Raw genomic sequence first — 136616 nt, 5'->3', positions numbered from 1 at the left:
GAAACAGCCACATTTTCAGTTGCATACTTTAAGAAATTAGCCACAAATAACTTCAAACACAGAGCACACCTTGCCTCATACCTCCTTCCTGCACAGACACCAAGATGATTCAGGTCCTTCCAGGCACATGGTCCCTGCAGACACCAGCAGCACCATCCTTCCACCCAGACACAGGGGACCCCAGGGGGGTGGGTAATATAGAGCCCAGGCTGCTTTGCATTCAAGGCTAACGACCCTCAGGAGACCTTAGGGCCAATGCAAAGAGATTACAATTAATCCCACCTGCAGCTGAAGCCAAACGGTGTCCTGGCTGTGCTCAGGAACGAGCAGGCACTGTGCGACTCCAGAGCGCGTGAGCTGGGAGCCAGGCTGGTGGCCTCGCGTGAGCACCGAGGCCGGGAAACTCGTTCAGTGTTGCAAAAGGATTTGATGAAAGCCGGGAGAACTAGCAGCACGCTGCTGGGCAGAGCTGTCCCAGCGCCTGGGGCGGGTGTCCTGCTCTCCGAGCTTGCTGACCGTCTCCGAGCTCGGTTTCTGGATATCTATTTCCAGAATTCTAGTAGATCTTTCATTTCATTAAAGTTACCAAGCCACAGTGCGTCAAACCTCGCCACCTTTACCAAACACGGCTGATCTAAATTCCAGGTTGAAGGAGAAAAAACCCAACGTTGACAGTTAGGTTCCCGCGGGCGGGAGGAGCAGTGGACGCGGCCGGGGCACGTCGGCGCGCGAGGGCGCAGACGGCACCCTTCTCCGCTGAGGCTGCGGAAAGGTTAAAAGCATTCCCGATCTGGCCCCAGCGCAGATCTGTGCTAGAAATAAATGCAAAAGGAGAGAGGAAAAAAACTCTCGTTTGACCTTTTTTTAACGTTTCGGGGGGCACACACAGGCCAGCATGACTCTCGTTTTTATTTGCAGAAGGGCCCTTCAGCGCCGCGTGCTCCCGCCGCCGGGACGCAGCGGGCCGGGGATGGGAGCAGCACCGTGCCCTTTGCGCCTGCTTAACGGGGATCCTGGAGCCTCCACCGAAAAAGTATTGTTTATTTAGCTTGGCAAGGAAATCCACTTTTCCTTCAGTGTGTTTACTGATGTATGAATCAGCGCTGGCCCGGAGAGCAAGGCGCAGCGGTTGTGCACAAGCGAGGGAGCGTACGTCGGGCAACGCACGCGGACGGCAGCGATGAGACGACTGCTCGTGTCGCTTCCGACCAGCGAAACCGCCAGTCCCGGGTGGGCGAGACGCTCGCGCGGCTCCGCGCGAAGCCGCCCGTCCCGCGGCTCCCGCCCCGGCGGCGGCGCTGCCCGTCCCCAGGCAAGAAGCCACCGCCAGGCACAGATGTGCGGACAACGCGGGCGGCGCCGGGGCAAGGCGGCCTCCAGCGCCGCGAGGCCCGAGAGCGACGGGACCGGCCGGGATGCGCCCTGGCACGTCCCAGTCCGGGGGCCGCCGAGGCGCCGGTGCCCTGAGCAGCCGGCGCAGCCGGAGCCGATAGAGGCAGAAGCGGACCCGTTCCTCTCCGTTTCCACGCGCCTTTCCTCACGCATGCATTTCGCCTCTGCCCCTCCCTGCTTAGCTTTTCCAGCTAAAAAATCCCAGCAATTCTTATTCAGGATTAATAGACATTTAGTCACTGTTCTTCAGAACTTGGGAGTTTTTTTTTCATTTGATCCTGGTGCATACAGATTTTTTCCTTCAGGGAAGTTTCCAGCAAAATTATTTACCTAAGAGGTTTGCTTGCAAAATCTCAGAAGAAGCATTCTTTTTTTTCAAATGGTGGGATTTCATGGAGAGTTTGCAATGCGAGTTTCACTCTGAGTGCAAAACTGAGCTTGACCTTAATTATGGAGCTGTCCCTGCTGCTTCATTAAACACAAAAAAGAAAGAAATAGCAGATTTGCTTATTGTCACTTTAGGGTTTGTAGAGCCAACATCAGTGTCTCTGCTAACAACTTAAAGCTTAATAAACAATAACAGTTATTGCATGTAGTGGATATGATGCCATCAGAGCAGGTAAAATTGCAGCAGGGACATTTTGCCCCAGTAACTGCTGCACTTTGGCCCTTCCCTGCTTGGCAAGGTCTCGAGTGGCTTCACCACCCCGTGTCTGATGGAGGGGTGTCTCCAACCGAATGGGGGCAGGAGTCGGTCACTCTGCGGAAGATTGTAGCCAAGAGGCTATTGACTTTGAGGGCACCTGAGCCTGACGATGCCAACGCGAGTTTCATCGCGTTGCTGCAAGGTGACCTGTGAGCAGCCACGGCAGGTAAGGTGCAGTACGCGAAAGCTGAAATCAGGAGAACACTAGACCATGAACACGGCCCTGGGTCACTGATTAGGAACCCCTTGGCCAGCGGAGCGGTCGGCGCCGCGCGTGCTGCTGTTACGAGGGCCGCGCCGGGGCGGCGCGAGGCAGCATCCTGCCCGGCCGACGGCCACCGCAGCCGTGTCTCTGCGGCACCGCGCCGGCCCCGGGGCTGCCGGGGCCCTGGCCGACAGCGGCACCCTGGTGGGGCCGGACGCCGACCGAACCGGGGAGCTCCAGAGCCGGGATGCTCCGAGGTCCGGGAAACATCATCCGTGAGAAAGAAGGGACAGAATCGGCTTTGTCTTGGGACTGAGCCTTCAAACGTGTGTTTAGCGCGGCTGCTTCAGTGAGCCTTTGGCCGTAAACGGCGATAGCTAGTCTAGTACGTTCGCGGGAGACCCTTTTCTGCAGTCCACACACGCAAGTTGTCGCTTCCAGCAGCATTAACACATTTGGGAGTGATCTGTTTTTCTATAATTCCCATTAAATCTCCACCATATGGTCAAAATGCTGAAGGTTCAGTACGATAATTATTCTTTCTTCTTGGGAAATTGTGGCCTTAGGTTACTCTGCAAGCCGAAGCTTCAGTTCACGCAAACGTGTTGCATTTACTTCGCTTGCATAACGTGCGACGATCTGCCGAGTTTAAAGAGGAACCCGTAGGCTGAAACGCACTGCAGCATCCGGCCCTCGCAGACGAAAGGCGAACACCCAGCACCACCTTCCCTGCATCTCAGCAGCAGCCCCGAAGACACAAATGCAGCGGCTTCTGCTCAGCTGCCAGCTCTTGGGATTAAAAGGGTGAGACGGATTGATGCGGGACGGCCCCGCCGGGGGCACCGGCGTGCCGCCAGGGCTGCACGTGCGCGCGCAAGCCTGCGCCTTGCGTGAGTGCAGCGGACGGCCAAGACGCGCGGCGAAGCACAGAGTGAAGAAGCTGGATGAAACACAGAAAAACACTGTTTTCTGACCTCATTCATTTCGAGTCGTTGCAAGGCTCCCTCCAATCTCAGCAGGTAAAGTAACTTAGAAATTAAAAGGGATTTTAAAGCTGATGACCCCCCTTACATAAAACGTCGACGTTGGTATCTCGCTACCAATGGGCTCCAGATGAATCAGCTGCGTCTCACAAATGTGCTGTTACTGTATAGTTTGCCCAGTTTCCTTCATATATTGCAGCATCCCAATTCAAAGAAATCTTTCACACGAACATCGCAGTCTGAAAACAATAGGGCCGAACACCACTTCTTCAACTTAAATTGCTAACAGACCACCAAATTAAATAGATTTTTTCCATCTGAGCGCGCTCCCCAGCAGAGCGGGTCGCGCGGGAACCGATAACGTCTCCCCGCGACCGTGCAGGGAGCGGGTGGCGCTCGCGGCCGCAGCTCCGGGCCGGCGCGAAGCCGGGGCCGTGGCGCGTCCGTCCGCCCGCCGCCTCGGGGCTGCCTGCCTCTCCCCGCTCGGCTCCCGCCCTCTCCGGCCACGTCGGCCTCCGCAGACTTGCAACCAGGAAAAGCCGAGCCGGACGTGGCTGGCTCCTTCCCCTCTGAGTTACCTTTTTGGCAAACAAACCGACAAACCAACCAGGCTGTGTGACAGCTGCTACTCCAGACCTTAAAAACGCTCATCCATCACAGAAAATAAAAAAGTTCGTTGCTTTTTCGACGGAAAACCCATGTAATCACCATATAACTAAATTAGAAATGGGTGACTTGCCTCGTTTCAGTCTCACGTGATCAAAACAAGACCTGTTTGGTTGATTCATCTGGGAACTGTACTTGATTACATCTTCAAAAGTTCAATAATGTTCAAAAAAAAGAGATATCTTTTATGATATTCAGCCACTCCCTGCCATGCTGGAACTGGGATTTTAGCATGATAAGTTTTATATTTTGAATTTCTGAAATCAAAACGAGGCCCTTTGAACTCAGACTTCAATATTTAACTCATTATTGGGATTATTTTTCTGCTTCTTAACTGGAGGTGTTAATACTGATTAAACCAAAATGTCTCCTGGGATGAATGAAAATGGACCTTCCCCAAGGCCCAGGCATGGCCGCTCTGTGGGTGCAACGCCCATGGCCCACAGATGCAATGCCCAGGACCCTCGGGTGCAACGCCCACAGCTCATGGGTGCAGGGCCCAGGACCTGCAGATGCAGCGCCCAGGACCCGTGAGCGCAGTGCCCATGACCCACAGGTGCAACGCCCATGACCGTGGATGCAGTGCCCGGGACCCTCGGGTGCAGCGTCCGGCCGCGCCGGCGCGGGCAGCCCTGCGCGTGGTGCAGCCCAGCACGGCGGGGGCGCGGGGGCCCCGCCGCTGCTGCCTGCAGGGCTGAGCCGATCGACGCCAGCTGAGGATGCTCTGACTCCACGTGTCCATCGTTGCTGCATGCCCGGCGGAGCTTTGCGCAAGGCAATCTGCTGGGAGGATTTGCACATAAGTCACAGGGTTTAACTGAAATCTAATTTGCCAGAGAGGAGTGTTGGTTTAGATTATGGAAGAACAATTCACTTGTGGAATTGTTTTGCGAGCGAGGAGGGAAGCAGCGGGTAGGAGGGGCAGAGGAGAGGGCAAAGGCCTGAGCATAGCGGGGCCTTCCCTACCCACAACAGAGATTTTTTGAGAATTCGCAAAGCCTGAATGAAAACAAATGTAAAAATGATAGGTACATTTGTAATCTATTACCACACGAGCTTTATGAAACCCTAAACTCACTCGCATGGGGAGGGAGATGGTGGCTTCCAAAATATTTTTTCTTAAATGAGAAAGTTACTTCAGATCAAGTCGGTTCTCATGCAGGCGCTCTTGGATGAGGCCTCGCTCCTTCATCTGAGCTGAAATAGTCTAATGAAAACAAACCCTGTGCTGCACATTGATCTAATTATTCTCACAGCAGAGGCCGCGCTTCCCTCCGCTGCGGTCCCGACAAAACAGTCCTGCATTTTTGGAAATGTCAGGCCGCATTGTGCTGCTGGCGAGTTGGGAACGCTCGGCGGAGCGCGTTAGGCCCAGCTTCGGTTTCTGCAAATACGGGACCTTTTCCTGGGAAAGGTGCGTGGCCGGTGCCCGCCACCCCTGCCTGGCTGCCGCCCCCGGGCTGCTAGGATGTCCACTGCCAGGATGCCCAGGATGTCCTTCTCAAAAGGAGAGCAAAAACTGCATCTTTCACATGAAGCCCACCCCGCCAAACTTCAGCACTCTGGTTCAGGGCATGGAAGTACGAGAGCTTCTCAAAGAAAGGATTGCCAGAGTACTTTTTTAGACGTTATAAAATATTCTCCCCTAGTCTCATTCTCAGATGCAACTGAACCATTTCAGGTGAACTTCCCAGCAAATGAAACAAAATGCAATGAAATAAAGTGCATCCTGAGGCAGGCACGCAGTTTAGAAAATGTCAGCCCACTTGGCTTATTTTGCAAACTCAAAAGCGGCTGCTTGTAGGTTGTCATAATATGAGGTGTCTGGCTGCTGTAACACTGGCCTACATGCAGTGGATTTTCTATCATAAGAGCTAGGGAAGAATTTTGAATTTTTTAGTTGTAGAAATAGAATAGATAAAATAGATTACAGAATAGAATAAAAATTGAAAAGAAATAAATCTAGTTCTCAGTCAACACTCAATAGACTACATATTGCCATCCAGTGCACCTGGCCTCGTCCCCAGACTGGAGCTCCTGGCATGAGAAAAAGGAGCTAGCTGGCATTGGCAAACCTCGCGGCCCATCTGGATGAGAGAAGGGCTGCGTGGCTTTTTAAACAAAAACTGCAAAATCTGGCAGCTGGGGTCCTGGCAGGTAATTAGCAGGGCTGGTATTTGGTCGGTTGTTAGACGTTCAGCTCCAGGGAAAGAGGCGCACGGCAGCACCGAAGGAGCTGCTGCACCGGCAGCGGGTTCGCCTGCAGGCACGTGGGCTGCACACCGCCGCACGGGCTGGTTGCGCCGGCTCTGCTCCCACGGTGGCCCCTGCTCTGGCACCGTCCTGGACCGCTGGTCACGTGCATCATCTCCTGAAATCCCCCGCGGTGGAGAGAGAGTAAACCAGCTTCCCTCCTTGGTGACTACAAGGTGCTTTGGGATCTCTGCTTCATGCATTTAACTGTTTGGTGGGACAGGGTTTTCCTCCCCATTTTGCTGGCGCTGTAGCCTGGTGGAGGAGCCCCACTTGGGAAACCTCGTGGCATGCAAACCACACGGAGGAGCAGAGCAGTCCCCTTCCCACAGAGGCTTTCACCGAATCCCTGATCCTTGAGGATGGCTGGATGCTCCGGGAACGCAGCAGCTCTCTGCAGCGCCGGCTCCACCAGGCTGTTGGTCACTAACTCCCAGCTCTGCTGGATTTCCAGGAACGTGCATGCTCCTTGCATGTTCCCAGCCATCCGAAGGGACTTCAAACCATAGCATTAACACAAGCCACCCCATTAACACTGCTGAGATCGGAGCTCTTCCAGCAGAACGAGCCAGAGGAAATGGCTCCTGGCACATGCTTCCCTTTCAGAAGGGGCACCGTCGTTCATGCAAGCATAAGCATCCCGTTACGGGCATCTGCCGATAGCCCAAGCGCACTGCGGTGCTCAACATGCCGGCCGGCTCGCCGAGCGTTTGAAAATGGAGACATCAAAGGTGTCTGGTTTATTTATGAGTCATGTTTTAGTGACTCACTTTGGGTGAAGTATGTGTTGGGGGATGTTTTAGCCATTCCGATAATGAATTTGTTTAAAAGCAGTACCCAGCTGTTATATAGCGCTATATCCCTCAGTCTCCAGGCTCTTACATTTGGGGCAGTACCAGCATCGCCATGCAAGATGGGGAAGCCGAGGCAGGGAGACATGGGCCACCTCACTCACCGCCATCCGCGGGAGCTGTGGTAGCAGCAAGTGCCTCGCATCTAGCTCTGCCAAAGACAGCAGGGTATGACAACACGAATGGCTTATTTTGCAGAAGAAACCAGATTTCCCATACCTCAGGGAATGCAAACTGTGGGCAAGCACCTCTCACAACTACCACGTTGCCACCACTACCAGAGCCATGAAGTCCATTGGTCTCTGTCCTCTTCTATTCACATTATTTTACAGTCCTCATCAGGGCAGAATCTGAAATTCTTCATGCACATTATGTTGTTAATAGGTTGTGTTAGACTGTGCTGTCCTCAGCATGGACGCCAGCAGAAAGCCCTGAGCTGGCTGGAGAGCATGAACAGGAGCGAATTCCTGCCAAAGGAGACCTGCTGCAAGCACTACAACTTGCTTCACCTACTGAGCACAAGCATGTGTTCTCATAGCGGGTTCCTAAGTGTAAATGACGCTACCTGCCAGTGCACGAGCTTTTTATGGATGTACTCACACCTGAAAACTTGACCCTCAAATCCTGTGCAATGCACATGAATTTTGAAGGAAGAAATATTGCGTTTTATTCCTTAAAGGAAAATAAATGTGATTTCAGAATAAATCATTAGAACATGACTTTGCTCCGTGGAATAAGCCAAGTGGAGACATGGAAAAATAAACTCTTTCTGACAACTCCTGCTGAAAGATTCTCATCTATCCAGGTCATGGGATCAACAGCAAGCATGGCAGACACTTGAACTTTGGCAGAAAGCCCTTCATGGCTTTGACAGATGTTTCTGGCACCAGCCCACGAGGATGCTTTGTTGATGGCTTCTGGTATTGACAACATTTGCTCCTGGACAGAAACAGAGCGACAGTGTGCCACAGTGGGACACATGGCCCAGCAGCGTCCCTGGCGGCACCCTCAGCCTGCGGCACGGTCGGCAGCCTGTGGCAGGTGCCACCACCGCTGGTCACCAAAAGCCTGGTGCTGGATGATACCAGGAGGGCAGTGTCCAGGACCCCTGCCCGCGGCCCCGGTCCCCAGCACAGGAGTTGATGGACCTGGTGGCATTTATGGCTCATTGAAGACAGATTGTGTTGGAGTGAGGGCGTGAGCAGCTCGGGCTCCACCAGCGAAGATGGTGCATGCACAGGAACGGTCTCCAAAGGCACTTGGGGAACTGTCCCCTGCTGAGTCCCACCAGCCCCATGTTCTCTTACCTTTCATGTGAATGCATCCTGATTTCCCAGGAAACCCATGCAGTAATTCCCGACCGAGGCTCAGCCAGAGAAGTTGCTGGGCGCACTTTGAGGTTAAATGTTCCCCGGAGGGAAGCTCGTCTTTTCCATCCTCCCTTCGCCTGAAGACAACGATCCTATTACGGAAGAGGAGAGCAATCAGGGGAAGTCTGGCAAGACAAAGTCCCCACTGCAAGCTCAGAAGGTGACACCTGGAGTCCCAGTAAAGTCACTAAATGGGAAGAAATTCTCATTTAATTTGGTTCATTTGTTATAATGATTCTTCACTGTGGGCCACATTAAACACTTCAGTGATTTTTGCCTCTAAAATCCTCTTGCAGGGATTGTGATGAAAGGTATATTTATTGTACTTCAGCTGGGAAAGTTGTTTCAGATGTTTCCAATTCATCAACCAGTTCAGACATCTGTTCCTGGTTGGGGCAGAAAAGCTTAACTTGCATAGGCAAAAAAAGCGTTCATTTTGGGGATTTTTTTATGGTGAGCTTTCTAAACCCAACAAGTTGTCAAATAGTGCTAATGGCCAGGTAACTCATGGCATGAGCCGCTCCAGAGACCCGGCTCCACCGGTTCCCAGGGGTCTGCAGCCGCCCAGCACGGAAATGGATCCCACCCTCGTGCCGAGCACCCAAACCTGGCTGAGGTCCAGGATGGGTTCGTGTCCTGAAGCCATGTGCACTGATGGTCTCAGCTGAGACGAGTTTTGAGGTTTCAAATTTTGGCTTTGTTATAAGTTAGGAGAAATCTGAAATATTTAGAAATTTTCCACTATGGAAAATAAAACATTAAAACAAATTGGGGGTGGGAGGGGGGTTTAACGTTATTAAACTAAACGTTTAATTGAGGCAAGAAGTCAGTCATTTTGTTTTGGTTACAACTTTCCAGTAAATATAGCCCATTTCACTCCACCAAAAAAGGAATTGAAGTCACTTCAAATAAAAAAAATCAAAATGATTCATTCAGAAGATGTCAAAACAGGATGTTTTGATAATGTCAACACTCTATTTCCAAATTTCTTTCAAAAGATGTTTTGGTTAAATTGACCAGGTTGCAGGAGGCACTGTGATTTCGGAAGAACCACGTGCTCCAGCAGGAGGTGGGCAGGCAACATCCCCACCGCCACCTCCGGGCCAGCGTTTTCTTCCAGCAGTTGTTAATGCGAGCCGCTAGGACTGTGACTGTAGCAGAGCGTGTTATTTCATATCCTAGGAGCTGAGCCACGAAGCCAAGGGGAAGACAACAACTGTGGCTTGCAAAAGTAAACGCCCAAAATCCAAATGTGATCCCCCTTGCTCCAACTCCCCCGCCCAAACCCAAACAAAACCAACAAAATAACAAAAAACCCAGCAGGAATCACATAGTTATGGCCCGTGCTCCACCTGTGCTGTCTTTTGGCCTTTCTGCGGTCCAACCTAGCTCTTTCGGCTCGCCTGCCTATGGGGCAGACTGCGCGTGGGGGCTGCGGACCCCCAAGCGCTTCTGTAACTCCAACAGAGCTAAGGACAGTGACCAAGGAGAACCCTGTGGGTGTTGTTAAGGGCTCTTTGCAGCGCTGATGGACGGACAGCAGTGCCGGGGGACACAGGTGACGTGGCCCTTGCCGCACATGTCTTCTACCTTCAGGCACGCTCACCAAGCACACGTGCTGAGAAGATGTGACAGGCGAGCTGAAGGCTTCTTTCCCGCACACAGTGAAAACTGTGTCCACTTGGTACCAGGCCAGTTAGAGCAAGAACAACTGCAGATGATGAAGTGCAGGAATTTTGTCCTGATGGTGCAGAGAAAGCTTTTCATGCTCCAGCCAAAGAGTAGGCGAAGTGCTCTGAAGGTACCTGAGCAACGACTCCATCGTCCTGCAGCCAATCGCAACCACGCGCTGCTCACGTGGGAACACTGAGTTGGAGCGAGGGAGGGGGGCTAGGCTCGCACCGGGCTCTCCCAGGGCTTCAGGCCTTTCCCCTTGCATGTAGTTGAGGATATCCACTTTTCCTGGGGGCTGTCAGGTCCGAGTGGAGAGAAGGCAGAGCCCTGGCAGGTCCGTGGCCCAGCTGCAAGCAGGTGGCAGCTCCGGATGACTTCTGGGTGGATAAGTCATGGGTTTGGGGAGGTCAGGAAACCCCAGTGCTTGGGCCCTCCTGCCAGGTCTCCTCCCCACCTGGAGAGCATCAGCTCCTCCAAGGCCAAGAAGGATGGTCACACCCTGGCTGGAGCTGGTGGGCACCATTGGCCATCAAGCCTGTCTGGTGTCTCCAGCTATGCCAACAGGCTTGAGGTAGGATGCGATTTCTCCAGGCAGCTATTGGGGATGCAGCAGCGTTAGGCCTCCCGCCACCCCATCCCACGAGGCAAAGGAGGATGAACCAGAGATGTCTGGGAACCGTCAGCATCTCAGCGCCAGGCTGCTTTCCCAGGAGAGCCAGGCTCTGGGAATGTCGGCTCCTTAATTAATCCTGAGCCTTGTCACCTGCCTGGGGTGTGAATCACTAGACACACTCTGTGTCTGGCCCAAAGGGAGAGTGAGAAAAGTTAATTGAACTATGTTCTTCAAAGTCACATAGAAACCATCCTGTTTTTCTATGCCAAGCAGCCTGTGGGTTTCCCGGAGCCTAATCCCTAGCGAGAGACAGACTGTCTAGCGACGTGGCGAACGCCGCAGATCCTGGCGGTGGTGAATCTGCCCTCTGGTGCAAGGCAGAGATTCTTTAATTAAAGCAAATGTTGCCATGGTGGGGCATAGAAAGCCCTTGACAGATGCAAGCTGGGGAACAACGGCCAACGCACAATCTCATTAGCACCTGCAGCTCCAGCTGGTTATTGGATTGGGATGCTTTGAATTTTTAGTGCGTGGCCTCCCTGGGTTCTCACCCTCTCGCGGATGCTGAGCGCAGGTTAGTGACAGATTGCAGCATCCCCGCTCCGTTCGGCCGCCAGGAGTTTTCCCAGAGTGACGGAACGGTTTTGGGGGCAGCAGGGAAACAGCAGCTTTCGCTCTGGTCTGGGGGAACGGGGCAGGTCCTAGCTGTGCTCTGGAGAAGACACAGGGTGAGAAGCCCCCTCGCAGCGCAAGCCCAGCTGCCCCGGCTCCTCCGGCTGCGGCGGCCCCTTGGCCACGCGCCGGCCACAGAGAGGGCGTGAGGGCCGCGGAGCCGGCGCCGCCGGCAGCCCTGCCGCAGACGGGCGCAGCGCAGACGCGGACCAGGCGGCCGGGCGCCAACTCGAGCACCTCTCGCCCAGCCTCAAGCAACCCCTTGTCCGCAGCTCTGCAGATGGGCTGTATTCCCGGCCCTCGAGGATACGCTCCCCTTCCCTGGACACAAGCGGGTCTGCAAGTGCCAGACTGCGCAGCCCGATCGGATCTGCAGCTCTATCCGGCTAAAGGCTGGTACCCGGCAGCCGAGCGCACGGATACGGGACCAGCCAGCTGCCTCCCTCCCCGGAGCAGGCAGCTTTGCAGGAATGAGGGAAAGGAGCTTTGATGTCGCTGCCTGATTCTTTCTGCAAATCCTTTTGTGGCCTCCTGTTAGCTGCAATGATTCATTCTGGAGGGAGCTCTCAGGTGGGCATGCCTGCGCCATGTCCTGTGTCCCGCGTCCCATGTCCCACGTCCCGTCTCCCGCCCCGCAGCCAGCCGGCCGCCGGTGGCAGCACTGGGAATGGCTCTGTCCAGCAGCACCAGCCCCTGCGCTGAAACGCCTGCGCCAGGCCCATTTCTTATCCATAACCCTCCAGCAGTTAAAATCTGAACAGTCTGCTTTTTTGCACTAATTATCAGATTCGCCTTTGCTCGGCCAGCTGCATTTGTAAACTGATGAGGAACCAAAACGATACAACTTCAAAGCTGAGCCAGCAACCGGTGCCGTTCGCTCGGCCGACGGCAGCCCTGGGATGAGAGCGCAAACGCTTCCCGAGGTGCAGAGACTCACTGTTCAGCATCCTCCATCCTCTGTCCGGCCCTGGCCCGTTTCCCTCCCCACGGCCCACGTGGCTCAGACGGGGTACGACAGAGCCTCTGGGGCTGGGCTCAGCCCCGGCGCGCCGGGCAGCCCTCGCTGGTGCTGCTGCCGTGCTTCCACTTAGCTCACATCTGCTGCAGCCATCCTGCCCTCCGCCCCCACCTCGAGCGCCTGCAAGTGATTTTACACAGTAATAACAGAAATCACGAAACCTGAAATGAATCTAAACAAAAGGAATCATTCAAATGGCCCTTAACCCTTTGAAGACCAGGCCCTGCCCACGACAAAGAGGCTCAGGTGAGCTGTGCCCCGTGACGCGGAGCCAGCGTCGCGGCCTGCAGGAGAAGCCCGCTGCTCCGGCTGGCTCCTGCTCTAAGCACAGTGGGGTACCGGAGTGGAGTCCGGTACTGCTGGGGCGCAGTGCCCCACAGCGAGGAAGGCATCCAGCCTCTTCGCTCTGCGCACGGCAAACCTGGCCCCCCCACTTTGCTGTGCAAGCTGAGGGTCCCGTAGTGACACCTCGCTTCATCTTCTGCAGAGCTTTTCTGCTGGCGGGAACAGATATTTTTACCTTGGAAAAACTGCTGGAGTACCTGCTTTTTCCCTTCCATCACGCAATGTAATATTATGTAATGTAAGAAGACTTAATTTTTCCAGAAAATGGTGTATGGTAGGGCTGAGCGTGCTCCTGTGCATTTCTCATGGTGCTTCTGCTGCAAAACTGCACTGGCCCCTCTGGACAGACAGAGCATTTCTAATGGTCTCAAGAACAGCATGCAGAAAAACGACACAGCGTGTGGTGAGTTACCAGAGGAGTGGGAGCTGGCAGCGGCCAGAGAGTTGGTGACATCTGCCTTGAGTCTGCTGCTCGTTGCCCCATGGCACACAGCGGTTTCGTGCAGGGCTGCACACCACGCCACCACCACCAAGAATCATTGCAGACTCACAGGGAGCCAAGCATGTCCTTCACTGAGATCTGCCTTGTGGTTTCCCACAGAAGCAGCACGGGCAGAGGAGCAGCTGTCCACTTCTGAAGTCCCCTTTCTGCAGCCTGAAGCTCTGCAGACCCACCAAAAGCTGTTTCCTTGCCTCTCCACTTTCCCTCTGGTGTGGGCTGGGCATCTCTTTCCCGTCCCGTGAGCATGTGGGGACACCCGAATACCACTCCCTGAGCATGCTGGTTCCCTCACACCTCCTGCCTGAGCATGTGCCCTGCAGCACATCCGAGCTTCTGCACGCCAGAAAGGCAGCGGCTGGAGAGGACTTGTCTCACAAGAGCTGTCCCGGCTGCTTCAGGTGGCTGCAAGACCCAGCACCAGACCGAGAGCTCTCCTGCACCTTGTGTCCCCTGGGCAGGGCCACGGCCATGGGGATGGGGATGGGGATGGAGGGAGTCCGCAGCCTGGCTGAGGATGGGGGGTGCCGGGGTGCCAGAGGGGTGGGAAGAGATTGGGGGCGTCGAGGGCTGCCAGACTTGAGGAGAAGGTGCATTTCCCAACTTTTGCATGCCCGACTTTTTGATCATTTCAATTCTTTATTTCAGAATAGAAACATCTGTAAGAACTGTAAGAGAAAACGTAAAGGAGCTCCTTTCCCCATGAGCCAAGCAGTGCTGCGATCGAGAGATAGCATAACGAAGCCTGTAATGACTGGGTTTACCATGGCTTCGGGCCAGACTCATCCTGGGATGGCCAGACGGCTTTGACACCATGCAGCCTGGTTGTCAGGACCCATGTACGTCTGAACCAAGGTGGGAAGAGCCAGCAAACATGATCTCAGCCCATGAATGAGGCTCTCCCACATCACGGCCACTCCTGGATTCCTGGCCTGGAAGGCTCCAGATGTCCACAGCATTTTTATTATTGTACTTCAGAATTCTCAGCGGCCCAAATAAATAAATAATAAAGCATTTTTTTAGGAACCCACCAGCCTCTTTCAACATGGTCCAGTTCTGCGGCGTTTCTGCGGGCTGTTGCAAATGACCCCCAAGCAGGAGGTTAATGCTGGCGGTTGTGGTTAGCAGTCACCCACAAGCTGGAGGCTTCTGACACTGCTAATAAGGCACATGTGTGTGAACGGAGAATACAGCATGTGGCAGCACCAGGATTTCCGGCGTTCGGGGTTGTCGGAAGCGCTCTGGCAGGACGAGCCGCCAGGGCTCAGGTTTCCAGGACACCCCAAGGCCGGCTCCCAGCGCCGGCTCCCGAGCGGCGACAGGCGGCCGCTGCCGTCCCGACCCGACGCTGGCCGGGAAGCAGCCAGGCCAATGCACCAGCCTGGCCCGGAGGAGGCCGGACCTGCTCCCCTTCCCCCTGCCCGGCCGGCGGGTGAGCAAACCTCCTCCCTTTCCCTGCTGATCGCCGAGAACCGACGGTCGGAGAGCTCCGGTTTTAGCTGAAGATTCGTCGACATCTAATGTTTGCTGCGATTTGATACCAGTTATCTGCACTGAAGGGACTTGTGTCCACAAACCTGTTTTTCGTGAAATTACTCCTGGCGCTTTAGTATGCTTTGCTGAGGCCGGCTTGGAAGGCGGCTTTCTGAAACGCAGGGTGGGCTCCCCCACCTCCCTGGAGCCGGGAGGCCCCTGGAAACCCTCCCACCATCACTCCGGAGCAGCCGGCGCAGCTCCCCGCCACGGGTGCAAGCACGGGAGACGCGACCTGGCGCTCCGGTCGCGGGCGCTGTGCGCCTCGAGCCTGGCCTGTATCGCCGTTCGGCTCCTGTGCACGTGGCGGGGAGCTCTCTCTGCTCGAACCGCCTCTTTCGGCGGCTGCCTTCTGCAGACGATCCTCCGCCGCCGCCCGCGTAGGCGCTCTCCGAGGGCGAGCAGCAGAGGCGCGCGTTCAGAGCTTACCCGGATTCTGCTCTCCCACGCTGCAATAGCTTTTCCCCGGGTTGCCGTAATCCCCGCTGCTCCCCTCATTTCCAGGCTCCACGTTCCCACATAAACTCGACCCCACCTGGAGCAGCTGTCTGGGGATGCAGAGCCAGGAGGGAGAACAAAGCACCAGTGTACCACTGCCGGCCTGGCCACCACGGCTGTAGTCACTTACCCTGTTTTGTCCACATAGGAATATAGATCCTATGTGAACACCTGGCCAGCTTCAGAAAAGAGAAGATGCTGTGTTCAAAAAATTAACGCCCCTCCACCTCTCCAGAGAGATGAAAGAAGAAGAAGAGGCAGAAAAGCCTGGGAAAGCGGAGAAGGGAGAGATGCCACGGCACGAAGGCTCTTTCAGAGGATCAGGGCACATCTCCACGTTTGCAAAGCCCATGCTCAGCTCTACCAATCGGACAAATTGCTCTAAACCCAAAATCCTTAGGATGTTGTTTTACAAGCGCCGCAGCCTTTTGAGAAGCTGCACGGCTGAAGAAATGCCATTTTAACAGCAGCGGTATCACATTTTGCATCATGCTATAGCAGTTATTTTGCAGGGGGATCTACGCTCCTCTTACTCTGCAGTCACAGTAAACGTGTTTTTCACTTTCCTACCATGCTTAAAAATAGCATTAAGTTTTCGCTGATCACATGATTAAAAAAAATAGCTAATTGAATGATGCAGAGAATAAAAACATGTGGCACAGTAAAAACAAATTAGGTTCGCATATGTTTTGTGTAACACTCAAGACTTGTCTGTATTAGATATCAGTAATGAAAAGAATATTGAACTCCAACAGCACCAAATACCACATGCTTAGGAATTCAAAGAGGAACAGTGTATTTGCGTTGGATGCTCCTGAATGGAAAATGCCCACAAATAAACATTTTTTTCTTAGCTGTGGAAAAAAAAAACCAACAACCAACACCACCACTTTCCTGTACTTTTCCGTAAGGTTTTGGCTGCAGCTCGCGGGGCTCGCAGACGCCAGGCGCTCCCGGCCGGTGTAGGACCCCCGGCCCCTCCGGAGCGTGCGTTTGCCCTCCCCGCTCGCAGGCTGTGAGCGGGGAGTCGCTGTGTGAGTCACCCTCCGCCCCCAACAGTCGGCCGCAGCTGTAACTTTCCAGATTATGTCGGAAAAAGGGGGGCGGGTAGTGTGAAAAGGGAGGAAGAGCTGGAAAATGTTAGGAAAAGGCAGCAGAGACTCCAAGGGGGGAGCGGCAGCAGCTGAGAAAAACAACAAACAGTCTTAGAAGGATACAAACATTTTAACGAGAATTCCTTTAATTTAATCACAATAAGATTCACCAAGAGAAGCGAGAAACAGAAAGTTTCATCTCAGCCCCTAAGTAAAGCCATCCTTCTTCGGCGGCCTTCCCGCGCGCGCCGGGCGCGAGGCGCCCGTCCGGGACCCCGACCCACCGCACACCCCGTCCCGCACACCCCATCCCGCACACCCCATCCCGCACAGCCCGTCCTGCACAGCCCGTCCTGCACAGCCCCATCCCGCACAGCCCCGTCCCACTGCACAGCCCATCCCGCACAGCCCCATTCTGCACAGCCCCTCCTGCACACCCCGTCCCGCACAGCCCCGTCCCACCTCACAGCCCCATCCCGCACAGCCCCATCCCACCACACACCCCGTCCCGCACAGCCCGTTCTGCACACCCCGTCCCACACACTCCATCCCACACAGCCCCATCCCACGCACCGCATCCCGCGCACCACATCCCGCACACCCCGTCCTGCACACCCCGTCCTGCACACCCCGTCCCGCACACCCCATCCCGCACACCCCGTCCTGCACAGCCCCATCCCGCACAGCCCCGTCCCACTGCACAGCCCATCCCGCACAGCCCCATCCTGCATATCCCATCCTGCACACCCTGTCCTGCACACCCCGTCCTGCACAGCCCCATCCCACTGCACAGCCCATCCCGCACAGCCCCATTCTGCACATCCCATCCTGTACATCCCATCCCGAACAGCCCCGTCCCACCTCACAGCCCCATCCTGCACAGCCCCATCCCACCGCACACCCCGTCCCGCACAGCCCGTTCTGCACACCCCGTCCCACACACTCCATCCCGCACAGCCCCATCCCACGCACCGCATCCCGCACACTCCATCCCGCACACCCCGTCCCGCACACCCCGTCCTGCACACTCTGTCCCGCACACTCCATCCCGCACACCCCGTCCCGCACACCCCGTCCCGCACACCCCGTCCCATACACCCCGTCCCACACATCCTGTCCCGCACATCCCTCGCCCGGCCCCAGCACGGAAAATAAACTCCTTGGGGCTTTAGGCAGAAGCAGCGTTTCACGGCCCCCGAGCTCAGCCGGGGCGCAGGGGAGCCGAAGGCAGACAGCGCATGGGACGCGTCCTAAACGGCATTTTTAAAAGCTCGAGGTGAGCTTGTAAAGATTTTATTTGCATAGGAGGCCGCCGTGAATAAAGGAGTGGCAGCCGGGCACCCGGGGAGCAAAGCACCTCCCGGCACCGCCGGCCAAGGAGACGCCCCGTTTTCAGGGAAACGAGCGGCTTTCAGCTTTGCAACGTAATTTAGCAAAATATTGTTTTGCATGTAGCCGTTTCGCATTCAGAGCAGCTCCGGCGGGCTCCGTGCTGAGCTCGCGCGGCGGCGCAGGGGCTTCCCCGCTGCCGGGCGCCCGGCCGGCCAGAGCGCCTGCCTGGCTGCCCCGCGGCCCCTCCGGCGCACAGCGCGGCGCTGGCGCTTCCCGACGCCCGTCCAGGGGCTCCGCAGGGTGACTGCACCAGGCTAATCCAGGGCAGCGGCTGGACCATTGTCTGCCCAGAGCTGAGCTAGGATGTTATGGCTGGAAAAGCTTCCTTCCGAACTGCAAGCTGTGCGGGCAGAACTTGTTTAAAATAGCTGCTTCAACAAACAAGCAGGGCCGGCTCCCTTTCCATCGGCAGCTCCCCTCCTGAACGTCAACGTCCGGGTGGCGGCGGGGCCTTTTCCGAGCAACCACAGCAGTTGCCACACCATCCGGCCTCTCTGCCTCTGCTGCTGGCAAAAAGCAGGGGAGAGGAAGCCGCTAACTGGCTAACTTGTGCGGCGGCTGAACCCCGAACATCGGGGGTGCGGGCTGCGCCCCGGCACCTCGGCCCGCGGGGGCGGCTGGTGCGCGCCGGGCGCCGCGGTACCTGCCGGCAGGGGCCGGCCTTTGGGGAGCAGGCCCTGGGCTCGAAAGGAGCATCCCTTCCAGGGAGCCCGCGAACCGCAGAGCATCCCTCGGACCAACTTCGCAGCCCACATTGTTCTCATTTGGATGTTATTACTTAAAAAAAAAAAAAAGTCGCTTGCATGTTTTCTGGTAAAACAGTTTGCTGAAATGTTTCCTCTTCTCCAGCTTAAAGCAGAAAACCTACACGCGCGCAGGCTGGGACGGACACCGCCAGCCCTGGGAGCGGGGGCGGCGAGACGCGCAGGAGGTGCGGCGAGCTCCGCCAGACCTCTGCAATACCCGGGGGAGAGGCGGCGAGAGGGCTGCACGCTGCCCAGATTTCCAGGCCACCAAGACAGCGCTGCGGATGGGTGATCCCGGGGTGCCTGACATCTAGTGATTCAGCTGCCGGAGCCGGGGCCGGAGCTGGGCGCAGCCCTCTCTGGGACGTGTGGACCCAGGCCGGGTTTCCCGGCTCATCCCGCGTTGCCCTGCAAGGCTTTCGGCGAGGAGAGCAGCTCCCGGGAGCGCGCCGCAGGCACCAGCACTTCCCGTCTGCTTTTTTCACGCGCCTGACCCATGCGGGGCTGCAGCAGCCCCGTGCGGAGGAGAGCAGCCCCAGCGGCCTTCCCGGCACCACCTCGTGCACGTAGGACCCCTTCTGCCGGTCCGCCTTCAGCGGCTGCTCTCCGCGAGGCTGTACGCTTCGGGGCAGAGCCTGCTTTGGCGCTGGCGTCTGCCCAGCGCTTCGCGGGACGGCGCTGTTGTCTCCCCACGCGAAGTAACCCAACAAAAAGCAGTCTGACTTTGTGCAGCAGCCTCCCGAGCTGCAGCTCCTGCCTGGTCCCGGGGATGTGGGTTCCTGGTGGCGTTTGAAGTGGCTCAGCCCTATGCCAGGACATCCTCAGGCGAAGGGACAACCCTTTCCCACGAAATCAGCCGCTGCAGCCTCCAGAAACGTCGCCTGGCGCGAGCACATCAGCACAAAGAGAAGCCGGTGCTGGGCTGGGCTCGGACCCAGGGCGACCGCTCCTGCACCCCGAGCAGCGGTGAGCACAAAGGGCGGCCTGCGCGCTGGACACCGCTTTCGCCGAGGGGTGAACCCAGGGGATCCCTGCGCCTCGGCGGGAACCCGCCCCGCCGCCAGAGCAAATCAGTCACGTCCCAGGGACAGGGCGAGAGGCGGCGCGGAGGGTCTCACCCCCCTCACCCAGGGCCAAGTTCCACTTCACACCACATCAGTGGGCGCTTTGCCGCCGACGCGACCGGGGTCTGCCCCGGGTGCAGACAGCCTGTTTCGTGGAGAGGAGAAAATCCGGGCGTCCGGACGGTGCCCCCGGCCCAAGCGGTCCCCTCCCTGCTCTGCGTTTGCAGCCCGTCGCCCGAGCGCGGCGGCTCTAGCGGGCTCTGCCTCGCGCCTGCAGGCGGCTTGCTCCCGGGCAGCCCGGCGAGGCCCCGCGGCCCTGCTGCCGGCCGAGCAGCTCCCCGGGCTGCGGGGAGGGGTGGCAGCGCTGCCGGGCCGGGGCGGCTCGGGGCTCTGCCCTTCCCGCGGAGCGAGACGCGGGAAAGCAGGGAAAATCTCACCGAAAGAGGTAACTTCTGCACCGTGAACAGCTCTCACGGGGGGGGCGTCATGCCCGCGCGGAGCCTCTGCTGGGGCACGCGGCTCGCCATGGGACACAGCCGCCCCGAAAAGCACGGCTTGTCCCTTCCTCTGCCGAACCCGGCAGCGCCCATCTGCGCCCACGTTCGTGGGAAGGCGGGCAGGGAGCGGGGGGCCACCGGGGGCCTGGCGCGGGAAGGGCAGGCGGCAGGCGGCGGGGACGGCGGGGACACGGCTGTCGGAGGCGCCCCGGGCCGCTGGCGGCTCCCGCGCACGGGAACGTCGGGCCGCGGCCGGGGCGCTGGGGGCGGCCCCGGGTTACGCATGACATAGCCAAGTGGCAGCAAAAGAGCTGCAATCTGTGCACTTCTTGAACGCAGCGATGGCAAGCAAAACACGTTGCAAAAGCTGTTTGTCTCATACCCGCTGCGCGCGACCCGCTGCTGGCCGCTGCTGCTCTTGGGAGACGGGCGATGGCCCGGCCGGACGCGCTGTGCAGGGACCGGGCGGCTGCCGGCGCGGCGAGCGCGGCGGGGCAGGTCCCCCCACGGGGACTCTCACGTGCCCATCACCGTCGCCACTGGGCTGCACCCCGCCGGGGCCCGGGCACCCCTGGCTGGCCAAGGGGCACGAGAGCGGCTGCGGTCAGCGGGGAGGCCGGGTGGGCGTCCAGCAGGCGGGGGGCTCCTCACCCAGGAGAGGCTCCCGAGTTAATTAATCCTGCAGTTTCCAAGCAAAGACATATTTATGAGCCTTGTAAGAGGCTGGGGCCCTGGGAGACGTTTCTTTATTCTTCCTCCAGCTCAGCTGAAGGAAACCATAAGGGGAAAGAGCAACTGAGCCACGAAAGCATGGAAGATGGATTTCGGGTTGGTGATGGAGAAACGAAACCCAACTTGCCAGGGCGGGAGCGGTGGCCGGGTGAGAGCTCCCTTCCCCGTCCTTCGTCTCCTCGTGCTCTGCCGCGAGCGCTGGGAGGAGGCAGGAGGCAGCGGCGTCTGCAGGGCTGGAGGGTCGCGTGGGACGCCCCCGAAACGCTGCGCCGCGCCGGCTCCGGAGGGCTTGCGGGGCTGGGAGGAGGGCTGCGCTGGCCGGGGCAGGGGGGTGCTCTTGCTCCCGCGATGGCACCCAGCGAAGGCAGTGCCGGGGAGGACTCGGCCCGCCGAGCTCTCCGGCCCCCTCCGCTCATCCTCCGTCCGGACCCCCGTCCCATTGCCCAGGGCAGCGACGGGCTGCCCTAAGCCGGCTGGCCCACCCTGGACAGGGGCAGGTTCATGCCTGGCCTCTTTACCCCCACACGGCTGCAGTTCGCTCTCTCCAACCCATGCTCAACCACGCACATTTTGCAGCTCTCTGAACGGCAGCATAAATGGACTTTTGGAGGTGAAGGTGTTAAACCAGCTTGTGGTTCCTCACACTTTTCATGTGCAGTCTCCCAGCACCAGCAAGCAAGACTCATTGCTCAGGAGCCTGGTTTCCTTTACCAGAAGAATCTGACAAGCTTTTCTTTGAGGAGATGTGGGACATCACTGCAAGCTGGTATAAACTGCTATTGATCTCTTGAAGCCAGGGGAGCAGGGTCAGTGCAACAACGCTGATTGCATTAGCCAAGAAGCTGATGGAAAATCAAGAGCAGCATAAACATCCACCATGCTTTTGCTGGGCTTCTCTGCTACGTCACGAGCAGCCTAGAAAGTGCGTGATGGGGACACATAGATGCCTTCCTGGGCAGAGCACATCTTTTCCAGGCTAAGGGCATGGAACAAGATCTCATCTGCTTTATCCCTTTCCTTGGAGTGAGCTCCTTATGACATTCCCTGTCTCTCTACAATTACCGGTTTATCTATCCTCCTCAAACGATGCTTCCTCAGCTTTGCTGAGCCTCTTGGCCAATAGCAGCAGAGAAATGTGGCCACCACATGTTGGCAGCAATTGAATCCTGGGCACATTTTTTCTCTGCACAGCCTTTAAGCTGTGGGAACCATTTCAAAGGAAACCGTTCCCCCTATAACATGCTTGTGATCTGAAGATGTCTATTTAGATGGCAGCCCGGCATTAATTTAGCAATTCACTACAGAGTTTGGCGTGATGTTTAAAGCACTAAAATAAATTGTGGTGAAGTCGTTTCCCTCAAACCAGATTGTGTGGTTTACATTATTTGTCAACCTTAAGTACAACTGGCGTGTTTGTATCACTCATGCAAAGCCCCATTGTGCCTCTCTCGAAGGGGGACGAACCCACGGAGAAACGGGTCCAAGTTCCTGCCCCGCAGTCCCACGTCCCTGGGAGATCTGCCCCCGGGGCGCGCAGCCCAGCCGGCTGGAGTGCTGCCTGGGCTTTCCTCAGGACCACGGGTGTTAAGTGCAGGCTCGTATAGGCTATATTACAAAGGGCTGTTTTAATCAAATGCAGATTTGTTCCTTCTGCCTGCAGTGCCTGAAATCCGCTGAGCTACAATCGTTTAGACACGCACATTCAAGCGCCCCCAGACGCACACCGCCGCACCAGGGTGGGCTGCGGCGGGCTGGTGCTCCAGCGCCGACGCGGGCTGGGGATGCTCACGCGCGCACCGCGGCCAGAGGGGCGGCTGGGGCGGGCGGTCGCGGTGAGGAGCCAGCTGCAGGCGCGCGGTGCCCGGGCTCCGCTCACCCCGGCGGTGCCGGCTGCAGCACTGGCTCCTCTCCCGCCCCTCGTGTGCTCCCGGCATCCCTCCTCCTGCAGGCTGGAGACACGTAAGGACGTGCTCCCGCGGGCTCCCCTTGCAGGGAGGCTCCCGCCGCCGCCAGCCCGCAGCCAGGGCGCGGATGCCTGGGAGGCGCTGCCCTTCGGCCGGGACGAGACCCTGCCCGAGCCCGGCCGGCCGCCCCGCTCGGAGCACGCTGCTCCGCCGCCCTCCTCGGTGCAGGGCAGCAGACGTGGCCATCCCCGGTTTTTTTCCCGGCAGTTCACCACAGCACAGCGTACAGAGAGCAGCAGCTCATCAGCTGCACTTCCTCGGAGGCATGCCTGAATTGCAAGAGGCACCCAATTTTCTGGAAATTGAATTCAGACAATAAGACACTCTGCTGCTCTCAAGAGCCATTCGTGTGTGCTTGCGCTTTCACTGGATGACAGCAGAAACTCCCTTACTCATGCTAAAACGCAAAGGGACAGAGCAGAAGCCGGGCCCAGCCGCACAGACATCTGGAAGCGCCGGCTGCAGCCCGCAAACGCAGCTGCCGTCCCGTGCCTGCTCCGCAGCGCCGGCAGCGAGCAGGGCGAGCAGCGCCCAGGTCGTCCGCGCAGCATTCGTCCTCGGCACTCCTTCACAGGAGGCATCGCCTAGTGCAAACACATCAGCACAAAAGCTCCCGGCTGCAGCATTAAATAATTGTGGCATTTTTCTCCTGTAAGGATTAGCGTTCCTGCTAACCTTGCAACCCTTCATTGAACTACTGACGCCCCCCGAAACGCCGCGCAGCCGCCAAGGGATTAGCGTGTCTGTGGCGCAGCCTGCGCTCGCTTTGTGCAGTTCCGGCCGAGGGAGGAATCCTGCGGCATCAGCCCGTGCGTCCCCCGCGACGGCGACGCCAGCGTCACCGCCGGCCTCCCGCAGGGCCGGCCCGCGGGACCCGAGGGCGGCCTCCTGCGATGCACCTGGGAGCCGGCCCCCGGGGGCGAGGAGCAGCGTCCGCCGGGCGGGGGGAGCAGGGCTGGAGTCGGGGGGAGCCGGGCGGACCCCGACGCCGTCCCGCTCCCGGCCGGAGGGCTCCCGCTGAGCTCGCCCGGCTCCTCACCCTCGGGGCTTTCCCCCCTGCTGCTACGGGGTCTGACCGTGTGCTCGTAACTCTGAATGCTGCAGAAACCCAATAAAAATTAACGGGGAATAGGGAGCTGTGAAGAAAGCACTTGGCATCTCGAGGGGGCTCTCAGCACCGCCTGCTGCGTGGGCTGCGCTCTCTGGCACCTGGCTGGGCTGGGACGGGTTCAGTTAGCCGCTAGCTCCCACGGCCCCGGCCTTCGGAGCGGGTGGCCAGGCGTGCGGCAGCAGCACGAGGCTGGATGCCTTAGGGACCGGGACTTTGGGTTCTGAGGACCGCAGTGTCACAGATATACAGCACAGGCAGAGGCTGAGATGCAAAGATGCAAGAGAGGAAGAAGACGCTAAAGCAAATCCAAGATTTGTGCACGTAGGTCTCAGGAGGGACTTGCAGTGCCCATAAATGACAATACATATTGTCAGCCAAAGCCCTGTGTTGAGTAGCGAAGGAAAAGAAGCAGAAAGTCTCTCTGACTCTGGTGCCATTGCACAATAACAGAGAGTGGAAAACAACCTCATCTGCCTGTCCTCGGACGTCTGGGCCCTGCATCAGCATCACCACTTCCACAGCATTTCCGCAGGAGAAGAAACAACCTTTCCGGAGAGAAATGGGGAGGATGGAGATGGAGGAGAGTCCAGCTGGTGTCCGGAGAGTGGGTGGCACAGCGGAGCCGAGCCCAGAGCCCTCTGGATGTGCCCAGCTTGGACTGCTCACCCAGCAACCACGAGGCGCCTGCTCCCGTCCTCTGCTCACCACCCGTGTGAACTTTTTTAGCAAGGATTCAGTGCCGTCTCCATCAGGGAAGGGTGTTTGATTTTGAGGCATTCATTTCTGGCAAAGGGCTTGAACAGGCTCTTAGATACCCTCCAATGGGTGCCTGGGTTCAGGCTTTTCTCTTACAGACCTGCATGAAGAGGAGCCGCCATGGCACAAGCGATGTCTGGACCACAAAGCCCGGCAGGATCTGTATGAGCCTGCTCTTTGGCAAGGCACTTGAGCACTTGGAAGCCAGAACTTGCTCATTGTTACTGCTGTGCAACAGGATTTCATGGTACTTTTTCGTCAGCTCTGCACGTTTTTGATCATATGAATAGGGACTGAACTTCCCCACGAGTGGCGGCACTCTGGCTGCCTGAGGCCCGCTGGGATTTTAGAGGAAAGATGTCTGTTCCCATCCAGAAGCTCACTGTATACCCGGTGCGTGGCAGGGGAATTTGGCTGCTCTTTTCTGATGTCATGTGAGAGAAAGTGCTTCTTCTTCTGCCTTGGAGAAGTGCAGGTGGCCACCTGTGGGAAAAAAGCGCTTCTAAAATATGTCCCCCCCAAACCCAGGAATTCAGAAGAACGAATACGATGCTGGCATACAAATAAGAGGAAGGTCACCCACATTCAAGTGTGTCTGGCCAAAGCTGGGCTATGTCTGCTGATGGGTGGCGCTGCCCTCAGCACTGGCGCGCCAAGGTGGTGCACCTTCGCGGCACTTGCTGGGAGGTTGGCTGGGCTTCTGCTGAGGTTTCTAATACTCCGAGCACAGCAGCCACGAGCTCCCCGATGCCTCTGCTGCAGGAGTCGCGTGGGTTTTACGTTCCAATCAGTTTTGCTTCACCTGGAGTAGCTTTCAAAAACGATCCCTGCAGTCAGGTTGGCTTTTCTCAAACTGATGTCATGAAGATGAAATCGGACCTTGTGGGCAGAAGAGGAAGAGCGGGGGCAGTCAGCGCCTCTGCCCAGCTGTGCAGCTGTTCTGCACTGAATTCTTTTCAGATCTTCCCTCATTTTCCCTCAGGAGTTCCCATTTAACTGCGGGTTCGCGGCCCCTCACCCCTGCTCGGCTCCTCCCCGCACCGCGAAGTTACGAGGCTCCGTCACCGAGGCCCACGTCCACTGAGACACCCCGCAGCGCCAACACGGGCAAGGGGGCAACTCCGGTTATTGCCATCCATCCTGAGACCTCTGAAGGGAGACTGATTTTCAGGAGACAGCAGCATTTGGGCTTAATGCTTGTTGCAAATTTGGTCCTTTCCAAATCATCCTAAAATTTCTAATGGGTTTTGGACATATCAGCAGTTGCAAAAATCGCTCTCCTCCAAATGGAGAAGGTGGTGATGACCCCGTTTTGCTATTCTGTTTCCTACAAGGGGAATCGCCCTGCCGGGAAGACCGGAGTCTCAACAAAGCCCTCGGCAGGCCTCATCGCGCAAGTGCTGCAGTGAGTCAGGACAACCTCCCCGGGCGAGTCTTTCAGCAGGGAAGGTCACGCGCTCCGGGGTGGACGTCCCATGCTGGGAGGGAGAAGTCCCTAGCACGGCGGTCCGAGCAGCCGGCGGGCTGGGGCGAGCGGGCGGGCGGGAGTCCCTGCTCTGCCTGGCTCAGCATGAGCAATGGCTATTGGCTATTCTGGAGCTGGTTTCCACGATTTTTTGTGAAAACGTTGAACAATTCTGGATGCGTCCCCATGTGGAACGGGAAAAATTTTGAAATCTTGAACATTTTTGAGGGCTTAAAAACAATTTCCCACCCAGTTATAGCCACCAGTCTCATCAGGATGTGTTTGAAACTGCTCCAGCAAAAGCTGAGCAGAGCTGGTCTCGGCTGGATACCTCTCTCGATGAGAAATGCAGTGGTCAGGGGTCATGTTTCTTCAGAAAAAAAAAATATCTTCAAGAGCTCAGGAAGTTATTAGTGTCTGCTAACAATAAGCACTTTGGATTGATTCAATAGATGCTCATTTTAATTGTAAAATGCCAGTAATGAGAAATGTGCCATCCAGTGACTCATTTTTCCCTTGTAAAAATTACTGGACATTTTTATTAGTTTTACAAATGACAGGACCTCGTATTTCTGAGAACACTTCATAGGAGCCTTGCACAAGCCCGCTCTCATAAAAGCGTGTCTGCGGTGACACCCGGAGCCACAAGAAGGGGAGCGGTAGAAAGGCCCAAAGTGGTGAGGACAGCCCACAAGCGGAGCGGCCGGGCCAGGGCGGGAGGGTGGGAAGGGGAAGGGGTGGGCACGGCGCCGGCGACGCCAGCCTGGGCAGAGCCCTGGGGAGGCGCGCGGGACGGCCGGGCGCGGGGCGATGCGCCCGCCCGGGCACCGCCGAAGCCGGGCGGGCTGCTTGGTCCGTCTCGGCGCGGTCTCTGCGCGCAGGCGGCGGTGCCGGGAGGGTCTGGCAGGGTCCGACCCGGCGGAAAGCTCTTTCGCTTGGCGTTTCATAAACCGGAGGAGAGGTAGAGCGGAGCCGGGAGGAGGAGGAGAGGCGGGGCGGGAGGAAGGCAGGCGGGCGCGGGGCGCGGGGGCCGGCACCCAGCGAGGACGCAGCGGCGAGCCCAGCCGCGCCGCCGGGCTGCGCGACCCGTCTCCGGGGGAGGCCGCTGTGACAAGGCCACGCTCTTTTACAAATTTTAGCAATTTCCCATGGGGAAGTGATTTGCAAAAGGCAAAAAGAAATCCCTCATTTTGGAGAGCTTCTCCTTTCAGCATTTCCTATCGCTTGTCGTGCTGACATTATTTGTGTTTTTGCTTAAGTGTGGTGAGCCAGCTGCGACTCGGCGTAGTGTGCCATGACCTGGCATGATATGACATAATGCGAGAGCTGAGGCAGCCTCTTATTTCTGTTCCAGTTTGGAGGATATTTTAAACTTTATGTTATCCAGGAAATTGCTAAAATATTTGTCTTCGTTCCAAGCCAGAATGAAAACAATTTTTGAAGTGTCAAAAGTTCCCGTGAAACAAGTAGCCAGCTGCTCCAGCTCCGCCACCGAGTGCCAAACGGGCAGCCGGCGGGGAGGCCAGCGGGGAGGCCGGCGGGGAGGCCGGCGGGGAGGCCGGCGGGAAGGCTGGCGCGGCGGGGAGGCCGGCGGGGAGGCCGGCGGGGAGGCCGGTGCGGCGGGAGGCCAGCGGGGAGGCCGGCGGGGAGGCCGGTGCGGCGGGAGGCCAGCGGGGAGGCCGGCGGGGAGGCCGGTGCGGCGGGGAGGCCAGCGGGGAGGCCGGCGGGGAGGCCGGTGCGGCGGGGAGGCCAGCGGGGAGGCCGGCGGGAAGGCTGGCGCGGCGGGGAGGCCAGCGGGGAGGCCGGCGGGGAGGCCGGTGCGGCGGGAGGCCAGCAGCCCCCGGCGGCTGGACGCGCGTGGCTTTGCCGCGGCCGGGCCGCGAGCGTGCCGCCAGCGTGCCGGCTGGCGCGGCGGGGCGCTGCAGGGAAGGGCGCGGGGCAAGAGCGCCGCACGGCTCCCGCGCTGAGCAGGCGGCTGCGGCGGGGGGTGGAAGTTCCCCCAGCATCGTCCTTGCTGGGTGCGCTCCTGGGCCCATCCGAAGGCTTTCGGCAGGCTTTTCCCTCTTACTGCAGCCCGCAGGGACACTGGAGCATCGCTGGCGCCTTTCAGGGCTCTCGGGGTTGCGAGCGGTGATCTGCAGACTGAACCAAAATCTGTGTTGCAGGACGGACCCCCTCTCTGCAAGACATGAGGGTCCTTGCGTCCTGGTGGCAAACAGCGCCGTTTCCCCAAAGCATCTGTCTTTGCCTCCGCGCCGAGCTCTGCTCTGCGACCGGAGAGCGTGTCCGCGCTGCCGGGCGGATCCTCCCGCGCCCGGGGCCCCGGCCAGCCGGCGTCGGGCAGCTCCTGCCCGTCTCCCGCTTCCAGGCTGCTAGCGCAGCGTGCCTGCGGCAGGGAGGGCTCCCCACGCCGCCGCGCTCCCCGCGCCGCCGCGCTCCCCGTGGGGCGACCATCCCGGGGCCACGCTCCCCGCACCGCCGCGCTCCCTGCCGGGCGACGGTCCTGGGGCCGTGCCAGCCTCGGCGGTGAAACCGCTCCTGCTCTCTTCTGCCCTGGGGACGGCTGTTGCACCCGGCAGGCTTCGGCCCGGCAGGGAGCTCTTGTCTCAGCGCCGTTTGCTGTGGCTCCGGGCCACAAGCGCATGCATAGGGAAGCACTAAAATTAGGCTCTGAAAAAAGATGCCTTCCTCTTGGTGCACAGGAAATCTCGTGCTCTGCACAGAGCGCTGGCAGGGGACCGCGGTGCACCGAGTCGAGCCGAGTGAAAACGGCTCGTGCCGTTCCTCCTCCGACGCCTCGCAGGGCGCGCTGGCTAGCAGCAGGCGCCGCGATGCGGGCCGGGCGTGGGGGAAATGGCGAGGAAGGGGAGAGGCGGATGGACGATGCCTCTCTGAGGGGGCGCGGGAGGACAGCCCGGCCCGAGGCGCTGGGGTTTCCCTGGGGCCAGGGTGGGCAGGGGAGGTAGGTGCTGCCGCCGGGTTCGGACCCAGGATCCTGCCCGTTGCGGAGCCGGCAGCACGCGCGGAGCAGGCACCAGCGTGGCGGCCAGCGCAGCCGCCCCCGCCCCGGGTCAGCCGTGCCTCCAGCCGCCGGGGGCTGCGCAGGCCGTTGCATCCGAGAGGCTGGGACGCCCCGAAACCTTCGGCGTCTCCATGCTGAGCTCGCTTCACGCAGAAAAGGTCTGCAGTTTTGGGGAAAACCCGTTTTGAAGCTGACTGGAGTCTGTCGGAGCAAATGAGTTGCAGTTTTGGACAGCCACTTGTTTCTGGTTTAACCCCGGGAAAGCAACTGGGCTACAAATGTTTACCTTATGAGGCAAACCATCAATATCCTTGAAACTTTGATTAAAAAAGAATACTGGACTAGAGCATCTTGTGGGGTTTTTCCCCCCTGATTCGTTTCACAATATGCCAGAAGCATGGCTTGAGTTAGGGCTTTGGCAGGGGCTTTTATCATTATGGATATAGTGGAGGATAGAAAAGAAATTTGGCTATCAGGGGATGCCAGAACTCAACTTCCTAATACACACATTTAATAATGCAAAAGTTCACCTTTAAAGGTCTCCTTAGAACAAGTCCTAGTCATCACAAAATCCATGGAGATAAATTAAATAACATTTTAATAGTGGAGAACTCATTCCTGGGCCGGGCGCAACAGTGAAAGTATGTTCTTTCTTACACAAAAGTAGCCTCATCTCCCATCGAAACGCTGAATGTTACCATATGAAAAACTTAATTGGCAAGGAAGCCCCGAAGCTCCGAGGGCAGAGGCACTGCGCGCGGCTGTCGCGTTTGTGGCAGCTCCCTTGCCGACACTGCAATCACTGCAGGATTAGTCTCCCTCCTTGTAAAAGAAAAGGCATCTCCAAAGAATACCATCTAACACGCGTTTGCTGGAGCAGTCTTTGGAAGCAGCTGACCACAGAAAGTTTTATTCAGCGCTTTTGCTCGGCCCTTCCTCGGGGAGCTGGGGTGCAAAGCCGCCAGCCTCTGCAGGCAGAACCGGTCTCCCTCCCGCGCCGGCCTCACGCGTTTCGGCACCCGGCCGCACCTGCGTCGAAACTGCACGAGCAGTCTCCTAAGGCCCTGCAGGAAATGAGAACAGGCATAGAATAGGAAATAGATATTCATTTCCTACTAGCTTTAAATAGGAGTCCAGCTCCGAGCTGCCCTTGGCACCTCTGGAAATGCCCCGGCCGCAGAGCAGACACCCTCCCGCCCTGGCTCGGCAGCTCGGGCCCCCGCGAGAGGAGCTCCCGGGGCTCCTTCGAAGGCCAAAGCTTGGCACAGCGTTCGCACGGAGCTGCGGGTTATTTCCATCATATTTTTCACAATGCACCTTTTTTGAATCTTGCGGGGTGGTGAAGTTCTCGCAGCAGGAGGAAATGAAGGCGCGCCGGAGCGGAGCTGTGCCGGACGGGTGCCTGCGGGGAGGGCGGCGGGGAGGGTTTGGCTTTGTGATGCATTTCCCTCGGGATAAGAAGAATCGCTGTTGTTCCCTGTGCACCCTGGAGGCTTCGCTGCGCTTTCCCAGAGAATGTCGAATCTGAACTTGCACTGACAGTCTAAAACCACCAAGTCCAAACCAGACTCCTCCAGCATCTGCTTTGCCGCCCCGCCTGGCTGCTGGCGAAGGCTTAGCCACGGCATCCTTTCCCTGGCCTCGGATCACGGTTTACTGCCCTGCCATCTTGCAGAGCCATGCGCAGTTCCAGTCTCTTGTTCGCTCTGTCATCTTGAAGACATTTAAAATATGCACAAATACTTTCCGTACAGACAGAGATGTTTAAAGTGGACAGCGTGTGCACTAAGCATCGCTGTGTGCGGAGCGAGCGGGAGCCCTGGCCGGGCCGGCTCCTCTCCCCCGGGACGGCCTCAGCCCTGCCCCGTGCCCCCGGGACCGGCCGGCCGCCGATGCGGGGCTGCACCGTGCAGCCGGTGTCACCGCAGCGTCACCGAAGCGGCCCCAGCACAGCCTGCCTGGGAGCTCCCACCTCGTCTTCATGAGCACATGCGAAAATGGAGAAAGGAAGAAAAAGCGAGGTGGCAAGAGAGCAAGAGGGAACAGCCCGGCTCCGGCCAGGGTCTCCGCCGAGCTCCGGACCCGGCGCGAGGGGCGCCGCGGCCGAACCCTCCTGCCCGTGCCTTCCTCATCTTCTTCTTGCGTCGCTGCCCCCCCCCTTGCATTTTCCCTGGGCCCCACCGCTGATTCACGCTTTCCGCCCTGCTGCACCTGGGGAAGCGGCGCCCGGCGCCCGGCTCGGCTCCCCGGCCCCTTCCCTGCGGCTCCCGCGGCGAGCGGCGACTGGGCTGGGCGTTGCTTCTCCTCTGCTTTTACAGAATTACCCAAATCCCCAGGCAAAATGAGCTCCTTGCAGAGCATTGCACTCAATTAATTGTGGAGTTCGAAACACAATACATGGCCATATCCCATCCGCACCAGAAAAGCTCATGGCTGCACTGGAAATCTCTCAAAAGCCGCAGGAGGTCAGAAGTGAGGTAGTATGCGCTGCCAAACCGTGCTCCTTCTGCACGCTCACAGCATCTCGTCTTCAAATACGACCTCCGTCCCCGGCGCAGTCCCCGCTGCCCTGGCTGCTTTCTGCAGGGGCGTCCGCAGCGATCGCGAGTGTCCCGCGTGTCCGTCCTCTGCGGTTCTCCTCACATAGGGTGTCTCACATCTGGGATTCGACCCGCCGGTGGGGATGGCAGTGCTGTGTCCATGCCAAGCTGTAGCTTTTTTACCCCCAGCCGTGTCAGGGTTTACAGCTATTGTGTTTTTCATTTCTTTTTATTATGTTGCAAGAATTTATATTGGGAAAAAAGTGCTTTTCTTTTCTCAGTGCCCTGGGAAATGTCATCCAGAAGGAATGTTCCCAAGAGCTGTTCGTGGCGGAGAGGAGCCCGGGCTGGAGCGGAGGCCTGCGCCCCAGCCTGCTGCGGGAACGGCTCTCGGTGGGCCGCGGCTCCCGGGGCGCCCGGCCCCCCGTCCCGCGCGGCGGCAGCGACCGCCGGCCGAGGAGGCACGCGAGGATGCGGCGCCCTCGAGCGCGAGCCTCGCCGCTCCGCGCCCCGGCGGCCGGGCCTGTGGCCTCCCCGACGTGCAGCTCTGCACAGAGCTAGGAGCAGCGCTGGAAGTCCCAGCCCCACGGCCTGTCATCATTTCAACTTGTCTTTAATAGTGCCCCAGAGCAGTTCACTTCCCCAGAACATCACAGCCCCCCAGCGCGCGGGGAGAGGCAGGGTCCCCGCGGGTCCTTCCCGTCCCCCTCGCCCCGGCGCCCTGATGCTCTGCAGGAGCCGGCTCCTCCCGACCGGGAGCAAGGAGCCTCTTCGGCCGCCGGTTGAATTTGGGGCTGGTTTTCTGGCCTGCTGACCAGACCCGGCTTCATCCCGAGTGGAAGGACTTGGAAATGGATGAATACTGCTTGGTAGATGTGGGCTTCTGTTTGGTTTGTTAAACAGCTTGAGTTTAATCTTGGAGGGAGCAGTGCATCCCAGGTAGGGTCGTGGGATCACGGTGAGGAGGAGCTGAGACATCATGCCTGCGAAGAAGAAGGGAAAAATTGCATGTCAGAAGGCAGCAGGGAGAAAAAAACAGAAGAAGAGGCCTCTTCAGTGGGCTAATTAACTGTGTTTTTCCGTCTGGAATGAAGCGTTGCTTAACAGGACAAGCTCTCTTCCCCTCGTGCTGAACTCCCTCCGCGCCGGCAGGGCGGGAGCACCCGAGCTCGCCGCGCGGCCCCCAGAGCCCGGGGTTTGCACCCCGCGCCTCGTCCCGGCCCGGGACGCCTCGCGCCCTTGCAGCCGGCTCGGCCGGGGCACCCACGTGCGGGCAGCACAGGTTTGTAGTCATTGCCCCGCTAGGAAGGCGCTGGATGCTTTTCTCTGCGGAAGGGATTGCAGGCGGAAGCGCCCGGCGCAGCGGTGCCTGGGCACGTCTCGGCCGCAGCGAGCGGCCGGCTAGGACCCAGCCGCTGCCCCATCTCCCGGCCCCGCGGAGCAGCCGGTCCTGCAGCCCAGCGCAGACCGCTTCCAGGACTCGTGGCACGAGGGAAAAGGCTGCAGCCCCAGATGTCCACCTCTGCCAGCGGTTCTGCAGTGCCGCACTCCAGAGGGCTATGTCTGGTGTGCCGAGAGGGAAGGCAGAAAAAACCCGAGGGGGTGACAGAGAGAAGGACTGAGAAGGTGTGACTGCAAACCCGCCAGCCTGGCGGGCTTCTACAGGCAGAGGACAACCGACACAGAGACAGCCAGCAGAGGGCAATGCAGAGGGCGATGCTGAGGGCAAGGCGCGGGGCAAGGTGCGGGGCAAGGTGCTGGGCAATGCACAGAGTGACGCAGAGGGCAAGCGCGGGGATGCAGGGCAGGCACCCGGCTGCGGCTGTTGTCAGCTGTGGTGACATCAATACCCTGTAAAAGTCCAGATCAGGAACGGGTACAGTGTGAGAAAAATAGCACAGAGGAAGCGTCACTGCTGGTCTGTGCCTCCATCGCGTCTGCGGGGACCCGGCGCGTCCCCATCCCCAGGGGATGCTGGCGAGAGGCAGGTGACAGCCCCTGGCTTCGGCCGCTCTCCCTCCCTCCTCCCCAGGGTCGGAAATTTTGTAGAAAAAGGTCTGTAGGAAGAATTGCCGAGGCTCCTGCCTCTCCGAGCACGTTGTGCTGCCGCCCTGCCGGGGCTCGTTGCTGGCTTGCCTCAAGGAGCCTCTGCGATCCGTCCCGCTGTGATCTGTAACAATATTGGGATTAAATTAGCTTCCCTGAGTTGCAGAGGGGTCAGGGTGTGAGGCCCCCTGGTTAATCCAGCCGGCCAAAGAGAACAGAAGCCTCCCTGCACGGGGAAAGGAAAACAACGGGGTCTGTTTGCAATCCGCGGAGCTAATTCAAACAGCATTCCTCAAACAACGGGGAAGAGGGCCGTCGGAGGCAGCGAGCGAGAGAGCAGCATTTCCCAACATGCACAGAGCATCCTGCTCGCAGAGAGGTGCAGCCTGCACGGAGCCCGGCGTCGGGAAGCCCGCGGGCCGGCTGCCGTCACCGCCGGCTCGCCTGCCCGAGCAGACCCCAGGGTTCGGGCAGGTGGATCTAGCTCTTCCTTTACCCCAGCGTGGTTTTACGCAGAAGCAATTTTGGCAGCTGTGCAACTCGCTGCCCAAGCAGCATTACCTCACCGGGAGAGGGAAACTCCCTTGCCAACGCACGAGCGCAACGCTCCCAAAGGGCCGCTCGAGCGCGGCAAAGGCGCTGCAGTTCGCGGCACGTCCCGTGAGTAATGCTGTCCAGCAGAGAGCCCAGCCCTGCTTGCCCCGACCTGGGAAAAGAGACGTGCCTCCGCGCTCCTGTCGGGAGACCAGCTCTGCTTCCCCTCTCCCCAGGTATTCCCGCGGAAGGAACGACCCCGTTCGCCCCCGCGCCTCACCCCCAGCACCGCTCGAGCAAGTCGTGCTAAGAACCTGATAGCTATTTTTGCAACTAGAGCAGCTGTTCACGCAATAAGTTAGGCGCCTGGGATAACTGTACTACAGGGGACCGAGGGCCGCAGGTGGTCAGGCGTTATTAAAAGCAATTGCCCGGGCTATCCATCGGTCTGCGCCAGACCAGCCTCCGAAATCAGACCTGGAGTCGGAGCGGGGTGCAGAGCAGCACCTCGTCCCACGACCCAGCACTGAACGGCTTCCAGGGCGGTTTGAGAAGGCTCCTCTTTCCTCCCGGTCTCTCAGCCGGCCTCCTCTTTGCTTTTTGCTTATGCCGAGATACTATCGCAGGCTGACGAGGCGCTGGGGATGAGTAATGCCACCCCGGTGCCAGCCGGGAGCTTGCAGGCTCAGGTGTGGGCCTCTGCGCACGGGGCGAACGTGGAGCCCGGCTCTGCGAGAAGTCGTGCTGTCGGTGGCGGTGCCGGTGGCGGTGCTGGTGCCGGTGGCGGTGCTGGTGCTGGTGCCAGTGGCGGTGACGGTGGCGGTGGCGGTGGCAGTGCTGGTGCCGGTGGCAGTGGCGGAGCGGCCGGCAGACGGCGGTTGGCGCAGCGGCTGGGCTGGCGTGGGGGCTGGAGGCGACGCGGGCAGCGCCTGCACGACCCGGAGCGGGACGAGATCCCTGCGGAGCCCTTTCCGCGGGCGGAGGCGGGCGGAGGGGGATGCGGGGCTGGGACCGGAGCTGGGTAAATTCCGACCCAGAAAATGGCAGGGAGGCAAAGCGGACACTTGAACGGCTGGCTGGGGGATGCGGCAGGGGCTTTGCGTTTCCCCAGCGCCGCGGTCCGGAAGCGCCGGCAACGCCTCGCGGCCTTTCCCTGGCAGGCGCCCGGGCGCGATGCCGGCTGCGGACGGGCCGGCTGCGGGCAGAGGGCCCCAGGCGTCCCCGCTGCCGGGGGGCGTCCGGCGGTGGGAGCGGAGCCGGCTCCCGCGGCGCGGAGGCGTCCTTGGCCTCTCCCGGTGCCGGCCGGAGACAGGAGCGCCGGCGGGAGAGCGGCTGCGGGTGCGGAGCGGAGGCTTTTTATCTTGCTTCAGCAAAGCGAACAGATTCAGCTATGGTGCAAAAACGATCATTAATCCCAGCGACAGCTACCGCCGGCGCTCGCCTCCGGCTGCGGTCAGCGGGGAGACAGCCTGGTGCTGTGCCGAGGCCGGTGCACTCGCTGTCGGAAGAGCAAATCTTGCACGTGCTTTCACCAGCAGCCCCTGCGACCCGATTTAGCGTGTTAGCGGCTTGAAAGCGAGAGGAAAAGCTGCCAGGGGCGACGCACCCCGGCGGGCCCACGCGTCCCGCGCGCTGGCTCGGCCCCGGCACCTGCCCGGCAGCAGGAAACCCCCAGTCGGCAGCTCTGCTCTCGGCGCGGCGCTGCCGGGCGCTTGCACCCCACGAAACCTGGGGGCGCCACGTCCTCGCCCGCGGGAGAGAAACAGGCTGCTCAGGATCAGTTTGGGATCAGCCTCGAGAGCTGTTAGCTGAAGGAAAACAAAACAGTAAATTAGCTGCCTGCCAGGAGGGGAAGAGTTGTGGGGCTCGATGCCGGATTTATCGCAGGGGGTGTTAAGGCAGGATTTAGCCTGATTTACTGCCCCGTGCGGCGATGCCGTCCAAGAGCAGGGCGCTGGCGAGCCCCGCGCCGCCGCCGCCGGGCCCTGCGCCGCTCGCTCGCTGCCGACGGCTCCGGTAGCCCCGCCGCCCAGCTGCGTTCCTCGGCGTTTCCAGTCTTCAGGGGTTTATTGCTCAGTTATAAACATTTGCTCCAGACTGCAACTTGATCTACAGCTGTCCACTGGCGTTGCCGTGCTCTGAGAAAGACTGGGAAGGAGAAGGTCTGGCCCGTCAGTGTGAGTATAAAAACATAAGATCTTCGTGTCTGTGAGATTTACACGGCTACAATCAATTAAGTGATTTTATCCCGGAGCAACGTTTGATGGTACTCAAGAATTCCCTGTAATAGAAAGGAAAAAATCCCAAATATAAATAGAAAGGATCTTTAGTATGGAGAATAACCACAGTGAGCACTTAGCATCTGTCTGATATTCAAAACATGTTCACTAATGCTCTTGCGAGATAGCAATGATCTCAGAAGGTATCATTTACAAGTAGGAAACTAGGGACATTTAACAAGGTGCCAAAGAAAACGCAGGGCGAATAAAACTTCTGTGCACATGTGCCTTAGCACAAGCGCAGTGCAAAGGAAAAGCTGCATAAAGTGAATTGTCCTTCTGGCCCGGTTTGGGTTATTTTGCATCTCTGTGTCCCCACCCGGCCGCACACGAGCGCAGCGCAAGGCGGCGAAGAGCGCCGAGCGAGGGCAGGACTCCCCAGCAAGCCCCAGCGCGGGGCTGGACGCTCCGGCCAGCCCGGGGCGTCAAACAGCTCTGGCAAAAGCGGGGCAGCTGGGGGGGCTGAGTCTGCGGCGGGGCGGCGTTGGCGGGGTGACGGACGCCGGAGCCCCCGGCTCCTCCACCCTCCGCCCCGGGCTTCCAGCCGGCGGCTGCTGAGGGTTGGGGACGGTGCGGCTGCGCCTTTCCTGAGGACCTCGCTGAGCGCCGCGCGGTGACTCAGCCCGTCTGGCGGCGGCCGTGGGTCGGCACGCTGTCCTGCCGTGTCCCGGGACAGCTCGGAAGCCAGGACGGCGTTTTACTCGTTGCAGGAGAACTGTGGCATCTGCTGGAGCGGCTCTCACACCTGCAATACATACTGAAACGCGTTCGGATGGTTAGAGAAGTTGACCCGCTTCCCCGGGAAGAGCGGAGCCGCCTGGCAGCAGCCGCGATCGCAGCGGATGGAGGAGGCCCCGGTCGCCGCGCGAGCGGCCAACGCTGCCCGGAGCGCGGGCAGGAAAACGCCACCAGGCAGCGGGGAGAGCTGGGCGCCTGGCGAGGGCTGCCCTGGCGCCGTGCCGTGCCGTGCCGTGCCGTGCCGTGCCATGCCGTGCCGTGCTGTGCCGTGCCGTGCCATGCCGCGCCGTGCTGTGCAGTGCTGTGCCGTGCTGAGCTGTGCCGCGCCGTGCCGCATCGTGCCACATCATGCCGTGCCGTGCTGTGCCGTGCCGTGCCATGCTGTGCCACACCGTGCAGCGTTGTGCAGCACCGTGCTGTGCCATGCTGTGCCATGCCAAGCTGTGCTGCGCCGTGCCATGCCATGCCATGCTGTGCAGTGCTGTGCCGTGCTGAGCTGTGCCGCGCCGTGCCGCATTGTGCCACATCGTGCCATGCCGTGCTGTGTTGAGCTGTGCTGTGCCATGCCATGCAGTGCCATGCCGTGCTGTGCCATGCCATGCTGTGCCATGCCATGCAGTGCCATGCTGTGCCGTGCCGTGCTGTGCCATGCTGTGCTGTGCCGTGCTGTGCCGTGCCATGCTGTGCAGTGCTGTGCCGTGCTGAGCTGTGCCGCGCCGTGCCGCATTGTGCCACATCGTGCCATGCCGTGCTGTGTTGAGCTGTGCTGTGCCATGCCATGCAGTGCCATGCCGTGCTGTGCCATGCCGTGCTGTGCCATGCTGTGCAGTGCCGTGCTGTGCCGTGCCGTGCCGTGCTGTGCCATGCTGTGCTGTGCCATGCTGTGCCGTGCCATGCCATGCAGTGCCATGCTGTGCAGTGCCGTGCTGTGCCGTGCCGTGCTGTGCCGTGCCGTGCTGTGCTGTGCCATGCTGTGCAGTGCCGTGCTGTGCAGTGCCGTGCTGTGCCGTGCTGTGCTGTGCTGTGCCATGCTGTGCTGTGCCATGCTGTGCAGTGCCGTGCTGTGCCGTGCCGTGCTGTGCTGTGCCATGCTGTGCTGTGCCATGCTGTGCCGTGCCATGCCATGCAGTGCCATGCTGTGCAGTGCCGTGCTGTGCCGTGCCGTGCTGTGCAGTGCCGTGCTGTGCCGTGCCATGCCATGCAGTGCCATGCCGTGCAGTGCCGTGCTGTGCAGTGCCGTGCTGTGCAGTGCCGTGCTGTGCCGTGCCATGCAATGCTGTGCTGTGCCGTGCCGTGCTGTGCTGTGCCACGTCGTGTTGCATCGTGCCGTGCCGTGCCGCGCCGCACCGCACTGCGCTGTGCCGTGCTGCGCCGTGCCACGGGACGAAGGTGGCCCCCCAGCTCGGGGCGCCCTGCTCTGCTCCCGCTGCCCCACCACGCTGCGGCAGGGGCTTTTCCCCGCTAGGGAGCGGGCAGCTGGAGAAGGCCGAGCTGGGGTCCCTGGGGGCTCTGTCCCCCGTCAGCAGCCACCGGCGAGGATCGCTAGCCCTCTGCGAGGCCGCGGGGACGGTGGCTGGAGGAGGCGGGAGAGGAGCTGGGAGAGGAAGGTGCCGCAGCGGCGCCTCTCCTCCCGCAGCTGCCTGGGCTCCTGCCGGCGCAGGGCGCTGGCTTTGGCGTCGGGGAAGCGCTTTGTCGGGTTGTCACCAAGTTACCTTCGTGTAGAGAACTGGGGAGACCGTGCCGCTGACCCGCAGCCCCCTGCAAAGCCCGCAGCCCCCAAGTGCCTTCAGAGAGAGGGAACCGGAGGCACTAAGGCAGGGGAAGCGTTAGGCGGGGGCCGGCTTGGCGCCGGCGGCGTGCGGACGGCGGCAAGGCGGACGCGGAGGAGGCAGCAGCCTCTGCCCCCGCGCAGAGGCCGACGGAGCAGGCGGCTCTGCAAAGCGGGGAGGAGACGCGGGCGGTGGAGCTTCGCCCCCCGCCCCGGCCACGGCCTCCTTGGGGCACCGCTCGGGCCCTTCTCCTGCGGGCGAGCGGGACGGAGCGGCCGGCCGGCCGCCGCAGAGCAGGTACCAGCCCGCGGCCTCGCCGCCGCGACGTTGTTTTCCCTAGCGTGAGCGTTTCCTCCTGTTGCACAGCTAGACGTTGAAAAACAACCAGGCTTTAAAGCTCATCGCCTTAGTGTCTTCCCCCCTCCAGAGGATAATAAGCTGCTTTTAATATTTGACATGTTTATTAACAGATGCAGTTGTGACAGCTGATGACTTCATATGCCAGTTACCACTGAAATGTTAGTAATAACTTGGAATTAACAGTCGTAAATAAAAGAGACTACAAAGAAAACGAGATGCTGTGTCACTCTGCAGTAATTTACTGAGACCCTGTTGGCTCTGGATGCAACGCTGGAAGGTCCTTTGTGGAGCTCCAGTCCGGGTTTTGCAACAGTCACAATATTTTGGCTGGATATTGTCTTAGGAGGTGGTACTAGTGGGGTGGAATTCCCTCATGCAGGAGTTTGCACTAGATGCCTTTACAAAGCTGGATACTCTGGTAATAATAATAATAATAAACCCTACTCGCTGAATGGGGATGGAGTCTACGGCATTGAAACCAGGATTTATTAACGTGCAAATTGCTCTGATATGATCACATACTTTCTGCTTTGCATGCACAGGGAGCAGCGTGGGCTGATGGAGTATGGACTAGCCTGGGCGATCTTTACGAGCTGAAATCCTGCACATCACAGAAGGGTTTGTTTCTCTGCGCAAAACCTGGGGAGCTGTTAGAAACCTGCCTTAGGAAACAAGTGAACCACATCCCCAGACCCAAACGCACCCGACTTCTCCATGAGCTCGCCATGAATGCATTTTTCATTTTTTTTGACAGAAACGTGCACGTAACTTTTCTCTGGAGGAGCTGAGGATTTTTGTAGTTGGTCTTGTAGTATTTTAAAGCTGAGAAACCAGTAGAGTCTTTTCAGCAGTGATGAGTGAGTGACAAGTCAGAGGTAAGGGTTTCCGAACGCATGTTTGCTTAGAGGAAGCTTTTGCACGGCGGGCTGCGAGCGAGGCGGGCGAGGGCGGTCAGCCGGCGGCGGCGGTGGGCTGGCCTCGCGCCGCGCCGGGCTCGGACGGTGCCGCGCGCCCCGCTGCCGCCGCCTGCCCCAGCCCAGGGCGCGCGGCGCTTGCAGGGAGCCGGCTTCCCGCGCGCCGCTGGCGCACCTTGCCAGCTCCCCGGCCGCTCGGCGATATTTTCCATGCGTGGGAGCTCGTCCCTGGCACCGGACCAGCCGCGGGGGCCGCCGAGCCCCGCGCAGCCGGCGGTGGCACCCTGCCTGCCTTCGCCGCCGCCGACCTCGCCTCTGGGGCGGTTCAGCCTCGTGCCGCCGACGGCCCCCGCCGGGCACGGCCGGTCTGGGGCGAGCGCGTGCCCCGGGGGGTTCGGCGGGGGGACGGTCCACGGCCGTGGCGGCGGTAACCAGGCGCCGTGCTAAGTGCGCGGGCTGGCGCGCCGGGACGCGCCGCCGTGCCGCGCGCGGGGCTGCGGCCAGGGCTGGGGCGAGGGCTGGGGCTCCTCTCTGGGGAGGGAAGGGGCTCCGCTCGCCCTGGTTGCCTCCGTGCAAGTCTGCATCGTGGGGAAGGCTGGGGGCCCCAAACCGTCCTCCCCGTCCTCCGCGCCTACTGAGCTGGGGCTGCAGCGTGACCCAAAACACGGGTGATTGGGGAATTTTTGTCCTTGGATTCCGATGCTTTCTTACGGGCTCAGGCTGCTGCGTGCCTTTGCGCTGGCTCCCGAGAGCAGCGGTGGGTGTTCAAGTGATGCAGTCTGGGTTTAAAGCCGTGTGCTACGATAGGGTCATGCTAGCAGAAGCAAATGCTGCACGGCATGGCAGGGATGGAGCCGTTGCCCTCCTGCGCACGGCCAGCGGACATCAGTGGACATCTAACCTGAAGGTCCATGCACGGGGGACACCGCTTAGCAGCGCTCTTTGTGGTGGCACAGTTCACGCTGGGCTCCCCAGGGCTTGGTGCCAGGTCCCCTCTGCACCGATCCTGCCTCAGCAGCAGCATCCCTCTGTGCTGGCGGCAAGAGCTGCTGCGAGCCCCCTCCAAGAGCCAGAATACAAATTTGCGTGCAGCTCAACTCGCACCAATGCCTGGTCTGGAGAAGACTCGGGCCATCCCTGCCCACTGCCTTCCGCTAACCGACCTCCCTGTCCTGCCCAAAGCTGAGGTTTAGTTTTCTGAGTTGTGTTTTTCCTTCTGCTCCTGAAAGCTGCGCTGCTCTCTGGGGCTCTGCAAGGCTCGGGGTCCCAAGGTGGTGGCACTGCGGTGGGAGAGCCAGCGCACCGGGAACCTTGTAGGAAGCTCGCACCTGGCAGGTGCTTCCTTTGCACATGACCACGACACTGTCTGCAAAGACCTCAGGTGCTGTTTGGGGTCTTAGCCCCTGGTCTTTGTCTCTGCTTTTGGCTGGAGAAGCTTGTTAGCACAGTGGTTTGTGGCTCGCTGAGCTCCTTGAGCCCTGGAAATGTGCTTTTAGAAAGCGTGCATTCACAGTCAATTGTATGACATTGCTGTAAGCCCTTGTTTGGAGGCATTTACGCTGAAATGAGAGGGGAACCGTGTATTGCACAGAACAGGTGCATGCTTGGGTGGAAAGATGAGTACTTCAGCAGTATGCTCTGGTTTTGCTTCTGATTTCGGACTTGATCACTGTGGTCCCCATGCTCTCAGGTCTCAGAGAGTGGGGCTTGCACCCCTACACGGCATGCATCAGCTCTGCATCTATCCCTGAAGATCGTTGCATGGCGATGGGGCTTTTAAGGGTTGTTTAGAAGCTCTTTTGATGGAAGAGCTACGTTCTCGGTCCCACCTGGTCCTGCTTTGGTCTGAAACTTGGTCCAGTTTGAAATTGCTGGTCTGAAATCTGATTTGCTTGCTACTGTCCTAGTGCGTTTCCTCAGTGGTTGGCATTTAGTAAGCATGTTGCTGAACTTTAGAAAGGTTTAAAACTATACAAAGCTGCACCTAATAAAAATAGGCTTGATCCCTTAGTGAGCCCAGCTAACCCCAGGCAGCTGCCTGCTCGGCGGTACCGCAGCCATGACCGCAGGGAGGGCTCGGGGCATTTGTGGATGCTGCTCGATTTTTGTGCGAAGTACCCTGCGGTTCGGAGCGGACAGGAGGACCGCCGGCCTCTCGGCCGCGCACCAGCGCTCGCAGCCGGCTGCACAGCCTCGGTGCTCCCATTTTGATCCGGACCAACGGCACCGCCTACGTAGGAAGAGCGAGGAATGAAAACCTCCCAGTAAAAAGCTCCCTGATGTTTTACAGCGCAGAAGCACGAGCGCTCCCAGGGAGATGGCAGCGACGCTGTTGGTCTCGGCGGCCCGTGGAGGAGCCCCTGCGCCGGGCGCTGCAGCGGGAAGCCCGAAGAGCCGGTGCCCGGCGGAGCTGGCGGCGGAGCCGTGCCGGGCACCGGGGGCACCGCGGCCAGGGCAGCGGGGCGGAGGGAGCTGAGGCGTGCTCCCCGTCAGCGGGGTCACGGCAGATCCCAGGAGCAGCCGCGCAGAAGCCGGTGGAAGGAGTCAGACCTCAACAATGCTGCGGAGAGATCTGCTGCCAGATTGTTTTTTGTTTTTTTTTTTTTCAGTGAAGTTTATGGGTTAGGGATTTTGCAGAACTTGGCACTCGGATGTAATATCAAATGAAGACCTTCTGGTTCGGAAATTTGACTTAATGCAGACTTCTTTTATTGCTTCAAGGATTAAGTAGAACAAAGTGGCTTTGCGTGTGCATGTGGGGAGATGTTTGCTGGCTGGAGGTGCGTGAGACACTCTGTGGCCGCGGCGATGACCAAGCCGTGCATGCGTGGGACGTTCCTCCGCGAGGGTGTTCAAAGTGCTCCTCACGTGGCACGGTAGCACTATCTCTGCTTTACCAGCAGAGAAAACACCCCTTAGAAAGAGCGAAAGAGATGGAGGCTTTCCTAAAGAGCATTAGAAACTCGGCAGCAGCTTCTGCCCAGGCCTGGGACCACCTCGCCCTCTCTGGTCTCTCCCTCCTGGTCCCAACCAGAAGCATGCTAGACCCGTGTGCGGGCTCCTGCCCGGAGAGGGCCGAGGAGGCTCTGCTCCATGCCGGCTCTCGCCCCGGGGCCGGGACCTCGATGTGGTCATAGGTATGAAATGAGATGCAGGAAGCAATCCCTGCCCGCGAATGCAGGGCTCAAGGTGCATCCCATCTAGGTGCTACGCAGGGAACGGCACACCACGGGAGGGGGATCTTGGCTCTGGCAGCCAGAGGTGCGTGAGGCCTCCTGCCTGGAGATTTTCCCCAAGAATAAGGAATTACCAGCCGTTGCCGCTATGCTCTTTTGACGTTGCTGCAGCTCCAGCAGCATCCATATGTGCGCCATGCTCGGGGCTCCTAAACCACTGCTGTGACGGGGAGACACCACCCGCTGTCCACCTGGGACACTTCCTCCTCCTCCTCCTCTTCCTCCTCTTCCTGCCCCCGCCAGCTGCCTCGAATCACCGCTGCCCTTACGCAGTGGGCTGACAGAAAGGGGATACAAAGGCAGGCTGGGGAATCTGCAAAACCTTGTCTTGTCTTCGTTCCTGTCTGCAAACATCTTCGCAGGTATCAGTGGGAGTTTTCACTAGACCAGTAAATTTTAAGCAAGCATTGCAAAAATTATTCGCAAGCAAATTCTGATTGTTTTGTTGCAGGGGCTGATGCTGTGCAGCTACTCTAAGCGTCGTGCTTGTGCTGGCAGTGATGTGGGGCTCTGCGGCAAATCATCTGCACACCAAAACCAGAGCAGCCTAAGCTTGAAATATGCTGCAGCAAGGGGATGTGAGGACTTGAAAACAAAACTGGAAAAATGAATAAATTTATGGAATCTGTTCCCCTTGCATAAAAACAGGCTGCCAAGGTGAAATACATCAGATAGAGGGATGCAATTCAAATTATTTCTCTAGCGCTAAGTCCTGGAGACTCAGATTCCCCAACACTCATAGCTGATGTCTCTGGGCTGGCTATGGGCAGCCAGCCTGGATGGCCAAGGGCTGCTCACGGGGTTCATTATTGCCGCTGCGGTGATCCGACTTTGTCCTGCCTCCGGTCCTCACCCAAGCATCTGGTCCTTCTCTCCTAGCTTCAGTAAACCTTCGGAGAGCCCGTTTACATTACTGATAGCTTGATACATTGGGCAAGAGGCAATATATCAGCAATTTAGTTATTGTGGATTACGTCTCAAATATCCCAGAGATATAATGTTGGTCTTTCTCACCTTGTGTGTAGGAGGACTAATGGTAAATTATCTGGATGGTTTACATTTTCTGGTTTGTATTGGAGCTCCCAAGGACCAATTAATCCTGATTGAATTGCAAACAAGGCTTACTGTCATCTCAGATGTAGGGGCCAGGTCTCTCTATACATGAATTCAGAGCAATTCAGGTTACCCCAAATTCTTCCGGTTGATGGGATAATGGCATGAATCCTGCTAATGTTTAGACTGGAAATTTTTGCAGCAACCTGAGCTTGACTGATGGTCTCAATAGGGTAAAGAACCATAATCTGTGTCCCTAGGGGAGGGTAGGAAGAGCTGGAAACCCGACTCTCGCTGCAGCCTCTCCCGTGGGCACGGCGCGGACACAGGCGCTGGCAGCGGGGCTTTTGAAACGCGGGAAGTTTGCTCGTGACCGATCTTGCCACCGGCTTTGCATCGCCGAGGACGCTGGTAGCTTTGTGGTGCTGGGTGAGCAGCTGTTGCTGGGGGACTGGGCTCTCTTTGGGCTAGGACGCAGGAAATAATGGGGGAAAAGTATTTGTTCACACGGTCTGTGTTTGTGGTCTCTAATTTTCCCAGCGTACTCCCCTGCCCCTTGCGCTGAACAAGCCCTAAGAGCCGGGGATCCGTAGCTGAGGCATAAGCTTCATGCTGGCTCTTGGCACGCTGGGGAAGTATTTGCTCCCTAAGACGATTCCTGCTGCTGTCTCTACAGAAAACAAAGTTTGCCTCAACTGTGAGTGTTGTGTAAATACTGAAGAACCAGAGCAGGTTCAGCATGTACTTCCTGAGAGCGCGTGCTTTGCCGGGACACCTACTGCAATTAAAGCACGAAGCTCCCTCCAGCTCAGCTAGCTCTGAGCACTAATTTGGGGGAACGGGGCCATGCGGCACCGCTGCGGTGCAGCTCGCAGCGGTCAGCAGCAGCCGGGCAGTGCGCGGCCGCCCCGGCGCTGGTCGGCGCCTCCTGCCCGCGGGTCCCCGCGGTGCTCCCGCTGTGCCCGGCTCCGCGGGCACCCCGCAGCGAGACCCACCGGCGTGCTGGCAACCCGTGGGCCACGTCTTCCTCCAGCAGCCGCGTCGAGAGGCCACCAACTTACTGCTGCTGCTGTTAGGAACGTTTCCTTGGGAAGAGTTTGCCCTTTTCAGATGGGTATTTTGCTGCTGGTTGCAACCTCCTTGCAGCCTCTGCTGGGGCAGAGAGGGCTTCTCCCAGCTCCTTGCCGGACGGCCTCGTGCCCGCTGTGCCCCGATGCCTCTGTGGGAGACGATAGCCCAGTGCAAGGGACTCATAGCACACTGTGGGCTCCTGAGCTGGCCTTGGGAGTGCCTGGTTTGCATCAAGCTACTGCATTTAAAGAGCTTTTTTTTTGGCTGCAACGGCTCTGAGAGCTGCAGGAGGTGCCGGTGGACGGCAGCAGAGCTGCGGCTTGCGGCCCTGGGCTGCACAAGCGCGAGCGCAGCCGGGACCACCACAGCCCGGGGCAGGTGGCTGCACGGAGCAGTGACGTTTTACACCTCCGGCAGGAGCCAGGCCCTTTCGCCTCGGCGGGCGCAGGGACCCTCGTGGGAGCGGGTCCAGGCACCCAGCCGGCAGGAGGACCCGGCCCCTCTCGCCCTGCAGCCAGCGCGGGGCCGCAGCCGGGCCACGTTCCAGCACCATCTGCACCGGCCATTTGGGGCATCAGCGATTGCATAGTTATTATAAAGGGATTAAAACTATTTTCTGTTTCATCTGACCTCCCAGAGTGAATGTTGTCGCCTTTATTCCCACACAATGGCAGCAGTTGGCGGGGCTTTGCTTTGCCAGCTGCATAAAGCAGCGCATGCCCCCGGCTTGCTGTGTCAGAGCTTTCTGCTCAGCCTGGAAGTCTCACTTCCTCCGCTCCCAGCCGCACAATCCACAGAAAAATCACCTCCACAGTCATTTCCCAAAGTGAAGCGGGACATTGTTCCGGCGGCAGCTCTGGAGCCGAGCGAGGCGTCCAGCTCCACGCGGTCGGGGCTGCAGCCTCCTCCGTGCGGGAGCCGCACCGGCTCTGCCCGGCACCTGGCCGGCTCCAAGTGTGTTTTGTAACGGATGATACGTTGTCCTTTTTTAGCGCTTTTTTCCCATGGACCTTGCTGCCGCAGGATGGGATAGAGACTGAAAACTTGGGAGAACGGAAGGGAATCGGCCATTCCCGTGGGCGACAGCAACGCTCCAGGGTGCCCTAACTCGCTCTGTGCTGGGAGGGCTGCGGAGGCTCCCGCTCCCCGGCTCTCCGCCCCATCGCGAGGGTCTGCCGCCACCCTGTCCGGGCAGCGGGCTCGCCACGGGCGCAGCACCGGAGATACACCCTCCCAGGCAGCATTCGAGCGCGGGAGGGGACTGGGCTCCGCGGGAAGCGCCGGCCCTGCCCTGCCTTTGCGAGGGAGCGGGAGCCCAGCAGCTTGGAATTTCCCTCGGAGCAGCGCGGCGGCGTTTCGGCCAGCTCCCCGGACCAGCCCGCCCCGGCCCCAGACGGCTCCGGTGCCCGTTGCGGGCGGCAGGATCACTTTGTGTCCAGCTCAGTCGCCAGTCCCAGAGATGCCCGCTTGATGGGAAACATCTCTTGGGCTTGGCAGCCCGCAGAGGCCATCTGCTAGTCGACGAGCAGGGGCCGAGGAGGACTGCCACTATTTTAAGCAAGTTGCAGCTATAACTGTACACAGCATAAGCAGATGACAAAAACACATTACACATTTCTACAGGAAAATCGTGTGCTAGTTGCTACTGAGCAGAGCAGTGACCTGTGGATGAGTGTGGCGGGCGATCTCCTCCACGCGGCTGCCTGCTGCTGCTCCAGTTTCTTTCTAGGGCTTTTGTGCTCCCTCGCTGCAGCACCCAACTGAGCCCTTGCAGGAATGATGCAAACCAACATTTATTATCTGGCAAAGTTAACCTGTTCTCCTTTTCCTTTCCAGTTCCTGTGCACGCTCGCGGACATCACACGCGGCTAACGCTCGCAGCCGGAGCCCCCAGATGGGACTAGACCCACACTCCTGCGCTCCTTATGGGGTTGATGGCAGAATCATGTTACCTGCTACCTAAGCTTTCTGTGGCTGATGTTACAGTTTGCGGCTATGGTCCTGCACCAGGCTTCATGCACAGACACTCAGTCCTGATCCAGTCCAAGACTTATTAGCAGAAGCACAGAGATCCCCAGCTGTGGACCGGACCCCCCGACCACCCTGCAACGTAGGGGCTGCAGCGCTGGAGAGTTACTATGCGGCTTGGACTCCTTGTGGCGGTGGTTTTTCTAAGCTCCATGGATCTAACAGGCAGCAGCAAAGTGGTGAAGGGCAAGAGGCAAAGACGAAGTATGTATGAAACCCCTTTCTCCTCCATTTGATGCTGTGCTATTGATACAGATCGCGAATTTACCTAACGCATAGAACCGGTCAGAGCCGCGAGGGGCCTGGCAAAGCCAATGTCCTCCCTTTCCCTGCTCCCACGTTAATGACGTGCACTAACTTATCCTGCTGGAGCTGCAGGCGATTACCCTGTGCCCAGCAGCAATAACCCCACGGGCACCTCCAGGCAGGGCTGGGAAGGAGCCATGGCTGAAGGCTGGGGTGCTTGGCTGGTGCAGCAGGAATAGCTAGCGCCTCATGGGGTGAGCCAGGAATTGCAGGGGAGCATTTCACTCCTCGGAGCAGTGCTGGGGCTCGCCTCAACCCTCCCTCCACCCCACTGCCCTGTGGGCGCAGATCTGGCCATGCATGTTGCTGCCCAGCCTTCCCTGCTGCTGCAGCGGGGAGCCCCGAGCCAGCAGGAGCCCAGCTGCTCCCCAGCCAGTCCCATCTCTGTGCAGTGGTGCTCAGCACTGGCTCGTGCAGCACCACCACCATCACACACACATCTACCAAAACAGAGAAAGAAAGAGATAGACAGAAGGAGAGAAAGAGAGCTTGCAAGCAGGAGCACACGCATCTCTCCAGGCACGGCTCGCTAGCAACAGGCAGGTGCTCAGCAGCACTCCCAAGCCTTCCTCCCACACTCATCATCAGCCAGCTCTGCAACCCCACTCTTGCTTTATAGCCTCAGTGGGGCACCTGGGTGTCCACCCCGGCCCTCGCCCCAGGTTGGGCTCTCGCCCCAGCCTCACGTTGGGGCTGCTCCAGGGATCAGACCTGCTCCGCAACCACCCCAGCGGCAGGACTAGCCCCAGCTTGGCCACTGCAGCAGGAGGCAGAGCCAAGGCCATCAGATGCAGCACAGCAAAAGGTGCCTGCTTTTAGCAGGGCTGAGGGTGCAAAGTGCTGTTTTTAATTATCCCCATCAGCTGGAGTGCTCCCTGGCCAGCTGCACGCAGTGACTAACGCGGGCATCCTGGGTTAATTGGCTCAAACGCCGCCACATGGGTTTGCCCTCATTTATGCAAGCTAGTTTTAACACTGTTTTACGTTAAAATCATTTTAAACTAAGTTTTATAAAAACTTATATTTAACTTATATTAAAACTATGAGGGTTGAGCTTGGTGAGAAGAGGGGAAACTCGGTGCCGTGGCACTGAGGTGTCGCCGGTGTGCGACGAGGCCGTGCTGCCCGCCGTGCAGGGGGACGCGGCAGGGTTCCCGCCGTCCCCGCCGGTGTCCCGGGTGCTGGGTCACGGTCCGGACCCGCTGAACAGCCCCCGGCCAGGCACGGAGCATCCGCTCGCTGTGGGCAGGGACCGGCTCCGCTTTCTGTTTCATTTTCTGAGGCTGGAGCCGGCTCCATGGCCCTGGCAGGACCCTGCGGAGCCCCAGCCATGTCACCGCCAAGCAAGCGCGGGAGCTGCTGGGATTTAGAGTCGCTGACAGAGGGAGAGGAAAGTTTTCTTGCCTCTCAGTCTGGCACGTGAATGCTCTGGTGCTCCATGCTTGCTTTTGAAGGCTAGTAAACACAGCATTTAAGGTAATTCATTTGTAAATGCACAGCCCTTGTATAAACAAGGACGCTGCTTGCATAATAAACTAATAAAAATAACCTGCGTTCTAGCCTGCAAAGAATGCTATTGCTTTCAAAACAAGCAGCTTTTTGTATGATAATTAAAAGCAGAAAATTCTCAAGACACGGGATTGAGTATTTTTCTTGGACTGAACCTAGACGCTGAGAACACATCTCTATTTTGAGAGCAGTGAAATCTCTGATGTTGCCAGACACACTTAACGTAAGAGGGGACACAGTGCGATCTAACTCGGGACTCAGGCCGGCTCGAGGTCTCACGCTCTCGCTCCAGCATCGCGCAGGTCCCTCCTCGGGAGCCTGGTGGAGCGCCGTCCCGGCACGTCCCGGAGCGTGCCCGCAGCCCGGCTGGGAGCCGGACCTGCTGCACAGCCCCCGGTCGCGGGACTCTGGGTTGAGCAGGAGATGTGGTTCTGGCCAGGCTGGGAAGGATATGGAGCAACCAGGTGGCTGCAGGAGCAAGACATGGTCCAGCCAGGGTGCGTGTCCCCCCCCCATCCTGCTGGGCATCCCCAGCCTGTCACCACCTCCTATGGGGCCAGGAGGCTGGTGGGGGCTATTTGCAAGTCACGACTGCTTTCAGATCCCAGTGCCAATTGCTACCGTGGTCCCGATGCCAGTGCATACACCTGGAGCCCGCCTGGTACCGCGCCGCAGGCGCCGCGGGGCTCTGCGGGGCCGGGTGCCTGCACACCCGCAGGACCCCGGCTGCGAATGCGGTTTGCATCGAATATGGGTGGCAGCTTTCCAGAGGGGATTAGACTGCAGGGAGCTGCTGACACCCTCCAGCCAGTCCTGCCTGGGGCCCGGGGCTCAGCCTGGGGCCCGTCCCGCGCCCGCCACGGCTCCCAGCAGAGCCGAGCCTGGCAGGGCGGCGCTGACCGCCAGGTCTCTCTCTTGCTGTTCCAGTTAGCACCGAGCTCAGTCAGGGCTGCGCGAGAGGCTGTGACCTGTGCTCCGAGTTCAACGGGTGCCTGAGATGTTCCCCCAAGCTCTTCATCCTTCTGGAGAGGAATGACATCCGACAGATTGGGATTTGCCTACCATCTTGTCCACTGGGATACTTTGGCCTTCGCAATACAGACATGAACAAGTGCATCAGTGAGTAGCAGGGCCGGGAGGGAAGAGGCAAGCCTTGTGGGGGTATCAGTGCCTTGCAGTAGATTATGTTGCCCCAGGTCAGGTAGGAAGAAATGCCGTCATTATATGAAAGGGAGCAGGACAGGGATCTACCCAGGGAATAATTCCCATAAAATGACTCCTTTATGGTGATGCTGCCTAAGGCTCCTTTGCAGACGGTGTTTCTGTGCACGCTGCGGTTGGCGTGGCTGTGCTGGGGCCGGGAGGAGCCTCTCCGCACAGCCGCTCTGCCGGAGGCACGGGCCGCTTCCCGGGCACCGCTTGGGAGATGGAGAAGGAGGATGCTCCAAGGAGACTCCGTCTCCTCCACCGCCCGCTGATCGCTCCTGCTAAATCAAGGTCAAGAAAAGCAGTAAAATTAATTCATCTAGGCTTGGAAAAGCCCATATAAATTGCCAACAGAGAGGGATAAATTGCAGGATATTGGCCTATCAATGACATGAAAAGCCTATTGAGCATCCACTACGTGCACATCAGCCCTTCCGGGCAGCTTCTGACTTGAACGTTGGCCTCTCCGTCTTTCTCAGTCTCGGACAGCCTCTGCAGATGTCTGTGCTGTTGGCACGGCCGGTCATCCAGCAGAGCAGAGTGCCAACGGCAAAGTCGCCAGGGCTGAGCTTCCCTCTAGCAATATGCTCCGCACCATACAGATACGCTGTGGATGTGACTATCTGCAGGACATTTGGGCAGCTCTGTTCCTAGACTGCCAGGCTGGCATCCTCTTTCTTCAGGGGGAAGTGGAAGAAGGGAAGTCTTTTTAGCAATTAAGGAATCACTTGCACAAGTACCTTTTCTTCTGTCTTCTGCCCGTTCTCCATAAATAAGCAGCTGTCTGAAAGAGATCCTCAGCCTGAAGCTGCCTCTTTCAGCCAGAGTACCAGAAAGGAAGTTGGACATGGAAAAATGTGATCATTTCCCTGGCAGCTTCATGCTAACCACCCTCATGGCCAGATTTCCATCTAACTCAGGTTCTTTGCAGCCCATACCGAAGCTGCAGCTGGAGCAGTTGATATCGGACTTTATTCTTTGCACTTTTCCACTTTGGCAGACTGATGCTCAGGCTGAACACAAGCCCAAATCTTTTCCACCCTGTCTGTTTCAATCTGGCGGTGGCCGCTGTTGGCTCTGAGAGCTGTAGCACAGTGGCTCTGTCCTGCACCAAGGAACAGTGCAAAGAAAACTAACTTCTAAGTAGCACGAGCCAGACCTGGCAGGATGTTCAGAGACTCGCCTGGCTGTTTGCAGACCCCTTGGAGCCAGGAGTGAGCTGTATTAGCTGTTGAGTCAAGTACATCCTGAGCCTTTTGGGGTTAGCTACGCTGTGGCCCAAGCCTGCTCCTCGCCTGCCGGATTCAGGCTGCTGGCCCAGCTGAGGCAGCCGTGGCCCATGTAGCTCTGCTGCTCCCTACAGCTGCCCTGCATGTAGGTGTCGGGTCTCAGCTCGGCGTACCAGACGTCCCTCGGGGCCAGGCATAGCTCCCCTATGCCGTACGCAGTAGCCTGGCCTGCCAGCTGGTTTGCTCACATCAGACTACATGATGGCTTTGTATTTTCTCCCCAGAATGCAAAATTGAGAACTGTGAGTCCTGTTTCAGTCGAAACTTTTGCACAAAATGTAAGGAAGGTTTGTATTTGCACAAGGGGAGATGTTACGTCACATGCCCCGAAGGCTACTCTGCTGCCAACGGCACCATGGAGTGCAGCAGTCCTGGTAAGCAACGCTCAGGCAGCTTTCACTCACCTTTCTACGCATATACTGGGCCCCACAGCATCTATAGGCCCCCACCTGTTTTGTCTGTAAGGAGGTGATCACTTGTTTGCATTTTTCTGCTTCCACTCTTAGTCTTTTCTCCTGGCAGTCGTGGAGCGTACACATGACCTCTGCTGCGTGAGCTCCAGTCTGGCCTAACAGAAACGTGTCAGAACCCCTTGTCCAGTCCCTGCTGTGCAAAACAGTGAAAAAAGGAACTGAGTGTTAGTTTGCTTTTCAGTGGTTGAATATCAGCACATACAAAAGTCTTCAGAGACTCTCCACCACATGGCACTTAAATTTACAGTTGCAGTGCAAGATGTAGTTTCCGTGTTGCTGTTTTAGAGGGCAGTTGTGGTTTGGAGGATACCAACATACCCTTCAGAGACCACGTCTCGCTGTAGTAGTGGTCTAGTGGGTGATGGCATGGGCAGAGACCCAGGCTCTTGGAGCACAGAGCCCTCTAGAAAACCATCCTGGACTAGGAGTAGCATCGCACTGTTACTGCCACTTATTTGTGAAGAGGGACTCAGAGTTTTTGCTATGTGTTAAGAAAGAGGGAGCCCTAAAAACTTAAGAAGCTACTGGGGAAACGCACGTATTCTTTAAACCTGAAGTGGGGAGGGATGCGGGAGAGGTGTGATGGTGTGGAAGGGCTCCTGGAAGTACTGAGGCAGCAATGGAGAAATGAGAATGACATCTGGCCTCTCTTGTGATCCGGCAGCACAATGTGAAATGAGTGAGTGGGGTCCCTGGGGCCCCTGCTCCAAGAAGAGGAAGCTGTGTGGCTTCAAGAAGGGCAATGAAGATCGGACGCGAAGGATTCTGCAGGCTCCCTCCGGGGACGTGTCCCTGTGTCCTGCCACCACGGAGGTGCGCAGATGCACCGTCCAGAAGAACCAGTGCCCCGAAGGTGAGCGAGCATCCCAAACGTGCGCGCATGTCGCTGCTCCTCGGCGGCGCAGATAGCGGGCGACGTGCGGCGCGGTTCCCATCGGGGCCCCGACGAAGCCCTGCGGGAGCCCAGCATGAGGCAGCAGCTGGAGAGCCCCTGGGGAAGCGGCGCAGGCCTCTGCGAGGGGGATCCTCAGCACGGCTTGCACATTTGCTGTGTGTTTTCAGATACTTTAGCTTCCTCACTGGACAAAGAGCAAATAAGGCAGATCAGCAAGGCAGCTGAAAGCGTAAGCCCATGTGGGATGTGGCGATGGGAGTCATCTTCTCCAGCCCCTTTACAGGAACGCTAAGGCCTGTGCTTCTCCCAGGAATTACACTGTCTTGAGGATGAGTGCTGGTTTGGTCATGCTCTTACGAGACGGACAAGGATTGCAGTCGGGATGACTGTTTTGAGGGAAACTGGTTCTGAGCAGCGACTAACAACGCAGAGATAAAAGACTGGGAATGGGGAGGTGCATTTCCGTAACTCATGTGCATGTTATGCACGACGTGCATGTTATGCTAAGGGGCTTGGTACATCACAGCAGAGAAACGCAGGTCTTAAAAGTTCTGCCCAGGACTGAAAATTACAAAGCTAGCTCCAGATCTGAGCTTTCTGCCCTGTTTAAATTTAGGCAACAGCTCAAAATATAAATAACAGTTTGGCAGATAGGCCTGTTCCTCCAGCACCTCTCTGTTCCTGCAGAGGAGAGGTGCAGGCCCTGTAGCACGCCTTTCGAGCCAAGTCAGGGAGCCCACAGCCAGCCGGGTCAGTGTGCCGCCTAGCTGGGCGAACATGCTCGTTGTGCTGGAGAGCCTCACTGCTGCCCTTTGCTTTACTGCAGGGAAAAGAAAGAAAAAAGAAGAGCAAGGAAAGCAAGATAACATGAATGGAAACAGAAATCGGAAAGACACCAAAGATGCCAAGTCTGGCACCAAGAAGAGGAAGAGCAAACAGAGAGGGGCTGTGGTCCCCGTGACGTCTGCCAGCCCTACCCAATAGCTGCCCCTTTACGTCACCTGATGGCAAGACTTCATTGCTGCTATGTATATGAAAGCTTTATTGAACCAGAGCACTGCTACACAACACGTACACACGTTCAGAAGGACAGACATATACTCCTAGACTCACTCACAGACCCGACAGAAACCACGTGCACAAGTACTTACGGAGGCTGCACACCCACAACCCAGGACTGCAAAAGGCACGCTTCTGCAAAGAGGGGCGCGAGCGGGCGCGAAAGGAAGCCTGAGTCCCACGAGCGCCGCAGCGGGCAGCCGGGGGGGAGAGGTGCGGTACGAATCAGAGCGAAGAACAAAGATGTGAGTATTCGTGACAAAATGCCTCAGCTCAAAATCAGCTGTGTAACCCCAGTATAACACAGCTCCAGCCAGATGGACAAGACTGGAACTGAATTTCCGCTCTTCCAAATCATGGAACCTGAAATCATGCAAAGGCGGTGGCCTCTTTCTCTTACCCTACCCTTTATTTTGTGTTTTAAGCTGTATGACTTTATCATTGAGAATACATGATAAACATTTGTGATAAGAGGTCAGTGGTATCTGCCCTGAATCTGCTTCAAAGAGTTATTTCAAATTAAAAAACAAAAAAACAAAATGACAGCCAGCTTCCTGAGTGTGTGGTTCATGCCTTGGCCCCTATGGAGGCTGGTGTCCCACAGGACAGAAACTCGCTTGTGGAAGGGAAACTCTCAAAAGCTTTAAGAAAATCCCAGAAAATGTTGCCAGCTGCATTGCAGCCACAGATCAGTCCTAGCTCGCTCTCAGAATCCCAGCTGTGCTCCAATAAGCCCCCTGAGGAATTTCCCATTAAAGGATCCAGTTAACATGCAGCAAATTGAGAAAATGAGAGGTTACAATAAACCACAGGTTGCTTAAACTTTGCGACTTTGCTTGTACAGTCACAGCTACAAGACTCCGTTCCTGGGCTAGGGACACACTTGTCCCTTTGTCCAGACACCACTCAAACGCATGGCAGGAGGGAATGAAGGTGGGAGGGGGAAGGCACAGTTCAGGCTCTTGAGAAGAAATGCAAACTTTCATGTTTGGTAGAAACTACTGGTCTCTGCGTCACCAACTGGAATCTCCTGGATTCAGCACAAACACTCCTTCTCTGCAAGAACTGACAACAGGGCGGAGGAACCAGGATGAAGACTGGGCTGGACAGAGACTTAGTGAGCCTGCACTGGGGTACACACTTCACACAGCCTTTTTTCACATATACCCGTGACAGTGTAATGAGGTGGCATATTGCTCGGCTTCCCATGTGTTTCAAAATGTGCTTCCTTGATATAAATATCTGCATACATTTAATTCCTTTAAAGTTCAGCAAAAAATCTCTGATCCCGAGGGATGGAGCCAGGTGAGCTGCCGTGGTTCCCAGAGATGCGTGCCCTGGGGAGGATCAGTGGGGAGCTGCTGGAGTTCCTAGCTCCCTGGGAAGGCAATGACTCCAAAGCTAAACCTGGTGAATGAAATGACCACTATTCTTGCTTTGGTACCACCCTCTCTGCTTCACGGTTATAGCAGAGGGCAGAAACAACCAGTGAGTATGCTGAATACCTGTGGGAGAAAGCTCCCCGGGCACGTGGTGTGCACGACCCCTTGGTCTGACAAGTTGCCTTCCCCTGCTAGGCCAATCCTCGTGCTCTTCTATGAAGAGCGTGCATTATAGTGCACTTACTGAGAATTCAGACAGTTAAAATTCTAGCAAAAGACAGCAAAACTCTCTCTTTGCCCTACTCACTCTGCTGCTATTTTGGCTTAGTTTAGAATGTGGGAGCTGCATAGTTGTTTCAGCTCCAGAGCTGTACCAAGCTCTCCGTGACTGCTTTGCTGGCAGCAAAGCCTTTCAGCCCATCATCCACTTTGTGTTTAAGTAAACAAGAAGCCGTTATATCTTTTAAAGGGGATTCCATTTCAGCACAATGATAAACGACCAGCATACCAAGCAGAGAGAGAAAGAGGTTCTTAAAAGTCATCCTTCGAATTGTTTATGGATCATGTTCAGATGACTCCTAAAGGCCTCCCAGTTGAAAGATCAGATCTCACTTTATTTTCTAGCCTCAACTAGCCTGTGAGATAAGTATTTGTTTGTGTCATGGCATTGCATGTAACCAGAATCTTTTTTTCCCTTCTGCTATTTAGCAGCAATAATCAGTAACCCTTTCATGAACCTCAGCTTGCTAATTCGCAAGCTACTCTTCCTTCCCTCCTGCTTCAGTATCTCAATCCAGTTCTCAACAAGGATTAAAGAGAAGAGAGAGTGCATTAGTAAGGTTTTATACTACTAAGGTTCTGCCAACTGACTGGATTCCCTTCAGTAACTCATGTCAATATTAGCATAAATATTTCAAAACTAAACTACCTATAATAAATCAACACAACATATTTTAAAGAATTTGCTAGAGTTTTTAGGAAAACTGAACTTCTCCTTTCTGTTGTACCCTTTCCCCTTCTACCTCCCTTTTCATAGCAAAATGGGGGGGGGGGAAGGGAAAAAGGCAAAGGAAAGTTTAAAATATGTATAAAGAAAATCCAAGATTTTTAAGTAAGGTTGATTTTAAAATGAAATTGTTTTAGAAAAATTAGGAGGAAAATATTTTTTAAAAATCAAATATCTTCCTCTTCTTCTTTTAATCAGCTCGAGAATTGCGCTTATTTCCACTCCCAGAGACCTGGTTTGTTTATGAATTTAGAAGCATTCTGTCTTTGACCAACTTGATTTGCACACAGGGCTCAACAGTCCAAACTTGAGACTTCTTGACATGGGTTAATGTCATCTCCGCTCACATGCACATGAATGCTTTCCTTCAGCCCACCAAATAAAATCTGTTGTGGTGTTCTCTCCATGGCATCACTGTAAAATATGCTTCTTTAAATAAATAAATGGGTTTGCTGAACAAGCTCTGTTTGCTTTATTTACCAAAATTGGGGTCAAATCCCAACTGATGAAAAACTATCTAGAGTGGAGGAAAGTCTCTTCTAACGTAATTTGTCTACCCCCTGCCAGCCAGAAGCTAAATGTAGTACCTGTACCTGCTGGATCTCAGCACGGAAGTATTACTGCCTCTGGATTCTGCATGGGTTCATGTTCTATAATTTGATGACCTATTCGTGGAAATGGAGAAATAGTTGCTACATAGACAGACAGCTAGATAGATAAACCCATCATCAGAAACTCCTTTGCACATAATATGCCTTTATTTATACTGTTGAACAAACTGATGTTTACCCACTGGACAGATTTCTGCCCCAAATTTGCAGGACAGTTTCTAGGTAGTTCACTTAGCTTTTGGTAATTCTGCCTGGATAATGGGTAAAAAAGGGCAAGGAATATAAACAGCTTACAATTGTGGGTTTGGAACTGTTTAATTTCTATCTCATTTGCTGAGATTTAGGAGCTGAGGGAGACAAATTTCACCAAACACAGGTTGGTTGTATTATGTTCTTACCCTCTCTGTATAATATAAATTCATATATTTCATCAGCTACAGTCAAGTTAAATGTGTGCACACATACTCCTCAAACAATAATTTATTAGCCTTCTACCTCCATGGAGATGGAGGTAATGTATATACTTTTTAGTTCATGTTTATGTTAAAATGGCTTCTCACTTACAAGAAATCTTGGCTTTGATTACAGGAAATATAGTAGGATAGTGAAACAGGTTATTCTTAATACTATTATTTGGATTATATTGTCGGAAAACGTGAGAGGGGATATTTTATATTAAGTCAATAGTCTTCAGAGAAAGAAATGTTAGGCCTACCACTTAAAAAAAGTTCTATTAAAATTACAAAAATACCAGGTGTATAACAATTCACCATAACTAAATCACTCCAATGGCATTTATACACATGATAATACGTTATATCCAACTGAGTGCCAAACTGTAGTGTAGATGGAGCAGCTTGCCAGAATCTCCATGATTTTTGAAGAGCAGCAGGACCTTAGTGAGAAAAACAGACAACCAGGTAGATAATATATTGTTACTTACAGCAAAAGCAAAAAGCTGGTTAGAATCCTGTCTGCCATTCATCACTGACACGGCCTGCAAAGGCCACAGGAAATCTAAGGACACATAAGCCTAAAATATACAATGCAGCATATAATGTGTACAGCTTTCTAGAAAAGAAGTCACTTTCACGACTATTAAAATCATATCACAAAGGTAAACTATTTATACGTAAATGTTTTAGCTTACAGATTCCTAATGACCATTTAATTCCTGTGAAAGAGGAAGCAGCACTGGTCTAACTTGACGGAGTAATGCAGGAGGCTCTATAATTGTGAGAGAACCGCACTGGGTTGAGCGTGACTAGCTCCTTTCTTTCTGAGGGCTTGATTTGGATATGCACCGAGCAGCCTGGCTGATCAAAGTCCTTTTTTACCTTTTTTAAGGTGACCTCAGTGTTCTCCTCCTTCCTCCCTCTAGCTTTCCCCTGTTGCTTTTAGTTGCAGTTTGGGGAAATCTAAATCCAAGGCAATGAGATGTGGGATCGCTCTTTTTTCTTCTGTTAAGGAGTCACCAAACCTCATAAACCTGGAGCTTTCTGCCAGGGAGCCCTGCCTCCCACTCCTGTAAGCTATATCCCCGAAAACCAATTCCTGAAGAACTGAGTTGCCAAAATGATGGTGGTGATAAATGATCTAAGGTATCTTCTGCCAGTGCTTTGGATGATTCTGAAGGCTAGCTATGAAATCCAGTTCTGTCTTTGCACTCTGCAGGGAACCGCTGCAACAGGGAGAGTAAGGTGGCTGATGTTGCCTGTTAAAATAAAACGAAGTAGCTCAATACCACACTGAAAAACTGCTCTGAGTGCAAGTCCAGTCTTGTTCTGAAGTCTTGGAAATCTCTTTTTCCTTCATTTAATTGACAAAATCTGTAGATGATACAAGGAAGATGGTCCCTGCCAAAAATCAAACACCGCTAGTTTTTAATAATACAATGGGAATAACCCCTTAGAACATATGCAATTATGGCAATGAGTCATTCTGATGGCATCACATAACGACATTCACTGGGATTTTGACAAGGAAGAGGCCACATAAAATTCAAAATGATTGCAGTTCAACAACGGTTGGGTTTGTCTTGTCAATGAATCTAAGGCGGTTTGGCACATCTGATGGGCCTGGCATATATCACTAAGACCCCTGTGCTGTCCAGCACGCCATGTGGACAACGTACCACTGTAGCCAATTTAAAAAGAAAAAAAAAAGTTAAAAATTGAAATGGGAGTATGCATCTATATCAGAAAACAAAGTCTGCGAATTGTGCATCAACGTACAATTAGTTTAGTAAAGCATCTGATTCTTACGTTATCAGATATACAAGTCTAACAACCACAGCTAGAGAGATACTGCAAGTTAAATAGGAACGGTTAGCCTCAGTAATGTACTTTTGGTTAGGAAAAGCTTGGAGAGAGGAGAGCGCAGCTGAATGAATTTATTCCAATTTGAATACAATTCCCATATGTGTATACCAGTATATATCTTTTCTTATGACAGAAAATACAGGATTCTAGCCCGCTCTCATTTGTACGACAGGGCCATATGCAAGTCTGGAGAAAGTGGCGCTGACACGTCGGTGCCAAAGCTTTCAAACTGGAAATTCAGCATATCAGCTCAGATACATTTCCAATAAAAGTTCTCCACGACATAATAACCTAAGGTCTAAAGCCAGCTATTTCTATTCTTTCAAAGAAAGAGACAGCAATTTTCTGGATGCATTCCAAGATATTTTGTTAACAATAAAAAAAGTGTTTTCCTAAGGAAAAGCAAAAAAGAGTAGGGGAGAAGAGGGCAAGTATTACTCAACTATTTAGTCTAAAATTTGAAAATCAAAAGGATCTTCTGACAGATTGATATCAACTCTAATAGAAAACACACTTGTCCTGGGAAAATTCTTCTACATAAGCCTCAAGTCTGATAGCTTAAGCAATTATCTACAGTTTGGAATTAATCTTTCATACTCACATCAATGCGTATTTTTAAATGCCCAAGGCACAGATAATTCTATTAAGAGAAAAAACAGAAATCCTAGGCTTAACTAAAACAGACTGAAAATTCAAGACTGCCATCTTACAAAACAGCGCATCAGTCCGGACTAATTAGGACTACTTTGCATGACAGGGATTATGAACCATCTAGAAGCAAAATACCGACAGTCATTCAGAAGCTGCGCGCTATTGTTCTGGACTTAGGAGAGCTCCGGCCGACCTGAGGGGAAGCCGAACGCGCAGCCGCTACGCCACGGCTAGCACGTACTCAGAAACGACGGCCAGACCGGCCCGGCGCGCTGCGCAGCCGATCTCCGGTCGAAACGACCGGAGCCGCAGCGGGGCTTTGCTCGTCCCCGCCGGCCGCCAGCGCCGCGGGGCCACCGGGCCACGGGCAGGGCGCTCCGGGCCTCGCCCCGCCACCGCCACCGCCGGGGAAGGCCCCGGCCCCGGCCCCGGTCCCGCCGCCGCCGGGCCTGGTCGCGCCTCGGGGCGGGGGGCGGGTCGCCATGGCGACGCCGGGCCCGGTGCGCCTCGGGTCCGGGGGGGGGGGTGGAGGGGTCGCCATGGCGACGCCGGGCCCGGTGCACCTCGGGGCCGGGGGGGGGGGGTGGATGGGTCGCCATGGCGACGCCGGGCCCGGTGCGCCGCGCGTTGCCATGGCGCCCGCCCATGCCGGGGCGGGGCAGCCGGGGTTGCGGGGGTGGGGGGAGCGCGGCCGGAAGTCAGCAGCCGTCGGAACCACGCGGGGGCCCCGACCCCGGAAGTGCTTCCGCCGCCGCCGCCGCCGCCGGCTGCTCCTCCCCCCCGGCGCGGCGCGGCGCGTGCGGCCGCGCGGTCCCGTCCGGTTTCCAGCGCCGCCGCGAGGGCGGCTCCGGGGTCCACGATGGTGAAGCCTCGCTACAAGGGCCGCAGCACGGTCAACCCGTCCCGCGCCAGCACCAACCCCGGTAGGTGCTCGGGGGCGGTGGGGGGGGGGGGGAGCGCCCGGGCCTGGTCCGCCGCACCGGAGCGGGCCGGGCCGGGCCTGACGCCAGCTTGTCTCCGCAGATCGGGTGGCGGGCGCGGGCGGACACAACATGCGCGACCGAGCCACCATCCGGCGCCTCAACATGTACCGGCAGAAGGAGCGGAGGTGAGCGCGGCGCGGCCTGCCCCCGCCTTGGCCGGGGCCGCGCCCGAGGCGGCTCCCGCGGGGCCGGGCCGCCCCCCTGCCCTCGCCCGGCGCGGCTGCGGGTGGGCGCCCGGCGCCGGCTCCGGCCGCTGGAAAGCCGTTTGTGCGCGACGCGGGCTGGCCGGCTCCGCGGAGCGACGCCGGGGCCGGCGGCAGCCGGTCGGCGCGGAGGCGCGGCCTGGCCCTCGATGCCGCCGCGTGCAGCCCGTGCTGCGGGCGGACCCGCGCTGCGGACAGCTGTTCTCGCTTGAGGAAGCGCCTGTCCGCTGGAGCGGAGCCTGCCCTCTGCTCCCTGTGATCCCGTGAGCTGGGGAGCTTTGCCTTGGACTCCGAGCACACCAGCGATGCGTATCGGGGCATACAGCTGGGAAACACATGAAACAGCAGCTGATATGATCTCACTGGAATGTCATGGAACCAAAAATGCCCAGTATTTGTTCATTTAAAACTACAGCATAACTCAGAAATGCTAAGCTCTGAAATGTCTGAAGAGCCAGAGTTCCATCTGGTTCTTTTAGTGAGAGACACCACTTCAGTCCACTCGAGAGTCTTTGGCTATATAGCAATTACCAGCTTACCAACATGCATCCCTGCCAGTGATAGGTGCCATGGGGTTTCTGAGGATGCTGGTTCAGATTAAAAGTTTCGTTTTGTTTTGCCAGATTTCTCTTTGTTTTGATAGAAGACTGGGGAATACACAGTTACTTTAAAAAAAAAAATCATACGTTTAAGCCAGGTCTCAACCCAGAAATTATCTTATGATCCTTGTTTTGCGCAAGCCAATGGCTGCAGCTGCTTTAAAAAGTTCCATATGAGTGCATGAGAGAAGAAAGTGGTGTTTATTAGGAAATATTACTTTGTTACTTTTTGCACCCCAGTAAACCATTCATGGAGGAAAAAATAAAGTTTTCATGAAGTTATACTTTGGTCAAGCTGAAGTGGGACTTAGAGGTTTTGTTGAATTTGGCTGCAAGTGTCATTGGATTTCTGAGACTGTAGGGAAATTAGAATAGTGTTTTTCTGTGTCTGTCACATGTTAACTTTTATCCCTTGTCTTATAGTACTTCCCATGTGCTTTTGTGTCCCCAAGAAGTTCTTATAAATATGCATTGTTGCTTGTACTTAATATCGGGGGGGGGAGTGAGAATAGGGTTCAAAATATGAAATCTTCTGGAGTGTTTTTTGGAGACATTGCTCCATGGTTTGGCACATGGGGGTGAGGGGGGAAAGAAACATCAATCTAGGATAATTCATGGTCTTTTAACTGAAGTGACAGGGATGGGATACTTTCCAGTCTGGCCCTGAGTCAGTGAAGAGTGAGTCCTTCCTGTTGTGGTAATCAGTCCTTGTGAGAAGAAAGACTCACTGAGACAGCATATGTCAGTAGGTATGCTCTTCTAATTGCTGTGGCTGTACTGCCAAACTTACTGCCTTTGTGCAAACGTAAAGGCGTAGATGGACTCAGAGTGAATGGAAGCTGTGTTTTTACTCTTGGAAAGTGACTTCTCCACCATCTAAGCCTGGACAGTGGTTGAAGTGGCAGATTGGGTACCGATTGCTAAGGAGACTGCAGCATATTTAGTAAGTATGGCAGTTCTGGCATCGTGACCTCGTTCCAGGACATATACGCTGTTCCCTCCGCTTCTCCTGTTCCAGTGTTTAAATGACTCCGCTTTGCAGGCGGTACTGTTGCTGGTAACAATTCCAGGGGTGCGTTTCTAGATGAATGAGGCTTTGTCGATTTTGCGAAAAGACTTCTGCTCTAGTGAACAAAATTTTGCTAGAGGGATGAGTGCTGCCCTTGAGCATTTACATGTGTTCTCATTTGTCACTCAGAAACAAACGTGGTAAAGTGATTAAGCCTCTGCAGTATCAGTCAACAGTGGCACCAGGCACCGTTGCAAGAGTGGAACCAAATATTAAGTGGTTTGGTGAGTCTTTCAACTTTCAGACTTGACGAGCTTAAAGACTGTTGAACTTTGTGTGTTTGGAGAGTGTGTTTATATCAACATCCTGGTCTCACTGCTGTGTAGGACAGCTGCTGAAGGTGAAGGAGCCTCGCTGTAGGCTGGGGAATAGGGTAACATAAGGTGATGGGATAGGTGGTACGTTTTGCATGCACCTATACTTTTGGTGTTTGCTTTCTGTATACTGCTTTGAAGTGTGGTTGTTGTGTCCACTTTGGTTGTTTCTGTGAATCTGGATTTACCCATATATGTGAATGTTGTGACCTATGTGTGTTATGTACAGCATATATCCTCTATTTTTTGTCACTGGTATTTTTTTGTCCCAGATGGGGCACCAATGTTTTATTAGTGTACCCTCGATCTCTGAAGCAGTTGTTATGGGGAGTGGTGCAGCGCAATTTTTTTTTTTTTTTTTTTACATGCAGGAAATACTCGTGTGATCAAGCAATCATCCCTACAGAAATTTCAAGAAGAAATGGAAACTGTCATGAAAGATCCTTACAGAGTGGTGATGAAGCAAAGCAAGTTACCAATGTCCCTCTTCCATGATCGGATCAAACCTCATGTGTGTGTCATTCATCTATGTAGGGTGAAGGCTAGGTTATGAGCATGAGCGGTCATGAATGTCATTTATCTGTGAAGATTGTGCTGCGTGCATTCAGTCTGGTGAAATGCTCTTTGATATGCTCTACAAGCAGGGGGATGATTTAGGGCAAATCACTGTTTTTTCTGAGAGGGGAAGGATGTTCTTGAGCCTATCAGCTGGACAGCAAATATAAAGGCAAAGAAACAATGTATTACTTCCCTGTAGTTTGTGAGAAGATCTGTATTATTTATTAGGAATTCTCATTTTCTGTGAGGAAATTTACCCTCTAACATTTTAAGGTTAGAGTGCTAGCTTAGGCTGACTATAGCAGCTTGCAGCCTCATATTCTAATGTTTCTAATAGCTCATGTGATACGTAGGCCCTTTTTTAAGGGTGCTAGCTTCACCCTGCTAACGCTCTTGCGTGATGAATTTGAACGCCAGTATGTTTTTGTTTTATCTTGAGTCAAAAATTCTTCTGCACGTGAACTTCACTGCAAGTAACTTGATCAAGTTTGTTAATACCATGTTTCTTTCGTGATGTCCGAACTATTATTTTCGACTCTTGTTAGATGTGTTTCATATGGAAACTTTCCAGGTTTATGTAATAACGTTTTCCTTAATTTAGGTAACCTTTTTATCAGAAACTAAGATGCGCATTACAAAAACAACCAACTTCTTTTAGCTTAAATTATATGCACTTCCAAGAAAAGTTGGCATTCACTGCAGGCATTAAAACCTAAAATTTTGACTGTAATTATCCTTGACAAAAAATCTGTGAATTTGGCGAGATTTGTGCACTTATTAGAAAAACAAGAAATGATCAAAGATAGCAGCTAAATTTTCATCAATGTAGCCTTAATTACATTTGACGAGGTTTATGGTGAAAGAACTGAGGCATAGTTCTTTGGCAAGTGTGATGTGTTTTGTTGCTTATTAAACGTCCTCTCTTAGTTTCTCGGAGATTAAGTTGGAAAACTCAAACGTTGTTAGGAAAGTGCCTATAACTCTTGTCAGAGGTTGCAGAGTAGCACTGAGCTAAGGTCTTGTACGCTACATGTCGCGAGAGATGGGGGGAGGGGAAATAAAAAATTATTTGTATTTTTTATCAATTTGTCTTTTGTTAGACCTCCAGAGTTCACATTCTTGACACAGAAACGTTTGAAACAACATTTGGCCCCAAATCACAGAGGAAGAAACCAACTCTTTCTGCAAGTGATGTGCAGTCTCTGCTGGAGAACGCAGAAGCCTCATCAGAATCTTATGATCAGGACAAGGACCGAGACCTTGTGACAGAAGACACTGGTGTGAGGTAAATAGCAAGGAGAAGTTATTGTTTATGCTTCTGAACAGCCAGCTTTATTCAAAAAAGGGGAAAAATGTTTCTAGTACATTCATCAATGCTGTTAGCATATGAGGAGTAAGCAAGCAAAATTAGGTAAATTTGACTGGGATTTTATAATCTTGTTTTGTCCCTATATATTTAAGCAAATGTTTTTTTTTTTCCTATGGGAACCTTCTATCTTCATTAGTAAGTCATCTACTCTTGCATATCTGAATATCCCCAAGCTCAGATTTTGTGTTAGACAGGAAGCCAACCAACATGCAGATATGACCCTCTAAATCGGTATATATTTGTAGAATCCTTCTGCAGATGGGTAAGTTAGACAAAAATAGCCAGATCTCAGTGCTCTATTATTTGGGCCTCATTTCCTGTGTCTGTGGCTTTTGAGAAGACAATGCTGTAACTGTTACTGTGGTTGCTGATGTCTCTGGTAATCCACTTCCAGGGATGAAGCACAAGAAGAAATATTTAAGAAGGGGCAGTCCAAAAGAATCTGGGGTGAGCTCTACAAGGTAAGCAACATTTACGATTTGCAGCAGTCGTGCATCTACGTTGACATTTATCAAGTCAGATGCTTTAGCCCTATCTTGGAAACTTCACACAGCAATAACCAGAAAAGCTCTGAAAACCCTTTAGTGACAGATCTTGCCCGTGTTAGGGAACCTTTGATACAGCTGAATTTGTTGTTTTCGAAGTTGCCTAGAAGCGTAAAGATTTTCTGTATGCGCAAATGTCCCACGTATGCAACTTCCTTACTGTTTTCCTGTCAGCCTAATTGAACTGGCTGACTTGGAACAATTTCTTTCCTTTTTTTTTTCTTTTTTTTCTTTTTTTTTTTTTTGGGTCTAATACTGAGATGGTACTACAACCAGAACAGGAAAAAAAATGGCTGTAGAAGGGGATAGAGATTCTGCCCGACTGAGCTTCACTCTTGAGCTCTTGTCCCAGTGGGATAAACGTTCCCAAAAATGCCAGGCTCTCTCTAGATTATATATAAGTCTCTCTGAGATTCTTGGGGCTTCACCACAAATAAACTAGTCAGATGCTCTTAAGTTTCTTTAGGCAAAAAACATCTGGCAAATTGACAGGATTTTCTCTGAAATGCTCTGACCCTCCGTTCGCTTCAGTCACCCTGACTACTAGAGGAACGGAGACCGAGAATGAATTAGGGTCATAAGAGCACGGTTTGCATGTAGTCAGTAACTGTTAGATGTGAAATTACTCGACTTCTTGCTCTGAATTTCTGAATGTAGCTTAAAACCTTCTCCTTTAGATCTAAAAGTGCTGGGAATGATAGAGCAAAGCAGATTTCAGTAAGACGCTGCCAAAATGGGAAATAGCTGTGAAACAAATTCACTTGGCTTGAAGCAAGTCAGAAAATGATAGCTCCCTACTGTAGATGCTTAGTGGACTAAGAGCAGGTTCCTACTTGTTTGTGCATGTCATATTGATCCAGAAAACACTTTATATCATGATCCTTTATGAAATGGCAGAATTGAATTGCTGCGAAATGGATGGAAAACACTGTTTTTTGTCTACTAAAGTAATTAACTTGCTCTTCTTGGTGCAGTTCTTACTTTCCCAAGTGCTATGTGCATAATCCTGGTGCATAAGAGTAGGTAAGCCCTGTTTCGCTCTCCAGCCTGTGTTTGGAGGAGCGTAGCAGAAGAGAAAGCAGGGAATCAGTGGATGTTAGTCTGAGCTTCACTGGTCTATGGAGAGGTAACAGTTGTTCATCATGGATACGAGGCTTTTAGCTTAGTGATGTATTTTAGAAAATCACTAGATTTCTTTCTGGAGGTGCAGATGTCTTACTCTGTAACGTCCTTTCCTTCTGTGTTATTTTTCAGGTGATAGACTCATCAGATGTTGTCGTGCAAGTTCTTGATGCCAGGGATCCCATGGGTACTCGCTCCCCTCACGTGGAATCCTACCTTAAAAAGGAAAAACACTGGAAACATCTCATTTTTGTCCTGAACAAATGTGATCTTATTCCTACTTGGGCTACAGTAAGTTCTGTCCTGCCTGTTGTGTCTTGGACTTCTTGTTCCTTCTGTAGCCTCTACTCTAATTTTGTTGTCAGTCCTCATGCTACTCTCAGAGGGCATAATGTAACCCTGAGTCAATAGGAACTCTCCACTTTCCTGCTGTAAAAGTAAAAATTACAGTGTAAATCTGTCCAAGTTTGGCTCAGTCAAGCAACAGTCACCAGCCACAAATTCTCTGCTTCCTCTGTCTGTTCAGCTGGTGTCTCCAGAGCTTGCAAAATGTTAGTCCTCTTAAGATCCATATCCACCACAGGTGGTCTGTTTTATAGTGTTAAGCTAATTAGTTTTAGCTAACAACAAATGCATTATTGGGAAATTTTGTCTTTTATAAAAACAGTAAGTCAGTGCCTTTAGCCGTTAGGTTGGTGAAATGCTTCAAAGATTCTTTCATAGCAATTTTCATAGGCAGTTGCATTCAGGACCCATGTGAAGATGCTGTGTTCTTCTGCTCATAAGCAGATTGTTTCTCCGTCTCTGCAGCACAGGATCCCTAACTCAGCTGTGTTTTCCTCTTCAGAAGCGCTGGGTTGCTGTCCTCTCCCAGGAGTATCCAACACTTGCTTTTCATGCCAGTCTCACAAACCCTTTTGGCAAAGGAGCCTTCATACAGCTTTTAAGGCAGTTTGGAAAGGTACAGGACCTTTTCTTTGGAAAGGTGGTGGTGGTGCATGGGTTTTTTGTTGTTGTTGTTGTTTTTATTTTTTTTTAAAGTATTTGCTGTCAGTGAATGATTCTCTTCACAAAACTTCCTTCGTTGGAGAGCAAATGGGAAATGTTCCTTGCTGAGAGACGTTCAAAATGTTTGTCAGACTGAGCAGATCCAGTGAGAGTCAGTTTGACCACAAATCTCTGGTCTAGGTTTTCTTATAGAAAGAGTATCCCATTGATGCTCCTAGATAACTCTCAAATGTCTAAAACTGATCTGAAGTGTGTCCCTCTATTATGTACCCTCCTATATGTATGCATGTTCTGTTAAGATATTTTCCTCTTAAGTGCCTTCATCTTCTTGAGAGAGATGCTTTGTCTTGGTTAGATTATTTGCTGTCTTCAGCTTCTGTTTATATTTGCTTGATTTCTCAGCCGAAATGGCTTCTAGCTTAAGGCATCCACAAGTAACTTTACAGCAACAAAGAATGCAAGAGATTCACTTTTCCCTTTTGAAATAGGGGTCTGCAGATATTTTCTTAAACCCTTGGAGTTCTTGAATGACCTGTTAGTTATACCCTTATACGTTTCTCCTAATAGAAGGGAGCTGATCTCATTTATTTGATCTGGTGTACTTTGAAGCTGCCTTTGTTTTCATTATAATGAGGACAATAACTACTCAGTTCTTGTAAGTTTTAGAACTTGAATAGTAACTCTGCTTTTCTCTTTGAGGTATTAAAAAGGTATGTTATTTCTTAACAGTTACACTCTGACAAGAAACAGATCAGTGTGGGTTTCATTGGTTATCCAAACGTTGGCAAAAGCTCAGTGATCAATACATTGCGGTCTAAGAAGGTCTGCAGTGTGGCCCCCATCGCAGGTGAAACAAAGGTAGGAAAAAATCCCTACATTTGGATAAAAATTATTTCTGGAAGTGCATTGCAGGTGGCAGACTTTATGTGAAGGCAACTGATGTTGCTCAATGATGTTTTCAAGGCCAGCACTCGAACTGTACAGGCTATGTGACTCTGTATCTGAGGAGTGGCTAATCATGAAGCGTTGCTGTGGAGCACTGCTACTGGAAACATTCCTATATCTGCCAGTTTCCTGGTATTGTAGTGCTGTGATCTGAATGCTCAGCTTCCCTGAATCAGTGCCTATGCTCTCTTGAATCAAATGATTGGGTATATTTGTGCTGTCAGGCTCTGTCAGTGCTAGTTTACCAACTCTGTTCTTCTTGTTTACTGTCATATTCTTGAAGGAAAAAGTTACAGAAACATTCTTGGACAGCCTGTTCCCTTTGCTTATAAATATAACTGAAGTTGAAGATCAGGAAAGAAGAAAAACTCTGAATATCAGAGTTTGTTAGGAATGTAATTTCCTCATCGTGGTCCTATGAGTTAGTATTTTAATACCTTAGGGATAGCATTGGCTGATACAGAAGCAGCAAGCTGCAGTATATGTTGATTAGTTTAAACAAAAATGCTAAGATATACTATGTTTCTGTGTGTAATACCAAGTTCCTAAGATGACTCCTGTATATTGTTACCACACATTTAAAAAGCGGAACCAATGGCTATGAACGGAAGGAGGTAGCATGGAGACTATCAATCTTTCAGGTGTGGCAATACATTACCTTGATGCGGCGGATTTTTCTCATTGACTGCCCGGGTGTAGTTTATCCGTCTGGAGACACTGAAACCGACATTGTGCTGAAGGGAGTGGTATGTATGTGTACGAAACGCTGGGAAATCTCTACTGTTGTCAATATGATGGGTTCAGAGAAACTAATACACGCTTCTACTGTCAGAAGTAACAACTTTGGAATTTTATTTATTGCAAACTTTAGAAAGGGGATGTCTACTAGAGCAGAAATTGTATTTATATAGCTCTCCAAGAGCCTGAGCAGTCTGTACAATTGTTCCTTTTTGCACAGAGGGACAGTTTAAGGTTCATCATTAAGACGAATCAGGTTAATACCAAGTGTGAAGGAGAATGGCAACACCTGAGCCTTATTTCAACTCACTGATTTGCTTTCTGGTGCAGAAACTGTCCTACATTTGTGTTTTTTAAAAAAAAAAAAAAAAAAACCAAAAACTTCCCTTCCTAAACTCAAGTTACCTGAAAGAGCAATGAGAGAATGGAAACTGAATTTTCATCACGGATAGGCTTGCTTAAAGTATTTGAGCTTTGTACAAAGATCCATGTTGATGTTCCAAAGGGTTGACTTTCTGCCATTTGTTTTTAGGTTCAAGTTGAAAAGATTAAAAGCCCTGAAGATCATATTAGTGCAGTGCTGGAAAGAGCCAAACCAGAGTACATCAGAAAGACATACAAAATTGATTTCTGGAAGGATACGGAAGACTTTCTTGAGAAGCTTGCTTCTAGGACTGGAAAACTGCTAAAGGTGAGACAACTTTCTGCATTTGCGGGTTGGAAGAGTATGTGGGCCATGTTCCAGCACTGAACATGGGAACAATGAGAAAATACAAAGATGGTATGTTTGGCCCTGCGAATATGGACAGAAATTATTATTCTTTCAGGGTGGCGAGCCTGATGTGCAAACTGTGAGCAAAATGGTTCTCAATGACTGGCAGAGGGGCAGAATTCCATTCTTTGTGAAGCCACCTAATGCAGAAGCAGGTCCTCAGGTGAGAATGTGATGCTAATGCCTGTCCCTCTTCCTGCAAATATGGGGATCTGTCTTTCTCTTGCAGATTATTCAGTTTTCCTAATAGGATTCCCTGTTGTAACTTGAGCAGTGCACATCTCAAGCTCTGCTTTAATCTGGTGATTCAGGTGACGCTCACTTGAATTTGGTAAAAATATAGAGAGGGCCGGGTAGCTGTGTTCTGTCTTACACTGAGCTGTCCTACAGTCATCTGACTAGCAGAAATGTCAGTAATTATCACAGCCTTCGCTATGTTAGGCTTTTTCCAGAGAGATAAAATGGAAATTGCTCTCATGAGACTTTGTTGCTAGAGCATACTTGTTTTGCAATAACGTCAGACCAAAGTTTGCTATTGCGTTTCATTCCATGCCGCCTGATGTGCTGTGCAGCAACGGAATGGGAATTACATAATTATTCTGGAGTAACTAAAACTTCTTGATTTCTTTCTAACACTTGAGGAGGGAGAAAAAGTCCATTTTTTAAAAATTGCATTTTTTACCATTGGCTGTCTTCCAAGGATTGTTTATATGTGCAGTCATACCCATATCCCTCTGACCCTTAATGTATTTTCTGAGATTATTTATAATGCTTCCAGACTTTCTGTGCCTTCTCCTCGCCTGCCCCCGCCCCACCAAGGAATGAAGCTGAATGAGAACAGCTAGGATAGATAAAGGCTCATACCATCTTGAAAGATTCTGTGTTTGAAGGCACTACTTGCTTACAGATCATCTTTTTGTCCTTTCTTCTTCCCATTCCTGGAGGCTGCTGCTGTAAAAAATATGGCAGATCCAAGGTGCAGGAGGGCTGATACAAAGTGAATATTTATGTAACAGGGAGATGGTGGGTCAGACTTTGTTTGTGGATAATATATCCATTATACTCTTGTAGCCTCCTGCATTGGAAGTAGCAATGGCATCAAGTCAAGATAACAGTGAAGAGGAAATCTCTGAGCCAGTAGCATCAAGCGTGGAGCCAGCAGAAGAGAAAAACAATACAGACACTGAAATTAAGCAACTTATGTCACATGTTCGGCAGAACTTTGGGAGGATTAATGTGGCGCCTCAGTTCTCAGAAGAAGACCTGGTTCCTGTAGATGTGTCAGGCTTTGATGAAACAGACAGTGACTCTCCTGCAGAGGAGGAGCAGGAAGAGGAGGAGGAGGAAAATGAGCAACACCAAGACTCTGCAGTAGAGGAGGAATCACAGTCAGCTGTACAAGATGCCAGGGAGAGCTCTAAGGCAGTTATTCAGGCTTTGGAGGAAAAGATTGCAAAATACAAAAAATTCCTGGATAAAGCCAAAGCCAAGAGATTCTCAGCAATAAGGTATCTGATTCTGCCCAGTGAGTCAAGTGTTCCACAAGAAAAAAAGGTTAACGTGGTTCTGCTGTAGTTGCACTCCATTCGTGACTCGCTAGACTGGTTCCCCTGTGTTAGGATTGCCACAACATCTCTAGTTTAGCCATAGATATTGGAAATTTGGCTAAGCAGAAGTGGTTTTTGTTTTTTGAAATGTTATTTAAATAAGTTTTCTATTTGCCATCCTAGCCAAAAACGTTCTTGCCTTTGGAAAGCTGCCTCTTAAACTATGGATTAGAAACCTGTCGGTATTCTGGGTAGCAATAGCGTTTTCCTGGATGTGCCACCTCGGTCTCCACACATGTACATGCATATCCTAGCTCATACGGCAGGCTCAGTTTTAGCAAAGCTCGCTCCTCAGCTTTTAGGACAAAGCTGTCAAGGCTAAGTGTTATATTTTGTCCCTTTTGAGCTTTGCACTAGTCCACTAACTACAGAGACAATTACTGCAGTGTGTTTCCTAGGGGTAGAGGCTGTGGCTTTGCTGACAGGTAATTAGCATCTGTTGGAGGCTGACCACTTCTAAGAGATGGCTGCATTTTGGACTGTGACATTGTTTCGTTGCTTATTTTATCTCTTGTAGAATCCCTAAACAGCTGAGTGAAAAAGTATTTGCGAAATCTGAGCAGAAGTCTGAAGAACTCAAAGAAAACGAAGACAGAGGTAAACCAAAAGACTGAGATATATTCGAAATCTACATTTGGAAATCCTGTGAGCAAGAGAAGAGAGGGAATTGATGGGAGAGGGTTCATTAGGTAAAGAACATTCAGTCAGGAACTAAAGCTATTTAAACTTGTCCATTACCTAGCATGAGGGCTTCCTGGTGATCTTCCAGGTGCCTTTTTGTAGAACACCTGTCTGTATAGCAAGATGATACGTTGCTCTGCCAGTGAACAGAGGCAAACGTTGAATTCCCAGCAGCATGGTGTTACTAGCAGATTGCGGTCTAAGCAACTTCTGTTCCACGTGGTGTAATGTTCTGTAGAAGGTGGATTGGAAGGGTTTTACGTTATAAAAGCATGGAGATATTTTAGGTGATGGATTTTACTGTGATGACTTTCAGGAGCCTGTGGTTTCAACTTCCAAGTTTGATTAAAGGCAAAGTAGTGTAGGAGAACCTTATTCTGACAGTAAAAGAGTAAGAAACTTTTCTAGACTTGAACGTGGCTTTAAACAGCCTGCTGCTGAAGAACAGCTTTCATAGTAATAAATAATTGCGTGATTCTGTGGTAAGGAACACGCGTGCCGTTTTGGTAGGAGCTATTATAACGTGACTAAAGCAATGCTTTGCTGAAGTAGACAGGATGGTGACGCAGCCCCCAGTCTTAAGTTCTGCAAACAGAAGGGGGTTTTGGAAGATGCTGGAGTATGTGATCTGTGCTGTTTGTAGGCTGCACAGGGAAGAGAAGAAAAAGGAAAGCAGAAGAGGAGGATGAAGATGGCCATTCGGCTAAACAGCCCTGCAAGAAACTTACATCCAAAGAAGTAAGTGTGATCTCTTGTAGTAGAAAAAATGAGAGAAGGAGTAGAGCTAGCTTTCTTCTACATAGGTTGTCTGATATCATTTAAGAGCTTTGAGACTTAGCACTGGTAGGAAGGAGAGAGGATAGGGCCTCTAGGAGAGGTAGGGCGAATGGGAAGACAGGATGGCCTGCTACTGGCATGAGAGATGTGACAACAGTGTCTTCCAGCTGAGCATGTTTCCAAGGTAAATACAAGCGTCCAGCGGGTATCTATTACAGTAGGAGTGCTGAAATGGAAAATTCTGTCTAAAGAACTGTTCTGCTTTCGGTCTTAGCTTGTCCACTGATGCTGGGAAGAAAATAAGGGTCTAAATGCTGGGAGACTGGAGGATTTGGATCTAGATCTAGAGTCAGTGGCTGTTCAGTTCTGGCTACAAAGAAAGCTGCTACTATTTCCTGTTTGCGTTAGTCAAGTCTGAACAATTCTCTTTGAAGCAACTTAAACACTAAGCCAGGCAGTGTGCTTGTAGGACTTTGAAAGTGATTTGTAAGCATACCTTGTATGGCAAGTTTCTCTTGGAGCATTTGCTATGAATTCGCTGTTAAAACTGTCAAAGGGAAGAGGAAGAGTGGAGTCCGTTCATGGTATACGGTCTGTTGAAGACGTCTATGTGACTGTGCACCTCGATTTGCTTCCCATATTTTGTTCATTACTTTTGAAAAGATGAAAGCATACCCTCCTTTTTAACATTTTATGAACTGGGGGGGGGCAGGGGGGGGTTCCATATAGATGCCCATATATTCACATGAGTAATGTTTAGTATGAAATTATATCTTATTTCACTTAAAGTACTCAGAGGTACAGTGAATTCCCACTGAAAGAATGCACACAAATTCAGACTATGAATACTGTGGATTTGCTAATGAGTTTTGTGTGTATTTGCAGAGGAGACGAGCTGAGAGGCAGCAGCGCTCCAAGAAAGTTGGAGTCCGATATTACGAAACTCACAACGTGAAAAATAAGAATAAGAACAAGAAAAAAAGTGGCTTGGAGGGACAAAGATCAAAGCACAAGAAATACAAGCATAAGCAATAACTGCTGGTTCTATTAAATTTTACATAAAACAGCTCTAGTATGCAGTGACTTTTTTTTTATATAATACTTGCCGTTCCCATTCAAAGCCTGATTTGATTTGTCTGTCTTGTTCCCAGGAGTAGCATCATCCTCTTGGTTTCTGAATTGCAGAAATGTTCTTTATTGCAGATAGAGATCATGCTATTTCCACATCACCATCTAAGGTCAATATACGTTGCACTGCCAAAACAATCTGAGATGTTCTTCAGCAGACAGGTTAACAAGGCTCTTCAGATTTCTTCCCCCCACCCCCCCTTCCCTGAAAAGTAGCTTTTACTGAGTTGTTCATATGACTACAGAGAATTATCTTCCCAAAGTCTGCTTGATATGTATATAACCAGCTAGTTATACAGGTGCCTCAAGGAAAGATTTCATTTGCTTCTGTTGAGAAATGATGCTTGGAGTGGCATCATACCTCTTTGTTTCAGTGCTGCTTATTAAGCACCTGAAGGACTTCTAATATTGCTCACCCTAGCTTACTACTAACTATTTTGACAAAGGCTTTTGATGCACAATTAACACCAACTTGCACATACTCAAAGGAAACATCCTCTAAGCACCTTCCGTCCAAAAATTACCTGTAATTTGATTCTTAATAGTGGATGTGACAACTATAGAGTATTAATTCTAAAAAATATCCTAACTATTGTATTTAATTTTGAGATGTTGAACAGTGTTCCTATTACCAGGCATTAAAAGAAAGTTTCACAGTGAAGTTGTAAGCACGTGCCTGCTTATTGCAGTGTGGATCCAAAAGTATCTAGCTTGCAAGTACCATCTCTAATTTATATATCCTTAGTACTGATGTCTACTAAGGGCAGCAGGATTGCAATGAGAGTGGAAGATTATGGTCAGCTTTTGCCTTTGTTAAGCAGTATGTGAAGAGCGTAAGATAGTGGGATAGAGAGCCCAAATGAGAAAAAGCAACCTAATAAAAGGCCTGCAATTTTGTTACGCAACAAAGGTTGGTTTTTATCCTCCTATCTCCTCTCAAAAACATATTTGACTCAGATAAAAATAAAGTGAGTTGGTTCTTGAATTGTTTGTATGCAGCATGACTAGATGTGCTTCTTAATGACACATCTTAATGAATTCAGACCTACCTTTTTGCTACCTGAATACTTGGTGCTAAAATGATTATATAAAGGATAGTTGTTCTTGCTCTTGTATTAATTATAGACATTTCGTAATTGTTTCTGAAGTTTATACAACATTTTCAAGTTAAGAATTTTACACAGAGGCTTGTATGTGGAAAAAAAAAAAGTTTATTAGTATATTGCTTTGCAGGTTATGTAGCATATTATCAACAGGTATGTCCCAGATAGGCTCACCATTCAAGGAGCTGAATGTTTAGACAGCACTGAAAGGGAGAATTAATACAACTACACTGCCTTCAGTTACTGGTAAGTGAAAATTCAGGGTTGTTTTATGAAGACAGATCTTTTTCACTAATTGCAAACTTCTTGCTTTGACAGTTCTTTTGAGCGCTGCCGGGAGGACAACAAGAAATCTACTTATTTGGTGCAATGATGCTTTCAAGTTGAGCCTGAAAACAAATGAGACAGTAAGTTAAATTAGCCTTAATCTAAAAAATAAACCCACATTGCTGAAAAGCGATAAATTGTCTGTTATGTATTCAAAGTGAGCAGCTGAGGGATGCTGCAATACTTCAAGAGAAATAGGCTAGGGTTTTTTCCTCTGGTTATTTCATTTCTTACTACATGTTTTATAAATTAACTTTTCATTCTTGGCATGCACACTTGTTGCCTTCTGAGAAGAAAAGAGCTGGCCTTGGTTCCATACAATGAAAGACTCATTTTATAATGTAAAGCATTGAAAAGGAAATTAAATAAAAGCTGTTGAAACAGTGGTCTGAGTTCTCTGATTTCAGGCTAGACTATGTTCGCTAAATTAAATGTTTGGCTCTTTACAGTCTGGAACACAAGCTCTGACTCTGGGACAAAAGGAACTGGGAACAGCAAGTTTTTCAGTTACTGAGACAACTTGATGCCCAATTAGTAGATTGATCAGCGAGCTACCAATGCTTAGGGAGTTTTTGGTATATGAAGCTTCTGGGACTTGCAGATTGTCCTCTTCATATTGCTGCCATCAAAATAAACTCCAGTTTTGGTGTGTGTGTGTGTGTGTGTATATATATATAATATATATATATATAGCTGTTAAAATATTTCTAGTTCAAAGAAGAATAACAGCTTCAGTGGCAACACGTCTTTAATCTAACAGTTATTCCACTTCATGTCCTAAACAGTTCAAGACGGCTTGAAGATGTTAATGGTTTAGACAAGAAAAACAGTAAGAATGTTAAAGATAAGGAAAGCAGCTGAGTGCAAAGTAAACTTCTAGACAGACAGGTTTAATGTTGTTTCTGATTACGTTTTTTCTTTAATCAAAAGCTGATTTTTTTTTCCCCCAACAGCAAAGAAATCTGTCTTTGTCAAACTGAAGGTGTCTTGGCTGCTGAGTAGTAGCATGCACAAAATTACTTCTGTCCTATGCAAATCAATTTCAGTGATCCAGTCAAGAGCACCATAGGACAAATTGCTTCACCATTGTCCATGGTAGCATGTTAGCAACCAACAGGTGAACAGGACACATACTTTTACCTACAATATAGTAATCACACTTTAAATGTTTAGAAGCTTAGAAACCCAGGCAATAGTGTGTGCTTGCCCTTAGGTTTTGCTATTGTCTGTAGCTCGGTTATGTGAGATGTAGATTGGAAGTTTTGAGGAAAATATGACAACAGTGCCACCAAGTTTCCCTGGGGGATTTGATCCTATGGCTAAATAGTTTTATTAGAAAAATGTATAAGAAGTTAAATCCATACTACAAATGCGCACTTGGTTCTCTTGTAACTATTCCAGACTGTACTAAAGTTCACGCTGTCTTTAGATTTGCAACAAATACATCTATTAAAGAGCTTCTCAAACACCTTTCGGGGGTGCCTCTGATCCCTAAATACAAAGAGTAGATCAGTAACTGATAATTCAACGTTTGTTTTCCAGGCCAGGTAGCGTAGTTAAAATCTGCTATAGTAGAGTCTGCCCACTGTATATGAAATAACTGACACCTTATGATGAGGACTAGCATCCGTAAGGGAAGAAAGAGAATGCTACTTCTCCCACAGAGATGAAAATAAAATAACCAAATACATGTTTTAAGGATGTAAGCCACAGATTAGTCTTGTGCCTTTTTTTTTTAGTTGACCTCTCTACCTAGGGTTGGAAAAGTGGTAACTTACCTTGTTTATAAATCAAGGAAAGTGGAATGTTAAATTACAATACATAAGCACAGGGCTTAGGCACCCTCTCAGTGATGCCTGAGCTTTTGGTAGTACAGTGTATCTCATGTAAGCTTTGAGGCAAGGATAAAAGAAAAAAGTCTCTGTTGCATATAATACACAATTGCTCTTATTAGGCAATGTTTAATTTTAAATGGTGTCTCTTCTTATCAGGGAGTAAACTTAGCTGCTCTGGCCAACAGCAAAGAAACAAAACTTTCTTCATTTGTCTTTATTAAGTTTTCTTTTTTGTAGCTGAAAAGGGATGGCAGCTACAACAACCTTAAAATCAAGTTATGCATAAATAGATTCCAGGGGCGTCAAATTTGAAGTCTATATTTGGGGTTCATCTGTGTGCGTCTGCTAACTGACCATAAGGATTTAGCATTATCAGAACAAACTGTGATATCCCTGTGGCAAATTTGTATATAACTAGAGCCCAATGAATCTGACCTGCTGTTTGGATGATCAGTTTTACTCATGATGACTAATTACTGACGGAGCAAGGAAGTAAAGTATGCAGAAGAGCATTTTTCCTATTTCACTGAGAATTCAAAGGTGGAACATGAATACAAATGCATCCTAACCTTCAGCTGCTGATTTGTTCGTTTCAGGAACTGGACCTCTTCACTGTGTTTCTTTTCCTCTATCTGTCGCCTTTCATTTTCACGTTTTTCAATAGCTTCACATTTAGCTTTCTGTTCAGTCACTTGCTTTTCCAGCTCCCGCTTTTCTTCCTCTAGCTCTGCAATCTTGGAAAAGAGTATAGATTGCTCAAATCGTGTTTGTTAATAAGCAATTTCCAATTAAGACAGGTTCAAGTTTTATGTTGTACAGTACAATAGGTAGAACAGATAAATTTATGGAGTACAATTAAGCCCTACAGTAAGGTAAGTATCTTGATGGTCTTTACTGCCATCCAGTGGAAGTAGAAATACCTGATTTTATATAAAATTTTGTACGTGAAATCGTTACGCTTTATCACATGCAGAAAGCTACCTTACGAGGTTGACAGCCCAACTCACTCTTTTCTCCATGTCAGATTTGCCTTGCTCAGCTTGCAGTGCCTTCCGCATGCCGAAGGCAACGCTGCTCTCATACAGAGTCTGATAAGCAGCAATCGTCATTTGGATTTCATCTCGGACTCGAAGCAGCAACAGCCCTCGCTCTGCACAGTTAATCGTCGTTTCGCGGATCAGTTCATCTTTAAACAACAGGCACAAAAGCACAGTTAAGGCAGTAGGTGCGTTGGCTTGGGGAGGCCGGCCCCCCGCGCCGGCCGCCGCTGGCTGCCCGGCAGCCGCAGAGCGCCACGGCTGGCTGTCGGCGGCGCGGCCGGGGCCGGGGCAGAGGGCGAGGCGGCGGCGGCGGCCGGCGCGGCGGCACTGACCGAAGCACTGCGCGTAGAGCTGGCGGCGCACGGGGCACAGGCCGGTCTCCCGCGCCTGCCGCTGCCGCAGCCGCAGGTCCAGCTGCTCCTGCAGGCGCACCACGTCGGCGCGGGTGCTGGGGGCGCCCGACACCTCCTGCACCCAGAGCCGGCCGTCCTCCGCCCACTCCCTGCACCGGAGAGCACGGCCGTCAGCGCCGCCGCCGCCGGGCCGCGCCCGCCCGCCGCCCCTCGCCGCCCCTCACCGCGGCGGCAGGATGGCGTTCAGCACCTCCCGCGCCGGCTCGGCGGCCGCGCCGGGCCGCGGCGGCGGCGGGCGGCCCCCGGTGGGCGGGCGCGGCGGCGGGGCGGGGGCGGAGGCGCCGCCGCCGTCCGCCCGGGGCCCGGGGCGCTCCGCCCGGCGGCTGACCAGCACCGGCGGGTCGTAGCGCAGCAGCGAGTCCGGCGGCGGGATCATGGCGGCCGCTCGCCGCGCGCGCCGCTGTCGCCATGGCGACGGCGCGTCGCGGCGGGGGGGGGGAGCGGGCGGGCGCGCTGCGCGTGCGCGGGAGCCCAGCAGGCTGCGCGCACGCGCAGGAGAAGGGCGGCGCGGCGCCGGCCTCCCCCCACCCGGCCCCGGCGGAAGTACTTCCGGGTGGCGGCGCGCGAGGCGGAAGCGGCCGCACTTCCCTTCGCGCGGCGGCGGCGCCATGGAGGCGGCGGCGGCCGAGCGGCGGCGGGAGCGGCGGCGGCGGGCGGCGGTGAAGGCCGAGAAGCGGAGCCCGCGGCGCTCCGGCTCCCGCTCCCGCTCCGCGCGGGGCAGCCAGTCGCCGCCGGCCGAGGAGCGGCGGGGCCCGGCCGGGCCGCACCGGGGCGGCAGGAGCAGGAGCAGCAGGTAGGGCCGCCCCGGCGGCGGCGTCGCGCCCGGGCCTCGGCCTCCCGCTTTGCTCCCGTGCCCTCACCCCCCCCCCCCACTGTCCTTAAAGGTCGCCCAAAAGGAAGGAGAAAGCGTCGGGCAGGAGAAGCAAGTCCCCCCGGAGCAGGAGGAGCCGGAGCCCCCATCACGTCGCAGTCAAAGTCAAGCAGGTAAATCGCCTCGGTGCTGCCGCCGGGGCCTGACCCTGCCGCGGGTCTGGGGGGCCAGCGCTCCCGGGGAGGCGATGCTAGGGCCCTGTGCGCTGCACTGCCTCCCGGAAAGAGAGAGAGAGAGAGTGAGCCTCCTCTGGCAAAATTCATCCGTGGAAGGCAGGAAAAATAGTTCCTGACTTACTTTCTTTTAGTTGTTGTCATGTCTAATTTAAAAAAAAGTTTTACAGGTTCAATATCTGTTGCTATCCACTTCAAACTCTGTCCTGAGCAATTGAGTGTTCATATGGGCGTGTTGTGAATTTACCACTTGTGCGGACTGTTCCTGCAAGCTGCTTGCTTTGCCCGGAATACTGTTGATATCTGAAAGTCAAGTACAAGCCCCTTTAGCTTTCAGTTGTCTCTTCAAGCATCTTATTCTGTGGAAGGATGGCAGGTCTGTCTCTCTTTTTTAAGCTTGTGTTACTCATTGTAATCGTGGGAATCCAAATAGTTCAGCAAGAAAATAGTTTTTTACTACTTTATGTTAGATCAATACACAAGACTTTTGAGTCCTTGTTTTTCATGTGTTAGATTGTGATTTTTTTTTTCTTTAAAGTAGATTCCTTTCTCTTTTCTTCTAATTCTAAATAGACCACTATAAGAGATTATTCATTACAGGAACGAGATGATCATTGTCACAGAGGAAATGAAGAACGAAAGCAGAGAAACCCATCAGAACAAGAACACAGGCGAGATAGAAGTGGTGAGAGAGAAAGACACAGAGATCACTCGGACAGAAGGAAAAATCCTAATGAAAGGCCTGGAGGCCGAGGCCACGAGCGAGAAAGGGATGTTCAGAACATTCGTGAGCAGCAAGCAGAGAGGGAGTTCTATAATGAGAGAAGACGAGAGCACCGACAAAAGAATGAAGTGAGTGGTATTAACCAGAATCCAGAACTCGGGCAATCTGATAATAAACCTAAAGATCCTGTAAAAAAAGAAAAGCCAAGTTTTGAACTGTCTGGTGCGCTTCTGGAAGATGCCAACACTTTCCGAGGTGTTGTGATTAAGTACAGCGAGCCCCCAGAAGCTCGGATACCAAAGAAACGATGGCGCCTCTATCCTTTTAAAAATGATGAGTTCCTTCCAGTCATGTACATTCACAGACAGAGCGCTTATCTCCTGGGCAGGCATCGCAGAATAGCAGATATTCCTATTGACCATCCCTCCTGCTCAAAGCAACATGCTGTCTTTCAGTATCGGTAAGTATTATTCTCTGTGCCTGCTGGTGAAACAGAAGTATTCTGAAACTTGTATTTATAAACAAACAAACAAAAAAACCCCAAAACAGAGTTTAGAAGTGTTAGTTTGCTGTAAGTGTCTCATGTCAGAGATAGCTGGAATTCACATATGGCTGCTGTACGTTCTCTTAGCAGTAATCAAAAATACTTGAAACTTCTCCCATTTAACCACAAGCAGTCTTCCTGTAAGACAAATAACATAGCAGGACTAAATGCAGAATTGGATGTATATCTGAATTGGAATAAACGCTCTCAGGTGTAATTAGCGGTAAAAATATTTTGCAACCAAGATTGCTGCTATCCTTTTGAAGCAGCAAGGATTGTATGCTGCTGAAGACAGAGCTGCTCTCAAGGAACAGCCATCTGTTCGGTGTTACAAATTACTGTATTATATCACCATAAGTTTTAGAAGGTGATGCAGTCTTTCAGAATCTCATCCCGAGTGCCTCCTTACACTCATTATGCTTGCTTAAATTTTTGAAAATACAGAACGTTTTGAAAACTCCATCTACTTCTAGAGTGGCTGCATAAATGGGAATTTTGTGTCTGTCTTGTTATGATTGAAATAGTGCTTTTTGTTTTGCCAGGCTTGTGGAGTACACCCGTGCTGATGGTACAGTTGGCCGCAGAGTAAGGCCTTATATAATTGACCTTGGTTCTGGCAATGGTACTTTTCTAAATAACCAGCGGATTGAACCTCAACGTTACTATGAACTGAAAGAAAAGGATGTGTTGAAATTTGGGTTCAGTAGCAGGGAATATGTTCTTCTCCATGAATCTTCAGATAAATCTGAGGCAAACACAAAGGACGATGATGAGGAGGAGGACGAGAAGGAGGAAGAGTCTGACAGTTAACAGATCAGGAGGAAATTGGGGGGGTGAAAAAAAATCTTTGCAGTAGAACGTGCATTGGGATGTAAACATTGGCGCATCGAAGCACTGATGCCTCTTATTGCCTTAAAGTCCTTCTTCTGTTGCTGGTCTGTTCTTGTAGCTTATTTTGGGGACTTAATCATCTTGGATAGTTCTGCTTATCAGGAAATTCAGCTTTTTCTAAGCTAATTTCCCCTGACAAAGAAAAAAGAGCACCTGGATGTGAAAGCTGTGGTGCTGGAAATATTCAACAGATGTTGGAAGGCTATCCCCTTCTAGTAAATGATGTAAAACACAGTGGGCATATTTAAAATTATTTTTATGAACTGTTTTGTCATAATCCTTTGAAAATGCTACTTAACTGAAAAATAAGGTAGAAACTAGCTGATATATTTTGTCTTATTTGGTAGGATTTGCCGAATTTGTATGCCTGTTAAGAAATCTAGACAGGAGAATTTACCAAGTTTCATTACTAAAGAGGCAGAAATGTTGCAAAGCCCCTCTTGTATTTGTATGTTTTGGGTAGTTAAGTTTGCATTGTAATAACTTTTCAGGGATGGGCATTTTACCAGAATACCTTGTAATCTACAGGTAGTATAGTTGTAAATGAAAGGAAATGCTTCCTGGGACTTTAGGTTATGGGGCTTGAGGTCTAAGTCAGTATATGCCCAGTATATGTTGAAACTAGATACTGAAATTTTTATTGGATGTTGGGTATCTGGTTCTAAAGCTGGGTCCTTCTTCTTTTTTTTTTTTTTTTTTTTTTTTTTTTGATAACACCACAGCCCCGTAAATAACTTCTCCTTGTTTCTATTACATGTAGATACCTGTTATGTGATTACATGTTTTCAACAGTTTGCACTATTTAAGTTTTCTTTATATAAAATTATACTGTCATTTGTTTGAAGTATTCTTGTTTTTTCCCATAAAAGAAAAGTTGCTTTAGGAGGGGGAAGAAAATTCTACTTAATGAAAATACTTACATTTTGCATATTTTTGGATATCTCCTTCCTGTGCTTGGTTTTATGATAAAAGAAATGTAACATTTTTCACTTTGTTTACTAACTTTGCCTAGATGTTTGTTCTGTGGTCACACATGCTATTCATACATGCTGTGTATATACTTTGTGTATACATATGTTACATATTGTATACACAGGCTGAAACGTTTATGGTGTAAATATGGGACATTAATGTAGGGTTTTCAAACAGCTGGTAGAAGAATGTGTTTTGACTAGGAGGATCTCCTTTATATATACTCTAGGGGTTTTTAAATAAAGAATTTGTAAATTTAGCCCTAATTAATTTTAGTTGTAATATTTTTCTAGTGTCCCTTTCTCCCTCTATATTATCTGACATAGATGCACTATATTTTTTCGGAGAAACTCACAAAGATGAGGGAGAGATGCTGGTATTGAAGGTATAAATTATTGCAGTTCTTATGGTCAGCAAAAAGGTTCAGCAGTTGAAATAGATTTCACAAGAATTCTTCTATCTACAGTAATTCATTGAACTTGTTACTGAAGTATTACCCTTTAGTAAAAGCAGGACTAAGCAGACATAATGACATCTGTTACCTTACAAATGACATTACTGTAACTGCCTCAGTGGCAGATTCTTTGTCTGTACACTTGGAAATTGTGGTGCATGTGTTTGCTTTTAAATTCAGACTGATGCACCGTGTGTAATCCAGTCCCGAGTACCCCTTCACCCCACAAACTAGGCAACACCTCTCACTTTTTCCTGCAGCCCCAGAAGGCATCACAGCTTCTGGTGCTTGTGTGTCTCTTGTACTATAGTGCATGTTATCAAAGTACTTGTATTTGGTTTTTAAGGACACCAAAGAAATAAAAAAAAAAAAAAAAAGGTTGTGTGGTCTGTGTGCTGCAGATGCTGTGAGTTTGGAGGGGCAGGTGGAGCAGGCTTGCACCATGCTGCTTTATTCAGACCTCTGTGAACCTGAGTCTCCCCTTGGTGGCTTAGTGCAGTGCTCAGGTCACATGCTCTTGCATGCAGACATGTTCACCTCAGAAGTATGAAATATGTGTGTGGTTTAAGCCAAATCTGATCAGTATCGCAAAAGGGGCAAACTAGTGCATAGCGTCCCGTTTATTTCAGAGCATATAAGTCATACAATTTAGACTAATGTAACTAAGAGGCTTGAGCCTAGCTTTAAAAAAAGGGTTGATCAAATTAGACAAAAAAAGCGTTTGAAGCGTGCGGAGCAATTTCAGTAAGTGTTAAAATGACCTGTTCTCAATGGGTTATTTTTTCACAAAGGGGAGGCACAGAGGTGAAGTACGTATAGCCGTGATGTAAAGGGGTGACAAAACACTGTCTTACCCGAATGAGACTTTCAGATTTGTTCAGTTTGTATACTCCTCCTAGCTGTGTTGCTGAACTGTGACCCTCTTAGGAAATGGTCTTAGCTACTTTCAAGCTGTTTCCTGTTCAGTCCGTGGGCTGGAAAAATGGAAGTGACTACTACAATCTGCTGTACCTATTTTGTGAATTAATCATTTCAAACCTATTCTGTACAATAGCACAATTATGATCTTGATTTTGCTGTACTGTTTTTATTATTTGCCTGATGCTAGGGAAAACAGGCTGCTTCTGGTGGAATTCAAGGACGTGCAGTACCCCAGCGCCGAGTGCTGATGAAGACCACAGTAACCTGCTTCCAAAAACGATGCAACACGAACTAAGGGTGTTACGGTTTATTGCCTCACTGTCAGTGTAACGTGTCCTGCTGTTAGGTCCCGAGATACTCAAAGGCTACTGAGGGACGCAGGGCTGACGTGCGGACACCAAGCCGGGGCCTCGTCGTAGACCAAGCAGGAGGATCTGGGAGTCGCTTCCCCGCTTCCTCGGCCCTGCGGCGAGCTGCGAGCTGGCCGCGCTCTAACCGGGGCGTTGGTCCGTGGTTGCCGGTGCCGCCCGGCGTTCTGCTTCACGCCGGTCCGCGGCTGCTGTCGTTGAAGTGCTCGTTCAGGTGCTACAGGGCTAGTTTTCACTGGATGGAGCCACACCTTCGTCTGCGGGAGCTCGCTGGCGGCAGCTGCCCTCTGGTCCGCGGTTCCCCGTTGCGGCCCGGGCTTGGGTGGCGTCAAACGGCGCCAACTCCCGTTTCGCGGGGTTTTACCCTGAGGAGTCCGGGGGGAACGGGCCGGGCCGGGCCGTGGGGCTCCGCGGGCGGCGCTGTGGGCCGGGCCCGTCCGGCCCCGTTCCCTTCCGGGTCGCTCCGCGCCGCGCGGGCGCGGCGTTCCGGGCCGTTCCGTTCCGGGGCGGGGGGCGGTGTTCCGGCCGGACCGGGCCGGGCCGCGCGGGCGCGGGGGCGCCGTTCCGCTCCCTTCCGTTCCGGGCCGGTGCGGGCCGGGCCGCGCGGGCGGCGCCGGTGTCCGAGTCGGTGTCGGCGTCGGCGCCGCGGGCCGGGCCTCAGCGCTGCCCCCGGCGGCCCGGTGCGGCAGCGCAGCCGCCGCCGCCGCCCGCCCGCCCTGCGCAGGCCGCCGCCGCCATGGCCGCGCTTCACGCCAAGGCCGGCGGCCCCCCGCAGATCCCCGACACCCGCCGCGAGCTGGCCGAGCTGGTGAAGCGCAAGCAGGAGCTGGCGGTGAGCGGGGCGGCCGGGGCGGCGGCGGCGGCGGCGGCGGCGGGGGGGGGCGGCGGGGCCGGGCCCGCTCACCGCTTGTGCTTGTGCCCGGCAGGAGACGCTGGCCAACCTGGAGCGGCAGATCTACGCCTTCGAGGGCAGCTACCTGGAGGACACGCAGATGTACGGGAACATCATCCGCGGCTGGGACCGCTACCTCACCAACCAGAAGTGAGTGTGGGCCCGGCCGGCCCGCCCGCCCGCCCTGCCCGCCGGGCCCCTGCCATGCCACTGCCGCGCTCTCTCTTGCAGAAACTCCAACAGCAAAAACGACCGGAGGAACCGCAAGTTCAAGGAGGCCGAGCGGCTCTTCAGCAAGTCCTCGGTCACCTCGGCGGCGGTGAGTGCCGCGCCGCATCGCGGGCCCCTTCCTGCCCGCCGCCGCCACCGCTACCGCTGAGGCCCCTGGGTGGGAGCGGCCTGGGCTCGGTGGCCGCCGCGGCCCGGGGGGAACCGCCTGGCTGTGCTGCCCCGAGAGGGTCTCCGCCGCCCGGCCTTGCTGCCCCGAAGGAGCCCCCCGTCTCGCCAGCCCCCAGGCAGGAACCGCCCGGCCTTGCTGCCCCAAGCTGCCTGGCGTTTGCTCAGCTTGGTGGTGGTTCGACCAGGAGCAAAGCCCAGTGCGGCCGGTCCCGTCCCTCCACTTAATATCGGGATGATCTCTGTACTGTAGAGGGTATCATGGGGGATGCAGCAGCTGCTACCATGCAGGTTTCCTATTTAAGCTGCTGTGCGTGTTTTTATCTCTTCCCTTCCCCAGCATCTTAACTTCTGTGTTGCAGTCTTTTTCAGAAAACTTTTTCCTAGTGCCTGGAGAGGTGAAAGGTAACCACAGTCAAGAAACCCCTCTACCTTACACTTCTGTCACTGCTGTCCGCTTTGTCTCTTTCTTTTTGCTCCTAACTCTCATTTCTGTTGCACCGTGTTGGTGCTAGGTTGTAAGTTCTTTGAAGCAAAGGTGTGGTCTGTCTTCTCTGTGAGGTGACTTCCCCTTTTTTGGTTTGAAAACAAGTGAATTGCTGCTTTCATTAAGTCCCTTTTGATTTTCTAGGCGGTCAGTGCGTTAGCTGGAGTTCAAGACCAGCTCATTGAGAAGCGTAAGTCACTTCTTCATTTCTCTCTGAACACAACTAACTTGGAAAGAATTAAACTTCTTCTGGATCCACTGTGAACTTGCCATTCCATTAGAGCACTCCCCTTTTGGGGACCAACATCTGGTCCTCTTAGGCGAGCTTCAGAGTACTCCCAACACATTCTCTAACTATAAAAGTCAAGAAAGTGGCCGTATGAGAAACATTACAAGTAAAGCTGAGCTGCCTTTCTTGAGTAAGCTTTTATCTTTAGTATATGTTTCAAGGATTCATTGTGTATAAAGTTTATTTAAATACACTTGGTGCTCTTTGGAGAAAGAGTCTGGAGGAGCTAAAGGAATGCATTTTTTGTTTGTATATCTTTCAGTAAGTTGTAAGTGATTATGGGCAAAGTTGAGTGCTCCACGTTCAGATATTCTACAATCTGTTGCGAGCTCTGTTTAGCTCTCTCCTGAGTCAGTCTTGCTCTGAGTGCAACTCTGAAACCATTATGTGCTGGTCAGATAGCAGTGCTGGGTTTCCAGTGCTTAGAACTTAAAACTTTAGTTCTCATAGTTTTTTCCCTAGTGCTTTGAGGTTATTAGCCACTTATGCTCAGGTTTCTAAAAGACATGTTTGTAGTTGATATCAAATCAGATGCAATTCTAGTGTGCCTCAGTCGCTAAGGAGGTAGCTTGGTGTTGTATGGCTCAGCATGCCCTTGGTGCCCTATGCACCTTTGTTGGGGGTTGCTCCGTTTGCTCAGGGCTCCCTGTGGGTTCAGGGACTCTCCAGGCCTGGGATGTGCGCTGCGGGGAAGTAACCATTGTGCTCCTCTGTGTTTGTCATGCTCTAGGGGAGCCAGGCAGTGGGACAGAAAGTGACACTTCTCCAGACTTCCACAATCAAGAGAATGAGCCTAACCAGGAGGATGCTGAAGAGCTGGATGGATCTGTGCAGGGGGTGAAACCCCAGAAAGCTGCTTCCTCTACTTCCTCTGGGAGCCACCACAGCAGCCACAAAAAAAGGAAGAACAAAAATCGACACAGGTTAGTGGTACCAGCAGCCTTCTTGTCATGCCTTGTGAGTGGCTAGTTGTTGAATTGACCTTACTACGGAAAGGAGCTAGTAATTTGCTAAAGTAACGAGCAGCTCAGGGCACCTCTTTGTTGTGGTAATTTCTTTTGTTATTAAGTTGCATGCATCCTGTAGTATTCATCAGGATCCCATTGCTCCCATCGCAATCAAGGAGGGGAAGGCATGCTAAAGTAGCTAAAACAAGCTGTCTGCATAGGCTACTAATTCCAGCTCCGATACAGCTGCACTTGTGACTGGGCCTTTTCAATTCTCCTACCTATCAAGGAGAATAAAACTGTTTTCCCTTTCTATAGAGGAAGATAATAGTTGTAGCTTCCTGTAGCTTGTTGGTTTCTGCACAACTCAGTAAGAGAGGAATATCACTACGCTTTTCGGGGAAGGAGGTGAAAAAGCAAATCGGAATGTTTGGGGCATTATGGACAGCCCCACATTTTCACTGAGATTTTCACTCCAAACCCTTTCTGTTTGTTGTCCCTAACTGAGTCTCTTTCCCTTTAGCTTATGAGAGTTGCTTTGTTTGTCACAAACCTTAAGGTATGCCTGTACGGCGTGGTACAGCCTAGCAGGCTGATGGCTTGGGCATCAGAAATAATCTGTTTTACAGTGGTATTCTCTCTGGGCTAACATACCCTGCTTCTTACCATGCCTCAGCACCCCACAGTAAGAGCTTGCTCAAGAATTTCTATAGAGTATGATAATGTGCTGTGGGGACATGCCCTTAGAAACAGAAATACCTGCAAATGTGTCCTTTTGGAAAGAAGAGACAGGCTTACTTTAGAGCTGTGCCTCTCTGGAAATGATTGCTGTAACTGATACCTAAAGATTATTAGAAGTGAAGAAGATCAATCAATCAATAAATAAATAAATAAAACCCATTCCTTCTACCTGGAGCTGGTTGGCTCTGTGTATGGACAGGTTTCCCTCACTGAGGGAGCTTTCCATGCAATTGCAGGAGAGAGAAATGTTTTAAAGGGCAGTGGTAAAAACTCATTAAGATTGCTGGGGGAAAATTCATTTGGGAGATACAGAGGTAGGTATAGTGCTTGCAAACTGTTTAACTGCCTTTTCTCCTTAATTAGGCTTTGAATCATTGGCATGTCTTTAATTCTTAGATCAGGTTTTTCTTCCTACAGTCTTAATTGGGCAAACATCCTAAAATATTGGATGTCTTCTTTGATTCCTCATAAACTAGGAATCCTAAGCAGTTTAAACCTTTTCTTTTTTTTGCCTGTAGACAATTGGAAAGAAGTTCAGGGGTAACACAAAACATTCCATCTGTAAGCAAGTTCAGAGAAACAACCTGTAAAACTGAAGTACAACAGAAGAAAACTGCTTTTTTCAAACAAATTAGAAATTATTCTACTAAATGCTTATGTGGACAACAAACAAACCAATCCACTGCAGCTGTGTTACAAATGCTGTAAATAACACACGTTCTTTTGCTCCATTACGTAACCCAAACTTTGGCAACAGGAGTTAGAAAGAAACTTCCCTACTGAAAGGTTATGTTGCTTTGGGGTTTCTTGTACGTTCCGTCCACTGAAGCAGCTGATGCTGGCTACTGTTGGAGACAGAATATTGGACATGAGGAGCCCTGATCTGATCTGGTATGGCAATTATTATCATCCTAAGAGATACATCAGACAAATCTAAATTATGGACAGTCTTTTGCAATTAATAACTGATTATTCTGTAATGCTTAGCATGGCCAGATAATGAAGGTGACCAAGTTTGTCTTTAGTAAAAACACTGTTAAAATTGTGATTGCTCTTACTAACTATTCCCTAAATTTCAGCACAAAGGACCAAACAATTTTCAAGTATATCTAGGTTAAAAAGAAAACAGTTCCTATCTACTGAAAGTATAACTGCTTTAAAATGTTTTGCAGCCTGGAGTGCTCTTTGGAAACAGACCTGCCTGTCTGTTCCTTGACTGTCATGTAACAAAAAAAACAAAACAAAAAAAAACTTGGCGGTTCCCTTTATGGCAGCTCTCATTCAGAATCTCTTCCGTTGGCTTGCATAAAGTTGGGTTTTGCTCCCCTCTTCCTGAAGGGAACGGGAAACTTGAAGGTGCACTGACTCCACCTGTAAATAGCTTAGATTTTTCTCCTTGGTACGTGACCAAGCAGCAGTGTTGAAAGGTGGCTTCAGAGTGGGCAGAACTCTGAGTATGCAGTTTGGTTTCTAGTTAGAAGCAAGGAATCAGATGGAAGTTAGAGTGTTCTTGCTGAAGTCATCCTCAGTTCCCTCTGGGACTGCAAAGGCCAAGATGATTATTTTCTATGTGTTCAGTTACTTTCATGGCTAAAAATTTCAGGAGGAAACACTACTGCTGCCTCTTAGAAATTCACTACTGAAAAGGTACTAAGTTACAGATGTTTTGATGATGATAAATCCTTTCTAACAAATACAGTTGTTAGCTTTCAGGAAGAACTGTTTGTAAAGACAGTGTTGTGGAATCAGTGTGAATGCGAAGACAACCTGTGGAAATGTAACTGAACTGTAATTGGAATCAGCCAATTCACTATGTTATCTTTTTCACTTTCTAAACAAAGCGAGTGTAAGAGAATGTGTGTGTGTGCGCATTATGAGAATATTTGAATGCATAGTTGTCCACATAGCTTTATGGTTGTCTCCACCTATCTGCCTGAACAAGCTTTGCTTTGCCATAATAGCCTAGACAAAGCCACTGCTTTCTGACCACCCATTTGTTTGTTTTTGCAAGCAAATCAGTTTTTTTTCCTCTGCCTGTGAGCTAGTGTGCACTTCCAAGTATTTGATAGCTTCCTTTTTCTGCACATAAAATTTCCTCCATAAAACCACTCTGCCTCTGTTTTAACACCTTTTGTTTTTTTTTTTTTTTCCCCTGGTAATCAAATTGGGGAGGGGGACTCTGGATTGCTAAATCTGGAGTGCTTTTTGTGCCCAATTCTGGTTAAGATATTTTAAGAACTTTATGGCATTTGAACACTGGCTTTATTTTTTTTAATTTTTTTTTTTTTTTTTAGTAATCTCGCTAGGGTGGCTAATCAACTAATTTATTTAATTCATTAGTATATTAATTTCTATTGCTTTCTTCCTTTCAAATGCTGCCCCTCAGCCCGTCTGGCATGTTTGATTATGACTTTGAGTAAGTTTGACTTGAATTAGTACTTGTGCTGTGTTGTTAGTGTGTAGACACCAATGTGCCTTTTGAGACCTTTCTAACCCATAGTTTATCTGTTTAATTGTAGGTATGTATATTAGGTTAGGCTGGGAAGTTTTTTTTAAAAACAGAAAAGCGTGATGGAGGTAACATTTTATTTAATAACTTTAGCAAAATTAAATTAACTTCACTCTTCTTTACCTCTCTATTCCATTTTTAAATAGATAAACTTTTAAACTTAGTTAAAGTCTGATCCTTCTGGCTTTGCTTCATAAGGAGATTAGTGTAGACTTGGATATTTCCTTCTGGAAAACTGTAATAAACTCAGTACCCTTGACTTCTATAACTCCTGTCAGCTCAAACTCCTATCTCTATTCCAAGTAAATAACCGTTACCACTATGTCTGAATAATTACCTATGGCATAGTTACACATCTAACAGATTAACGTAGAGCATGCATATTTAACCTTATTTCTTTATGCTGCATAACTTCCCTGTGATTTTTATTGTGAACCTTTCTTAACTCTTTTTTTGCGTGGATAGAGTATGCATTTTGGCAAAGAATAGAGAATCCACTCTCTTTTTCCTTGCTGCTCCTTGTCCAGTAATATTGGGACAGTGATTTGGCTCAGCTGAATTGAGAATGTGGATTGAATTAACCAAATAGTCTTTGTTGTAGCCTATGCCATATGCAGTAGCTGGTTCTTTGAACTCCAGTGTTGGTTTAATGTATTGAAATGGACGTTTCTCTTATCTTTCCAACCACAGGATTGATCTCAAGTTAAACAAAAAGCCAAGAGCCGTAAGTATCAGTGCTCTGTCGTTGTTTTCATTGCTCATCCATACACTTGAGTGGCTGACTGACTCCTAATCTTAAAAAGCCTGCTTCTGCTGTAATTTAAGTTCTTATTTTCATGTTTGAGGAATATCTTCGTATGAAATAAGCATTGTCTTGTGGAGTTAACAATAAATAAGCCCAGGTAGGCTTGTTATGAAGCTAGGTCACAGTTAGAAGGCCCTGCACTTCTTATGGAAAAAGCTGGTTTGCGTTCTTCTGTCTTGTCATGATCTGGAATATTAAAAGTACCTGGTTTTGGTTGAAGCGTTCCTGAGCTAAGGTTTTGAAGGGTCCTTTCTTTAAAATGTTAAGCGACAAGAAAAAAGTTTCTTTTCTGTTTTGCCTGCAACTAATGGTATGTAGAAATGAGAGAAGACTGAGAATCCCAGCTCTGTAAGCAGAGTTGGAAGTAGAAGGGTGTTAATGTGTCTGTCCTTTCCTTTCTCTGCAGGACTACTAGACTCATCAGTGCTGAAGCTTCCGGGATTTAGGCCTACATGAATCCCTACGGAGAAAAATGCCAGTCGACTGAATGAGCGCGATGGCAGCTCTCTGGCCGAGTGTCTTCAGATGGGAGTGGTTCACTCTAAAGAACTCAGATGGGGGGAGAAATAGTCTTGGACCATGTATTTTGCATCATTTTCAAATCACCTGAGTTGCAGGAAGACTAAGGTGTAGTAGTAGTAATTTGGGTTCCTGAGTATTCTGTGCTTCCAGCTCAGTCGGGAATTTCCTACAATTGGCTGATCTTGCTGCTGACACCCCTGTGGTCTGTAATAACCATGGAGAGATATTTCCTTTTCCACTGGAATTGGGGTATGATTCAGTATGTCCCATCCATGTTGTAAGACTGTTAGGTTACTTTTGATACTGCTATTTAGCTGTGTGGTTTTCGTTTTGTTTTTTTGTTTTATCTGAAGTGTGTAGTTAATAAATTGGCTCTTGGTTTTTTTGTTTTAATCCGTATAGAGAGGAAGGTTCTTCATTTTTGTGGAACAACCCATGTGAATTCCTATTCAAGCAGAGAAAAAGGTGGTTAACCCTTTTCTCTAATTTTGTTTTAAACAGGATTCACTAAAGTTTGTGTAGGGCTTTTAGATACAGGGAAGGCTGAGCTCAAAGCCATCTTGCTCTTTGCTGTCTTTGAGGTTGAGTGGATTCTCTTTTTAATACAAACCTCTGTCATTTGTACATAAACAATAAAAGTTACATGTTTGTCTCTTCTCATGTTTTGTTCGGTCCAAAAATTTGACTCTTAGTGCTTTCACTCTGCTCTTAGTGCTGTTCACCTGCTCTGTGAGGGCTTCTGTGGAAGTCTTCCACTTTCACATAGTAGCTGCTCCTAGTCTGTGTTACGATTCTTTGTGCCTTTGTTCCTCTGGTAGACGTAACACTGAGTACTTGGAAGGATTGCTAGGCACTAATCTCCCACTGTGTTCAACTAATCCTGCTTCAAGGTAGAACTTGGATGTAAGTCAGTTCTTGCTGATCCTGGCAGAATGCCCGTAGATAAGGGATGAGCAGTCTGGATTGCCGCTGCTAAGGTACGCAGAGGGATGAGTGTTGGGTGTTTTTCACAGTAGCCAGGTCAAGATTTCAACGCTGATGTTGAAATAGACTGCACTTTTCTCAAGGTGCTATCTTATCTACATTACTTGGGGTATAATGCCTTTGTGTTTGTTTAAACATTTCCAATGGCAAGAGTACTATGGGAAAAGGTGTATAACCTGCTTTACACCCTCCCCCTGCCAAGTGCTTGCACATGCACTTAGCTGAGTGCTAACTCTGTTCTGTTACACCTCTGCTCTTCTGGTGTTTGGGTTTTTTTGTTGTGTTTTTTTGCTCCTTGCAGCTCAGTAAGATCTGCGTTTGCCTTGGGTAGTAGGGTCTTGACACTCCCCTCCCTCCCGTCCTCCCCTCGCCCATGCAAGCACCTAGCCAGTATAGAATAGTACCTGAGAATGAAGGTAAAGTCATGAGGGAGAAAAGTCTATAGGAGCAAAGCTCTCCCTTGTTCTATTTTCCGGTTCAGGGATCGGGGCAGCTCTATATTCTTGCCAGTTGGAGCTGGCTTATTCTCCAATAAAGCTAGTGGCTGGCACTCTTGTCCGGGGCTGATGGCGGCTCATCTGCGGGGCAGTGTAGGGATGTAATGCCTTAAGGGGAAATCAGCAAAGCCACCCAAGTATTTTTGTGTTTTAAGTTACTCCTCGTGAAAGGTTAAATGAGGGGGATGGAAGATCTAGGATACTGTATAAAGTTCTAATAGGGCTTGCTTTTCCGTAGTTCTGGAAAAAAAGAAGTCTTAGCTGATGGTTTGTGACTACTTAGCCTTAGTACAAAACCAGCTTTGCTCACACTACTTCCACTTCTGTTCTGATTGCAGTAGAGCCTGAACTTTTGAGGGTAAAAGTCTTTGCTATACCTGGAGGAAAGCTGCTCTACCTTTTCAGCCAGAAAGCTCACCTGCAGAGTAGCAGCAAAAGGCTCATATAGGGTGGAGTGTTATGTGTGCAATCAGTTTTTTTCCAGCGTATGTGTCGGTCAGCCCTGCTTTCCTTGTGCTACCCGTTGGAGGTGCTGCAAGGACAAGGGCAATTTGCAACCTTTCCTCCCTCACAGCAGTGTCTGTCACTAAAAGAAGGGACCAGCCTGTTCTGATTAGAGCAATGTCTAATGCTACTACTAGCCCTGGGGTGTTAATGCATTGATCGGGGAGAAATCTAAATGGCAAATGCTTTGTTCATAGTTAAAGGAACCCAGTTCTATTAATATGAAGCTTTCCCTTTGCAAGTCTTACAGCCTGGCAGCAGCCTGCTGGCTGCCAAAAGACAAGTGCAATGAAAAGGCCAAGCCCTAGCCACTCCTGCGGGGGCCTCCTCTAGAAGAGGGAAGAGAGTTGCTTGCCCAAAACCAATAACTGTACCCAATTGTTCTGTGGCACCAGCTTCCTTGTGGCACTATTTTAATTAGTGGGGCAGGGCTGTGGGGCTATTGTAGGCAGCGTGCTGGGGTCGCTGTGCAGCTGGGGGACATAAGCACTATCACCTACACAGTTTCAGGAGACAGATTCTGGAAGTCTAATTCTGGCAGTTTTCTCCTAAACCCCCCCCCCCCCCCCGCCTTCTTCAACAACATGAGTACCTAAAGTTCCCCAGGGTCTTTGGTGACTGGACCTGGGTAGTGGAGGCACAGGCTTTTAGATGAATGCTAATAAAAGCTAAGACTAGGAGTTGAAATAAATCACAAGTCCTTTGCTTGCAGAAGATACATCCAAAGCCAAGCAAATGAGGGGGTGGCAGAACAGCAACTGTCTTTGCAGTCACTAAAGGTAGAGCAGAACTGCACTAATCCCCTTCGCAGCCTTCACCGAGAGGATTAGGCAGGGGTTTATCGATCCCAACCAAGTGGCCTAGCAGCCACCAAGCACTTGTAAACACTGTGCTGCAGGGGCAGCAGCCTATCCTGGCGTGTCCGGCTTGCTGCACTGCACTGCCGAGCTCGTCCAGCAGCCACTTGCTGGCCGCACTCGCGCCCGCCTGCAGCGCTGGAGCGTGACGAAAGCAGGGGCCGGGGGCCAGGACCATGCTGGGGGGGACAGTCCTGCACATGGCACACCGGGTAAGTGGGCAGAGCTTGGGGGGGGGGGGTGTCCTCCCTGTGCTGGGATCCAGCCCCTCCGCCCCCTCATCAGCGTGGCACCGAGCGAGCCCGGCTGGGTGCCGCTGCGCAAACCCCGCTCGGGTCGCGTGCAGCCACGCACAGCCGTGGGGGAGCGCAGTGACGGCTCCCTGGGTGCCCGAGCCGTGGGGGAGCACGGTGACGGCTCCCTGGGTGCCCGAGCCGGAGCGGTCGGCGCTCCTGGAGGCGCCTCGCTGCGTCCGCTCAGGCTCCTGTGCCCCAGGGCCACGTGGGGCGGCTGCGCGCCCCACCGGCGCCGTGGTGGAGATGGGGTCTGCGTGCCTGGTGCTGGCGGCTCCTGGCCCTCGCGAGGACGGCGCTCTCCGGGCTCTTGGTGCTCTGGAGGCTGGCATGGGTTAGTACTGTGGGGGCTGCTGTGAGCCGCCCCTTTCGCTAAGGGCTTCTTAGCTAAGTAATGTGCCAAATCCCGTGCGCTGTGTGGTTCCCCGAGCCAGAATTAGGGGTTGGGACATGGGCAGGGTCAGGAGCATTTGGGGGGGGGGGGGGGGGATGTGTTCAGGCCTGCACTATAAAAACACCCCAAATTGCAGTGAGGGATGTGCTCACATCACTGTCAGGGTAGTTTCAGCAGCTGGCCAGATGTGAATGGGTCACTGTCCCATCTAGCAGCATCGTTAGCACTGCCATGGGACTGGTGACCCTGGACCTCGGCGCTACGCTTGACGCGCTGCAAGGCTCTACCCCAGCCAAGCGCAGCTGAAGAGCTGGGCAGGTTGCCGCCCCTCTCCATGCTCTACCCTCCCAGGGGCTCTGGCGTGGGAGCGCAGGGTCGCTGCAAAGTGCATTCCTAGCCAGGGCAGGGCCCGTCCTCTTCGGGACGCTCTGGGGCACAGCGTGCGGGACAGGCTGCTCCGCGTTGCTGGGCCTCCGCTCCTCAGGCACGTTGTCCTTTCCGCTCTAGTACCTGCTCATTTGCTACAAGCTTTGTTGGGAGCTCGTCTTCCAGTTCGTGCAAGAGGTAAAGTCCCTCCTCACCGGCCCCTCCGTCAGCCCGAGCCGTGCTGCATGTGCGCGGTCACAACCGTGGCCAGGCGACTGCGGAGCCCGGGAACACCCAGGGAAACATTTCAGCTTAGGCAAAATGTGTGTGCTTAGGGCACCGGTGTAAGGGGCACCTTACACCTCGGGGATCGGGGACACGGCACCGAGGGCTGATGAGGTGCGTGCCGGTGCAAAGGGCACCTGGTGGGGGGGGGGGGGGGGGTCAAATGCAGCGTCCTCGTTTCTAGCTCCTGCCGAGGCGACCTTGGTCCCGTCCTGAGGCTGAGGCTAGCGCTGCCTGGCTGGCCCGGCTTTGGGCGCGGGCTCCTTCGGGGCCTCCCCGGCGGCGCTGGGCGGCGGGGCGCGAGGTTGCTGCCAGGGCAGGCTCAGGGCCGGGCCGGGCCGGCGGTGGGAGCCCCCGCTGCCCCGCCGACGCTGCCCGCCGCGGCTTTCAGCTGGGCTGGCCGGCGCTGCTGAGGCCGGACGGCGACGGCGAGGCGGGCGAGGAGGACGGCGCCTCTCCTTCCACGTCGGAGCTCGAGCAGGCGGGTGGGTGCACCGGGTCCGGGGGGGGGGTTGGGGGGGGGACGACGGCTGCTCAGGCGCCCGCCGCCCCCAGGCCCCGGGGAGCTGCAGCGGCTGCGAGACACCAGCGCCGCCGTCCTGAAGCGGCTCGAGGCGCTGGAGGCCGACATCAGCTTCTTCGGCACGGAGCTGGGCGCCGAGAAGCTGCTGTGGAGCAGCCGGTTCCTGGAGCTGCTGCGGGAGCAGCAGGCGCTCGCCGCGCGGGTGAGTGGGGCCAGCGGCGCCGCTGCCCCCCCCGGCCCCCGGCAGCCCGGCCGCGGCCGGCCTCACCCCCTGCCCCAGCTGCAGGAGCGGGCGGACGACGAGCGCCCCGAGCTGCCGAGCGAGGCCGAGGGCCCGGGCGCCAGCCGGAGCGGCGGAGGGGACCTGGCAGGTAGCCGCCCTGGGACCCTGCGGTGCCGGCGAGCGGGGCTGGGCCACCCCAGCGGGGCTGGAGGGAGCCTGGCCGGCGCCCGCGGCCCTGGCTGAGCCGGGGCGGCCGTAGCGCCACGCTCCGCCGCGGTGTCCCCGCAGCCGCGGGCCCGGCGCGGGCCTGACGCCCGGCGCGTGGCTCTCCCGCTCCCGACGGCGGCGCGGGACGGCGGACGCCCGCGCGGGACGGCGCTCCTGCCGCGGCGGAGGAGGCGACGGGCTGGGCCGCGGCCCCCCAGCCACGGCGCGGAGGAAGGACGCCGGAGCCGCGCCAGGCTGCGCAAGTCCCCGGCCCCGGGCTGGCGGGGAGGGTGGGGGCACCCGCCGTGCTGCCTGCGGGTTTTACTGGCCGAATCGCCGGCCTCCCTCAGGGCAGCTCATCCGGTGGGGAGAGGAGGCGGCGGTGGGTCGGAGCCCCGGCGGGAGCCATTTCCACCGAAAGGTGCTGCCCGAGCCAGGCTGGGAGGGGAAAAGCGACAGCCACGTGCAAGCCACGTGCAAGCACCCAGGGGGGAGCAGCGGCCCCTTCTCCGCCCCCTCGCTCTGCGCCCCAAGGCAGAGACCGGCGGGCAGGGCGTCCCTGCAGGCCGCGGCCCGGGGCTGGGGGGCTACAGGGACCTCCAGCTCCGCCCTGGCCGCAGCCCGCTCCTCCTGGCCCTGCGTCCGCGCGCTGGCAGAGGGCTGCGCTCTGCTCCCCAGCACCTCCTTCCCCGGCCCCGGGGCCGGCTCGCTCCTGCCCCTGCAGGTGTTTGCCGGGAGGCAGAGCTCCTGCCCGCGGCTCTGGGCTCAGCCCCACCACCGGCTGCTCCCGGCGCTGGACGCTACGGTCAGGCCGCAGCCACTTTCTGTGACCAGCTCTTACCACCGTGTTTTTCCCCATCAGGGACAGGAGTGCTGCTGGCTGCAATGCTCTGGCAATCACGCTCCTGCTCGCCTTTTGCTCCATTAGACTCCTGCGGCCTGAGCCACCCCGACGCCTGTGCTGTGCCCTGCCGCTTTTCGGGGTCAGTGGTTCTGCAACAGGCAGAAAACGTCAGTGAAGGTGCAAGCTGAGACAGTGCCCTGGCAGGAAAGGGCTGCAGCCCCAGCTCACCCGACCGGACCGGCATCCCAGAAAGGCCTTGCTGCTTCCAAAAGGCATCGCCCAGCGTGGAGGACATCAGCCACCAACCAGCCAAACGCCTCTCGGGGAGCAACGCTGGGCTCTCAGTGCTTGACACCCCCCCTTGCCCGTTCCTCGCTGCAGGCTGAGGCAACCAGGCACCGGGACAGGGTAGTCCCAGTCACGTTCCCGTGTCCTTGCATGGGCCCGTATTATCAGCCTCCAGCCCACAGCGCTCAGTGCCAGCCTGGCCCTGCCCCATCCTGCCCGGCCCTGCCCTACCTTGCCAAGCCCATTTAGCAGAACTAGACCCATTTTCCAAAAACACAAAACTGCTCGGAGCCAGCTCATGCCAGGCCGGTTCCTTCCCTGCTCAGCATGCCAGGCCAGCTCCATCGGCTACCAGCTGGCCGCCTGCACCCTTGGCCAGCTGGCCAAACGCTCGGCTCTCAGCGCTCACTGCAGTTAGCTGTCCAGCTAGAAGCATCTTCTTTACCTTTTGCAGCTTCTTGGGAGCTTCCAGGAATAAGGAGTAAGGTCAGAGCAATCTCCCATAGTCATCTTTCACAAGCTGGAGAAGCTGTAGCAATGGATAGATTGCAAAACCCAAGAGCTACCCTATTTACTTCCTGGTTGGCCAGATAAGTCCCCTTTGTTAGCTTCTCCAAATACATGTTGCAACTCTTTGATAGCTCCTTTGATAGCGTTCGTGGGGAACTGGTTCTCCTTGGGTGGTGGGCTCAAGGACTCCTGCCCTAGGAGAATTGCCTGGTAAAGAGCGTGGCACTGCAGGGTAGTGGCCATCCAGAACAATGCATGCTTAAAACTGCCAAGAAAAAAGCCTAAAGGCTGACCTGGCCGTACCAGACGCAGCTGAGCAGCTAACACAAACCAACCTCTGCCCCTGTGCAAAATGCTGCACTAACACACTCTGTTAATACCTAGCGCCTTTGTTGGCCGCTGCTCTGGTCTCAGGAGGTTTGTTCCCCCCCGCTACAGACTGTCCATGGGGCTGTTACCTCTCCGGCCTCTGCTCCTGCCTCAATAAAATAAGGACAGTAACCTTCCACTTTCTCTCGCTTGCTTAGCCTTTATATTTTATTAGGCAAAGACTGTTTAGCATCCCCTGCCCAAACCCACTGCCGCCAGGGACCCCAATCTCACCAGAGCACAGAGGAAACACATTTTTGGAAGAGCAGTGAGCAAGAGCAAGCCAGGCTTCACACGCTGAGGGGTCATGGCCATGCCAGGACAAGGGCTTACCCACCCCTACCTGTCCCCTGCCCGCCAGCTGGAGAACCACTGTCCTGGGGAGCTTTTGCTGCAGAAACGTGGGTGGTGTATTGTCACATGCCTGTCACCGGCAACACCAGAGTGTGCAGCAGGTGGTGGTGGCATGTGGGAGCTAATGGCACATGTCCTCCCCAGCAACAGTGCCAGCTGCCGGGGACCTGCCAGAGCTTCGGGGAGTGGGTGCCAAGACGAGTTCCTGCTTGGGCCCGTGGAGCTCTGGTAAGTGCTTGCTAAAGTCAACAGTGGCTTCGTTCCACGTTTCTGTCAACACGTGGGAGCCAGCGTGCCTTGCTGAGAGCCTGCTCCAGATCAGCGTGCGCTGCAGACATGATTCAGTCACGGAAGTGTTCACTGCAAATTTGCAGATAGGCTTGTGTTGTTCAAAGGAGCATGTGGCAGCAGCACTTCCTGCCTTGGAGATAATCCTGCCTTATGAGAAGGCTATGCAAACCAGCCACTCCTCCCTCGCCAAGAGATGCGCAAACCCTTTTCATCACTACCCCTGCTCCAAACCCGTCTGCGGCCCTGCGTGCACAGCCTGCAGACCCCGGCACAGCACTGTCTGCCACTGTCAGCTGGCTACACCCCCTCTCCGCAGTGACCCCCAGACGTCTCCAGCATTTAATAACCTCCAACAAGCGCCAGGTAAAGGGGGAATGAAACTACTGCCAAATGACCTGTCGCTGAGGCTGCAGTTCTGGCACCGAGGCAAAGGCAGCCACTAACGCAGGGGCATCGCTGCCTCTAGCCTGGGCAGCACAGCGCTCCTGGGATCGCCCTCGGTGGGAGACGCGCGCCCTCGACGCCCCGGACAGCCAGGCACCACAGCTGCAGAGGCGAAGGCGAGTTCCCGGCCCCATGCATCACGCAGGCAACAAAGTGCTGAACAGGTTTGCAGCCATAACTGATGGTCTCTGCTCACAGCAGAGATGCCATGACCTGCCACCCAGGCAAGTGTTTTTCTCTGGGACAGGCCAGGCAAGTCCCCAGAGCTCTATCTTCTCTCCGGCTGCTCTCCTGCTTGCTGTGGGCAGGAGTTTTTACCTGGCACAAGTGCAAAGAGCCCCTCTTTGGATCGTGCCTGAAGGTCAGCCGGTGAGCACAGGGCCCTGCTTGCCTCTGTCCTGCAGCCATGAGAACTGGCCTCCAGCACAAACACGTCTGTGGGAACGCTCCAGTGCTGCTGTTATTGCCAGCGCCAGGCAGACTTGTCTGATGCTGCTTGTGAATTAACCCTGCAACGCTGTGTAACGTCTGCCGTGAACTGGGCCTGCTGCAGTCCCCCGGGACACGCGCAGGCAAAGCACCTGCCCAGTCCTCACCGCAGTCTTTGCTCCAGCGCTCTGGGAGCTGCCCGGCTGTACAGGACCGGGAACAGGCTTCTACAGGGAGCAAGGATCATTTTTCCTAACATGCCCATGCAGCACCCCACACAGTCAGGGAACTAATGCAATGCAAATAACAGCAGCCTGACTCATCCTGCACTGGCCTGGCTCATACAAGGTGTTTGAGGTGGGACAACCCCGCACTTGGAAATACCAAAACGCTGGAACATTCAGCGAGATGGAACCTGCAAATGAGCCACTGCTGGGCCTCCGCTGCAGCAAAACCCCAGCCCACAGCTGGCCAGCCCCACTTTTGCATGAATCAAAGCAGCATCCACTCAGCGAGACCTTTTTTTTCTCTTGAGAAGAAACAGGCAGCACCACGTTGCATGTCGCAGCGGCGGCTGCCATGTCAGCCAGCGGCTTCACAGCAACGCAGACGAAGCCGCGTCCCTGCCGCAGCTCAGCGCTCTTACGGCAATCCACGAGGCTGCGCTGGAAATCCCCTGCTAGCCCCATTCTGAAAGCAGCTCGCTGACTGAGCCATGGATGAGGTTTAAGAGGTGGGGAGTGAAATCAAATGCCATTAACTACATTCGCAGAGCACTTCCTCCCCACTGAAACACAGCCCCATGTGTGTGGCCAGCCTCCCAGCTGCAGCACTCTCACCAAGCCGTCTCCAAATGAGGCAATAGCTGCCCAGCTAGATATGGAAACCTTTCCCCCCCGGCAAACACGCTATGCAAATCCTCCGGACCTATTGCTCAACCAGACGCTGTATTTACTCCAAAACATTTGTGCAATGCAGGCCTTCAGGGGAGGGGAGAAGGCATTCTCGGCAGCAAGGAAACTAAAAGCTGCTTTTTGCTCATGGTCTGTGGCTTCACCACAAGGTCTGAACTGGCTGCCGCTCATATTGATCACTGCAGCAAGGGCTTTAGGTTTGTTTAGGGGTCAGGGCAGTTTGCTCAAGAAACTGAGATGGCAAGAACGCGCTTCTGCTGCCCTGATGCAACTCTTTAAACGAAAACTGTTCCCTAGCCAGCCCTGGCCTTAGGGAGCGCAGGGATACTCAGGACCCAGACCCCAAGGCACTGAGGAGCTCTGGTGATAGGCACACTGAAAAATGCACGGCTAGAGGGGCGAGCAGTGACGGGTGCCCACAGCACAGGGAACTTCTGCAGCCCCTAGCATACCACCAGTTCCTCTGTCTGCGCACGCTCTCCTTCCCTCCTGCAGGGCACAATCCCTGCCCCAGCTGTTGTTGCACCACAGCAAACAAGAAATGCACATTTACTTTGGGAGATACTTGCTTCCTTCACTTCTTCCCCTTCTATCCTTATCCTGGAGATGGGGAGGATGGGAAGGGAACACAGCTGGATCCTCCAGGACCTACTCCAGTTCCTGGGCTCTGAGCCAAGACCTTCACACTCAGCACAGAGAACTCCTGCCTTTCACATAACATTTGGATAACGTTGGCCGGGCTCTAAACCCCAAAGGATCCCCTTGTCCTGATGAGGGACAGGGCCTTTGGAAACAAGGAGCGTAACAGACTGAACAGCACCACTCCCAACCTTCCAGAGCACCTTCTCCGTCCCACAGATCTCTGTCCCAGCCGCAGCTCGCCCTGTTTTCCAGCCATATACTCCTGTCAAGAAAGCTGCAGACTTTGGCAGCTTATACTGAAATTTCGCAAGACTGCCTTTCCAACTGCCCTGCTGCAACAGCAGCATCTCACAGTCACACAGTGCTGAACTACCACCTTCCTGCAGGAGACCTCTTCCTATCTGCACAGAGGGCATCAGCCACACTGCCTCAGCATAGGGTGAAAACAGGAGCTTGATACTGAAACTCCCTCCTTGTAACGTGGCCTGCCCTGGAGGGGTGGTATCACAGCACTCTCACATGACCGAGCACGCAAGCGTGCTTCCATTACGTAGCAGCCCCTTTCCCACGGCCCATGCAGGAGTCTCATGTCAGATTCCTGCCCTCTGAAGAGGATTTCAAATGTTAGAGTTGAGCTAGCCACATCCTGGAAATCCCCTGATGGGAGGGGACCTGACGGGTTCAAATTAAAGTTCAGCAGCAAAGAAAGGCACAAGGCAGCTCGTGCAAGGGGAAGTGCAAGCAAGTCCTCTGGAAACCAGGCTACGGCACCCTGAGCCTAGACCCTTGGCAAGACCAAGTGCCTGATCTCCACCAAGCTGGAGGCAGAGGGCTGGGTCTGCTGCCCACCAGCCTTTCCCCTTCACAGCTCAGCACACTGGAATGGGAGGAAGAGAACACAGCTGTCTCCACCCTGACCTCTCACATCACAGCTTTTCATTTCTTCCTTTCCTTTTTATTTATCAGTTTAAAAAAAAAAAAAAAAGTCAAGAAACCCTGCAGCATGGACTTCTATAAGAAGGTTCTTCTCCTGCCTGCTTGTTCTTCTGTTGTGCAGTGAAAGTAAAGCTTTCCTTAATGAGACTGAATTACCTTTGCATCTATTCCTAACACAACTGGGAAAGGCAAAGAGAAGGTGGTTCTCCATCTTCATCCCAAAACATTAGTGGACTCCTCATTCTTCTTTGCATGCACCCCCCGACTCAGCCTCCCCACTTCCCAGTGGAAGGAGTTTTTCCTGGCCTCAGCCCCCCCCCACCCCCCACGCCCCTTGCCAGCCCAGCCTGGCACTTGCAGGGAGGATGTAGCTGCTCCAGTCTCCTGTGGCTCAGTGCAGGCACCCTGCTCAAGCGGGACACAGCGCAGGAGACAGCAAGAATGCCTCGACTGCACTGGAGGGAGCAGGTAAAACAGCCGGCTGGAAGGAAGGAGCAGGCAATGGACAGGGCTTGCCAGACTCGTTCTGCAGAGCTTACAGCCATTTGACCAGCTCCCACCGGCCCCCCCTGTCCAACAGAAAACAGTTTTGGACACCACAGGAATTCTCCACTTCCCTGTGGTTGTGCCCTGGCACTTCTCAGGAGCCTACTGCACTCCTCTCCAGCTTGGGAGACCCCCTTCCCAATGGGCACACCCTTTAAGGCAGAAAAGCTGCCTGAGCAGGAGCTAGCCTCCTGTAGGGCTCAGCCTAAGTGCTCTGCTCCCAGCACAAGGCTGAGAGGATGAAGGCAGGGCAATCCTGCTGAAGCACAGAAAGCTTTCAGTAGGGTGCCTGTGAGTGACCTCTTTAACTTTGATTCAGTAGATTAGTAAGCTGACAAGATGCTCTAACCTATTTTAGGCAGGTAAGAAATACAAAGCAAGTGCACAGCAATCACGACAGATCCTCTCCGCTCTGAAGCGCCAGGGAAGCGGTGAGCCACAGCATGCTGCTCAAAAATTCCAAACAGCAGCGCACCCCAGACCCAGCCCGAGCTTGGAGGGGCCAGCGATGGTTTCAGCAGCAGGCTGCTTTGACTCAGTGCTGACAGATGAGAACAAATATGCACCAATCACTATACTCCTAAGTATTGTCCACCTCCCCAAGTGACCAGCGCCAGGAATGAACTGGAGCACAGGCACGTCCGGCTGACTGACATGCCTTGATGGTACATGAGGAGCACTCACCCTGAGGATGCCATCAGCCATCTGCTTCAGGGCTGGGAGGTGCACAGTCTCCAGGGCAGAAGCCTTGGGTGAGAGAATTCAGAGTGCCTGAATTTCTGCCTTTTTTTTTTAAAAAAAGGTGATGCTGCAACACATATAGCAGCAGTGAGACTGCAGGGACAGTTTTGACCAGATTCGCATTAGATCTGTCCTTCCGGACTTTTCAGTATGGCACCAGGGCTATCACTGCAATAAAAAGGGGCCACTGACATCATAGCCAAACTGCTGACACTAGCTCTTCCCTTTCTGGTTACAGAAACTAACCTCTATGCTTCAGCACACATTCCTTTATCTGTATCACTTTAGGTTTGATCAAAATAATAAGAATCCTCACATACATACACACCCTGGAAAATAATCATCATCTATAAAGATGTCATTTTACTGGAAGGCCCAGCCTTGAAATCCTGGAACATTTTTTGACCACATAGCTTTCATTCTGGGTTAAAAAGTGACACAGCCAAAGGTCAGTATTGCTTTAGAGGGGCAGTAGTTTAGGGGCAAGAAAACACAACAGGTTATAAGTCATATTTAACCAGCTGTCTCATCGTATAACCAGCTATTCAATACCAGATGCAGACCCCACTGCAAACAGCAGAGGAGTCTTCACCTAGTTAAAAGGTCTGATCAAATCTGTGACACATCACTTGCATCCCCAGAGTATAACTACTGTACGCACAGAGCCACACAAACATGCTCCTGTTTCAAAGAATGCCCTCAGGAGGGTTCCTCTCCCACAGCCAATAAATGACCTTTCAGCCTGTGAGGTTCAGGAAACTTCAGATTTGTTTTGAAACCAGCCAGCTAGACTAACTCCAGGAGCACCTGTTTCCCTTGTTTGTGATTAACTAGAAATAGCCATTGCCCCGTATTAAACTAAGAGCACAAATTTGAATAAAGACCATAAAGTTATTTGCCAAGTCAGATAAGAACATGCTGTACTGCAGTATAGCAGGTGGGAGGGGAAGATTTTTCCACAGAAATGCAAATATTAATATTCCTATTGCATTTCATTCCCTGTTCATAGCAAGGCGCTACAGCAATGCCTTGCCATGGTACAGTCAGTACACTAACATGTTCAACACCTGGCACAATGCTACATATGAAGTAGATTTTACTACCTCCCCAGTCAACTGGAGAACATGCTCACCTCTGCTTAAGTTAAAGCTGTAGAAAATTAATGCCTCTATTAGAGCTAACAGGAGAAAGCATGCCTTTATTTCCAGAGTATACAGTGGAAACTGGTCATAAAACTGAAGCAAAACCCCCACTGTTTCTTCCAAAATAACTGATTATATCTCACTGCAAAAATGCAGGATTGAAGTTCCTCTATCCCCATCCTCTTTCCCATCTGCTTTATTTTCCTCCCCACTCTGAAATGAAGCCTCCATGCCAGCAACATCAGCAATCCGCACAGCTGCCTCAGAACACATCCAACAGCCTAGCTTCAGCCATGCTGCATAAACAGCAAACTAGTAATTGAACATGCCATTATCTGCTGCAGCAAGCTGTTTGGAGGGGTTTTTGACCCATCGCACCGCACCAGTTAACAAGCCTTTGAATATCCAGCCAGCCTGCTGCTGCCGTTACACTGCGTATAGACATCTAAGATTGTCAGAGGGACCCCAGGGAGGTAGGATAATTTTTCCAGCTTCCCAGGGAAGTGAGCCAAAACATCAAATGGACTTTCAAAAAGCCACCAGAGATGAAGTAATTCAAGCCAGCAGTTTTTATTTATATAATACAAGTTCTTACTTTGCCATAGCTTTCACATGGCTGCCTCCATCCAGTACATAAACTATATATTCCATAATGATATAGAAAGTTCAGTAAAATGTCAGCTTTTGAGTATAAAATGTTAATCTTTTGATTGCAAGAGAATAAGCATGTATCAGCATTCTGTCAGAAAAACAAAACAGACCACGCCAAGTAACACAATGGCTGAGTCAAGAACAGTACTAATTAAAAACAGCATCAAGCAGCAAGTTCCTGGACAATAACATTAAAAACTATTTTTCCTGTAATTTACAAATATGCAAAGTATCAGGTTACTTAAAATTAAGAAGCATTTTGCTTACTAACATGAAACATTACAATTTTGTAATGTATCATAATTAACCAGGTATACAGGTTTCTGTGTCCCTGTGGTTTCTACGGCACATGGTGCCAGTTTGGGTAGGTCACTCCTTGGACAGAGGGAAGAATCATAATAGACAAAATGGCTCCTGAAGAGTATTCTCAGCAACAGCTGTATTCCACTCTCCCCTTCGTAATTTGCCACTCAACAACCTTGGTTTAACCACAAGATGGACTTACTTAAAAAACCAAAACAAAAAACCCACACAGATACAATGTGTATCAACAAATCAACTGCTTCTGGCCTGCAAGTGCGAGAATCTTCTTTGTATTCTAAGCACAGTGAAATTCCAGGACCAGAACCAATTACTACCGTAATGGTTTTTGCATATTTAAAATCTGTTACAGTATCTACAGTAAAAAACATCTTACAAAGGAACAGGGAATGAAAGGGGAACAGTCTTACCAAACAGGCCTTATTACACATTTTTGGATGCTGTTGTAGCTTGACAAAGCTGAAGGGGACAGGAAAACATTAGTGAGAAGATGAAGCAACAGCTTTTTAGAAAAAATACTGAGAAAGCCTCAGGAACAGTATTGGCAGCAGTCTAGATTTGACTACAGCTGTTTTACTGAACGCTCAAAACTATTGCTGTCTGAGGACAATAGGCACAATATTGTAAATCTTCTTTGTCAGTGTTACACAGAGAGCCTAAGACTGGTTACAAGGCAAGGTCAGTGTTTTAGAGCACGATCAACAGTGTGGTCATCCACATGTTCTGACAAATGCCTTTCAGCAAATGCAGAACATACAGCTCACATACAGCTTTGCAAGTGTCAGGTCTTTCATCCTGAGAAAGGAAGGATTACACTCCTAGCTCTTCCTGTTTCTGGGAGCTGTGCAGCTTGCTTAACATTTGTGGTATATATTGAAGAATTACCTCCTCTCAGGAAGGTAAGCTCAAGTAGGAGGTTAGGTAAGGAAAGTATCACTGAAGTGCCCAGGAAAACCAAATCAGTCAGCTAATCTAGCTTCATACTAGATTTATAATCCAACATTTTCCACAGATCTGCATGGCAGAATTTAGCAGAAAGGCTTAGTTAAGAGCTAAGAACAGCCTTGACTATGCATTGCAACCTTCACAAACAAGTGTCACACCACTACAAAGGAGCAGTCCCCTGCCATTCACAAGCCCTGTAGTTCTTCCTCCACGTGCCTGATGATACACTAAGCCATCTCAAAGCCAGAGCTCATGGGAAGAGTGAGGCCACATACAGTTCTGAACCGCAGCAACTGAAGATGTGCCTGACTTACCACTTACCTCCACAGGAAAAACCCTGCTCTGAAACAGCAACCCTTCTCCTGTTCAGCTCCCAGATTCTCTTAAATATGCTCCGGGGAAGACAGGGCCATAGGCTGTTCTTACATCTTTAAGAGGGGTACAGTCATGACAATACCAGAATTCACTGTGAGCATAACACACCTGGTACTCAGCCTCCAGTTTGAGCCGAGTGCTTCCAAGAAATAAGGAGGAGCCCTCAAAGGGCACCTATGGCAGCTACAGAGTGCTCTCCACATGACAAATACTTCCTCTCAAGCTTTTGGTATGCCTGGCTCCCCTCAGCATCTGCTCATATACCTGGGTTTTGAGACTTATACGTGAGTATTTCTGCAGCTAGCCTTTGGGGATCCAAAAGCCGAGGGAAACGGCTCATCACAGCATCCACTAAATGGGGATGGAAAATGCCACACAGCTTGACATGCACATTGGCCCTCTCCTCTGCAAACTGGTCTGAGGGAGCCCACTGGCAAGAGTCCCCCCCATACGTCGGCCCCGGGGCTCTCTGTACTGATCGAGGATCTCGCACACCAGTAGATCTTGCCTGAGGAGGCGGCGGCGGCACCTGGTACGGTTCAGACCAATAATCACGAGAATGAGGTGGAGGGGCATTATACTCATTGGGCAGACTGTATTGCCCAGCACTGGCTGGATGAACAGGTACTCCATAGCCTGAGAAAGAGTGAGGTGGCCCTGAGAGAGATATCTCAGGGCTATACTGCAAGAAGCTAGCACCAGAGGAAGTAGATTTATGGGAACCATGCTTGTAAGAGACCAAACCATTTTGCTCCAAGCTGGGAGAATGTGCATAGACAGGTCTCTGCCTTCCACAGGTGCAGAGTGCCACCTGCTCAGCATGGGAATGATCACAGTGACTGGTAGATCTGTAAGGCCACATATCAGACATTTGGTTCTCCAGAGAGCCAATGCCTGAGTCGAGATGCTCCTGAGAGATATAAGAGAGAGAGTCCAAATGAGGATGCTGGTACCTGTCAGAAGATCTGTGGCTCCCATTATTAGGGGGGACACTGCCTGACACAGAGCCTTTGACTTGAAGGGGTACATCACTGGGCTTTGCTTTATGAGTCAAGCTTTTCCTCTCTGCAGAGACCTTCTGCAGAGAGCTTTTATCACACTCTGTGGGCACAGAGCACAAGAGCTCTGCTTGGGAAGCTTTCTTGCCCTTTTTCTCTTCCTTGGCAGCACTGGTACTTCTAGTAGGAGACAACCTTGCATTGGCTCGGAGTTCATCCGCTAATGAGCGCTGCGGTTGATTGATCCTTTCAGGGTGGTAGAATTTACACTTAATTCCATAAGTGCATTTCTTCCCTGCAAGAAAAGGCAGAGCATGGAATGACCAGCTGAAATTTACTAAGTGCACGAATTATATATACTTCATACAGACACTTCAGTCTTCATGTTTAGAAGGCAGGTCTTACCATAAGGGCACTGCTGTTTCTTGTGTTCTGGCACCACAGGTTTCTTTCTCAGAAAGTTATCCAGGCTGGGGCCATGTCGCCCTAAGGGATCATCTGGAGGCATAAACCTAAAGAGAAAAATCTCAGTCAGGAGCAGTTCACTTTCTGGCATCAGGATTTCCTTTCTTCTAGAAGTCTCCCACGTAATGAAGATTAAAAGCTACCTGATCCCTAAAAAGTCTTCCTATGTCATTGAAGAGAACTCTCCAGTCACCTGGTAAAGACTGGCATGAGGTGCTTCTCTTCAGGCACAGGGGAAGTTTGTGCTCTGTTGCTGGTCACTGTTTCATGCATGAAGGTAAACCTTGCTGCTGGGCAGCCTGCTAATGACTGCCCTGGGAGGAAATCAAGCCCAGGCGCCTTTCTAGGAAATCCAGTAAGGCAGAGCTCCTAGCTCCAAACCATGAAGAGCAATTAAGATTACTCCAATTCTTTATGCCTTTGTACCCTCCCAATTGGGCAGTTCCAGTCATTCTTCCTTCTACAAAAGGGGGCTCAGGATTGCTGTGAGGTTTTGGTTTTTTTTTTTTTTCCCCCCTCTGCACCAGCCTTTTGCTCTTTTCAGGCATCATCTGCTATTGCTTCATTAAAACAAGGCAGCTTGTTCATTTGGCACTTTTTTTTTTTTTAAAGCAAAGGAAGAATGGGAACATACTTGTCATTTACAAACGAATACATCAACAGACGCTCCTCAATGAATTTCTTCCACTCAGGACGCTCATTCTGCAGGTCCCGATAAGTATCGTTAGAAACCACAATGCCATCAGACTCATGTGCCAGTTTCACAATGAATCGATCATCATAACAGACAACACGCTTGCCTCCAACCCGCCTGGAAGGAGTGAAGACCAGAATTTTCTTCTTTTCAAGGTCACGGAGAATGTACTGGTCTAGAACAAACACAACTGTGAACATACTTATACAAATGCGCGCAGCCCAAAGGCCTCCTCTCACTGATGATGTTTAAAAAAACACAAAACAGAAAAGGAAAAGTTATTTCATCTTTCTGCAACCCAGCCTCTATTCCCAGCTCTTATAGCATCTGCTAGGCTTGCCAGAGGTAGATTCCTTGCCCTGGCACCTGTATAGCATGTAAAAACATTCAGGAATCACAGAAGCTGCTGCAATACAGCAAGTCTCATCCACATAACTGCATGGATACAGAGTGTTGATTTGCATTTAAGACTGGCAGGCTAGCCTCTCTTTTACTGCTTTACTACATGCAGAAATTTCTTTTGAGTGGATTTAGTCAGAAATCTCAGTTGTTTGTAAGTTCACAGCAAGTTCCCTTCAATATGAATAACTCTAAACCTCCATCAAGCGTTAACTTTCAGCACATTGGGGAAGTTCTGTACAGTCTACAGTGTCAAATATATTAGTCAAATATATAGCATGAAAATGAATCACTTCAAGGAGAAAAACTTCACATGAGGAAAGAATACAAGTTAGGAAGCAAAGAGGAGCATTATATTCTTTGTTCTCTGAATTATTCCAACCGATCCGGGCAAAAACTTGCTTAGGGGAGAAGTTAATAACTTTAAATCTCACTGGTCAGTAGAGCTGATTGGATCTCCTACCACTCAGATCGTCCATTCATGAGTTAATTACTAACTAGTCAGAACTTTGCAAGCTCATTAAGTCACAAAGCAATAAGCCTGAAAAGCTACTTTTGGTTTTCATATTTCCACACCTGTTATAAGTACATCTGGTCGTGGCTGTTCTTTCCTCCAAGATGGCACAAAGACTGTAATATCCTTGTGTCCTCTGTCCCAAAACCACTGTACAGCCAGGAGGATACCTCGGCAGGAGAACACTTCTTTATTTCCATGGCTGCATTGAAGAAGACAATTGTGAGGATTTCAATATTTAGGTAACGTTCAGACTACTCAGACAGTACACGAAGCAAATGGATCCAGCAATTTAGACAACCTTTGGTGAAACATTTGAGTAGCAGAATGAGTATTCTTTGTTAAACTTGTGTAACTAGCACTAAGATCTTCAGAGAGTTACTGTTGCTGTTGACACCTCAGTATACTAACAAACACCCAAATCCTCAGCAAAGGGAAAAGCAATCGTCACTTTCAGCTGCTGACATCCCAAATTTTTTTCTTCAGTTCTAAACTCCAGATTTTTTGCCTGGAGTATAACATACCTTTGAACCACCTTTGTCCTGTTCTGCTAGCTAGCACCAGTGCCTAGCCTCTGCCACTGTGAACTACATATTCACTAAGTGGTTTCGCTTGGAAAGTTACTCTGACGATTTAATGAGAGCAAGCCATTTTATACACTCTTACTTCAAAGACAACATTATTGAGGACAGATGCTTCTTCATTATATTACGGTCCAGAAAGCTTGTTGCCAAGTGCACTGTTTGCATGAAATTGCAATCAATGCTGAATATCTTAATGACACTTGGCAGTTAGAATCAAGGGAAAGAAAAGTTTAACAATAGTGTCAGAAGCTACCTACTAATACAAAAAGCTGCTTCTTAATTATTCATTAAGTCACATCAATAAGTTTCCAGAAATTTCTAAATTTCTAGATGAAAACTACCCATCCTATTTTATGAGTTCCAGTATTCAGTGTTGTTAGTTCTTCTGCAGACAACAGTACTGACCAACTTTCAATAAGAGTCTGCATTTCAGGATGACACTCTGATAAGATGAATTATACTGAAGATGAGAAATGGCCTCATAATTCAGTAGGATTTCCTCACCTGGGTATGCTCTCATCCCCAAATCTTACTCTTCTCCTGTACACTCAAATGAAACTTCAAATCCCAATGCCACTTAGCATGCTAGCAAATAGATTTAACAACCTTTTGTGCAAAACATAACACTGCCTAATCTTAAGAGACACCTGTATAAGCAGTTGTGGAGCCAACAAAACAAGAGATACTGTGAAGTATGAGATGTAATAACACAAGTTAGGGGGGTGTGTGCAATGAATGCTTGTAAACCTTAAAGTTATTAAATTTCATAAGTGAAATTTGTGTAGAAAATATCTGGAGCCTAAGCAGGACATTAAGTGCTTAGTTATGACTAGATATTTGCATGAGGTTCCAGTAGCAAAAAAGGCACATTACAACCAGGGACCATAGCTTTGGGACATGGCAGGGTCACCCCTGAAGACTCTGTAAATCCTTAGTCAAATGCAGTGGTGTGTACTGTGAGCATATCTAGCAACCCCAAGGCAGTATAGGGAACACAAAGCGAGTACACTACAGTGAGATACTGACTAAATGCACATAAATGGCCTCACAAGAGAAAGACAAACAGGATGTTTGAAGTGCAGAAGGGGAAAGAAGGAGGGAAAGGAGGAGAGCATAGGTAACTGGGCAAAAAGTAGCAAGAGGAAAGCATCATATATTGCATAGGGAATGAAGCAGCCTGTAGCAGGGAAGATGTTCTGTAATCAGACAAGAAATTTGCCTCCCCACGCGGAGGCTTGAGAGAGAGCGAGCAGGTTACACTTACCCCAAGCAGTACAAGTGAGACAAAGGCAGAAGTGTAACAGCAAAGCTGAAGCAGAGAGGTGAAGGGGGTGAAGCCTCTTCGTACAATGTAGGAAAGGAAAAGAGCACAGCGGATGTAACCATGGCTTCTATCTCATATCACACTGTATTACTATCGAGCCTCACTCTTACCCATTTCTCAAGAATCTTTCAAAGGCAATAGTTTTCAGAAGTGTTTATCCTGTATTAATTTGCTGATAGACTTACATTTAAGCTCCCCTCCTACCCTTACTGAAATGTCAAACCTCTTATGCATCATGAAAGATGCTAAAAGCAGTAGGTATTAAAGGGAATGAAAGTAAAAAAAACCCCAGTTACTCACAACACTATGCATCTGGGCAAAAAGTACTATATTATCATTCTAATACTGGATTCAAAGTGAATAAATATTTCCCAAACCAAGGAGCAACACTTCCTGCCACTTCTTTGCTGTTAAGACAAAGGAATTATGGATCTAATATGTTATGCCACTGTCGCCAGGTTGTGCTACATGAATTATGTTAAAGCAAATTCACAAGAAATCTTAAAAATAACCCAGATTTGTTTTGCATATGCAAAAGCCACTTCCTAGGTGAAATAAGTTCTGCATTTTTCCCCCCACCCACCTCTGAAGTAACCAGATTCAGCAGCTTTTATTTTCCTAAAGGGCTTAAAAAAACAAAACCCAACCTACAATCCGTGCTCTACTTCCAAAAGTCAGCAAGCAGTCTTCTTCTGAGACTAAAACCAAGTATAAAGTAATTATTGAAACAGACTGCATCCCAGCAGAGGCATTTCCAAGCGCTGTTACTGCTAGTACAACTCTACCAACAGAAAAACTTTTCTTCCTCCTGTCCTCATCTTTCTCTGAAATAGTTAAGAAAATGGGAGAGATGTGTAGTTTTTGTAGTGTCCTTTTGGTACATCTCAATGAAACTAACACCTAAATTAAAGCACCTTCACTAAGATTCCCAGATTAGAGAAAGGCTGACATGAACAGTCAGAAGATGCTCAAAAAAGTTTTCTTCCAGCTTCAGATTTCATGTTTGCTCTAGATAGGCAGACAGCTACCACAATCTTTTAAAGACTGAATGAGAAATAAGCAGAGATTTTTTTTTTTTTTGAGTCCCTGCTACTGATCCAGCTTGTACAGAAGGCAGCTAATTGGGCTGATCTGATTTGGCAGCAGCCAAGAAAAAATTCCCTTAGAAGGAAGTAGAAGCTAATTTCCACTATGATTTGCATATGTTTGTCAAGAGCTGTTCAGGGAGGCCGCTGTACACACTGCAAATGAATCAGCAGGGAACATCACACCATCAATACAGGAAGTTTCAGAACGGAATTCCCCTTCTGGCAAATTGCTTAAAAAAGCCAGACTGCTTTTCTAATGTCAAAGTCTGGCCTATCTGCAATGCTACTGCTGCCTTGTCTGCCCAGTCACACTTGCTGTGATCTCTCCTGTACTCTGAGGCAACTTTCACAGTTAAGTGGCGGCTTAAGTCTGTTCTACTTATCTGAGGTATGATTCTTGCAGTGAAGTTTACTTACCAGACCATATTTTATAATGGGATATCCACTGCAGTGACCACACAACTGCTGAAGAACTGCAGCAGCAGGAAGGAATTAGACCCTCCCACAGACTTCCAAGTAAAATCTTTTACCCTGACTCCACTCTCTGCTAGTCTCAGAATTCCACATTTTCACTGGGACTCCTACGATCTGTTAGTCTGTCACACAAAAGGCTGTGCACCATCTTTCCTCCATCCTACTCTGCCATCAGCCATGCCAAATAGAAAAACCACACCTGCAAACAAGCCTCCATTAAGCACTTTCATCTGCCTTTGACAAAACCTACAGTAAAACGCTCATAACAGCTCCCACAGCCAAAAGCTGAAAGTCGGGTCAATATGGACCCCGAACCTATAAATACTGGGCCTAGAGATTCCAGGTGCTCCACGAATACCAGAGTTCCCGAGCTCCCTAAATCACTGTTCCAACCTGAGAGGCTTCGTAGACTTTTTCCAGTTGCAGCGTCTGACAGAGCCTGCTCCTTCAATACCCGAACGCCCGAGATGCTGCGGCTGAGTCACAGCCCTGCTCGCGTCCGGAAACGGCAGAACTGGACGCCCGGGACGCTGCAGACTTGAGCGCCCCTTGGATATACCATCCGTTCGCTACACTGCGAAGAAATTTAACCAAAACAGGGGAGTCCCCAATGCAGGAGCCAGCTCCGCATTACAAAGCCTTCTCTAATTAACCCTGCAATTATTTATTGAGCAACTTCCTGCTACGGAAACTTACATAAAACCATTAGGCAAGAGGACATTATTCTTCCAGTTATCCTCCTCCTAAGCCAGAAAACAGCGGTCAAATTCATCATTTCCTATGAAGCACGGCTGCTATTTTCGGCACCGACAGCGGCGGGCGCCAACGGAGCGGGCAGCGCGGGCAGGCGCCGGGCTCAGCCCCTCTTCGAGGGCCCGTGAGGTAATGTGGAAAATATTAGCAACGGCTGCCAGCGCCCGGCTGCAGCAGCTCTCGGGGACGAGGCCGGCGTTCTCCGGAGCGCGCGCCGGGGTCCGCGGGGCGCAGGAGCCCCCTTCCCGGCTGGCCCGGCACGGCGCCGCCGCCACAACCTACCTCATGGCCACGTTGCTGCCGTCGATGACGACGGGCCTGAGGTTGTCGCCCTCCTTCTCCTCCAGGGGCGACGGGGCCGCGGGGGGCTTGTTGGCCGCTCCGCCCCGCGGCACCAGCGGGGCCTCGGCGGCCTCCGGCGGGGCCTCGGCGGCGGCGGCGTCCCGCTCGGCCGGGCCGTGCTTCACCAGCTCCCCCAGCACGGCGTTGGTGTCGGCGCCCAGGCCCAGCTTCTGCAGCACGGCGTGCACCTCCTCGGACGAGTAGCCCAGCTTGCGGAAGAAGTCCACCTTGAGCTGCATCTCCAGGCCGTCGGCGGGCTCCGGGCCGGGGCCCTCGCTGGGCTCCCGGGAGCCCATCGTCGTCCCCTCGGGCCGGGGCAGCGGGCGCACGGCGGCCGGCAGCGCCTCACGCCACCCGGGGCAGCCGGCGCGGCAGGAGACGCTGCCCGCACTCATGGCGTCGCGCCGCCGACTGGCCGGGCTCCCTCGCGGCGCGGACCTGCGAGGCAGCGCCGGCAGGTGAGCGGGGCCCGGCCCGCTCCGGCCCGCCCGCCCCCCCCGCCCCGCCGCCGCCGCCCCCCCCCGCTCCTTACCAGGCCGCCGCCGCCGCCCCGCCGCCGCAGCGTCTCCATGGGGCCGGGGCCGCCCGGGCGGCCGCCGCTTTATACCGAGCCCGGGCAGCGCTGCGCCGAGGCGGAAGGGCAGCGCGGGCGGGGCGGGGCCGCCGCCGCTTCCCGCTCCGCCCCGCCCGGCCGCCGCCGCCGCCGCTGTCCCGGGGCGGAGCCTGGCCGCGGGGCCGCCACCTCCCCTCGGGCCTGTCACCTCCCCCCGGGCCTGTCCCCAGCCTCATCACTTCTCCTCAGGCCTGTCCCCAGCCCGTCGCCTCCCCTCGGGCCTGTCCTCAGCCCGTCACCTCCCCTCAGGCCTGTCCCCAGCCCACCGTCTCCCCTCAGGCCTGTCCCCAGCCCGTCACCTCCCCTCAGGCCTGTCCCCAGCCCACCGTCTCCCCTCAGGCCTGTCCTCAGCCCGTCACCTCCCCTCGGGCCTGTCCTCAGCCCATCGCCTCCCCTCGGGCCTGTCCCCAGCCCGTCGCCTCCCCTCGGGCCTGTCCCCAGCCTCATCACTTCTCCTCAGGCCTGTCCCCAGCCCGTCACCTCCCCTCGGGCCTGTCCTCAGCCCGTCACCTCCCCTCGGGCCTGTCCCCAGCCCGTCGCCTCCCCTCAGGCATGTCCCCAGCCCATCACCTCCCCTCGGGCCCATCACCTCCCCTCGGGCCTGTCCCCAGCCCATCGCCTCCCCTCGGGCCTGTCCCCAGCCCATCACCTTCCCTCAGGCCTGTCCCCAGCCCGTCACCTCCCCTCAGGCATGTCCCCAGCCCATCACCTCCCCTCGGGCCCATCACCTCCCCTCGGGCCTGTCCCCAGCCCACCGTCTCCCCTCGGGCCTGTCCTCAGCCCGTCACCTCCCCTCAAGCCTGTCCTCAGCCCATCGCCTCCCCTCGGGCCTGTCCCCAGCCCGTCGCCTCCCCTCGGGCCTGTCCCCAGCCCATCATGTTCCCTCAGGCCTGTCGGCAGCCCCACGTCCCCAGCCCCATCGCCCAGCGGGGCAGCGGTGTCCCCTCTCCCTGTGGTCACCCTCGGTCCCCTCCCAGCCCGTTGCCGAGGTCCCTTCCTTGCAGAACCGTCCTCGCGGATGTGGAGACGGGCCCTTGTCTGTGAACACCTGCTTTTTATGCAAATCGTTTTGCAATAAAGGCAGATTTGCCCCAACAAGCGCGCTCGTTAGGTAAATTCATTCGTCTCCTTCCTGGTTTCCTTTAACGACAGCCTTTACTCTCGATTTTCTTATCTGCTGGCTGCTGCACGTCAGCTTGACTGACTTGGGATTGCAAAGTGGAGCAAGAGACACGGTAAAAACCTGAGTTAGCAAATGCAGATAAATCCCTGGATCAAAGAGATCGATGCGGTGGAGCAGCTGGCTTTCTCAGATAGGATTCCAGCTTGTCCTCACTTGTTACTATTCTGAGGTTAAAACCATTAAAAGTAATGTTTCAGAGGGGCTCCAGTCCTGGCCTTTTATATCCTCCCGCCAGCACATGTACATCTGCAATTTTAATTAGAGGTGCACGTCAAATGGTAACAACCCCAGCACCCTACATGCATGTTGGGTGCTTTCTGGGGGCGAGTGTGAGTGCTGACCTGCACGGGCTGTAAGGCAGCGTCCAGCATGTTGAGCCTCACCACATTAGAGACCAAACTTTGACCCGAGCACTGTCAGGAAAACATCCCTCCCTCCTGGCCTCTGCGCTTCAGTGCCTGGTAGCAAAGCTCAGGAAACCTGCAGGCTGAAAGTGGACAGGGAGGCAAACGGGAGAGAGGTCAGGCAATGCCTGGCTGTAAAAATTTCAAGTGCAAGGTCAATTCTGAGGTCACACCGGAGTAATTGAACGTGCACAACTAGTGTTTAAGCTAAGTCCAAGCGGTAGTCAGCTTTAGACAAATGGATGGTGTGAGCGTATGGCCACAAGTTTCTGGCACATCAGCGCAGGTGTTGTGCATATTTGTATGTTCTTCATGAATTTGTACCTCCAACAATTGGCACATGGCTGCAACACGCATTAATGCCGAAGTCGGCTGTGTCGTTTGGCACCGATAGCCCAGGGCTCGGGTACCTCAGCTGCACAGGCATCGCACAGCGGTGTTGGGGCTGACGGCAGCAGGACTGCCCGCAGCTGGGGTAACCTGTCCTGCGGTGGCAGCGCCCGGCCCCTGCGGTGCCTACGCACGCTGCATGCCAGCATGCGCCACACTTCGCCTCTCTGACACAGGTCTGTCTGACCGCTTTGATGCTTACATGTGATGCATGTGGTCATGATTCAATCGGTGGAGGGTTAGCAAACTGGGCACAGTAAATAGCAGACAGGAAGCGTGTATCAACAACCAGAACCTATCCCCCAACTATTTGCTAAAACCACCACTACAGACTGCATGCAGCTGCAGGAACTGAGCTAACATTTCACAATGTACAAAAATTGTGTATCTCTGTCTTTTGATTAATCATCCCTAAGCATTTTAATGAAGGTAGTTGCAAATTTGCTTCCCTGAGGCCATGTACCAGAGCCCAACTTAAGAGCAAGGGAACTCTCCCAGTTACAGGAATACATTTGCATTCATCTTCCTTGTGGTTACCCTGAAACAATCATTTTTTCTTGTCTCTGGCCGTGTCTGAAACCGCACTGTGTACTCAACAGTAACACACACACACAGGCTAGATTCAGATCAGAGATTATATCCTTAGTCAGTACTTAAGTAGGTGCTTTCCCAGCTCCTCTTTCCTTTGGAATCTACTCCAGTCAGCATGAATTTAGCATTTGTTTGTGTGCTGTTGCTTCCAGACTAGAGTCTATTGCACCAAAAGGTATGGCCACAGATGTGCTTTTTATAGGAAATAACCAAGTAAGATACACAAAGCTGGATCTTTTGATTTATGCAAAGCAGTGACAGCAGTTGCATGCCATCTTTTTTGATTTGGTAAAAAAGAAAAGCCAGAAAGAGGGTATATTGGCTTATCCACCCTAAATGTCAAAAGGGGTCATACGCTGGCCACACCCCAAAACTCTCTATGGTTCCTTTTGATTTTTTTTCACATTTGCAAACTGCTTGAAGAGAAAGTTTGCTTCAATTGCTTGGCATTGGGAGGACTGTTAGGGAGGCTCCAGCCTCTGAGGATATCAATATTTCCAGAACAAAGCCACTGCTCCTGGGATTGCTGATGCATAGGCCCTTCACTATGACATATAACATGAGAGACTTTATCTGTTTCTTCAGGAAAGGATACAAAGGCTCTGCTACGTAGAGAAAGTGATGGGAACAGCTGTCCTACAATGCCTCCTCCTCTACAGCTTCTTGTGAGAAAGGCTTGTATGGCTTCTCAGTTCCAGAGTAAGACACTGAGTCTGCTTCTCTGGAGATATTCAAAGCCTGCCTGGACGCGATCCTGTGCAATGTGCTCAATATGACCCTGCTTGAGCAGGGGGGTTGCACTAGATGATCTCCAGAGGTCCCTTCCAACCTTGGCCATTCTGTGATTCTGTGAAACTGTCCTTTGCTTCATTTGCGTGATTTGAGAGTAAATTGACCCATTCCAGAATATAGCATAGCGCAATAGTTATTGTGGTTAAATTCCTTGTGCAAACAAGCCTGGAGCATCTTAATCAATGTCTCCACAAGGACAGTCAAGCCTCTCCTTCGTCTTTCACCTAGACCTCGCCCTGTAAGGCTTCTGCTTTACTGCCTTTCAGCACATCGGTCCGAGGAATTAGCTTCAGTCTCACTTTCTCAAAACAAGTCTGAGGGTATATGGCCCTCTCTGCTTACCCTGGGGTGGAATATGCAGCAGGAATTAAATAAAGCCATTGCCTGGAGAAGATTACCTTGTAGGAAACAATGATAGCAGCAGCTCGCAAACATCAATTTTTAAATCCGTGAATCGCCCCAGACTGAAGAATGCCAGAAGAGTTGCACAACAGAGAACCTGTTTAAGGAGAGAGAAGGGAAGCACAATCAGATTGAGGGATTCACATTTAGCATTAAGATGCTAATAATCATTTTATGGGTTTCCTAATGGGACCTGAGCATCTCCTCTGCAACAGTTTCCTAAATTGCATTCTGCCATGTAAACTATGCTTCCAAGTGCAGATGCCAACAAATACCACCTTGTTTTGGAGAAGTGATCTTGCACAACTGTGATTTATGGTTGTGTACCACTCTGTCCCAGAGGGTCAGGTTCTCACCTCACATTGATTTAACTTTGTGCTAGGCTGGTGGAGTTAAATGATTTGCTGCTGGATGCAGGCCCAGTCCTAGAGCTGAGGTGCCTATAGGGGCTTGCTCTCAGGTCAGAGACGGCCCCATGGCTTGGAAGGCATGGCTGGAGAAGCCAAAGCCTTTTGGCACCAATGTATGCCAGTTCTGGAGTTCAGTCGAGCAGAACACAGATCGTTCTGCCAGCAGTCAGACATACCTTCCTGTTTCTGTCGAGGGAAGGCCTGCACAAGGAGAGGGCAGTCCATTTGGGATTTCTGGGCCTGCTATTTCTGTGCCAGTTAAGCAGTGCTTCTGTCTCAGTTCCATTGCTAGATATCTGCATTCACAGGAAGGAGCTACGGAAATCCCCTCGGTAGAGCACACATGTACAGGAACTTTCCTGATCAGGAACTTGTGAGAGCAAAAGGGGAGGGCAGTGGGCAGGCAAAGCCAGATGCCAGACCACAAGATGTGCCGAATCACTCTAGTCTGGTTATCAAGGGTAGCCAGTAGTGCACTTCATGCTCCTGAAGAATTATGTTTCTGAATCAATGCTTCTAGTAGGCATTGACAGGATTGAAAGCAATCAGGGGAAACAGTGACAGGCAATTAATTAAGCGGGTAATAGCAGGAGCATACCCCTGTTCCAGTGATGGACTCAGAACCTCACTGTCCCCCATCTCCTTCCAGTGCCTTGCTGACTCAAAGCAAAGCAGCACTTTTCTCCAGCCTGGTTTCTTGCTTGTGAAGGAGTCTTGTAAAATCTTGACATCATATTTTTCTAGGGATTTTTTCAGGATTACCACTCCCATGTCCCAGATTTTAAAGGGAGAGCTCATCCTCTGGCAGAGCCTTTCATCTCTCACTCGTACATTTAATGCAGTCAAAATAGGTGGTGTGCAAGGATCTTGTTATCTGCTGGCAGGGAAGAAGGCAGCCTCATACCACTTCCTTGCGAAGAGATGTCAACACTACAAAACTATTGCTAACCAGCCTCAGTCAGAAGCCTTGTCAGCAAAGTGGCCCTGGACCTGGCTTGTCTACTTACAGAAACTCAAGGAAGCTAACTCAAATCTAACTTCTGAAAATGGGCTAATTAAACTGCATTTATAAATGCCTATATGGGAACAGTTATGTTAATTAAGGACAATTTAAACAACCTTATTTAGTAGCAGTTGGGAGTAAATTAAACTGAATTAAGGCCACCAATTCTGAATGAGTTTTATGCAGAATCTTAATGTTCATTAATCCACTTTAGATTTCGTTAGTATAAGTTAACTTTCTTAAGACTCCTGTGCAGACAAGCCCTCAGCAATTAGGGAAAGGTACATGCAGATCTATTGCGCTCATTCTGCAAACTCTCTGAGAGAGCTTGAAAGGGCAGAGAGGCTTAAAACTTGGTCTGGCTGCCTTGGGATTTCTGTGTTTCTGACAGCTTTGGAGTCCTAAATCCTCTGTTTATCCGTGGAGCAGGAAATAGCACAGACAGCAGTGGCACCAGTGAACGCTCCACTGCACGAGCACATAAGCCATTTATGCCTTTATCCCTGGAGCCACAGGGACCCCTCAAGGTCTGACTGTGGAGTTTGTTCTCCTCACTTGGGGCCTTCTGACTCAGCGAGGTTAAGATGTTCACTAAGGGGGTCTAGTCAGTGCAAACAGCCTAAAACTACATTAGTTCCTTGTGTCAGTGCTCTCATCCAGGAACAGAGTCGCCATAGTTTACCACAGCTAGAACTCAGTAGTCAAATGCAAATAAATGAATGTCTCACTGTATTTATCAAAATGTGTGTCTGTGTCACGAGACCAACACAAGGTAGTTTAACTGAATCCTCATATCACCCGCGAGGTAGGGATTCAAGAAGCTGGCAGAGCTGCATCTGGGTTTTCTTTAAAGTGAGTAATATAATTTATTACATAGCACTCTGCATATCCAGGAATTAAAGGAAAATGAGTGATGATTTATGCCCTTTCTTTGGAAAAGGGTCACCATGCCTCATGAGGAAAGCTGAACAATAACGCTGGAAGCAAAGCTTAGCAACATCTCTTTACAGCAGTCTTCTTTTATAGCTGCAGCCACTCACATTTATGGAGCTGCCGACTGAGAGACCATCTGCTTCTCTTGCTTGCTTCAATAAAGATATCTCTGATGGCAGCATCATCGCTGATTGCTGGAGTGAAAATCCGATCAGCTGATGCACAGCTCCCATTTGGAAGCATGCCCAGTAGAGGCACAAGAGGGAAGTTTACTCCCTTCTCGCAAGCCAGCTTCATTCCTGTGCGCGCGCATTAAACAAGGCAGCCAGCAGCCCTAGCCTGATGGTGTAACACCCTGGTGTTACATGCCACAACCATCGTGATTCACAAGGAGCAAAAGTAGCTCAAGTCTTCCCAGAAAAATGGAAACTGTAGGAAGGCAGTGCCAAAAGAGAAGGTAAACAGGAATTTGCAAAACCTTCTGACTTGCATTTTGAGCCTGTGCGTCCACAATACTTGTTACATTGCTAGCTGTCTTCCCAGCGCAGCCTTCATCCAAGAATAAGGGATTCCTTTGCAGCTGTAGAGAGACAGACTGACCTTTCTCTGAAATATTCTCTCTTGAACTTGTTTCCTGGCTTTTAAGCAGTTCTTTGTAAGCACTTTGTGTAGTAACTTACTTCCCATGTAGCCTGAGGGCTCCTTGCGGAGCAGACCTGTTACGGAGACAAGCGCTTGCTCTGTAGGAGAGAGAGCGCACGCGGGAAGCCACTCCAGAGGGACTGCACCAGTAGTGTAATTCATTAGGCTGTCACTGCGACTGCCTGTATTCCACGGCCTTTGCTACTACTCAGAGTAAGGAGACTCGATCTCTACCTTTGGTCTTTAGTGAGTGACAGTATTAAGTTACAGGAGGATGGGCTTCTTTTCTCAATGACAGATGGGTCAGGAACACCCTGACTACTTTTTTTTTTTTTTTCTATTGACCTTCCTCCAAGGAATTGAGCCATCCCTTCAAGGTCTTTTTGACCCCATAAATCTATGTTATTGTTGAGCACTGAAGGGACTGAGACAGCAGAAGCCTTAACATTGCCCAGGCGCTCTCAGTTGCAGCATGGACTGCTCGCCACGCATATGTGGTCTAGGCTGACCAGTCAGGAATGGTGGGACTGAGCTACCCTGCAAGGGAGCTGTGAAATGAATCTGCCCCATCTGTCCCCATGAATCCTTAAGCCCCCATCTTAGGACATTAAGGCTGTGCAGCTCTGAGGGTGTTTCCTGAAGTCTTCCCTGAAAGGTAACATCGTATAACAACAAGACATTGCACAAACCACAGCTGATATCGGGCTAATTCCGAAGAAACACCATTAACCATCCCTATTGCTGGCCATCCTGGCAGCAAGAAAATGGCCTGGACGGGCCTGGAAAGTGATTCAGCCACATCCCTGCACCAAGGGCAGGGAGGGTTGCGCTGCTGCCCCTGCCCGCGGCAAGCTGGTGACTGATTATCTGGATGATTCCACCCTACTGTGATCAATTTGCCCCAGCAAATGTGTTTAACAGAAGTATCTGGAGCTTTTGCATCTCAGGTAGCCCCTCTGCTGGAAAGTTCAGCTGTCCCCTTCACCAGAGACATCCCTCTGTCTGCTCAGCCCAAGTTTTGTTTAGTGCAGCATCTGTAGCTGTGGATTTGCTGTCCTCTGAGGGGCCCAGGAGCTTTTACTGCTTCAGAGCTAAAAGAATAATATAACTGAGTTGAACAAACATTTCATGGTATTAACAGGAAATATTTAAATAGACAGTCACAGAATATTTTATCCCATCCAGAGCAATGTGAAGAGCTGCGGATTTATGCCTACTGCTGAGTAAATACCTCCTGAGGAGTTGCATCCATCTGGGAAGTGGACATTTTTTATTCTAAGGAATTGAAAGCACAGCATGTCTGAGATAACTGAGCAGAGTGGGAAGTTCTCCTACATTTGCTCTCGGAGAGGCCTCGTTCAAAAAATGGCAGAGGATCCCACAGCGTAAATCTAGCCAGAGGAGAAGAGACGCAGAGCTCAACAGCGCGTAAGCTCTCAGGCACGCGGAGGGGAGCCAGCGTAGCCGCATCGCTGGAGTTGCAGCCGTGGAGGCTGCAAAGAGCTGGCTCAAGATGCCCCACGCTGGCACAGGGAGACAGGAGATGCGCTTGCTCTGCTCCATGTCCTGGACCTTGCAGGGAGGAGACAGAGCCTTTGCGGCCACCTGGTGCAAGATCCCTGCAGCTCCTAAGAGCCCCGGTGCCCGCTTACAGTCCAGTGTCAGCATGTCCATCACATGGCTCCTGGCACGCGGGCGGGTTGCGGCATGGGGCCCCAGCTGTGTGCGTGGGTCGGAGTGAGCCGGGTCAGCAACAGTGGCTTCGCAGAGAGGATCCGAGACAGGGGAGTGCTATGGCTCATAGCCGTTAGTCATCTGCAGGCACGTCGCTAGGATGGCTGGAGACATAGCAAAAAACAGAACTGTCAAACACTTCCTGAGCGATTGGATGCACATCCCTGTGTTGTCTGCTCTGTGGTTTCTTGTTACGTTTCCAGCACTGAGGGCATGAATGTCTCCATGAGTCACAGAGACATGCTCTCACCTGGCAGCTCCCAGCGCCTGGGGCGTGCAGCGAGCTGGGAGGGGGCACTCTGAGAACCAAGCCCGGACCCACATCTGCAAGCACCCAGTGCACGGCAGCTGCCTTGGACAGGTCAGTCCCGAACCGCTTCGCATGCTCATGGGTATTGGAAGGCAGCAAGAATATCGCAGGGAAGAGTGGCTGCCTGCCTGGGAATAGCTTTCAGGTATGCCAGGCTGGAGTATCTGCTCTGTGCATGCAGAAGGTCAGAGAAGGTCCTTCCTTTGCAAGGCCTGCTAAGTCTAAAAGCCCAAATAGGTTAATTCTTCAACAGAAGCTTTAGGATCTCTTGCACACATGCTGTCATCGTGAAACCTTCTGGACAGAGGCTGCGTCTCACCTGACCTCTCCTTGGATCTAACTCTCCTGTTAAAGCTGCACGTAATGGAAGATCCCCTGCCCTGCCAGGCACTGAGCTCGAGCGCACGCTGCCTAGTGCTGGCTTAAAAGCTCATTTCTTCCTTCTCCTGGCAAAAAGCGGCGGGGTCAGCAGCTTTCCCCAGACCCCAGGCTGGGCTCTGCCACCTGGGCTGCGCTGATGTCTGCCTGCGCAATGTGGGACATAGCTGGCTACCCCAAAGCCCTCCCACAAGACGGATGTGTGTCACCGGGGCAGAAAGACAAACAGACTGCACAGCCCTCCCCTCTGTGAGCCCCATGATGTCAGTGGCAGCCAGAGCCGCTCGGTTCGCCTATCTGATATGACTCAGTTTGTGTCAGCCTGTGGATCCGGCAGGCAGGGTCCAAGAGGCGGTTTCCTACCTGCTCAGGCTAAAAGCAGAGAAGGTGTTAACTGGCCTACGTATTTGTGGCAACGCGCATTTCCAGCTTTTGGCAGATGGCTATGAGTGAGGACGAGGACTGAGCTGTCTGGGATGAGAGCGAAGGCTGTGTTTCACACACCTCTTAGCAATTGTGTAACGCGTGCCGTGCAGAAGTGCAAACAAGGCTGGCCTCTCCCTCCACTTAGGCTGGTTTCAGAACAGTCTATCTCCGTGGGGCAAGTCTCTACTTTCACTACCTTTGGCTGGGGATTTCCCCAGTGCAAGGGGTGCTGCGCCGGTGCGGAGCTGGAGCAGCCTCACACGCTGGCTGCTCGGGGCCCTGCGTGCTCGTAGCTCCTGGGAACTGTCACGCTGCTGCAGTGGCTGGGGCACCGGGAGCATCCCTTGGGCTCAGCGCCGGTCTCAGGATGCTGCGGCCGGCTGCTCGGGCCGCCTCCACATCCCGCTCTGTCCGGCACCGGTCTTGGTCTGCTTAGTGCAACCGATGCGCTAAGCAGCAGTGGGAGAGCACAGCCAGGCCCCAGCCAGTCTTTCCACTTTTACACAACAGTGTGCCCAAGTGATCTGTTTGTTACAAAACAGCACAGGGAGTAGAAGACTCAAGAGACGCAATAACGCAGGAACAGAACGTGGGATCTGAGGTCTGTTTGTCAGACTATGTCAGTGTAAACCTTCGCAAACCTTCTACAACGTCCTCCCAACCCACAGGACTCTGATTCACATCTGACACCAAGAAAAGATGTTAAAGAAATGGTTGCATTTTTAGTTTAGTTCTTTGGGACAAGTTACCAGTTTTCTAATAATTTGATTTGTTTTCTCAGCCTTCCACCTAGAGGATTGAAAAAGGTTTTACACTTTAGTCCAAACTTTCTGATTGTCCCCAGCTTTGTGGAATGAGAATTTGGGATGAAAAGACTGATTTGCTATAGAGAGTAGATTATTGATAGGCTAATGCTCAGTTAAGGCCATCTTCCATCCATGCTGATAAATGCACGTTGCATTTCTAGAGTTTTCTGTCCAAATATGATGTGCAGAAGTAGAAGTGTTCCCTTTGACTCACACTCTTGAATTCTGTGTACAGTAAATACCAACAACTTTTGATCGCTTGGAATAAAAGATAAATCCCATGTGCCTCTCCACGTGCCTGTTTGCTCTCCTGCCTGTTTGCAGATTTCACAGAGCAGAATGTTCTCCTCCTCCTCCCTGAGCTAAGCACAGCATTTCTGTGAAGGCTGAAAGGCTGCCTCTTCTCTCTACCAGAGATGACTGCATTTTAGTAGAAAATGTGTTTTCACAAAACCAGAAGAGTAGCTTTTAGTTTACAGTTAGGTTTGCTTTAGCAGTGACTCTGTGCTGTTGAAGGGAAAACCTGTGCATGCAACAGTTCAGTTCCAATACGTGCAGAGAGAGATGCTGCAAAAGTAAGAAATATTAACAGCATTAACCCAATGGTCTGTTCTGACTCCTTGCTTGGGTAAGACTCCAGCTTTCTTAGTGAAATATCAAAGGAGGCATTGTGCCTCCCTAGCAGTCTCCATTTCTGGATGCTGCTGCTATTGTGTAATTTGGACTATGCACACCCAAAATCCACCTGGAGCTGAGGGCAGCTCTTTCTGCAGAAGGACCTGCAGAGCTACGTTAACACTTCAGAGAAGTCAGCTACTGATGTACTCTGAAGAACAGTATTTCAGTGCAAAGTACGAACAGGAACAGAGGGTGCAGGAATAGAAAAAGGTTTTCAAAGAGAAAATCTCTGCAAAGCTCTGTGCCCTGCAGGCCACCCCCAGCCTGCAGAGCAGGCAGAGCCTGCGGGGAAGGAAGCTCTGCTCTGGCAGGGTTTCAGCTGTGCTCCTTAGGGAGTTGCAGGAGTCCAGTAACCAGATTTGTGTTCACAGCCTCCCACCTAGAGGACTAAATCAGGTGTTGCAATCCAAGCCCAATTTCCTCATGTTTCAGCAAAGCAGTGACTCATACCTTATGATAAAAAATGATGTAATTTGGATGATGGCGCCCAGACACACACATCCACTCCCCTTTCCTAAACTGCTGACAACCTAATGACAGCATCTCCCGGTCATATCCCCAGCCTATGTCATAGCAAAATCCCTGCGTCCTCCTTTAGGACTTCTGCATGACACAGCCGCTTCTGCAGAGAGGCTGGCTTTTATTTTTCGGCCAGCCCCGACGGACGTGGCTCAAGGTTAACGCACGCCAGCAGTCCACCGGCAAACGCCCCATGGTGGAGATGGCCTCGGGTGCTCTCACGCAGGTGCCCCCAGGTAACGCGGGGCCGGGGCCGCTCGCCCCGGGGCCGCTCGCAGGCCCACGCCAGCGGCGGGGGACAGGCAGCGGGGCCGCGGGGGGCTGGCGGGCCCACAGGTGGGAGCGCCGGCGGGAGGCCAGCCATGGCCTTCGGCAGGCGCTGGGTGTCTCTGCTGCTCCACGGGCCAGCCCGGCTCGCGCGCCCAGCGCGGACCAGCCCCGGCTCCGGCGCCGGCTCCGGCGCGGCAGCGACGCGGGGCCACCAGCTTCAACGTTGCGTGGAAACCCTCTCCCAGGGACCCCGTCCCACGCGCCTCACGGGAGAGTTAAACCCAATGCGCTGCCCTGCTGCAGACCCGTGGGGGGAACTCGCCTTTTATAAAGGTCGGAGCAGCTCACCCCGACTTCAGATTTGCTCCTGGGCTCGCGCTGTCCATGGACGAGTCCCGCAGCCCCAAGCAGCAGAGGCCAGGCAGGTCCATGAGAAACCGTGCTTCCACAAGAGCCGTGGCGCTGGGCTCCACGTCCTAGACGTGTCCGCAGCGCCAGCAGGCCAGCGCCTGCTCGTCAGCCGAAACCGCGGGGTCCCGGCTCAGCATGCAAAGCGTGCCTCTTCCCGCGAGCCGCGCTCCTCTCTGCCCCTCGGCTCTCCTGCGCTGCAGGAGACGTTCCTGCTGTTCTCACGTCTTATATTTACGTATGTGCTAAACACTACTCATGTTTTTTCTACCTCTTCTCTCTTCTGCCTCCCCCAGCAGCTAGCGGTTAGCGTTTGTCCATTTGTTGATCTTTTCCTACGTTCTGTGGAAAACCCCTTTCATACGTTACTAGCTCTTTTATTGACAAAACTGTGTTTTCAAGAAAAATAAAAGAGCTCTTACTTTTGGCAGCAGCATCGCCACTGAGCCTCACTGCTGCAGACCAGGCCCAGCACTACCACGAAACGTTATCAATGGGATGACACAGGCCGATGCTAAGACCCTTCTGAGCTATACTTAGTGCAAAGCTGCAAATATTAATCCATTTAACATGACTTAAAAAAAAAAATCTGTGCTAATAACCTGTTGCAGCTTAAGGCATTTAGACAATTCTCAATCTTTCTGTAATTCTCTGTAATAATAATTAAATGACCTTTAAAATGGCAGTGGGTGGAAAAATTCAGTAAAGCTGCATAGCAGTTCAGCAGCTGCTTAAGAATACTGAAAATCAAGAAGAACGCTTTGATGTTAAGGTATGGGAGGGGGAAAAGAAGTGAAGCAATCAAGGGAGCACTAAAAAACAACAGATAAATGAACAAACCCCGATGCACAGGAACCTCAGCTGGACCAGCCTCGTTTTGTCCGGTACGTCCAAGGGCCAGAACCGTCTGCTCCGGAGCAGGGAAATCCCTCTGCATGAAGGACCGCGTCGCAGCTCGCGAGCGCTCCTGCTCGCCGGGAGAGGGGACAGCAAGGCTGGGGGCATGTCTGGAGACGCGGCCTCCGCCGGTGCCTTAACGGAGGCGCCGGGGCCACGGCCGGGGCCAGGCCGGCAGAACGCCCACTCACCCGGGGAGAGGAGCCGCAGCAGCTCCAGCGCTGCCCAGCCTCCACCCCGGTATCGCCGCTCTGCAGCCTCGCGCTGCATTTGATCCCCTACAATACATGGGATTTATCTCTCTCGCTTTCATGTGCCTTTAAGGAAACACCACTTTTTATCTCCTTTCTGCTGCTCTTTATCATCACAAAGAGTTTCTAATGAAATGAGAAAGCGTCTGTTTCTGCAGGCCGGAGCGGCGTGGGTAATTTCAATATAAAACAAACAAGGCGGCTTTCAAAATTAAAATTTTATGTGTGGCATTTTCTCATTTAACAGAACGCACAAAGATGGGCAAAGCCAATTAACAGGAGGTTGAGACTCAGCGCTCAGCAAAATTAAACAACGGGATTCTGCAAGAGGAATGATTTGTTCAAAGGGAGCAGGAGGAAGAGACAGAGGAGGAGGGGAAGCAAGGCCGCTCTCAGGAATTCGCCACCTCTAAAAAAATCCCCAAATCCGAACAAATCTGTATCCTACTTTGCATTTCCCAGACAGGCTTCAGAGCCCCTAGGATTTTCCGCAGTGGAAACCCTGGGGAATAGCGAGGACAGTGTTTGGGAAGTCCAGCTTCAGGGAGACGGGAAGGTCTTACATCAGCACTCGGCTGCTGCAGGCACGGGACAGGCGGGCTCCGCACGGCTCTGCCTCCGGCCGGCTCTGCCGGCAGCTCCCCGCGGGGCGCAGGGCGCGAGACCCTTCGGGGAGGCGCCGCTTCCTCTGGGCGCGTCTCAGATTACCCTCTGCTTCAAAAATCCCCCTCCCACCAAGAACAAAATTTGCCTCCGTGGACGTTTAACCCGGAGACAAACCAGAGACCGAGGTGGAGAGCAAGAGCAAGGCTGCGCAGAACGATGCCACGCTGCCAGCCTGCCCGCGCTGCCCGGCGGGCGCCGGCGATGCTGCAGCCCGGGGCTAGCTCTGCTGCCGCTGTCACCGGCGGGATCCCGGCTCCCGCCCCCTGCGCAGCAGGAAGAGGTGGAATTAAGGCAAATCACTCACGCTACCAACCTGGGGGCTGTGCCTGCAGAGCTCAAGCTTTCTCGACCCCAGGAGCAAGTCAGAGCTGGCCTCTGATGGCTGCAGTCACTGTAAAAGGGGGATGGAGCGTATTTGCCTGTTTTGCACGTAATTTGCAGGGTGAAGCGCTGAATTCTTTAAGGTGGAAAGAGAGTGACCCTGCCTCACTGCTGCCTTAAAAGGCTCCTACGCGTTGCTGGCCCTTAGGGGAGACCGCTGCGGACCCCTGCATGGTCTCCTCTGTGTCCTTGGTAAAACTCCTCCTCCGCTGGAACGGCAGCGCACGATAAACGCAAGGTGTTTATGGACAAATGTAGCCAGCAATTTAGCCTTGCCGGGCCAGAGCAGAGGCTGCGACTCCTGCTTTGCTGCGCTGTACGAACGGACAAGTCACGCACTTGTCTCAGGCGTGCCTCCCACTGCCAGAGCAGGGGAGATCACGGCGGGGAAGTCACCGTTCCTGGCTAATCAAATAGGGAGCAGCAGCATTTGCTGCGCTTCCAGCTCCGGTTTCCGTAGAGCACCCAGGGGTGGAGGCAAAAGTCACCTTTAGGTAGGCGCGCTTTAGGAGCTCGCTCCTCGCAGGGGGCGACTCAGAGCGCTGCCTCTCGGCCCAGGAGGTCGGCCCCGGCGAGCACGGCCCCGGCGAGCACGGCCCCGGCGAGCACGGCCCCGGCGAGCACGGGCGCCCGCAGGCAGCTGCGGGGTGAGCGGCGGCCTGGGCGCGAGGAGGCCACCGGGGCTCAGTCTGACGGCGCCGGCCAGGGCAGCGGGTTTGGGGCCGAGGCCCGCTCACAGCAGCCGCTCGCCAGGCGCCTCGCCGGGCCGCCGGCCGGGAGCCGGCAGAGACGTGCCGTGCCGGAGCCCAGGCCGCGGAGCCAGGAACCTCGTACGCCTCGGAAACCAGACTTCCCCCCAAAGGAGACAAGGAGGCGAGCCTGGGGAAAGCGAGGAGCAAGCGGCCGAGCCAGGTAATCCACCTCAGCAGCCTCTGCCTCAGGGTGATCCGTGTCTTGCCGTTCACTCTCCGCTGCATCTGGAGTAAATGGGGAGGCTGCGGCCCGGCGCGGCGGGGGCTGGAGGAGCTCGCCCTCCCCGCCGGCGCGGGGCTCGTCCTGCCCACCGCAGCCCAACTCTTGCCCGGCGACCGGGGCCGGAAGGAGAAGAGGCGCCGGGAGGGGAGCGGGATGCCGGGGCGAGGAGAACGGACTCCTGCTTGCTGTTCCACTCGCCCGCGTTTCCCTCCGCAGCAGACGAGCCCAGAGAGCGCGTTAGGAGCTTTCATTACCGTTCTGATCTACTTACAACTCTCCTGCCTCCTCACTGTGGCCTTTCTGCCGGCCCCGAGCGTTGCCGCCGGCCGCCGACAGCAGCCCGGCGAGAGGCGCCCGGCGCTGCGCCAAGGCCTTGCTGGGCGGGAGGGACCGCCAGGCCCCGGCTCCCTCCAGGGACCTCCGGAGAGGAGGAGCGGAAGGACAGGACCAAGCCGGTGGCCTCAGGGCCGGCGGCTCTACCGGGCACGGCCAGCTGCGGCAGCGTCCTTGCAAGGCGCCCGGGCTCCAGCTCCGGGGCAAACTGTCTGGCCGGGTTAATTTTCGCTTAGAAGCAGTTTGAGGGCAATTTCATTTTCAAGCTATTGCTTTGATTTTTCACAGTGTTTGAAAAACACTGGAAAACAGATTTTACCTCTTCAAGGGAAAATGTTGGAAGAAAACGTGCCTTAGCCTTAGCGTTTTTTAAAGTACGTTTACTCATATAGAAACCGACAATTTTCGGCTAAATATGAGCTGACTGTACTGCTGCAGGACCAGTAACTTTCCAGGATGCCAAGGGGGGCAGCGACCACGAAGGTCACGCGCCCCCAAGGTTTCTGGGCTCTGGGTCCACGGCAGGTGGGACGTCTTGCAGCAGGAGAGAAGGCCGAGGACAAGGCCGAGGGCTTGGGGGCAGCACAGAGCCTCAGCTCCCTGTCCAGGAGCTGCTGCTGCGCCCCGAGCTCTCGCCGCGGGCCGGGGCGCCGCTCCGCCGCGCAGGGCCCCCGCCGCCGCCGGCCCCAGCCTCCCGGCCCCCTCGTCGGCTGCTCTCGTCGCTGCAGCGGGGAGGTGCTGGGGATGGAGGTGGAGGGCAAGAGGCAGGAGAAGACAGGGGAAAAAGGCTGCGTTGGTGCGGGGAGCGAGTCCAGCGGAGAGCGTGGCGCGGGGAGCCGCCGGCGGGACGGGCGGCGGGTGCTGGCGTCCGCCGGCGGCGCTGGCCAGGGCGGCCGCGCCGGGCTGCAGAGAGCGCGTCCGCGCGGGCAAGCGGAGAGGAAGGCGAGACGCTGACCGCGTTTTGGGGCTCTCGGCAGGAACCGCTGCTTCACCGTTTCCGGCGCCAGCGGCCACCGGCCGCGACCGTTTGCGCCGGCGTGCCGCGTAGGAAGGGCCAAAAGCCACCAGCCCTGCAGCAGCTGCTGAGCCGGAAAACCAGCGGGTGGGCGACCAGAGGTGGCCGGCCGTCGCCGCGTCCCTCCTCGCACCGCCCTCCAGGCGCGGCCCGCTGCAAACAGCGCCGGCCGCGCAGCGCACCGCGGGGCTCGCGGCTCCGCCTGGCTCCCGCGCTCCCCCCAGCCGAGGGCCGGGACCCGCCACGGCTCTGCAAGGCCTGGGGGGCTCCCGGCCCGACCCCCCCTTGGCGGTGCAAGGCCCTGCCAAGGATGATGCTTCAGCCCTTTCCCGCTAGCCACGCGGGAAGCTGAACGCCTCCCTGGGCTGCCGAGGTGCCCGCGCTGCAGGTCTGACCGGAGGCCGAGCGCCCCCTTCTCCCACGCACCGCAGCAGCAAGGGCCAAGCCGACCAGGCCGTTGGGGGGCTTCACTCGTCAGCGCTTAACGAAGGGCGGCGTTGGACGAACACCCGCTGACGCCCCAGCCGTGCGCGGGCAGCTCGGGAACGAAGCTGTGGCCGCTGGAAGAAGGGCAGCCGGCGCCGGGGAGAAGAGCCGCGGACGCCAGCCGGCGGGGACGCCAGCCGGCGGGGACGCCAGCCGGGGCCGGGCGACGGCTCCGGAGAGGGTGGCCTGCTGTTCGCTAGCTCGCAGGCAGGATGGTCACAGCGGAAACGCTGCCACCAAAGCATCCTTTTCAGCCGTAAGCTTTACTGTCTCTGGGAAGCGCTGCAGCGGCCGAGCCAGAGAGGAGGAGAGGCACCGACGTTTTTCTTTGCTGAGTGCTAACTGAGTGGAAAATACTTTTAAGCAGAACAGTATCTTTATTTTCGTCTTAACAAGCAGAGAGTTGTAGCTCCCTGGGGACCGAGCTGAGCGCCCTGGGCGCTCGCAGGAGAGGGCTGGAGCAGAACCGCTGACTCTGCACGCACCTCGCCGAGAAACGGTGAAATAAATCATGCGACCAGCAGCCAACCTCTGCTTCTCGTTGTCCTTTGACAACTGAGTGATGAATTTGCTGGGTTCATCGGCTGTTCACCAGTTGCCTGGAGGTGGTGGCTATATTTCTCAGCCAGTTACTGCAGTTTATCACTTCACCTTATAAACTATTCTGAGAGAAGGAGCTTCCTCCACATTCGAAGGCAGCAACATGCTGATAGCTAGATGATACCTCTCAGAGAAATTAGCTTTTCGGGAGAATTTTCCTCTCTGAATTTCCAGCCCCATTGGAGGGAGGTGAGGAGCCGGATTCTGTTCTCCAGGGCAGCGGTGGGAGGGAAGGGGTTGGCCCTTGGCCGCCCGTCGGTTACCCCTCGCCCTGACCCCTATCATCTCTGTCCTTACGCATCTTGCCACCTGCTCCTACCACTTGCTGTAGGCTTGCAGGTGCCAATGCCACTAAAATGCACTTTTTCAAGGAGAGATGGGAGAAGTGGGTTGCAATTTCACTGCAAATCTGCCTAGTTATTTAGTCTGAGGGAGCTTAACTGATTAGTTTTACTGAGAATGCATATAATTAAAAGGTTTGGCTGAGAGTCCTGGAAACGGTGACAAAATGCAATAAGTCTGCTAATGAGCCAGGCACACTTTAAACACTAATTCCCTTTATGATGAGAGCGCTGTTGCTGTTCAGATTAAGCATTTATCTGCTTGTTTAAAACAAATCAATAAACTAATAACAGTTCAATGGAAGTGACATTTGTGGAACTGTGGTGTCATTTATAAGTCCTGGTTTAAAGTCTTCGCCGATGAGCACTATCAGCTTTGCACAAACTAGGCAGCGCAATGAAAGCAATGAACCCAAGCAGAATATCCTCTAAAAGCTTGCCTAGATTTGCAGGCCTGGTGGGCGCCTCTGTTTCAGCCTGCCAAGCTCCCTCCTTCCCCTTGGGCAGGGGCAGGCCGGCAAGGGCAGGGGAGCAGGCTCTGAACAAGAGCCAAGCTCCAGTGCGGGCTGAGCTGAGTGTTGAAATGGGCTGCTAACGTTTTGACTTGTTTCCCACCAACTCTCTGCTCTTTGCAGGAGCTAGCGGAGTTATTCCAACAGCCTTTTCTTCATTTTGCTGCCATTGTGTTGAGCCAGTGGGTCTGGAAGTCCTTGGAAAAGAGGGCTTGCCTGCCTGGGTGAAGCGGGACTCTGCAGAGTCCAGTCTGGTGTCAGCAAGCAAGGCCAGCTTCTGGGGAGGAAAGGGCAAGAGAAAGGGAATTTCAGTAACTGAGAAGGACCTCAAGGTGCCCTCTGGTCCCTCTCCCTAGGCCAGGCCTTTTCTGCCCCATCTTGGACAGACTTTTTTGGGCCCATTCCCGAAAGGACCCGGGGAAGCAGGTTGCAGCTGCTATTGTTCAGCATCCTGCAAGTGCAGCAGCCTCCGGCTTCTGGAGCTGCGCCTTCCAAGTGTCCTAGAAAGGGTACCCAGAAGAAATCATTTCCTGAAGGACTGCCCTTTATGTACTCCAGGCATGTTTTAATTTGCTGAATATTTCATGTTGTTGTGTTTGGTAGCTTTTTTAACTCCTCAAAAGTGAGAAGACAAACTTCTCCATCTATTATCTTGGGCCATTTTGCATCTGTTACCCCCATGGCTGCAATCCCAGTGCTGGAGGCACCATATGGCTTG

General features: G+C 52.7%; 7 protein-coding genes and 1 long non-coding RNA gene across 19 annotated transcripts; 5 read left to right on the top strand and 3 right to left on the bottom strand.

Moving 5' to 3' along the window:
• Window positions 1–26388: 26388 nt before the first annotated feature.
• Window positions 26389–57263, top strand: RSPO1 (R-spondin 1). 5 transcript variants are annotated; one of them, XM_068917653.1, is made up of 6 exons: window positions 26389–26776; window positions 47498–47893; window positions 50432–50623; window positions 52224–52373; window positions 53137–53325; window positions 54194–57263. In XM_068917653.1, exons 2-6 carry the CDS (start codon window positions 47800–47802, stop codon window positions 54349–54351), a joined length of 783 nt encoding a protein of 260 aa, XP_068773754.1. In that variant the 5' UTR covers window positions 26389–26776; window positions 47498–47799; the 3' UTR covers window positions 54352–57263. The 5 variants fall into 5 exon arrangements, with proteins under 5 accessions (XP_068773754.1, XP_068773753.1, XP_068773752.1 ...); XM_068917652.1 differs by lacking the exon at window positions 26389–26776 and adding an exon at window positions 36006–36418; XM_068917651.1 differs by lacking the exon at window positions 26389–26776 and adding an exon at window positions 39717–39805.
• Window positions 57264–61103: 3840 nt separating this feature from the next.
• Window positions 61104–74753, top strand: GNL2 (G protein nucleolar 2). 2 transcript variants are annotated; one of them, XM_068917154.1, is made up of 16 exons: window positions 61104–61320; window positions 61421–61505; window positions 63381–63475; window positions 63937–64076; window positions 65224–65408; window positions 65887–65953; window positions 67292–67450; window positions 68007–68120; window positions 68897–69025; window positions 69754–69858; window positions 70383–70541; window positions 70678–70785; window positions 71694–72130; window positions 72747–72826; window positions 73554–73648; window positions 74573–74753. In XM_068917154.1, exons 1-16 carry the CDS (start codon window positions 61257–61259, stop codon window positions 74720–74722), a joined length of 2172 nt encoding a protein of 723 aa, XP_068773255.1. In that variant the 5' UTR covers window positions 61104–61256; the 3' UTR covers window positions 74723–74753. The 2 variants fall into 2 exon arrangements, with proteins under 2 accessions (XP_068773255.1, XP_068773256.1); XM_068917155.1 differs by lacking the exons at window positions 61104–61320; window positions 61421–61505 and adding exons at window positions 62816–62931; window positions 63044–63125.
• Window positions 74754–76009: 1256 nt separating this feature from the next.
• On the bottom strand, window positions 76010–79909 carry DNALI1 (dynein axonemal light intermediate chain 1). The gene is made up of 5 exons (XM_068917156.1): window positions 79698–79909; window positions 79453–79622; window positions 79088–79266; window positions 78650–78814; window positions 76010–76307 (listed from the first exon to the last, which is right to left on the bottom strand). The coding sequence occupies exons 1-5, from the start codon at window positions 79907–79909 to the stop codon at window positions 76272–76274; spliced, it is 762 nt and encodes a 253-aa protein (XP_068773257.1). The 3' UTR covers window positions 76010–76271.
• A 232-nt stretch (window positions 79910–80141) lies between these two features.
• On the top strand, window positions 80142–83580 carry SNIP1 (Smad nuclear interacting protein 1). The gene is made up of 4 exons (XM_068917364.1): window positions 80142–80326; window positions 80418–80517; window positions 81178–81761; window positions 82388–83580. Exons 1-4 carry the CDS (start codon window positions 80142–80144, stop codon window positions 82653–82655), a joined length of 1137 nt encoding a protein of 378 aa, XP_068773465.1. The 3' UTR covers window positions 82656–83580.
• Window positions 83581–86125: 2545 nt separating this feature from the next.
• On the top strand, window positions 86126–93696 carry MEAF6 (MYST/Esa1 associated factor 6). 5 transcript variants are annotated; one of them, XR_011135998.1, is made up of 8 exons: window positions 86129–86283; window positions 86378–86493; window positions 86575–86662; window positions 87371–87416; window positions 88246–88438; window positions 91723–91780; window positions 92403–92436; window positions 92924–93696. XR_011135998.1 is itself a non-coding variant. In XM_068917361.1 (8 exons), exons 1-8 carry the CDS (start codon window positions 86188–86190, stop codon window positions 92930–92932), a joined length of 612 nt encoding a protein of 203 aa, XP_068773462.1. In that variant the 5' UTR covers window positions 86158–86187; the 3' UTR covers window positions 92933–93696. The 5 variants fall into 5 exon arrangements, 4 of the variants coding, with proteins under 4 accessions (XP_068773464.1, XP_068773463.1, XP_068773462.1 ...); XM_068917361.1 differs by lacking the exon at window positions 91723–91780 and adding an exon at window positions 91590–91619 and having other exon boundaries at window positions 86158–86283; XM_068917362.1 differs by lacking the exon at window positions 91723–91780.
• A 2094-nt stretch (window positions 93697–95790) lies between these two features.
• LOC138062023 (uncharacterized) lies at window positions 95791–100326 on the top strand. Of its 2 annotated transcripts, XM_068917356.1 has the most exons (7): window positions 95962–96093; window positions 96377–96508; window positions 97076–97132; window positions 97611–97704; window positions 97775–97944; window positions 98023–98113; window positions 99101–100321. In XM_068917356.1, the coding sequence occupies exons 1-7, from the start codon at window positions 96058–96060 to the stop codon at window positions 99202–99204; spliced, it is 684 nt and encodes a 227-aa protein (XP_068773457.1). In that variant the 5' UTR covers window positions 95962–96057; the 3' UTR covers window positions 99205–100321. The 2 variants fall into 2 exon arrangements, with proteins under 2 accessions (XP_068773458.1, XP_068773457.1); XM_068917357.1 differs by lacking the exon at window positions 98023–98113 and having other exon boundaries at window positions 95791–96093; window positions 99035–100326.
• A 6850-nt stretch (window positions 100327–107176) lies between these two features.
• ZC3H12A (zinc finger CCCH-type containing 12A) lies at window positions 107177–116982 on the bottom strand. Its single transcript, XM_068917367.1, has 5 exons — window positions 116490–116982; window positions 112047–112186; window positions 111012–111246; window positions 110318–110424; window positions 107177–110207 (listed from the first exon to the last, which is right to left on the bottom strand). Exons 1-5 carry the CDS (start codon window positions 116942–116944, stop codon window positions 109171–109173), a joined length of 1974 nt encoding a protein of 657 aa, XP_068773468.1. The 5' UTR covers window positions 116945–116982; the 3' UTR covers window positions 107177–109170.
• An 849-nt stretch (window positions 116983–117831) lies between these two features.
• On the bottom strand, window positions 117832–121687 carry LOC138062025 (uncharacterized). 2 transcript variants are annotated; one of them, XR_011136000.1, is made up of 3 exons: window positions 121511–121687; window positions 118687–121021; window positions 117832–118591 (listed from the first exon to the last, which is right to left on the bottom strand). It is a non-coding gene; the product is annotated as an uncharacterized lncRNA (long non-coding RNA). The 2 variants fall into 2 exon arrangements; XR_011135999.1 differs by having other exon boundaries at window positions 117832–118832; window positions 120921–121021.
• Between the last annotated feature and the right edge of the window lie 14929 nt (window positions 121688–136616).

This window comes from Struthio camelus, chromosome 23 (assembly GCF_040807025.1).
Source record: "Struthio camelus isolate bStrCam1 chromosome 23, bStrCam1.hap1, whole genome shotgun sequence".
Taxonomy (NCBI): Eukaryota; Metazoa; Chordata; class Aves; order Struthioniformes; family Struthionidae; genus Struthio; species Struthio camelus.
Note: the sequence above shows the minus strand (reverse complement) of the source record. Positions and strands in the feature narration are given on the sequence as shown.

What these genes read in the sequence shown, in the direction of transcription:
- RSPO1 (XM_068917653.1), top strand. Translation starts at nt 47,800, where the DNA reads ATGCGGCTTGGACTCCTTGTGGCGGTGGTTTTTCTAAGCTCCATGGAT. An exon ending in CATGGAGTGCAGCAGTCCTG is followed by an intron (nt 52,374 to 53,136) that starts GTAAGCAACGCT and finishes GTGATCCGGCAG; the next exon opens with CACAATGTGAAATGAGTGAG. An exon ending in GAAGAACCAGTGCCCCGAAG is followed by an intron (nt 53,326 to 54,193) that starts GTGAGCGAGCAT and finishes GCTTTACTGCAG; the next exon opens with GGAAAAGAAAGAAAAAAGAA.
- GNL2 (XM_068917154.1), top strand. Translation starts at nt 61,257, where the DNA reads ATGGTGAAGCCTCGCTACAAGGGCCGCAGCACGGTCAACCCGTCCCGC. An exon ending in TTTTAAGGCAGTTTGGAAAG is followed by an intron (nt 68,121 to 68,896) that starts GTACAGGACCTT and finishes ATTTCTTAACAG; the next exon opens with TTACACTCTGACAAGAAACA. An exon ending in CAAAGAAAACGAAGACAGAG is followed by an intron (nt 72,827 to 73,553) that starts GTAAACCAAAAG and finishes TGCTGTTTGTAG; the next exon opens with GCTGCACAGGGAAGAGAAGA.
- DNALI1 (XM_068917156.1), bottom strand. Translation starts at nt 79,909, where the DNA reads ATGATCCCGCCGCCGGACTCGCTGCTGCGCTACGACCCGCCGGTGCTG. An exon ending in AACGCCATCCTGCCGCCGCG is followed by an intron (nt 79,623 to 79,697) that starts GTGAGGGGCGGC and finishes TCTCCGGTGCAG; the next exon opens with GGAGTGGGCGGAGGACGGCC. An exon ending in GCTCTACGCGCAGTGCTTCG is followed by an intron (nt 79,267 to 79,452) that starts GTCAGTGCCGCC and finishes TGTTGTTTAAAG; the next exon opens with ATGAACTGATCCGCGAAACG.
- SNIP1 (XM_068917364.1), top strand. Translation starts at nt 80,142, where the DNA reads ATGGAGGCGGCGGCGGCCGAGCGGCGGCGGGAGCGGCGGCGGCGGGCG. An exon ending in TCGCAGTCAAAGTCAAGCAG is followed by an intron (nt 80,518 to 81,177) that starts GTAAATCGCCTC and finishes TATTCATTACAG; the next exon opens with GAACGAGATGATCATTGTCA. An exon ending in CATGCTGTCTTTCAGTATCG is followed by an intron (nt 81,762 to 82,387) that starts GTAAGTATTATT and finishes TTGTTTTGCCAG; the next exon opens with GCTTGTGGAGTACACCCGTG.
- MEAF6 (XM_068917360.1), top strand. Translation starts at nt 86,188, where the DNA reads ATGGCCGCGCTTCACGCCAAGGCCGGCGGCCCCCCGCAGATCCCCGAC. An exon ending in CGCTACCTCACCAACCAGAA is followed by an intron (nt 86,494 to 86,574) that starts GTGAGTGTGGGC and finishes TCTCTCTTGCAG; the next exon opens with AAACTCCAACAGCAAAAACG. An exon ending in AAGAACAAAAATCGACACAG is followed by an intron (nt 88,439 to 89,721) that starts GTTAGTGGTACC and finishes TTTTGCCTGTAG; the next exon opens with ACAATTGGAAAGAAGTTCAG.
- LOC138062023 (XM_068917356.1), top strand. Translation starts at nt 96,058, where the DNA reads ATGCTGGGGGGGACAGTCCTGCACATGGCACACCGG. An exon ending in GTCGGAGCTCGAGCAGGCGG is followed by an intron (nt 97,705 to 97,774) that starts GTGGGTGCACCG and finishes CGCCGCCCCCAG; the next exon opens with GCCCCGGGGAGCTGCAGCGG. An exon ending in CGGCGGAGGGGACCTGGCAG is followed by an intron (nt 98,114 to 99,100) that starts GTAGCCGCCCTG and finishes TTGCTCCATTAG; the next exon opens with ACTCCTGCGGCCTGAGCCAC.
- ZC3H12A (XM_068917367.1), bottom strand. Translation starts at nt 116,944, where the DNA reads ATGAGTGCGGGCAGCGTCTCCTGCCGCGCCGGCTGCCCCGGGTGGCGT. An exon ending in GGCAGCAACGTGGCCATGAG is followed by an intron (nt 112,187 to 116,489) that starts GTAGGTTGTGGC and finishes TCTTCAATGCAG; the next exon opens with CCATGGAAATAAAGAAGTGT. An exon ending in ACCAGATGTACTTATAACAG is followed by an intron (nt 111,247 to 112,046) that starts GTGTGGAAATAT and finishes TGTTTGTTCTAG; the next exon opens with ACCAGTACATTCTCCGTGAC.